Source organism: Prionailurus bengalensis, chromosome X (genome assembly GCF_016509475.1).
Source record: "Prionailurus bengalensis isolate Pbe53 chromosome X, Fcat_Pben_1.1_paternal_pri, whole genome shotgun sequence".
In the NCBI taxonomy this organism is placed as follows: domain Eukaryota; kingdom Metazoa; phylum Chordata; class Mammalia; order Carnivora; family Felidae; genus Prionailurus; species Prionailurus bengalensis.
The window spans coordinates 126,821,912-126,960,153 of record NC_057361.1 but is presented as its reverse complement, the minus strand read 5'-3'; the positions used below and the strand labels follow the sequence as shown (position 1 = coordinate 126,960,153).

General features: G+C 57.6%; 3 protein-coding genes, 1 long non-coding RNA gene and 1 other non-coding gene across 10 annotated transcripts in view; 1 reads left to right on the top strand and 4 right to left on the bottom strand.

Annotated features, from left to right (window-relative positions):
- Positions 1 to 19,928: 19,928 nt before the first annotated feature.
- Positions 19,929 to 20,092, bottom strand: LOC122478135. The gene has a single exon (XR_006295885.1). It is a non-coding gene; the product is annotated as a U1 spliceosomal RNA (small nuclear RNA).
- A 14,709-nt stretch (positions 20,093 to 34,801) lies between these two features.
- Positions 34,802 to 38,670, bottom strand: LOC122477457. The gene is made up of 5 exons (XR_006295698.1): positions 37,895 to 38,670; positions 37,625 to 37,727; positions 36,090 to 36,396; positions 35,506 to 35,768; positions 34,802 to 34,994 (listed from the first exon to the last, which is right to left on the bottom strand). It is a non-coding gene; the product is annotated as an uncharacterized LOC122477457 (long non-coding RNA).
- A 269-nt stretch (positions 38,671 to 38,939) lies between these two features.
- On the top strand, positions 38,940 to 50,454 carry CCNQ (cyclin Q). Of its 2 annotated transcripts, none has more exons than XM_043570071.1 (5): positions 38,940 to 39,149; positions 42,170 to 42,353; positions 43,949 to 44,081; positions 46,399 to 46,626; positions 49,911 to 50,454. In XM_043570071.1, the coding sequence occupies exons 1-5, from the start codon at positions 39,032 to 39,034 to the stop codon at positions 49,998 to 50,000; spliced, it is 753 nt and encodes a 250-aa protein (XP_043426006.1). In that variant the 5' UTR covers positions 38,940 to 39,031; the 3' UTR covers positions 50,001 to 50,454. The 2 variants fall into 2 exon arrangements, with proteins under 2 accessions (XP_043426006.1, XP_043426007.1); XM_043570072.1 differs by having other exon boundaries at positions 38,941 to 39,149; positions 49,971 to 50,454.
- Positions 50,455 to 54,441: 3,987 nt separating this feature from the next.
- On the bottom strand, positions 54,442 to 116,626 carry ATP2B3 (ATPase plasma membrane Ca2+ transporting 3). 4 transcript variants are annotated; one of them, XM_043570066.1, is made up of 22 exons: positions 116,515 to 116,626; positions 98,497 to 98,849; positions 93,397 to 93,594; positions 93,033 to 93,290; positions 92,651 to 92,776; positions 91,918 to 92,043; positions 88,917 to 88,958; positions 87,349 to 87,513; positions 86,770 to 86,984; positions 85,924 to 86,166; positions 85,354 to 85,595; positions 82,663 to 82,897; positions 80,323 to 80,502; positions 80,099 to 80,186; positions 79,342 to 79,448; positions 78,037 to 78,228; positions 76,395 to 76,608; positions 74,990 to 75,201; positions 73,853 to 73,960; positions 72,424 to 72,606; positions 67,754 to 67,867; positions 54,442 to 57,224 (listed from the first exon to the last, which is right to left on the bottom strand). In XM_043570066.1, exons 2-22 carry the CDS (start codon positions 98,702 to 98,704, stop codon positions 56,904 to 56,906), a joined length of 3,777 nt encoding a protein of 1,258 aa, XP_043426001.1. In that variant the 5' UTR covers positions 98,705 to 98,849; positions 116,515 to 116,626; the 3' UTR covers positions 54,442 to 56,903. The 4 variants fall into 4 exon arrangements, with proteins under 4 accessions (XP_043426001.1, XP_043426003.1, XP_043426004.1 ...); XM_043570068.1 differs by having other exon boundaries at positions 67,781 to 67,867; XM_043570070.1 differs by having other exon boundaries at positions 57,015 to 57,224; positions 67,714 to 67,867.
- Positions 116,627 to 123,552: 6,926 nt separating this feature from the next.
- The window catches only part of BGN (biglycan), a 14,722-nt gene continuing 32 nt past the window's right edge, over positions 123,553 to 138,242 (bottom strand). Inside the window, exons 1-9 of one of the 2 annotated variants that reach the window (XM_043570064.1) lie at positions 137,986 to 138,242; positions 130,653 to 130,780; positions 128,372 to 128,623; positions 127,925 to 128,037; positions 127,369 to 127,582; positions 126,714 to 126,824; positions 126,402 to 126,495; positions 126,178 to 126,316; positions 123,553 to 124,787 (exon numbers count right to left, since the gene is read on the bottom strand). The exon at positions 137,986 to 138,242 is cut by the window's right edge and continues 32 nt beyond it. In XM_043570064.1, coding sequence (XP_043425999.1) covers positions 124,590 to 124,787; positions 126,178 to 126,316; positions 126,402 to 126,495; positions 126,714 to 126,824; positions 127,369 to 127,582; positions 127,925 to 128,037; positions 128,372 to 128,621 — 1,119 coding nt within the window. In that variant the 5' untranslated portion in view covers positions 128,622 to 128,623; positions 130,653 to 130,780; positions 137,986 to 138,242 and the 3' untranslated portion in view covers positions 123,553 to 124,589. The remainder of the gene's footprint in view (positions 124,788 to 126,177; positions 126,317 to 126,401; positions 126,496 to 126,713; positions 126,825 to 127,368; positions 127,583 to 127,924; positions 128,038 to 128,371; positions 128,624 to 130,652; positions 130,781 to 137,985) is intronic. The other variant, XM_043570065.1, reaches the window with a different exon arrangement.

Sequence of the window (138,242 nt, the reverse complement as noted above, 5' to 3'; positions counted from 1 at the left end):
GGTGGCCCCGTCTACACTCGGACACACACTGTCAGCCTGTACATCTACTTGCTCCTGGCCAGCCTCCTTCCCACAGCTCCCGGTGGCCACTCCTGACCAGTACGTCTCCTGGAGCCCAGCTCCGGCCTGTCCCTCCCGGCAGGCACCTTTGCCACCCACATCATCAAGCCCTTTCCGACGGGTCAGGCGAGAGCTGCCTGGACTTCTGGCCCTTCCCTGGTCAAAGCTGCCAGCAGCCGTGGCCCCAGTCACTTGGCATCCAAGCTTGGAGGAGGCGGAGTCCCCTTCCTGTCCCTCAGGCGCCCCGTCTCCTGGGTCCCTGGCCTCTGCCCCGCGTGCTGCGTGCTCAGCTGCCTTCTTCGGTCTTGCTCTTCGTCACCCCCTCTTCTGTCCCCCGCTCCCGGTCTTCTCCACACCGTTCTGGCCATCTCTCCCAAGCTCCACAGCCCCCATTCTGCCCTACGTGTTCCTGCCCGTGACCTCAGCTCCTCTCCTGGGTGATGACTGTGACATCAGTGTCTCTTGGGGGCCACACCCACAGTTCCAACTGGCAACTGGCCCCGGCCGCCTGACTTCCCCACGACCCCACAGGGGACTCACTGTCTCCGCTCCCTCTCGCTCCACCACCCCTCACAGTTTCTGATGACTTCACCACTTAAAGAGCTCGCAGGTGCATCACCCCTTGTCCCTGGCCGGGCTCTGCCCTCTCCTCACTCTCAGAAGCCTCCAGGCTCCATTCTCCCACCCAGCCCCTGTGTGGCAGGTGCAGCAATTGTCCCCTCCTCCAGCGCCCTTCAGTGGGCCCGAGTGGCCTCGAGGACAATGTGCACATGACACAGCCCATGGGCTTCCTTAGCCCCCAGTTCACTACTGGTGGTGGCCAGAATGCACCAGGACGTCTTGGGTGGCTTTGCCTCATCCTCTGAGACTGAGCACCGCCTCCTGCACTAAGGAGGCATGTCCCTGTGCCTTATTCTAAATAAGCTCATGTTCCGAGGTTCCGGGTGGACCTATGTTATGTGGGTCCACCCTGCCGCCCACTATGTCATGCCCTGTGTCCCCGATTCGTGTCTGGCCCACGGGCAAGATACATTGCCGCCATCCTGCCATCCCCCAGACCTCACCTGCCACGCGCACTGCCCATAGGTCCCCATCTGCCCGGCGGGGGCGTTCTGTCTTCGCTGGGACCACCTGGCCCAGGCCATCTGTGTTCTCCCAGCCCTGGACCACTGTGGTCTGTGGCCAAGGAGCCACCTCCTGAGTCGAGAGAATGTTTGGAGGAGAGGGGTCCCATCACGGTGGTAGTTGTCTCCAGTGCTCTGTACCCGGCATGGCTCTGAGATGGGGCTCGGGCACTGTGCGTGGACTCCAGGAGCAGGCGACTCCAAGAGCTTGGCTGGAGTGGCCACATGACTTCAACAGGAGCCCCAGAGCCTCCTAATTAAGAAACAGAAGAACCAGGGCGCCTGGGGGACTCAGTCGGTTTAGCCTCCGACCACTGATTTTGGCTCAGGTCATGATGTCACAGTTTGTGAGTTCCAGCCCCACGCCGGGCTCTGCACTGGCAGAGTGGAGCCTGCTTGGGATCCTCTCTCTCGTTCCCTCTCTAAATAAATAAATAAACATTAAAAAAAGAAGAAGAAGAAACAGAGAAGCAAAGCTGGCAACCCAGGAGGGGACAGGGAGATGTGGGGATCACCGCGGGCCGCCCCCACCCTGGCTGCCGGGGACGCAGACGACGGGGCTTTGGTCTTTTTGCTTTTCTTTGGGAGTCGCGTCTCTGGCTTGCCCCGGAGGAAGGAGTATTGGAAAGAGCCACCGCAGTCAGGGTTTCCCCTCACTGGCCTGGGAACACCGTGGGTCCCTTCACTGTCCCCATCCTGGGAATCCCCGCGCACTGCCGTTTTGGCACAAACCCTGAACGCGGGTCGAGGCGCGGGGAGCAGACACCTTCGGCTTGACGAGGTGATCGCCGGGACCCCTCGATGGCGGCCCGGGACGTGACCCAGTCACGTCGACCAGCCCTATGGAACGCGCTCGGCGCCCTGGGCTCATAGGATGGCGAACGGCCTGGGCACGTGCCTCCCGGGCCACGTTCGTGCCTCCTCCCGCCCCGCCCGGTCCAGGGGACCTTCCCTGACTCCCGTCCCCTCAACGGGCTTCAGCTCTGCTCTTCCTGGAAGACCTCGGGGCCAAATTTCCCGTCTTGCTTTGGAGCCACAGGCGAGGGAGGGGTGCACTGGGTCCAGGGACAGGGCAGTCTGGGCTCCTCGGGCTGCTGGGGTCCGCGAGTGCTGCCCCCTGGGTGGGGTGACCCCCGCGGTCAGAGGGAGGCTCATACCTGAGTGGCCCTGCGCCGGCAGCGGGACCGGAGCGTGGGGCACGGGCACGGGCCCCTCGAGGGCGGCCGCCACCCCATCTGTTCCCTCCTTCCCGCGGCCCCTGGCTCCTGGCCGATGGGCTGTGGTGTGGGGTGCGCCGAGGGGGAGACTCAGACCCCACCTTGTTGTCACCGTCCAGCGGTCCCACCGTGAGACGGGTCCTCCTGCCTTCACACCAGCCCTCGGTCCCTCTCGGCACCTCCCAGGTCCGAACTCGGCCTGGGCCTTACCCTCACTGGGCTGCCGCTTAGCTCCACGTCCTAGCACGCAGGGTGTTCTCTGCCTCCTCCTTGGCCCCACAGCTGGGAGCGCCTCCCTCAGGGGTCACCCTGCTCACGTCTCATGCACCACAGGGCTCCCCTCCACAAACGTCTCCTGAATGAATGTGGTCGAGTTGGGGTGGCCGTGACGCCCCACATAGACCCTCGCAACACCCCATTCCGTGTCTGGCTCCGGGCTGGCTCACTGGGGGACGGAAAGGATCGAGGACCAGACTTGCTTCTGAGAGACGCCCTGGCACCGGCCCAAAGCACCAGCTTCTGAATCCCTGGTGCGCCCCACAGTCTGCAGGCACCGTTGGATGGCTTTGGCTCCCGCACCGGCCTTCTCCCTCTGCCCCTCGGCTGCAGGCAGCCGGCCCAGGCCCTGTGGCCCCTTCTGTCATTGTCTGTTTCTGGCCGGAAGGCTGAGCGTGTGCTTGCCGGACACGTGCTGAGGGGGAAAGGCGGGCAGGGCGGAAGGAGGCCGAGCTGCCGGGCGGGCTCACCGGTGGTCCCCAGGACCTGTGCTACTGGTTTTGTGCCTGGTTTTGTGACCAGGCAGCCGCAGGTCTTGTTACTGCAGAAACGGAAGTCTCACGTGAGCGCTTGTCATCTGGGAGCCGGGAAACCAGCAGCTCACCCTCTGTGACGGACCAGGGCTGAGGTGTCCGTGCGACTGTACAGAGCCTTACTAGATGGGCCCGGAAACGTGTGCCGAGAGCCCGGCCAACTCCCAGGGCTGCGGGGACCCAGGGCGGCAGTCAGGGGTGCGTTTGGAACAGGGCTGTGTGCACAGCGAGCTCAGGGACGAGCCTGGGTGCACCTGCTGGTCCCTCCGGTGGTGCTGGAACGCGCGTTATTAGTAATGCTGTGGTAGCACGGACTCAGAACCAGGACAGTCACATGGCGTCCACGCGTGGGTGTGCACAAACCTTCAGGGGACATAAATACACCTCCCGAGCCGTATGGGCAGAGTGGCGGGGAGTCTGCCAAGGTTGAGACACACACACACTCACACATGCACACACTCGTATGTATATGTATATTCGTATTTATATGTGTGTAGACCTATTTCTTATGATTTAATTGGATCGCATAAGCTGTAGCCAACAGTGATCCAAAAGGCTAAAATGTTCTAATATAACATTAATACAGGGCTCCTCATGGGTGGAGTTGTGTCCCCCTAGTCCCTAATTCATATGGTCAATCCCTAAACTCCCGTACCTGTGAACGTGACCTTGTTTGGAAATAGGGTTGTTGCAGAGGTAATAGCGGTGTGGTCATACCACAGTGGAGTGGGCCTGTAATCCAGTATGACTGGGGTCCTTACGAAAAGGGGACCTTTGGCCCTAGACACAGATAGAACTCCGCGTAAAGAGGGAGGGAGGCACAGCTGTACAGAGCAAGAAACACCGAAGGTCACAGGCATGCCTGCGGCAGCTAGGAAGACACCGGCGCCAGATCGTTCCCTAGTGCCTTCAGAAGGAGCGCGCCCTTGCTGACCCCTTGAGCCCAGACTTCGGGTCTCCAGACCTGGGAGACAATTAACGTGTGGTGGTTTAAGCCCCTCGGTTTGTGGTCCTTTGTTATGGCTTTTCTACTTGCAAAATGTCTCCTCATCTGTTGTATCATTTAATGCTAAAATACCCATATGAGGTAGACCCAGGCAAGGCTCAATGCCACTCTTCTGATTTTGAGTCCATATTCAGTAGGGGCGCCTGAGTGGCTCAGTCGGTGGAGCATCTGACTTCAGCTCAGGTCATGATCTCACGGTTCGTGGGTTTGAGCCCTGTATTGGGCTCTGTGCTGACAGCTCGGAGTCTGGAGCCTGCTGCCGGTTTGGTGTGTCCCTCTCTCTCTGTCCCTCCCCTGCTCACGCTCTGTCTCTCTCTCTCTCTCAAAAGTACATAAACATTAAAAAAAATCTAGATTCAGTAAAATGTAAGACATCTAAAGTCTCCCAGCTTCCTGATAGAGTCATATTTTAACTTTATTTTAAAGTGTGTGTGTCAGGGTGGGGTGGGGACAAAGTGTATATTTCTTTCTTTTTTTTAACGTTTATTTATTTTTGAGACAGACAGAGGGCATGAACAGGGGAGAGTCAGAGAGAGAGGGGGAAACACAGAATCTGAAACAGGCTCCGGGCTCTGAGCTGTCAGCACAGAGCCCAAGGCGGGGCTCGAACTCATGGACCGCGAGATCATGACCTGAGCTGAAGTCGGATGCCCAACCCACTGAGCCACCCCCAAAGCGTATATTTCTGAAGATTTGGGCCTGACTGGAGTCTTTTTAGGGAGAGAAACAGTTGATCTTTCTTTTTTTTTAGTTAAATTTTTAAAAAAAAAATGTTTATTTTATTTTTGAGAGAGAGACAGAGACAGAGTGTGAGCGGGGGAGAGGCAGAAAGAGAGGGAGACACAGAATCCGAAGCAGGTTCCAGGCTCTGAGCTGCCGGCACAGAGCCCGACGTGGGCCTCAAACCCACAAAGCGTGAGATCATGACCTGAGCCGAAGTTAGACGCTTAACTGACTAAGCCATCCAGGCACCCCTTTTTGAAAAAATTTTTTTTAACATTTATTCATTTATGAGAGAAAGAGAGAGACAGAGCATGAGTGAGGGAGGGGCACAGCGAGAGAGGGACACAGAATCCAAAGCAGGCTCCAGGCTCTGAGCTGTCAGCGCAGAGCCTGATACAGGACTCGAACCCATGAACTCTGAGATCATGATCCAAATCAGACGTTCAACCGACTGAACCACCCAGGAAACCCTCGATCTTTATTTTTGGCTTTAAATGTCCCACCTCAGTATTGCCTTAGCTACATATCACAAATTTTGCTGTGCTGTAGTTTTATTTTCATTCATTTCAGTATATTCAAAAATTTTTCTTCAGATTTCCTAGAGTCTGGAGATTTTTCTGTTAGCTTTCTGTTACTGATTTCTAGTTTGATTCTGTTGTGACTGGAGAACACACTCTGTGTGATTCCAGTTGTTTTCAATTTGCTGACATTTGCTTCACAGCTTAGGACGTGGTCTATGTTGGTATGTAGCCCGTGGGCACTTATACAAAATGGATGTCTGCTGTTGTTGGGTAGAATGTTCTGTACCTGTGCATTAGATCTTGCTTGTGGCTGGTGTTTTGGGGTTCTTCTAGATCCTTACTGGTTTTCTCTTTTTAATTTTTTTTTTAATTTTAATGATTTTTATTATTATTTTCTAATGTTTACTTATCTTTGAGAGAGAGACAGAAACAGAGACAGAGCATGAGTGGGGGAGGGCAGAGACAGAGAGAGGGAGACACCGAATTCGAAGCAGGCTCCAGACTCCGAGCTGTCAGCACAGAGCCTGACGTGGGGCTTGAACCCATGAACCGTGAGATCATGACCTGAGCCAGAGGCGGATGTTCAACCAAGCCGCCCAGGCGCCCCTTGACTGATTTTCTCTTTAGTTGTCTTGTTGATCGTTGGGAGAGGGATGCTGTGGTTGTGTCTATTTTTCTGTGCGGTGCCACCAGTTTTTGCTCACGTATTTAGAAGCTTTGTTCTTTGGGGCATATACATTTAGGGGTGCTGTGTCTTTTTGGTGGGACGACCCTTTACCGCGATAAGTCTGTGTTGTTGTTGAACTGAATTTTTTGATTTTTTATGCAAATTTTTTTTTTTAACCAGTTGTAGTTTTCACATTGTAGGGGGACCAGCAGTGGCAGAGCGTCTTGGAAAGAAAGGAAACTCAGTTCACAGGAGGTAGTTTTGCTGCCCTTGGCTCTATTGGACACAGATTAAGGGAAAGGAAGGGCAGCCTGCACTCCCCTGTGCCCCTCTCTATGGAAAAGCAGGTGGGCATTCCCATCTGCTTGGAACTGTAACATGGCAGAGGCATGGATGGGGATGATTTTTTTTTAAATTTTTTTAAGAGACAGACACAGAGCATGAGTGAGGGAGAGGGACACAGAGAGAGGGAGAGAATCCCGAACAGGCTCCACACTCAGCATGGAGCCCCATGTGGGGCTCAATCCCATGACCCTTGGATCATGACCTGAGATGAAAACAAGAGTCAGAAGTTCAACCGAGTGAGCCACCCGGGCGCCCGGGGATGGGGGGCTTTGAAAATAAAACTTGAAGTTCCACAAAGACATCTCTGACTATTCCACCTCCAAGACAGACCCAGATTTCATGAGCAATGATGGTTCATAGTTGACATTGAAACGGGGTCCTTAGTTTATCCTTAATTGATGGCATTTCTTGAAACCTTGCTCTAAATTATAGCTTTTGCTAAATATTCATCCCAACGTAGTAATTGATAGTTATGTGAACTAAGAGCTTATCTTTAGGGAGCTTATCGTTGGCATCTAACACCTGTCTGTGGAATAAATGAATGAACTGAACGGTTTCTTTCCAGGGATAGTCTAGGTCTGGGGCTAGTCATTGAGATGGTAGCTGATGACCCAGGAGGAAGTAGACTGCCTTCAACAAGTGGCCCACAAACTCCACAGATAGTGTGGGACCAGGGAAAGGTGCCCAGAGAGGGGGCCCCAGAGTGGAGTCTGGAAGGAGGAGCTCACGGGTTGGGGGTGGGGGGAGCAGGGGGCATGAACATGTTTAACCTGCTCAGGGACACGAACACCCTAGACCTAGGGCGTGTGTGTGTGTGTGTGTGTGTGTGTGTTTAGAGTCCAGTGAGGCTTGAGGTGTAGTAGAGCCCGACATACACAGCCCACGGCTGCGCGGCAGAGGAGGGGGCTATGGGGAGGGAGGCGGCATAAGCCGCCCCCTCTGCTCAGGACGCTGAAGATGCATCCTGAATGCCAGCTCATCTCCAAAAACCTCTGCCTCTGCTGAGCGGAAAGCAGATGAGTGTCCTTGGAGGCGCCCCTTAGCATCATCTATCACTTGTGACATGGACCCCTCTTAGCTGGCTGACGTGTCCCCTTGCCCCCTCTTAGGCCAGCCTTTGGGTCTCTGTACCTTCTGGAGGGTGGGTGAGGGGAGGACGGGCAAGGTAAGGCAGGGCCCAGCAGCCTTGGTCCCCCGTGGGGCGGGGTGGGCCTGCGGGGGGAGGGAGGCCTCCACGGACCCACAGCCAGGCCCTAAGTGCCCTGCCAGCTGAGTCCTCACCTGAGAAGCTCACTTCTGGGGCCAGGCACCTTCCTGGGCCAACAGGATGGTGACCATGTGGTAAGAAGAGAAGGGGTTCTCTTCCAAGACCCGGTTGTGCAGGGTCTCGGGGCTGCAGGGCCCAGCCTGCTTGCCTGTCTGCCATGGGGGCCAAATGATTTTCACCCATATGTGCAAGGCGAAAGAAGACGTGTGTGTGTGTGTGTGTGTGTGTCTCCCAACCTTCCCCAAGCCCCTCGGGGTACTGTGGGAGGGAAAGGGCCAGAGCGAGAAACCCCCAAGCAGCCTGCATGGGTGCTTGAGGGAGCGTGTGCAGAGAAGTGGACAGGCCGGGGAGATATGCCGAAGGAGGCGATCGCCCCAGGAGCTGAATTAGGCGCGGAGGGGTCAGAGGGGCGGAGGCGCGGCGGCTCACACGACCGCTCAGATGCTTGGCAAGAGTGCTTGGTGGCGGGGATGCGTGAGGGAGCCCTGCAAGGGAGGCAGGCCCAGGCTGGAGGAGGCCGGGCCTTTCCGGAGGCTCCCGTGCCATGGTAGGTAGGCTGTTGGGCCCACGGAGCTGCGGGCCTGGGCTCAGCGCAGGGAATCGCGGGCAGTGGGGGCGGGTGCCCCGGGTCAGCGCAAGAGACCTCCTTCCTGCCCGCCCCTGGGGGCTCCTGGCCACTGCCCTCTCTGCTCCAGCTCCACTCATACCTGACCTTTGCACCGAGTTGACGCACATTCCCTCCCTTGTGGTTGCGACCTTGTTTCCCCTTGACTCTGCCTCCCCGGGTACACAATCGCTCAGGGCTATTGCTGTCTGGGCCTGTCCCCGCCTGGGACCCTGCTTTCCACATGCGGGCCTTGCGGACACCTCCCACCCACACTGGTTTTTGACCTGTTCCCGCCGGGGACCGGGGGCTGATCTGTGAACTGAGATCTCCCAGGCACCCCCCATGCAGCAGCCTGAGCCCAGCTTGGGGCCCCCCTGAGAACCCCGCCCCCCATTGAGTGGACCAGCTGCCTGCGCAGGTCGGCAGAGATGTGGGCCGAGGTTCTGAATCAGGCCTTGCTGCCATCAGGGCACCATCCCCGTGTGCAGTGGGTGAGGCTGCCTCTTTCACAGAAGGTTCTGGGCCCCCCTGGCTCCAATAAGGGGAGGGAGATGGGAGGAGACATGGGAGCACGGTAGCCCCAGAGGACTGCTGTTGTCACTGACTGGTGTGTCCACGGACTTTCAGGAGAAACTCCACTTTCCTTCTGAGAGAGTTGGGCTCGCCAAGCTCCTACGACACCCATGGTGCACGCCTCTTGCACAGCCACTCCCGCCCTGCAAAGTTGGCCCACTGCTGGCTTGGACCCTCCCTCCAAAGGGGCTCACTCGCTCCCCATTAACTTCTTGGCTTCCCCCTGGACTCCTTCTCTGGGGCCCTTCCTCGCTGGCGTCCCTGGCACCCGCTGCTGACCTGCCCCTCCCAGGAAGTCATCTCTGGCCTGGCCAGCGTCCCCAGTTTGTGCTGAGATGCACCTGCTCCCTCTGTGCCCCTCTGGGCCGAGCTCAGACAAGGAGAGAAGGGAGGTAGGGATGGCTGGGCCAGCCAGGTGGGGGGAGGGCCAGTGGGGGTGCCCTCACCCTTGCCAGCTCCTCACTCTTCCTCGCCGGCTCCTCATCACGTGCTCCCCGAACGCCCCAGCTCCTCTGCCTCCCTTAGGGAGGAGACCTCTGCCACGTTGGACCTCCATGCCTGGTGACCATCAGCTCAGAGGCCAGCCCCCTGAAGGGTGGCCGCAGAGACCTGACCACGGGGAAGAGAATTACATCCAGGGACAGCAAGGAGCTGGATGGAGCAGGACTTGGTGACGTGTCTCCAAAGGCCCCCGAGCTGCAGCCTGTGTGACTTGGAGCAGGACACCCCTTGCCCCCGGGGACACTGTCAGCCATGTCCGTGATTCCCAGGCTACCCCTCAAAGAGGGAGAGGGCGCAGCGACCATGCTTCGACGACAGCGGCCCATCACAGGGACTGTCCAGACCATGCTCTGCCCTTGCAGGGAGTGTTGGGTCTCCTCATTCATCCATCCATTAGTTTAGTCAACAATAGTGAAGCATCTGTGAATGGGCCGTGGAGAAAGCCGGGTGACCGATGTCACAGTGCTGACATTCAGGCGGGGGAGCCAGACGGTTAGTCAGGTAAAGGGCAAGTTGCCCAAAGCCAGGCACACCCGGGCCCGGGCGCCCTCCCAGAGCCCCTCGGGGCCGGCATGGCCGCGGCAGGCCCCTGACTCTCCAACCCCCTGCCCTTTGGTGACTGCAGGGCCCTAGGTGGTAGCGTCTGGGCAGCCATGAGGCCATTCTGGGGCCAGGAGCCCTGCCCCTGGCTCTGTGGTGGGCCTGGCCTCTTCTAGGCCTGCCTGCTCCCAAGGGGAGGGTGTGAGGCTCAGGCTAGCCAGCACCCCTCTGCGGCACCCAGCTCCCACGTGGGAAGACTTGCGGCCTCCTGGTGCCTGGGATGAACAAACATTCTGTCTCTCTTGGTTACAACCTTCACTCTTCCTGCCCACAATGCTGTCCCGGCTCCCTTCTGCTCCCCCGGTCCCCAGTCAAGGCCACAGATCGTAGAGCTGAAGCCTCAGACGGAGGAACTCGTAGATGGGGCTGCCAGGGCTGCAGGGAGGAGGGTCATGATAGAGAGAGAGGAGAGGGTCGAGGGTGAGCCCCGTAGAAGGTCAGGCGCCGTGAGCACTGAACCGTGACCACCGACTTTGGCAACACGGAGGGCACCGACCACCTTGGCCGGAGCTGTGTCAGAGGAGGGTTGGGTGGAAGTTGAATGGGTGGTGGTCTGGGAGCAAGAGGGTGGCAGCTGGAGGGGAGCCCTGTGGGCCCCTGTGCGTCCTTCCCCGCGGCCCGCCCTCAACAGTGGGCTGGGGATGTGTGCTGGGTCTGGGGCACTTACTGAACGAAGGCTGATGGCCCTTGTCCCCCAGGTCAAGAGCAGACCACATGACATCAAGGGGCTCTGTTCTCACACCCCTGTTTCTTTCCCTGTCGGAGTTCCCGGGGCTGCCCCGACAGATCGCCACGACTGTGGGGCTTAGAGCAGCAGAAATGTCTTCTGTCCCAGTCCTGGGGGCCAGAGTCTGAAATCAAGGCATTGGAGGGCCTCTGGAGGCTCTAAGGGAAGATCCTTCCCACGTCTTCCAGCCTCTGGGGGCTCCGGGAGTCCTTGGGCTGGCAGACATCACTCCAATCTCTGCCTCTGTCTTCACACGACTTTCCTTCCGCTCCTCTTCTGCCTCTTGTAAGGCCGCTTGTCATTGGATTTAGGGTCCACCGTGGTAATCTAGGAGGATCTCATCACCAGATCCTTAATTTCATCACACCTGCAAAGGCCCTTTGTCCTAATAAGGCCACATTCACAGGTCCTGAGATGTGCACGTACCTTCTGGGGGCCACCATTCACGCCACCCCCCCCACCGTGTGCCCCAGTCTCAGGCACCCCCACTTCTGAGGACAATGGCTCATGGGGGTCCCACGTGCTTTGCAGCCGTTTCCCACCCTGGCTACAGGGAGCTGAGTGTCCTCCCTCTCCCTGTGATGTAGCCATTGTCCAGCACGCAGGCAGACCACAGAGTGGCCTAGGCGTGTCCGTGGCTGGGCATGTGCACAGGTGGGTGTCCGGGAGAGGGGTCGACACTGGGGTGGGCTCGTGGGAAAGGGCCGGTGCCCCCGAGGAGGGACTTGTTCTCAGCTGGGAGCGACAGGCCATCGGGAGAGACGGGAGGAAGCAAGAGGCAAGCAGCACCGGGAGGAGGGCACGGTGGATTCTGTTTCCTCCGCGAAATATGAGGCATGGGCCACGGCAGGGGCGGGCCGAGGAGTGTGCAGAGCAGAGGGATGACCCTTGGAGCCCTTGAGCAGTTTGGAAGAGGGAACGGCCACATCTTGAGGCCCATCTCGTACGCCTCCCTCCATCCTGCCACCAAACCTTGGCTCACGAGGTTGCCTGAGCCGGCGGCCCTCGCGGTTCCAGCCTGTTTCAGTGCTTCCTTTGCAAGACCAGGGTTCTGTTCTCCCCACCCCCTCCTCTCTCCCCATCCTTGAAAATTATGCAGCGACATAAATGCCATTCACAGTGAAGCCATGCAAGCCACGGTTACTTTTCTTCTCTGCACAGCATTTTGTTTTCCCAGGAGTTAATAATTGTCCTTCGGCTGGCTGTTTGCTCAGCTTCCCGTGCACTTATCCCTAATTCAACTCTAGACTCGTCCTGGCGTGTAAATGTTCTCTCAAGACGTTCAAACCACCAGGCATTCTAGTAATTTCTTCTTAAAATCTCCTGCGGCAGAGCCGTCTGACCGGTCGCCGGCTGTCTAGCTGCCTGTGCCCCTGTCCCTGCGCACAGCCGGCGTCCCCCGTCTTCCCGTGCCATTTCCCAGGGAACGTGCCCCCACGCTGCAGCCCCCAGTCCCTGCCCCCGCCATGTTGGAACTCTCGGTTTCCCTACCCGCCACGTTGGAGTCCTCGATTTATGGTCAATTTTCCTTTTTTGTACAATGAGCATGTGATTATGGACTGCTTGTGTAAAGTTTAAAAGATGTGTTTTAAAAAAGCTAGACTGGAGATCAGGAGCACTGGGGTTGAGGCCCAGCTTGGACTCTGCTATTCCGTGTGGCCTTGAGCAGGCCTCTCCCTCCCTCACTCTTGCTTCCATTATCTATAGAACCACAGGTTTAGACTGGGGTTACTCATTAATCCTTCATTTATTCATTCAACAGACATTGGTTTAGCAGTGGCTCTTAAGAAAACTGTTTATCACGGAAAATGTCAACCTTAAACAAAGGAAGAGAGAATCGTTAATGGAGGCCTGGAGACCCCGGAGACTGATCAGCCAGTGTCAACAGTTATCAACAATTTGCTTGCATTTTTCGTGTATACCCTTCTTTGTGTCCTGGAGGGTTGTTTTTTTTTTTTTTTTTTTTTTTTTTTTTGGAATTTACTGTTTTGAAATGTTAGCTTCACAGGAAGTTGTCCCCCAAGCATCGGCATCTTGCACACCCAGCAGATGACATCGGTGTCCTCCCAGAGCCGCTCAGGTGGCACATGTGCACGCGCTTGTGTGCACACGTGTGCATCTCTACAATGCCATCGTGTGCGTAGACCCGTGTCACAGCACTGCCATCAAAGGGTAGCCGGTCCATCACCACACAGATCCTTGCACTACCTCTTTATAGATGCGGATTTTTAAAAAATGTTTATTCATTTTTGAGAGAGAGGGAGACACAATCCAAGGCAGGCTCCAGGCTCCAAGCTGTCAGCACGGAGCTCGACGCGGGGCTCGAACCCATGAGCCGTGAGATCATGACCTGAGCCGGAGTCGGATGCTTAACTGACTGAGCCACCAGGGCGCCCCAGATGTGTATTTTTTTTAAAAAGAAACTGCCAGACTATTTCCCAGAACGGCCGCCCGTTTTACATGCCCGCCAGCAAGGCGTGAGGGCTCCGTTCTCCATGTCCTCACCAGCATTTGCTATTGCTACCGTTTTTATTTTAACCTCTCTGATAGATGCATAGTGATACTGCCCTGTGCTTGTGATTTGCGTTTCCCTGAGGGCTAATGATATCGAGCACATTTTCATGCCTCTATTCGCCACTTTCACAGCCTCTTTGGTGAAATGGTTTTTGTTTGTTTTCGAAGTAGATTCTTGGCCTCTTTGCTGTTGAATTCTGCCCATCCTTTTCATTTATAGCCCCCCTACCCTTTTCCGTGGCGTGCTTTTTTAAAAAAATGAACTTTGCCTTTACAGAAATGGTACTAAGATAGTATAGAGAGTTCCTGGGTACTCCTCACCCTTGCTTAACTCAAGTCCAGACTTCATTCAGATCTCACCAGTTTTTCTACGAATGTTTTTCTTTCCTGTGTGTGTGTGTTTTTTAAACAGGACCCCACATTGCTTTTCATCTGGAGGGTTTTCAATTTTTTTAATGTTTATTTATTTTTGGGAGAGAGAGACAGAGTATGAGCGGAGGAGGGGCAGAGAGAGAGGGAGAGCACAGAGCCCGATGCGGGGCTTGAACTCACAGACCGCAAGATCGTGACCTGAGCCGAAGTCAGACGCCCAGCCAGCTGAGCCACCCAGGCGCCCCAGAGCATTTAATTTAATTTAATTTAATTTAATTTTAATTTTATTTTATTTTTAAAAATTTTTTAAATGTTTTCATTTATTTTTGAGACAGAGACAGAGCATGAGCAGGAGAGGGGCAGAGAGAGAGGGAGACACAGAATCTGAAGCAGGCTCCAGGCTCTGAGCTGTACGCACAGAGCCTGATGCGGGGCTTGAACCCACAGATTGTCAGATCATGACCTGAGCTGAAGTCAGACGCTTAATTGACTGAGCCACCCAGGCGCCCCACCCCGGAACATTTTAAAATAAATGCTAAAGGTCATGTCATTTCACATACAAACACCTATGGATTTCTAGCAGATAAGGGCTTCTAAAAACAACCCCACAATGTCATTATCACACCTAACAATTGATATTAAAAATAAGTCCTTAATGTTACCTAATACATGCTTCTCTTGATTGTCTCAAAGATGCCTTTTCATAGTGGTTTGTTCAGATATGAATGCTACCAAGTTCCATACTTACAATGGGGCTGGGGCCCCTGGGTGGCTCAGTCGGTTAAGCATCCGACTTCTGCTCAGGTCATGGTGTCACGGCTCGGCAGTACGAGCTCCTCATCGGGCTCTGCACTGGCAGCATGGACCCTGCTTGGTGTCCTCTGTCTCTCTTTCTCTGCCCCTTCCCCGCTCACTTGCGCACTCTCTCAAAAATAGACACTGAAAAAGTAGAATGGGGTTGATATGCCTCTTATGTCTTAAAATCTAGAACAGCTCCTTTCTCCGCTTTTCCATGTCATCTATTTGTTGGAAAACCTAGTCCTTCATCATAAGCTTACAAACAGACGGGTGGTTTTCTGATTCGGTCATTCTTCGTGCATTTCCCACTTGCAATTTGGTAATGGAAGAACTTTCCCTCATCAACTATTTGCTTAGCATGAAATACAGGTAATCCAGGAAAAGCCAGATAGATGCATGAGCCTTCTTTCTGTTTATTACCCTTCGAGTCATGACTCGGTCCCCTTGCAACTTCCAGAATGACCACTCAAGAACGCCAGAACTTTCACGTACTGGCTATGTGTCTGCTGTTGCCATTGTACTTCGTTTTGATGTTCAGATGGTGCTGCCTGTGGCCTGTGGGAGCTCCTTCAGGGTGGCTCCCAGGTCCCCCTGATGGGGCATTAGTAGTCTGAGGCCTTCTTCACTTCCTGCCACGGCAGAATGTCCCAGGCTTGTTTTGTACATTTGTTGCCCCACACCTGGACCGCAGCCCTTCTGCACAGGGTCCCAGTTCCTGTTTGAAGGAAAGGGTATTCAGAAAGACCACACCTAAGTGCTGCTGAGTACAAGTAAGATTGTCTTGTAGTTCTTTGTCTCCTTGAGATATATCCCATTAGGCATGTACAGTTAAAATTCTGTGTTAGAAAAAATTTTTTTTACATTTATTATTTTTGAGAGACAGAGTGAGCAGGGGAGGGGCAGAGACAGAAAGAGACACAGAATCTGAGGCAGGCTCCAGGCTCTGAGCTGTCAGCACAGAGCCCGACGCGGGGCTCGAACCCACGAACCATGAGATCATGACCTGAGCCGAAGTCGGACACTTAACCGACTGAGCCACCCAGGCGCCCCAAAATTCCACGTTTTTGAGACACTCACAATACTTCTTGTTTTGCACAGCTAATGCCAAAACGGTTACATGGTTATGTTCACTTGTTTCTGACTCTTAGGGGTTGCTTTGGTTTCCTTTTTGATTTTCTTTTAAAAAAAATTTTTTTTCAACGTTTATTTATTTTTGAGACAGAGAGAGACAGAGCATGAACGGGGGAGGGGCAGAGAGAGAGGGAGACACAGAATCGGAAGCAGGCATCCAGGCTCTGAGCCATCAGCCCAGAGCCCGACGCAGGGCTCGAACCCACGGACCGCGAGATCGTGACCTGAGCTGAAGTTGGCCGCTTAACTGACTGAGCCACCCAGGCGCCCCGCCTTTTTGATTTTCTTAATTATAGAAATGTTTTTCACGAACCAATATTTGTATATTTATATCCCCTGATCTCTTACACAGATATTATTGTATACTGTACTGTGCCTTGCTTTCGGATATAGCATTATACCCTGCAGACCTTTCAGGGGGTATACGGAGCTCTTCTGTATCCCTTTATCCAGCCACACGCTGCTCTAAGGGGCAGGCCTGGCAGAGCTGACTCAACTAGGCTTGAGTGATGGACATGACTGGTTTCCAGTCGTTTGTCATTCCTGAGAAGTCCCTACTCTTGACAGGTCTGTAAGTATCCCTCCCTGTCTCTCCCCTTCATTAGTTCAACACATGCAGAGTGCTGGCCATATGCCAGACATGGGCCAGGCTCCCCGGGTATGGTGATCATGGTGAGGACCGCTGGTTGCTTCCCCCACGTCTGTTTGCCTATCCTTCTCAGGCAACGGATTCATAGCCAGGCCCATGACTGCCTGGATAAACGTTATACTTCTGAGCCTCCTTTACAGCTGCTTGTAGCCGCATGGCTGGCCAGCTCTGGCCAGCGAAATTTAACTGGAAGTCTTGTATAGCACCTCCTGGGAAAGTCCTGTCAGAGATGCTGGTATTCTCTTGTTCACTCCTTCCTCTGTTCTCATCTTTGTTCTGGTGTGATGGTTGGAGCTCTAGCGGCCATCTTGGATCAAGACAGGGAAGGCCACACCCTAGAGATTAGTGAGTTGGAATGACCTGGAAGGACCTTTGAACCCTAATGATTTTGTGGAATATCCATCCTAGACCTGAGTGTTTTACCTCGGGATGTCGTAAATACACACGGCAAATAAATGTCTTCTTTTTCCTTTTTGGCTTTTTTTTTTCAGTTTATTTACTTATTTGGAGAGAGAGAGAGAGAGAGAGAGAGGGAGCATGGGACTGGGGCAGGAAGAGAGGGAGAGAGAGAATCCCAAGCAGACTCTGCCCTGTTAGCACACAACCTGACATGGGGCTCGAACTCACAAACCGTGAGATCATGACCTCAGCTGGAGTCAGACACTTAACCTATGGAGCCACCCAGGTGCCCCTAAATGTCTTCTTTTTAAAAAAAATTTATTTATTTATTTTTAAGTAATCTCTACACCTACATGTGGCTTGAAATCCCAACCTTGAGATCAAGAGTCACATGCTTTACCGACTGAGCCAGCCAGTTCCCCCCAAATAAATGTCTTCTTTGGCTAAGCCGCCATTATAATGAGTTTTTTCTCATGTGTGTAGCTAAACCTAATCCTAACAGACAGATGAAAAAACAAAACAGATGTGGTCTCTGATATTATCTAGCAGGGGGACAGCCATCTACGGACACATCTAATAGGTAAGTGTGTAATTATTATTGCAAAGTATCTATGAAAGAATGCTGTTACAAGGCCACCCCTCAACAAAAAACTAAGACTGAGAGACAGATTTGTCTTAGATGGATGTATCCAGAATTTTGCAATCAGAAAACCAAAAAGGAAGCTGTTCTTATGTTAGCATGGGTGTAAGTTTTGTGACATTTCAAAAGATATGAGTTAATTTGTTTCCTTCAGTATTATAAACTAGGTACTCTGAATGACCATTCTGAAGAAAATAACCGAAATTGCTGAATAAAAGATTTAAAAATCATCCTCTTAAATGCACCAGTGAGATGGTGAAAAAGTTAGGAATCCCAGAGTCCAAAAATTAAGTCAAGACAGGCACCTAGAGAGGTAAATAGAACACGGAGGCCAACTTTCATCCTGAGGGCATTTGTGGACCCCGGTGACCTTAAGCTTCAGTTTTCATGGCCTCATGGATTGTGGGGACAGAATACAAAGCCCAAGTCTTGCAAAATAGGAAGCCTTCATGCACCTCCCCCCACTGCATGAAGGAGGGACATAAAAGGTTATGTCCTCGCTGGAAGGGTGAACTCGAGATACTGACCACCACTGCTTTATCCACCAGACCTAAAGGAGAGTGGCTTATTTCCAAACCTGGCATGAGAGGGAAGAGAAGAGATCTGCTGGGCACATGTGGATTTGCAGCTAGAATTAGAACACCTGGGTAGTCTGTAAACTCCCCACACTGAGACTTCAGTTTAAAATGGTTCTGGGTTGGAGGGACTCCAAAATATCACCAGAAGCCCATACAAATGCTCTTTGAAGGAATCCCCCTTCAATCTAGGTTTCAAGGCGTTCTCACTATGAACCTCTAAGAAATGAAAATATCCAGTCAGAGAACCTAAACACATGAATAAAAAAGGGAACAGAGCCCCCTGAGGGAGTTATAAAACAATAAAACCCCTAAAGACTTCAGATGATGGGATTATCAGACACAGAGGATAAAATAAGTATGTTTAATATGTTCAGAGAAATACAAGAAGAGATTGAAAACATAATAAAGGGAAGAATTCTATAAGAAACAACCAAATATATGTGAAAAAAGCAAATGATACTGCTAAAGGTGAAAAATAAAATAATCGAGTGTAAAAATTCAGTGAAGGACTTCCATTCCTGGTAATGAGAAATTAGTTAATTCATGCCTACCTCCTGATGGGGACAATTAGAAAAGCTGGAAAAATATAAAAATCACCTACTTGAAGGCATCACAGAGAAGAAAGAGGATGTAGAATTTCCAGTCCATGATACAGAGAACAGGAACTGAAGAAGGTGAAGCCAGTGCTTGGAGCTAATTATCCTCTGAGGGTGTCTGCAGAGTCTAGAATGGGTGGGTTAGAGACCGCAGAGGGCTATCGATAGCTACATGTGGCTAGAAGGAGAGGCACTGGAATCTAAGAGATGTCAAAGAAATACTCTGGTGCATCTTCTTCATTTTAATTGGGACTCTGAAGCTGCTCCCAAGGAGTAAGGTGATCCAGAAATAGAAAGAGTCTCCTAGGATTAACTAGCTTTTTATCCTCTTAATCCCTGAAGCTGGATTAGGATGATCCTAGATTGCTCGCAGAAGCCACATTGTGTCCAGAAGCTTACAAAGCCAAGTGGAATCTTCTCTGGAGGAAGATAACATCATTCTCACCCTCAAGTTATTGGTACAAACATATTTTCAATTACAATGTTCAGCAAACAATAAAAACAAGTAGACATATGAAGAGAGAAGGCAATAGGAGTGAAAAACAACAGAAATAACAGACAATAGAAAAAGACCCACGGTGCCTCCAGACATTCGAATGATCAAATATAAACTTTAAAATAACTAAGTACACATTATACAAAGATATAAATGAGAATATTGATAATTATGGCAGAAGACTAAATCTATAGAAAAGAGCCATTTGAAAATCTAGAACTAAAAATGACCATAACCAAAATTAAGAAATGAATGGATAGGCATAATGGCAGTGTATGTGCAGCTGAAGAGAGTATCAGTGGACTGGAAGATAAATCGGAAGAAACTATCCAGAATGAAGCAGGGAGAGATGAAGGGATGGGAATTTTTTTTTAAAAAGGGGAAAGAGACAGAGGATACAGTAAAATCTAGCATATGCATAATTAGAGTCCCAGAAGACAAGGAAAGAAAAAAATGGGACCTAAGCAATATTAAAAAACATGATGGTTGAGAATTTTCCAAATCTCAGATTAATCTCAGATTAAAGATGGCTTAGAAACTCCATGCAGAATAAATGAAGAGAAATGCCCAGCTAGGGACATCAGGGTAAAATAACCAAAAACCAAATTATTTAATTGTGAGATGTTGAAAGCTTTACATTTGAGATCAGGTACAAGATAAGGCTACTGGCTAACACCAGTTCTATTTGGTATTGTACTTGAGTCCCTGGCCAGTGCAACAAGGCAAGGCAAGGCAAGGCAAGTAAAAAAAAAAAAAAAAAAGATTTAGAAATAATTTGCAGATGGCATAATAGTTTATGTAAAAAATCCCCAAAACCTAAAGGTAAATTATTCAAATTATTAAGAAAACTTAGCACAGCTTCTGAATATAAAATAAATATATATCATTAACAGAGACATACTTTATGTTATGAAAGACAGTGAAAGAAAAAAACAATAAAAATATATTCTATGTTTATGGGTTGCAACACATAATTTTTTTCCTTTTAACTTTTTTTTTTTTTTTTAACAGGGGAAAGCGCGAACGCAGTCCCCCACTACCACAAATTATGCAGTCGAGTTTCCCACATTTGGGGAAATCGCAGGGGTCAGCACATCCGGAGTGCAATGGATAAGCCTCGCCCTGGGAAAACCACCTTCGTGATCATGGTATCTCCCCTGCCAGGTAAGTATCCTTTTAACTTTTTTAAACATAATTTTAAATTTATAAACAGTTTACAAGAATAATAGAAATAAATATAAAGGAACGTCTCCAACTTGATAAAAGGCATGTATGAAAAACTGATAGATAACATTATACTTAATAGTGAAAGACTGAAAACTTTCTCCCTAAGAACGGAACAAGACAAAAGTGTCTGCTCTTATCACTTCCAGTTATCACTGTCCTGGACATGGTAGTCAGGGAAATTATGCAAGAAAAAGAAATAAAAGCTATCCAGATTGGAAAGGAAGAAGGAAAACTCTGTGTTAAAAAGGATGACATGATCTCATATGTAGAAAGTCCTAAGAAATCCGCTAAAAAATGATTAGAACTAATAAATGAGTTCAACAAGGTTGCAGGATATAAGGTCAATGTCCAGAATGGCAAGGCTGGTACAACAGTATATTGTTTAAGGGCATTAAAGAGGATCTAAATAAGTAGAGAGACATTCCATGTTCATGGATCAGAGTATTAATATTAAGATGGCAACACTTTCCAAATTGATTTAGATTCAATGTGATGCCGATCAAAATTCCAGCTGGTACTTTTGCAGAAATTGATAAGTCAATCTTAAAATTCACATGGAAATGCGAGGGATCCAGAATAGCCAAGACAATCTTGAAAAAGTACTGTAATAGAACTGAGAGTCCAGAAATAAAACTTGACATTTGTGGTCAATTAATTTTTCAACAAAGGTGCCAAGACGATTCAATGGGAGAAAGAATGGTCTTTTCAACAAATGGTGCTAGGACAACTGGATATCCACACACAAAAGAGTGAAGTTGGACCCCTACCTTACACCACACACAAAAAGTAACTCTAAATGGATCAGAAACCTACATGTCAGAGCTAAGACTATAAAACTCTTAGAAGAAAGTTAGTTAAGTGTAAATCTTCCTGACCTTGGATCAGGCAATAGTTTCTTAGATATGACACCAAAAGCTCAAGTGATAAAAGATAAACTAGATAAATCGCTGCAAATGATACTATCAAGAAAGTGAAAGGGCAATCGGCAGCACGAGGGAAAATACTTGGAAATCATATATCAGCTATGGGACTTGTATTTAGAATATATGAAGAACGCTTGGCAACTGCACAATAAAAAGATAAATGACCCAATTCTGAAAATGGGCAAAGAATTTGAACAGATATTTCTCCAAAGATATGCAAGTGGCTAATGAGCACATGAGAAGATGCTCAACATCACTAGTCATTAGGGAAATGCAAACCCAAATCATCATGAGATCCCACTCCACACCCACTGGAATGGCTGGAATCAAAAAGACAGACAAAACATATTAGTGAAGATGTAGACAAATTGAGATGCTCATACGTTGCTGGTGGTGCAGCTGCTTTGGAAAAGCTTGGCAGTTTCTCAACATGTTAAACACAGAGTTTCCACATGACCCAGCAATTTCATTCATAGGGATAGTCCCAACAGTGAATTGCACGGCATGTGAATTATATCCCAATATAAACTGCTAAAAACAGAATAGTGGATAGATTCCTTCTATACCCTTCACACAGATTTCCCAAATGTTGACATTTTATTGTGTTTGTTTCATTCCTGTCTCGGTATATCTACACCCTCACCCCCCAGTGCTCCCCTACATCAACATATTTACTTTCTGGATCTTTCAAATCAATTGAGACATTATGCTCCTGTGTCTCTAAAAACTTCAGTGTGTATTTCTTGAACACAAGGAACGTTCTCTTATTGAACCGCAGTACAGTTACCAAAATCAGGAAATTAACGTTGATACAATACTATAGCATACAGACCTCATGCAGAGTTTGCCAATTGTCCCAATAATGTCCTTTTTAGAAAAGGAGCCCTCTTTTTTAAAATTTATTTTTCATTTTAAATTTACATCCAAGTGAGTTAGCATATAGTGCAATAATGATTTCAGGAGTAGGATCCTCTAGTTCCATGGCAATATTTCATCCTTTTTGATTACTGAGTAATATTCCATTATATATACCACATCTTGTGGTATATGTATGGATATATGGATATATATGGATATATGAATACCCATTCATCAGTCGATGGACACTTGGGCTCTTTCCATACTGTGGCTATTGTCGATAGTGCTGCTATAAACATGGGGGTGGATGTGTCCCTTCAAAACAGCACACCTGTATCCCTTGGATAAATACCTAGTAGTGCCATTGCTGGGTCATAGGGTAGTTCTATTTTTAAGTTTTTGAGGAACCTCCACACTGTTTTCCAGAGCGGCTGCACCAGTTTGCATTCCCACCAGCAGTGCAAGAGGGTTCCCCTTTCTCTGCATCCAGAAAAGGAGCACCTCTGATCACGCCTTACATTCAGTCGTCATATTTCTTTAGTATCTGCTTTCAGTCTGGAGCGGCTCTTTGATCCTTGCGTTTTATGACATTGACATTTTTCAAGGGCACAGGGCAGTTATCTTGTAGCGTGTCCCTCTGTTTGGGTTTGTCTGATGTTTTCTTACCATTAGATTCAGGTTTTGTACTTTTGGTAGGAATGTCAGATCTGGAGGCACACAATGGCGGTTTGTTCCATTATTGGCGATGGTGTCTTTGATCACATGGTTCAAGTGATGTCTGCCAGGTTTCCCCACTATCAAGTTGCTATTATTTTCCTTTTGTGGAGAGACATTTTGAGACTATTTAAACATCCTGTTTCTCATCATACTTTCACCTACTACTTTTTTAATCCATTGATCATTTTGGCTTGAATCAATCGTTACTATCATGGTTGCCAAATGGAGATTTTCCAGTTCCATCATTCCCTCTACACTTATTATTTGGCTTTCTACTGTGAGGAAGAGACTTGTTTCTCCCCGTTGACTTACTTATTTATATCAATGGAGAGTCATAGATTTCTTACCTTCTGGAAGAACAAGATGTTCTAAGCTCCTCCAGACTTTTCCTGTCCCCCATTCCTAGAACCAGCCATTTATCCTAGCATTCCTAGTTCAATCTGACTGAATGACTAATTGCACCTAAAGACCTATTGGCAAATGACACACACACACACACACACACAATATATATATATATATATATATACACACACACACATTTATTAAAAACTGTACAGGTGCTTCTACATATATGTATGTACACCTCCACACATTTCTTTTAAAAATTTTTAACGTTTATTTATTTTTGAGACAGAGAGAGACAGAGCATGAATGGGGGACGGGCAGAGAGAGAGGGAGACACAGAATCGGAAGCAGGCTCCAGGCTCCGAGGTGTCAGCCCAGAGCCCGATGCGGGGCTTGAACTCACGGACCGCGAGATCGTGACCTGAGTCGAAGTCGGACGCTGAACCGACTGAGCCACCCAGGCGCCCCTGCCACACATTTCTATCATCATCCATCCATCTGTCCATCCATCCATCCATTTATCTTCACGAGTTCGTACTGACACCTCTAATTCCATGTTCTTTCTAGCCCTCTTCCCACTTGCTTATTTCTAACTTCTTTCTCTGTCACTGAGAAAGCTGACTCCCATCATCCACACTATATGTATGTATTTGTTCAACCCTAGAAGGCTTAGAAAACAGTCTCAGAATTGTAACCTCATGTCTCCGCAAGAAAGGAAACTATTCTCTAGAGTTCAATATTTGTTTCTTTCTCTTTTTGTCTTTAGCTTGAGGACATATTGTCCAAGGACACCATTCAAAATTACCTGGGTTAGTTCTTTTCTTCCCCTTCAGGGTGGTCATGGTATTGTTTGATGTATGACTTCGTCCATTTGTGTTTCCCTTTTAGAAAATTCCCTGCAAACTTGTGATTTCATTTATTAGAGGTAATTCGACGTTCAGATGCTCTCTGTCTTCTAGTGATGCTGAGGCCATGGGTTCTGTGTGGTTGTATTTGTTCTTTTTTTTTTTTTTTCCATTGATTTTTGTTTGGAAGCTATGTTGAGAGTTTTGCCATTATCTTGGTTACTCAGAATTCTCCAAAACAATCGATGTTTTGAACATGCCAATTCTCTTCCATTTGATTCATACATTGGATTATTCTAAAGCTACTGCATTTGAGGTGATGTGGTGTTGGCAAAACGATGGGCAAATCGACCGAAGGGACAGAATAGAGAATGTGGACGTGGACAAAGCATGTGTAGAAACTCCATTTATGCCAAAGCTGGTGCTGCAGTTCGAGGGTGGGGGGGAAGGGGACGTTTTTGAGTATATAAAGCTGGGGCAATTGGTTATCTGTATGGCAAATAGAGTCTGACGACACGAGGTGTTGGCAAGCCTGGGGAGCCGCAAGAAAACTCGGATACTGCAGGTGGGCCTGGGCACTGGCGCGATCACTTGTCATTCCTCGGAAAAGGGGGAGCACACGTTCCCTGTGGCACAGGGACTTCCCCCTGGATGTAATTACGAGAGAAACTTGTGCTGTTTGTACCGTCACAGGAGGCGGAGACAACCCCACTGCCCATCAGGCTCATGGCAGCTAGCTCATGAAGCCGACAAGGGGACTGAACTGCTGGAGGTTAAGAGTTAGTCCCCCAAGGGAACAGAATAGAATGCTCAGAGGACGGACCGATTCCAGCTCTCATGGAGCAGCACGGATGAGTGTTGGGAATCTTGAGCTCAGTGGGAAAGCGGGTTGCAGAAAAATACAATGAGCATGATTCCATCTACATAAAGTTCAAATCAGGCAAAACGAATCAGTGTGTTGTTTGGGGTTTTGCATACAAACATGGTGAAACCGGGGGAAAAAAAAGTACGGGGGCCGGTAAAGGCACAATTCAAGAAAGAGGTCACCTCTGAAACGGGGCGAGGGCAGTGGGGGGATGAGGAGGGGCACTCAAGGTCCTTCACAGGTAACGTCACCTTTCTTTTTCCAAGCTGGGTGCAGCGTACACAGACGTGCATGGTATTGTTCTTCACACTCACGCCTGTTCTGAAAATATTCTTTGTGTCTTCTCGGTACCTAAAAGAAACAGTTTTAAACACGGAGAGTTCCGCTGAATGACCTGTGGAGAGGCGCTGCGATCCAGTTGTGGCCGGGAACCTCGGAAGCAGCCCTCAGGCTCTGGTGCCTCGCTTCGGAACAGGGCCCGCTGCTCTGACCCCCAGGTCTCGGTCACGTCAGCCAGCCGGAGGCACTGGTCGGGTGGCACCCTGTGCTTAGTGCGCTGAAGTACTTCCTGCCTCAAATGGTCCCCACCTACAGATCGCCCCAGCCTCCCCTCCTGGGGGGGCCTCCTGCCTCCATCCTGTTTCCATAACCAGCACTCCCTCTCCGGACCCCGCGAGCAGCCACCCTACCTGGGCCGGCCGAGGGGTCAAGCGCAAGGAACATTCCTGCTGCCCCCGCTGTGCAACCAGGCCCAGCACCCCCACTCTTGGAGGAGAGAAGACTCAAGGTTACCTCCGCCCACCGGATCCATTAGCCAGTTTGCCTAATGACTGGTTGGTCTCATTACTGGGTCACCTCCAAGCCCGAATTTGGAATTCAAATGAAAGAGTTTATTTTCACCTTTTATTCTAACAGTGACTCTGGCGTAATCAGTTCTCTAATGATCAATTTGCCTAATTAAAAAAAAAATTAAGCATTTTGAAATCAATTCACCGAAGGCCCTTCTGTGTGCGTGCTGTGTTTCCAAGGATTGCTTCACAGCTGGGTTATGGGTACTCCGTCTCCTGGGTGCTCTTTTCCCCTTTCCTTCAAAAGGAGCCATGTCTAGCTGCCCTGGTGTCTCCAGGGCGCGGCATTTCCTAGAGCTGCCCATCAGTCCTTGCACTTGGCATTGCCTCGCCCTGGCTGCGCCCTGGGGCGCTGGGCGCACAGCGGACGTGGGCGCTCACTGCAGCCACGCCACGCCACCAGTTTTGTCCCAGGAAGGGGCAAGTGGGACGGCCAGTGACTGCCCTGGGCTGCATGCTACGTGGCACTACATCAAATTCACAAAGAAAATGGGACCGGGAAACACAAAGTGTGCAAAATATGTTAATAAAACGTACTTATGCTTCGAACGAAACAACCTTAGAAAAAGATCTTTATACCAAAAGGCAAAAAAGTCCTTGAAGTATTCCAGAGAGGACAAAATAGAAAGGGACAAATATGCCGGGTGTCGTCCTGGCTTCTCATGGCCTCTGCACCCAATGGCTCTGCTGTCACTGGCCCTTGACCCCGGACAGGTCACACCAGCCTCCTCCCGCGTAAAATGGGGCAAGAACAGTGTGTCCTTCAGAGGAGGAGTAGGCGAGTTAATCCAGTAACTGTTTGCTGTGGAGGGGCCTGGGGATCCACGTTAACTACTATAGAAACACGGATTAAAGCAAGCTGCACTGAGAGGAATGCTTTGTTTTCCTCCTTTGTTGTTGGTTTTAATCCTTAAAATGCCGAAAAGTTGGGAGCAAATAAGGCCCAGATGCAGGTGCGGGGCCCAGTTTGATGGGGGCCCTGAGCCCTGAGGCTGGGGGCAGGGTAGGGGCCTCTCCAGCCCCCAGGTAGCTTCCAGGGCACCCCACTTCCTCCCTGTGAGTCCTTCTGGTCCCTTCCCTCGGCCTGGAGAACTCCACCCAGACTTCTAGATCCTTCTCCTCCTTTAGTACCCTCCCCTGGAAGTTCCCTTGAGCCCTCACCCCCTGTGAGCCTCCACCACCTTTGGGGGGCAAGGCCTCCTCTGCTGCCCACACAGAAGCTCTTAATGGTTTAGTCTGGGGAGAAGGACCCCTTGCTCTCTTGGAAGACCCACTTCTGGGCTGCCTTCCAAGCAGGAAGTTAGGTATGGGGAGCGCGGTCTAGGCTGGGCTTGTGAGTGGAGTGCCTGCGTCTGCCCTCTTCCCCCGTCTGCCCGTGGGGCTTTCTGGAGAAAGGAGGCTTCTCCGAAGAGCTGCCCGGTCGGGCCGGGAGGGACTGAGTGTGTGTGCTGGGAAGGAAAGTCTGAGGCACCCGTACCCCGGTTCCCCTTTACCTTGGCAGCAGGCAGCCTGGGCCCAGAGCGCTGAGATCGGAGTGCGGCCCAGGCGGCTGTCCTTGCAGGGGGCAGTCACCTGGGCTGGGGCCCAAAGATGGAAGGGCTTGCTGGCCTTAAAGGATCCTTAGCAAAGAGGGGCCTGAGCCCACCCCGGGAAAGGAGCGACCCCCTTGGCAGAAGCCACGGACGAAGATGGAACACCCTTCCCGCTTCGACCTTGGGCCCGGGGCGCAAGACCAGGCCTGCCCGCCTCAGCAGAGGCGGGCAGTGTTGGGAAGGGAGGGGAAGTCAGAGCACCCTGTCTCTATTCCGCTCCATTCCAGTCGTGGGGATGGGGAGGAGGAGTTTCGAATGGGATGCGAATCTGGGCTGAATTTTAATCGCTCAAAAGAGCCAGCAAAGTTCATCATCAGGGGTGAGGGAGTGGGGGTCGGGAAGTGCCAGAACACGCCTGACTAGCGTCAACGAACCGTATCCTCAGTTACACCAGCACGAAAGGTCTGGAATGGTAGCTGGAGCCCCAGGAAGTGCCAGAGGGGCTGCAGGCCCAGGTATGATGCCTGTTTCCGGGCTCCGTCCTCTCCAGATGGGGCCAGCGGTGGGCCTTGGCTGGGGGCAGCGGCCTCTCCCAGAAGGCAGCCAGGACGGGGGTCTGGGGGCAGAGGGCAGCCCCCCAAAGGACTCTCCTTTCCACAAGCCAAGCCAGGTTGACTGGCAGCCCCAGACACATTTCTCATGACTGAGGCTATGGGGGCAGGGTGGGGAGACACTCAGTGTAGACCCCAAATCACTGGGCTGTGGTTTCAGGACGAACAGCAGGGCAGAGGTGAGAGGGTCCCTGAGTCAGCATAGGGGCAGCCTGTAGGTTTGGGGACCACAGGGGCTCACCACCTGGGCTGTGCAGGCCTACAGGGCATCCCTGGACTCTTGGAGAACAGACGTGGCTCAACAGGAGAGCTGCGGCCTCGGGGCCCCTGGCTCCGACCTGCTAGCAATGTCCTAAGGCTCCAAATGTCAGGGCACAAAAGAGCCGGAGCTCAGAGTCTGTCGCGCTGTGCCCGCTGGGGACCCCCAAGACCTTCTTGTGTGGGTAGCATGGCCTAAGGGCTCTCCCGTCTTGCTCCGTTTCTCTGGCCAGAAGAGAAGAGGGCTTCCCCTGTCCCGGGAACCCACGACCGGTGGCCCAACCACCCGCACGTTCTGCCAAAGCATGTTTTAGCTTTCACATTCTTTGATTTTGTTTTTTCCTGTGTAGTCTCTTTTCAAGGCTTCCCGACCCGTGTGCTCGAGGAGCGCGTAACGCCCTGACATTTACTCTCTGGCTGCAGGATCTGTGGGACCAGGGTTTCTTTTTTTCCACCCGGCTCTCCTTTGGCCCCCGTCAGCTGCGCATTCCGGCGGCACCAGCATCCCGTTGCAGGAAATGGCTTCCACCAAGCTGTCTGCCTGGTAGCGGAGTGGAAACCATGGCAACAGGAAGCTGGGAGGATCTTCCCCTCACCCCGAAGAAAGGGCAGCCTATTTCTGGGACCTGAGCCCAGTTATTCACTAGTTCTGGATTTTGCCGTGAATTTCAATTCTGGAGAGCTGGCACCGAGGGTGCCGGGCCTGAGTTTGACGGGGCTGGAGAGGGGACGCGCTCCCCTCCTTTCTCTGAAGGCCCCAACCTTCCAGGCCGTGGGCGCCGCCACAACCCTCAATCTCTACCCCGGATTAGATCCCTTCTTCGGGCGGAACAGCGCAACGTCGGTGCTTTGTGGGCGACTGGGGTGGGACGGAAACCCGCTGGGCTCCCCCTTCGATGACCTCTCTCTATTCTCAGAGCCCGCTTTCCGGTTTCCGGCCAAGGGGACCCTGTGAGCCACCTGGCACGGGGGGGAGGACGCTCTGACTGGCAGGGGGAGCGAGCGGAGTTCCTTCGGCCCAGAGACGAGCGCGCCGTCCAGGAGCGAGCACAGGGGCGCGCGCGTGCGCGCACCCGCACCCACGCCAGCGGCGCGGCTTTCGGTGTAGACTACTCTGCCCCCTAGTGGCAGGCTGCAGCGGGCACGCCGGGCTGGAGGGGCGGGCGGCCACCTGCGCTCCCTGGGATCCCTTCCGGCCTTGATTTAGGAGGGGGGTCTTCGCAGACGAAGGAGACAGGAGACTGGCCCTCCAAAGCCGGGTCCACGGAGGAAAACCGCAAGCTGAGCTTGGGGCGGGAGAGGGGGAGGAGAGCATCCCGGGAGGGGATCACAGCCGGACCCTCCCCGGGCATTCTCCCCGCGGCCCACTCTCCTCTTGGGTGACCTCGGTCCCTCTCACGTCTGCCCAGGCCTTTCCCCCTGGGTTGCCCCAAACTGGGAGCAAGTCCTTGATGCTCCCCTCCCTCCTCCCCGACACCCAACTCCTCACCCATTCTGGGGGGTTTGTATCCCAAATAGCATTCATTCATTCATTCATTCACTTTTAAACCTTTTCATTCTTTTTAATTTTTTTTTCAACGTTTTATTTTATTTTTGGGACAGAGAGAGACAGAGCATGAACGGGGGAGGGGCAGAGAGAGAGGGAGTCACAGAATCGGAAACAGGCTCCAGGCTCTGAGCCATCAGCCCAGAGCCCGACGCGGGGCTCGAACTCATGGACTGCGAGATCGCGACCTGGCTGAAGTCGGACGCTTAACCAACTGCGCCACCCAGGCGCCCCAAAACCTTTTCATTCTTTAGTTTTCATTTCAATATAGTCGTCATGCAATGTGACATTGGTTTCAGGTGTGCAGTATAGTGAGTGATTCAACATCTCCATATGTTATACTCTGCTCACCACAAGTGTAGCAACCATCTGTCACCGTACAACGACATAGCTTTTAAATAATTCACTCCTGCTAAGCATAATTGCGGCCCTGGTGACCCTTGCCCTCTGATGTCACGCCCATGAAGATGTTACATTGCATGGCCAAGGGGACTTTGGAGATGTAATTAAGGCTAGTAACCAACTGACCCGGATATAGGAATGTTAGGCTAGATTATAGGCTGGGTCCAAGGTTGTCACAGGAGTCCTGACAAGCAGAATTTTCCAGCTGAGACCAGACGGGAGTAAGAAAGATTCAAAGATAATGAGAAGAATTCCAGCCCGCAGCCATGTGTCAGGGAAATGGTGACCTCAGTCCTACGGCCTCAAGCAACTAGGTTCTGCCAATGACCTGAATATACTTAGAAGCAGAATCTTCCAGGGCCTCCAGATAAGAGGCCGGCGCATGTGACATCATTGTTTTGTTTTTGGTTTGAAATTACAGGAAATTCCAAGACAGTACAGGGACGCGTCCCCCCCATGCTGACACCTGGCCCCTGACGTTACTCCCCCGGCAGCTTCACACAGGGCCTCTGAGACCCTGGAGGTGGCCTTCACTCAGGACCGCCTGCTTTATCTTCTAGCTAGACCTGCCCCAGGGCAGTAACAATTTAAACGTTTCCTTCTGGCTTTCACTTAAAAACAAATACAGCTTTCTGGAGACATAAGTTACATACCAACTCACCCATTTAAAGTAGACAATTCAGGGCACCTGGCTAGCTCAGTTGGTTAGGTGTTGCACTCGATTTCAGCTCGGATCAAGATCTCATTTAACCGAACCGTGAGATCGAGCCCTGTCTCGGAGCCTGCTTGGGATTCTCTCTCTCCCTCTCTCTCTCTCTGCCCCTCCCCTGCTCGCACACATTGCCTCTCGCTCTCAAAATAAATAATATAAATGGAATCATACGGTATGCGATCTTTTGCGTTTGGCTTCTTGGACTTTGTATAACGTTTTGAAAGTTCGTCCACCTTGTAGTACCTATTAATAGTTCATTACTTTTTATGACCCAATAATATTCCATTGTATGGAGAGACCACACTTTACTTATCCATTCATCAGTTGATGGACGCTTGGGTTGTTTTCACTTTTTAAGCGATCATGAATAAATCTGCTATAAGCATTCACGTATAAGATTTTGTGTGGCCATATGCTTTCATTTCTCTTGGGTATATACTTAGGAGTGAAATTGTCGTGCCATATGATAACTCTATATTTAACTTTTTGAGGAAATGCCAAACTTTTCCATAGTGGCTGCACCATTTTACATTCCCACCAGCAATGTGTGAGGGTTCCAATTCCTTCACATCCTTGACAACATTTGTTATTATGTCTTTTTAGTGATAGCTACCTCAGCAGGCAGGAAGTACTGTTTCGTGGTTCTGATTTGCATTTCCCTAATGTCTAGTGGTGCTGAGCATCTTTTCACAAACTCACGGCACACTGTATACGGTCTTCAGAGAAATGTCCATTCAGATCTTTTGCCCCCTTTTAATTGGGTTATTTGTGTTCTTATTATTGAGTTGTAATGGTTCTTTATATATTCCAGGTACAAGTCACTTTCTCGGTGGTGTGCTATGGATCACAGAACCGTTTAATTTTTTTTTTCTGTGCCTTCCAACCCAGCCAGTCTCAGAACAGAACTGTTTAGGGGCACCCGGGTCATTCGGTTGGTTGGCTGTCCAACTTCGGCTCGGGTCATGATCTCACAGCTTCATCCAAGGTCACAAAGATTTATGCTTATGGTTTTTATAGTTTTTAAACTATAAAAGAGTATTATAGTTTTTAAACTATACAAGACTTTTATAGTTTTATAGTTTTGACTCTTACGTTTAGGTTTATGATGCATTTTCAGTTAATTTTTGTATATGGTGTGAGATAGGGGATCCAATGTCATTCTTGTGCAGGCAGCTGTCTAGTTGTCCCAGTGCCATTTGTAGAAGAGGCTATTCTTATTTATGGGCTCTCAGTTCTACACAGACTGTTCTACACAGTCTTGAGGCCTGTAGCTTATTTTTTTTTTTAAGTAGACTTCATGCCCAACACGGAGCCCAATGAGGGGCTAGAACCCATGACCCTGAGATCATGACCTGAGCCAAAATCAAGAGCCAGATGCTTAACCGACTGAGTCACCCAGGTGCCCCGACACAGTTATTGATTTTAAAAGTTACCATCAAGCTACAGGAATCACGGGGCACACCGAGGTGGCTCAGTCAGTGAAGTGTCCAACTCTCGATCTTGGCTCAGGTCTTGATCTCAGGGTTTGTGAGATTGAGCCCCACGTCAGGCTCTGTGCTGACAGCGCAGGGCCTGCTTGGGATTCTCTCCCTCCCTCTCTCTCTCTGCCCCCAACCCTTGTCAAAAATAAATAAATAAACACTTAAAATCAGAAAGTGTGAATCCTCCAGGTTTGTTCCTTTTGAAGATTGTTTTAGCTCTTCAGGGTCCCTTGCATTCCCATGTGAATTTTAGGATTGGCTCATCAATTTCTGCACACACACACACACACACAGCCAGCTGGAATTTTGATAGGGATAGCACTGAATTTGTAGATCAATGTGGAAACTATTGTCATTTTCATAATAGGTCTTTTGACCCATGAACTTGAGATGTCTTTTTATTTATTCAGATCTTGTTTGATATTGTTGTACAAGTCTTGCCCTTCTTTTGTTACCTTTATTCCTAGGTATTTTTTCTTTTTGATACCATGGTAAATAGAACCGTTAACTTCATTCTGGATTGTTTCTCGATAGTGTACCGAAATGCAGTTGGTTGGTATATATTGATCTAGAATTCTGCTGAACTTTTTTATTCAGTCTAATAGGTTGTTGTTTGGTTGGTTGGTTGGTTTTTGTGGATTCCCTCAGATTTTCTGTATACAAGATTGTATCATTCGTGAAGAGAGAGTTTTGTCTTTCCCTTTCCAGTCCAGAAGCACTTTGTTATCATTTCACTTGCTTGACTTCTCCCTAACATTGTAACTCTTCTAATAGTTGCCTCTATTGACTGCCTGCCATGAGGGTTTGACTTCCCTGCCCATTAAACAAATAGCAGAGACAAGATCTCTGACTGGCTTCACTTGTCCTTTTCTGAGTCCCTTTCTAGGTGTAAGGGAGTGGCGCACACAGTGTGGACCCAAGGCAGTGGACGCAGGTGTGCTTGCAGTGGCCCTGTCGAATGGATGTCCCTGGGCTCCCGAACCGAGTTGGCCGGTCACTGCCTCCCTTCACACGTTCCCTTCCACAGGGACCAGAACAAACATTGGACTGCCCCTAGCTGACCAAAGGTGGCTTCCTGTTTCAGGGTGATGTGTTCATTAACTAGGCTCATCCAATCAGATTCTCCCTCTGGACTTTGAGCCTGGACACAGAGTTGGTCAAATGATGGTGGACACGTGAGTGAAAATCTGCATTGTGCTGGCCCCACGGCCAAAGATATGGGAGTGAGGAAGCCAGGGGGAGAGTGAGGAAGGCAGCGGTTCTGGCCCCAAGCCTCAGTGGTCCCAACCACAGGAAAGGCTTTGTGGACAGTAACCCAGAGAGGGTCTGGTGGAAACACTGGGAGGGCTACGGTTAGAGACGTACAGGGCACGATGACACAGCACACAGGACAGAGGCGCTGGCAAGGATGGCAACACTGGTCAGGACCTCACTTTCCAACCTCAATGGGGCCCATTCGGGATAACAAGGAAGTACTGCTCCAGGAGCTCAAAGCGCCACATCTGGAATGGCATCCATGTGCTGGGTGACCTTGAGAAGCCACCTGACCTTCTTGGATCTGATTTCTTCATCTGCACCCTCTTCATCTGTTTTATTTCTCAGCGCCCTCGGACAAATTATGCCTCCTCAGGCCTTCTTCCCTCCGAGAACAGGGCACAAGGCGAGGAGTCTCTCAGCCTCCGGTAGTTCCAGGCATCCCTTGGCTTGGGGCCACATCGCTCTGGTCCCTGTCTCTGTTTTCAAGTGGCCTATGGGTTAAGGAGATCACCCATCAGATGGACTCGGGTCAAGATGTCTGTCTGCATCGACTTTCAGTCTGGGTGGTGGGCCTCGGGTAAGCAGAATGACAGGCAGGATGTTTCCACCAGACCCAAGCTTTCCTCGTCAAGGGGCCTCGCCTCTCAGAGTCTTGGGTTTCAGAATTGATACCGTTAGCCCCATTTCTGGACTTTGAGGGCATGTGTTACACCTCTGGGTCTTCCCTGAACTCTCTGCCTTCCCCAGGGTCCCCGGACCTTTCTGTAGCACAGTGTCACCACCCTCGCTGCACCTGTCCTACTGCCCTCCCCTCGGCTTGTCAGCTTCTGCTGCGTGGGTCCGTGTGCTTGTCCACGCAGAGCCTTAGCTCTTCGAAAAACACCTTGTGGTCGCTCCACCAGCACAGCTTTGCCCTCTGATTCCCTTCGGGGCGCCTGGGTGGCGCAGTCGGTTAAGCGTCCGACTTCAGCCAGGTCACGATCTCGCGGTCCGTGAGTTCGAGCCCCGCGTCGGGCTCTGGGCTGATGGCTCAGAGCCTGGAGCCTGTTTCCGATTCTGTGTCTCCCTCTCTCTCTGCCCCTCCCCCGTTCATGCTCTGTCTCTCTCTGTCCCAAAAATAAATAAACGTTGAAAAACGTTGATTCCCTTTGCTGGCCAGTCTTCAGCTCTCCCTTCTGAAACGCCTTCTCCCCATGGGAGGATTTTGTCCTTGGCGGCACAGCTATCCATGGTAATGTTTTTACACAACAGCTTTATTGAGATATAATTCACATACCATAAAATGCACCCATTTAAACTATACAATGCAATGGTTTTTAGTATATCCAGACTTGTGCCACCATCACCACAATCTAATTCCGGAACATGTTTATCACTTCCCCAAAGAAGCCCTGTCCCTGTTAACAGTTACTTCCGTTGCTCCCCGAACACCCCTCCCCTCCTCCCCCAGCCCCTGGCACCCACGAATCTACTTTTCGTCTCTGGAGCTGTAGCAGCTATTTGTACATGTCTATTGCTGGAGTGGGTTTTCTAACCCTCATGCTGACTCTCCACACTTCTGGGGTCCAACTTGGTCACACGAGATCTCATGGGTGTCCAGAGCTGTTCAATCTTTCTCTCTGTAGAGCTGGTTTTTACTCAAAACTGTGAAAAAGGAAATAATCTCAGGTAGTAGATTAACCAAGAGCCATTATCCCCACAGTTTCCCCACTTGTAAGGAAACTTCCACCTTCTTTAGTAAAACTGAACCCTGACCTGCCAGGTAAATAGAGCTGTGTCCAGGCAGCTAATATGGCTTTGCAGGCTCCGAGAAGGGAGGGCCCCCGACCAGATTTTGGTTTGACAAAGGTTGCTTTGTGTGCAGCATGCGAGGTGGGGGAGGAGGGCAAGGCAACTGAAGGGAGACCCTGTCTGCTTCGTCCCAGCAGCAGGCCTGAGCCTGGCTCATGCAGGCACTCAGTCCGTGGGGGAGGGAGGCAGGGAGCCAGGAGAGTGGGGGCGATGACTCCACAAGAGGAGAGTGTTTGGGGCAGGAAGAAGTGTGTTGTGGTCCCCCTTTAGAAACGGGATTGACCTCCCACCCCAAATTTGCCTTGGGCATGGAGACCGATGGCACCACACCCCCCAAGAGGTTCTGAAAAGGTTCCTTACTCACACACTGAGGCTTCCTGGGATCGCATGGCAGGTCCCCAAGGTGGTCAGAAGACGACGTGAGAGGACATGGAAAGGAGACCGGGCAGGGGGTGCGGGGGTGTCTCTGTCGTGTTTGGAGCTAGAGCAGGGGCGGGGGTTCCTGTGGGTGGTGGGAACTCCCCTCTGATGCCGAGGAAGGGAGCCCGGAGGCTTTGACATCAGCTTGCCCATGTGTGGGGCACAAGGGACAGGGAGGATGAGGCTTCGAAGCTGTCGGCTGTCACACTTTAAAGTAAGGAGCCAGACCCTGCATTATAGGGAGGTCACCTGCCACAGGTGTCGCTGGGAGGAGACAGCTTGGAAGTGGCACATGACCTCGGTGGGCCTAGGGTCTGAATGTGTCCCTCCTCCCAAACCCGCATGGTGAAACCGAATGGCCGAGGTGATGGTATTCGGAGGGGGGCCGCTGAGTAGCTCCCGAGGGCAGAGCCTCATGAGTGGAATCAGTACTCTTATAAAAGAAACCCCAGACGGTGGTTTGCCCCTCCTACCACGTGAGAACACTGTGAGAACTTGGCTTTCTGCAACCCGGAACAGGGTCCTCACCAGAAGCCAACTGTCCCGGCGCACTGGTCTTGGACTTCCCGCCTCCGGACACCCATGGCTTCCGAGTTGCGGAGCTGAGAAGGGCAGTAGGGAAGAGGGCAGCGGAAACCCGGAGGCGGACCCAGAGGGAGGCAGTTGGGCTCGCTGACGGCGAGGGATCGGAGGCCCGGGAGGTGTTGGAGGAGAGGGGGTGAGGTGGGCAAGAAGGGGTTACAGCGGAGCAACGTTCTCAGGTTCCAAAGACAGGTGACGGGACTGGACTTGGATGACGCTGCTCTCCAACCGACCGCTCCCAGGGTGAAGGCCACTGGGGAGGAGATGGGCAGGGTCAGCACTTTGGAAACCATCCCCTGTGTTTGATGAAGACCACCCAGCCTTCCGGTGGCCTGGCCTGGGCACGGCCTCTCCCCTGCGCCCCCAGTGCGTCTCTCCCTTCTCTGCCCCACCCTTTGAGCCTCAGCCAGAGCCCTCCCTCCCTCATTAGGAGACGGCGCCATTGCCAAGGCAATTGGAGGAAGTGTTGGCAAATGTCACAGAATCCTTCTCTGTACAGGGTCTGGAGATAATCCCCGGGGCAAGGTCAGAGGATGGGTGGGTGGTGAGAGGGGGGAAGCCACACGTTCGGGGAGTGGTGACAGGTGACCGGGAAGGGAGGGCCGGCACCGTGGGTGTGGCTTGGTGGTGGGAGAGCCGAGCAGCCTGGAGGTTTGCTGGCTCCGACTGGTGGCTAGTGAATTATTCATTTGTCAACCACTGTGTCCAGGCTGCCTGCCAGGAGGGTGCCCTGTGACCCAGGGTTTTAAAAATTAATGTGTTCATTGAGTCATTCCCTTGACTCACATTCACAGGCACCTATTACTTGCTGAGCTGAGACTTCACACCACAAAAGGCCCGGGGGGGGGGGGGGGGGAGGGAGAAGGAGGAGTTCCAGCCGAGCTGTTTAACTGACAAACACGGGGGATGAGGAGGTCACCTGCAGGCCTCCGGCCCGGGGGCCAGACGGCAGAGTGATAGGATTAGGGTGTGTGACGTGTATGCACCGTGCAGCCCTCCGTGTGCGCGCGGGGAGCGGGGCGTGCCTGATGCGTGTGCACGTTTGTGGGTGAGTGTGGGGTGTGTGTGTGCATGGTATGCCGCTTTCGGCTGCCATTCTGCGTGGTCTGGGTTTCGGCAGGGGACAGTCAGCAGTGACACGGTGCTCCAGGCATGACGGGGGTTAGCTGCACAGGGGGCTTGGGGCCCTGAGTCCCTCCACCCGCATGCGCACCGGCACCCGCGCACAAACACGCAGCGCACACAGGTACTCCGCCCAGGGGGCCCGCGCCTTGCCGCAGACAGCGAGAGCTGGGGACAGGGTAGGCGACGCGAGTCCCTCCCCTTGGCCGAACATTTTGAAGACCCTCAGGTGGCAGACTACCACCTCCGGGGAGCCGCACCAGGCTGTTGGCACGGACGGCAAAGTGGTGGGAGCCGAGAGCGGTTAGCTGAAGGGGCCCTGGGAGGTGGTAGGCAGGGCAGAGCCCGTTCCCGCTTACGTTTCGGGAAGCTCCCTTTGGCTGGTGGTTGGTATTGTGGACCGAAGAGTAGCCCCCTAAAAGACGTGCCCGTGTCGTGACCCCTGGAACCTGTGCACATGACCTTATTTGGTAATAGAGAAACGGGAGACACACAGACACACAGAGGAGAAGGCCAGGTGAGAACAGAGGCAGAGACCGAAGGGATGTGGCCACGAGCCAAGGAACACCTGGGGCCACCAGCAGCTGGAAGAGGAAAGGAAAGATTTAAGTCCCTCCCTTTGGGGTCACCTGTGACAGCAGCCACAGGAAACAACCCCAGCTGGTGTGGAGAGAAGACTCGGGCCAGCTGCGGAAGGAGACGAGGCTGTCCCCGGCGCGTGAGGATCGGTGGAGTCCGGTCACCCTGGTGGAAGAGCTTGGGAGCAGTGGCTTTTTCCTCTCAAGGTTCTCAACTCTCTCAAATCATGGCAACCATCGGGCTGTATCAGAACCACCCAGATGGACTGAGTCGTTGGCTGCGGAGTCCCTTTGGTGCTGTATATCTGAGGCCCGATGCATGATTTCCTGCTTGTGGAAGGCACACAAAGGAAGTGTGACATGGCATTGTGAGTTGGGTGGTTCACAACGTTCATTCATTTGGTGAGCTCCTAACGTGTGCCAGGCTGGGAAGGTGAGCGGAAGCCAGACCTCTCAGGGATGCAGAGGAAGACCCCAGAGACAAAACCCCGTGATACAGTCACTCTTGGCACATTCCCCTCGGGGCTCATCTGCCTGTCTGGGGACTTTGGTAACGCGGGATTCAGCGTTTACGCACGCTGACACTGACTCACACGCTTTCTTCTGCTGGGAGCCGCCGGCGTCCCAGCGAAAGCACCCGTAAGCGCCCCTCGCCCCGGGGTTGGCAGACGCCGCCAGCTCTCCCAGGCCTAAACCCCGCTGGGCCAGCAGGCTGGAAGGACACCTTAGAGGGACCGCGGGGGCTTGCGGCTAAGATGCCTAGGGGTGCCCGTGACCTCGCGAAGTGGCCCAGCGGGTCCCGGGCTGCACCGGCACTAGGCGTGCGGCTCCCGGGGGCGGGACTTGAGGCTCTCGGGGGCGGCATACTGGGCTCCCAGGGGCGGGGCGTCAGCACTCTAGGGCGAGGCACGTGGTGTTTGGGGACAGGGCGGGCGCCAGCCAGCCTCCCGGCCGGCCCGGCCTGTGCGCCTGCGCCCGCGCCTGCGCGCGGCCTGACGGTCATTTCCACCCCCTCCCCGGGGGAGGGGGGGTTGCTGCCGGGGGACGGGCCGGGGCGGGCCAGGGCGGGGTGGCCGGGACGGGACGGGGCGGCCGCGCGGGTCGCGAAGACCCCCCGGACCCGGCCGCCGCGCGCGCGGGCCCCTTCTCCTTACGGCGGGGGGGTCTGGGGCCGCGGGGCGGGGCCTCATGGAGGCCTTTGGCCCCGACAGTGGCGGAGCAGGGGACAAGGCGCGGGGTGCCGAGGGGCGGCCGGCGCCCGAGGCCAGGGTGCACTTCCGAGTGACGCGGTTCATCATGGAGGCAGGTAACCGCGGCGGGGAGGCGGGCTTGGCGCCCCGGGAGGCCGCCGCGCGCAGAGGGGACGCGCACGACGCGGGGCTGGCGCGGCCGGCCTGCCCCGGGGGGAGAGGCCCGGCTCGGGGGCACAGGCCCCGGTGCGTCCGCGCCCCGCGTGCTAGGCTTTGAGCCGCGAGGCGGCCACGGTCACGGCCGTGTCTCGCCCGGGCGCGGGGGCCCAAGGAGAGGACGTGGAAAGGGGCCGGCCCCAGCCAGGAGGTGGCCGAGTCGGGGTGCCCGCGGCCGGGTGGCCTACCGTGCCTTCGGGCACGCCTGCCTGCCCGCGCGCTGGGTCGCATGGAGGCTTTTGGCGCGGCCCTTGGTGACGCTCCTGACGACCCTTGTCGCCGAGGTCGCGTCACACCGCGGACCCAGGGTGCGGCTGGCGTGTTGAGCCCCGCCAGGGTGTCCACACGGGTGTGGGGCGCCGCTACTCCTAAAGGCGACACAATGAAGGGAAGGAGGTTCCTGTGGAAACATTGTTTCCGTCTCTGGCAACAGTATCTTGCTCCGCTGGCACACACTTTATTTCCGATCTTTGTTACTTCGTGTGCACTGTGCCGGGAAAGGGGTTTGGGGGAGTCGGCCGTCAAGTCAAGGTCAGCAGAGCCAGGGAAATGATGCAGGACAGTTAAGCCCAGTGATCTGTACATTTCATTTCGAGGAAGACGGGCCATGGACACCAGGGAAGCGGGCGGTGCTTTGAGCATTTGCCACAGAAAACAAGACGAGGAGGGGGGCGCCTGGGTGACTTGGTCCGTTAAGCATCTGACTTCAGCTCAGGCCATGGTCTCACACTTCCAAAGTTCGAGCCCCGTGTCCGGCTCTGTGCCGACAGCTCGGAGCCTGGAGCCTGGAGCCTGCTTCGGATTCGGTGTCTCCCTCTCTCTCTGCCCCTCCCCTGTTCACGCTCTGTCTCTTAATAATAAATAAACGTTGAAAACATTTAAAAAAATGTAAAAATTAGAACAAGACTTGGAGGGTCATGTGCAGTGATACCACCTTATCTGACACCTCTAGGAGCGAGGGGTCCCCTGCAGGAACTGTCTATGTAACTGAAATTCAAATCTTGAACTGCTAAGAGCTCTTCGAGGTACCACTCTTAAAGGACTTCTTTATACAATGTGTTGCACATGCCCTAGCCCTCTGTGTGACGCTAAATACTAGTCCTGCAAAGATGTCCCCATCCTAATCCACAGGACCTGTGACTGTTACCTCAGGTAGCAAAGGACATTTGGAGGTGGGATTAAGCATCTTGATATGGGGCAACTATCTTAGATTATTCACTAGGCCCGGGATAATCACACCTGTCACATCCTTTTTATTTTTTATTTTTTTATTTTTAACGTTTATTTATTTTTGAGACAGAGAGAGAGCATGAACAGGGGAGGGTCTGAGACAGAGGGAGACACAGAATCTGAAACAGGCTCCAGGCTCTGAGCGGTCAGCACAGAGCCGGACGCCGGGCTCAAACTCACGGACCGCGAAATCATGACCTGAGCCGAAGTCGGCCGCTTAACCGACTGAGCCACCCAGGCGCCCCACACCTGTCACATCCTTAACGAGAGAGGCCAAAGTGACAGGCGGAGAAGTCCATGTAACGTTGGGAGCGTAGAAGATTGCAGACACCTCTAGAAGGTGGAAACGGCAAGGAAACATTGTCTCCTGCAGGCTGTAGAAGGAACCCGCCCTGCTGACACCTGCAATATAGCCCTCTAAGACTCACTTCAGACTTCTCACCACACCCAGTGAGAGAGAAACAATGTTTGAAGCCACTGACTTTGTGGTCATTGGTTGCAGTAGCCCCAGGAAACTCCTACACCTTGGCGGATACTGCACGTGATTGCCACCTTCTTTCAGTCTACTGGGAGTCATTTAACCTTCTCTTCTTAAAAAAAATTTTTTTTTTTTTACATTTTATTTATTTTTGATAGAGACAGAGCACAAATGGGGGAGGGGCAGAGAGAGCCGGAGACCCAGAATCAGAATCCGAAGCAGGCAGCAGGCTCTGAGCTGTCAGCACAGAGCCCGACATGGGGCTCAAACTCACAAACCGCGAGATTGTGACCTGAGCCAAAGTTGGACGCACAACCGACTGAGCCATCCAGGCGCCCCTAACCTTCTCTTCTTAACCTTGCTCATGGCGAATTTATATCATTGGTTCTGGGACCCAGTGCAGTGGTTACCTTAGGAGCCGTCCAGAGGCGGGGTGGGAGCTGGGCTTTAACCCCCAAATCAAACCAGCACGTGTTCCGGTGTTGGAGTTCCATTCCCTTTTCAGGGTGTCACTGTCCTTCCCCAGGAGGGGGGGGGGGGCTGTCTGAGGTCACAGGTGTTGCTATTTTCCCTGCTCTGCCTGCAGTTGCCTTTGGCAATGACCCTGCTGGCTTTTCACCTTTTTTCACTTTCAGACAAGGAAACCAGGGCTGAGTAAAATCTTTAGTGGCAACACTGGGACTTTGTGGTAGAGGCCTTTTTCACCTGCTGTCATCTCGGCAGGATTTTTGTTGGGTGCGCCGTGGGGGTGACCTCTAGTTAAATGCTTGCTAAGGTAGCAGCGGACACACGGCCCAGTGTGGTCCCGGCCGCGATGCTGGCGATGTTGTGCGGAAGCTGATAGGCCCAAGTGCTAAGTGAGGACTAGTGTGAAGCCTTGCTTGTCCTTATATGGTCTTCAGTTCCGTAGCTTGGGTGTCTCGGTGGTGGTGGTGAGGGGGGCTTGGTGGAAGTGTGGGATCTGCATTTGAGCACTCCCCCCACCCCCCAGGGGCTTGTTAGCCCATTAGAATCTGAGAAGCCTGGCTCAGAACCCCTCGGGTCGAGGACCCAGCGGAAGACCCAGCAGCCACAGCCAGCTGGGCTCCAGGGCCTGGGGCTTGTCTGAGCGAGGGGCGTACACCCTCCGGGCCGACCCCGTGCCTGCCCGCTCACTTCGGCCCAGGGCGGGCGCTGGATCTGACTCCTCTCCTGCCTGCTTTCCCTCGGTAGGTGTCAAGCTAGGGATGCAGTCCATTGCCGTTGCCACTGCTTGCACCATTTACCATAAGTTCTTCTGCGAGATCAACCTGGACGCCTATGACCCCTACTTGGTCGCCATGTCTGCCCTTTACTTGGCCGGCAAAGTGGAGGAACAGCACCTGCGCACTCGTGACATCATCAACGTGTCCAACAGGTAATGGCTCCCGGGCGCAGGCATTTGAGAGGTGCCAGCTGTCGAGCTCAGAAGGAAGCCCCGGCCGGGGGCGGGGGGGTGGTCTTGAACCGGGGCAAGAAGCACTAGCAACAGAGGCAGGAATGAGCCCGTCAGAAAGCCATGGGGGTCAGTGGGAGAGAAAGCGAGGCCAGATGAAGGGAGGCGTCACAGGCCAAAGGAGTGCGGAGGACTTGGGTACGGCAGAGGCCCCGGCGTCACGGGCTGGGGGCATGCCTAGAGCACGGGGATCTTGGAGAGATGTATCAGAGAGGATTCACCTGGACTTTTGGACAGGATGGATCAAACCAGTTGTGTTGTGTGGACTGAGTCGGGCAATTACTTTATTGAGATGGTGTGAGAAACGGAGTCAGAGTTGCTGGCAAGCATCTCTTGTCCCCATGTGGGCGCGGTGCTCTGTGGGCGGCACCTCGGGGTGCAAGTAGCCCTGTTCCTATCGCAGAAGGACGTGGGGGTCCAGCCAGCCGGGCCGCACGGAGACCCAGGGGGCCCGGGAGGAAGCAACTTATGGAGAGTTACTGATAGCAGCATGGCATAACCTTTCTAGAAACTCATGATTAGAAAAGAAAACTGTTTTCTGCTGCTTCTCTTTTAATAAACAGGGAACAGAAAACGCACTCCTTACCCCCCAAGCACGACAGGCTCACAGCGTACCGTTCAAGACGAAGAGCAGAACAGGCGAGGGAACCAAGGGAGGGCCGCCAGAGTCCACCTGTAATTGCCAGGTCCCCAGCAGGGAGGACTGGCAGAGGGGACATTGTGTGGATCGCTAATTAGACATGGCACCCGGTGGGGGCGGGGGGTGTTCTGTGGGGAGGTTGGACCGTGAGTGAAGAGCTAGGGAGGCTGAATCGTCGGCAGAGAATTTTGGTCCCTTGAGTGGGAATATGTACATGTTGGTGATCCTGCGTAGCTGGGACTGTCGTGGATGTATATGGTGCCAATAAGGACAGTAGGGTCCGGGAAACAAACAGCTGAAATACATGGAGTCTTCTGCACGCAGCAGCCCCGTGATATGTTTACATGCCTTCCTTGGGCCCAGAGTAAGAGCTTCAGGTCCCTCCGGAGCAGGTGCAGAGAGGTCATCTTTACACTTGACCTCTTGCCGAGGGATTGGTACAGCCCGTCAGGGCTAAAGCCAGAAGCGGGCTGCTTTTTGTCTGCTGGTTACTGTTCTGATACCGTATCCTAGACGTATAAACGAAGAATGACGTATAAAAACATAAGTAGGAGGGGCGCCTGGGTGGCTCAGTCAGTTAAGCGTCCGGCTTGCGCTCAGGACACGATCTCACGGATCGTGGGTTGGAGCCCCACACCAGGCTGTGTGCCGACAGCTCGAAGCCTGGAGCCCGCTTTGGATTCTGCGTCTCCCTTTCTCTCTGCCCCTCTCCCACTTGCGTGCTCTCTATCTCTTACTCAAGAAAACAAAACAAAAGCAAAACATAAGTAGGCTGGGCCGAAGAACGCTGCAGTGTGTATCTGGATGTCACCTGACTCGAGGGGCTCCTCACGGAAACTTCCCTGGCTGCCATAAGCGTTGCTGTCTCTCCGTGCAGGTACTTTCACCCGGGCAGTGAACCCTTGGAGCTGGACTCCCGCTTCTGGGCCCTGCGGGACAGTATAGTGCAGTGTGAACTCCTCATGCTGAGAGTCCTGCGTTTCCAAGTCTCCTTCCAGCACCCACACAAGGTACATGCTGGGGAATTGGCAACTGTCTCCGGAGGCATGAGCTCATTTTTCTCTTTTGTCCTGAGACGGCACCCATTGAACCCTCAAGAACATGTCGGGTGTGCGAGGCAGAGCAGAGCCACCGTTGGGAACTGGGGGCCCCTGGCTGCACAAGGTGACTGGCTTGGTGGCCTCGCTTGTTCCGCTTTCAGGGTTCTCTCAGGCAGTTCCGATGTCGGCGTCTGCCTTTCTGCCTGCGTGGCCAAGGCCACAAGCCGAGATCCGTGTGATTCTCCAAAGCCCTGGCAGACCCCGTGACTCACATAGATGGTATGCTCAGTGGGCCACGGGGAAACGGGGCTGCTTTTGTGATCTCCCCGAGGCCCTGTCTCCGAGAGGTGCTGCTCAGCTGCAGAGCTCACATCCTGCTCAGCTGTGCTTACAAACCCACAAGACGAGCTGAGTCACAGAGTTGAGTGGCACACTTTTAATGGCTAGGAACCGGCAAGGCCCAGCAGGACTGTGAGACACCCTTCGGGTACTTGGATGTGGTGATACTTTGGGGTCCAGGCCCCGATGTGGGCAGCTTGGAAAGGTGGCCTGCAGGGACACATGTGGGGCAGTAGGGGGTTGGGACGGGGCTGTCGTGACCAGGATTTTGCCTCTTTTCTGATTGAAATTTTTTTGGGGCGCCCGGGTGGCTCAGTCAGTTAAGCTTCTGACTTCGGCTCAGGTCATGATCTTGCGGTTCATGAGTTCGAGTCCCGCGTCGGGCTCTGTGTTGTCAGCACAGAGCCTGGAGCCTGCTTCCGATTCTGTCTCTCCCTCTCTCTGTCTCTCCCCCACTCATGCTCCGTCTCTCTCTCTCTCAAAAATAGATGCACGTTAAAAAAATAAATAAAAAACCCAACTGAAATTTGTATTGAGGTAATTGTAGATTTACAAGCAGTCGGAGGAAGTAACACAGAGAATCCTACTTGGGACAGAGACACTGTGGGACCCTGCAGTCATTGCAACAGCCAGGGGTTCCCGGGGTTGTTGCTTCTTACTTGTACTGCACGGTGCCGCACCATTTCGTCACATTCTTGCCTTCATCTGTTCGCCAGCGCAGTTAAAATACAAAAGCACCCCATCACCCCGGGGGTTCTTGTAATCTCCGCCCCCCCCACCCCCCCCCCCCTTTCCAAACCGCCTTTCTAATCCCAGAAGCCCCTGGTGGAGATTTTGAAACAGTCGTGCTTTCAGTTGGTGGCATGATACACGGGAGAGGCAGCAGCCGCTCTGGCTCTGGGGGGGGGGGGGCACTCGTGGCACCAAGTCTGAGGACGAGCGGCCGTGGCCAAGGGGGTTGTCGGGCAGGGGAGCGGGGCTCAGCGTTACCCTGAGCCTAGCGGCCTTCCCCTTCCATCGGGTTGGGACGGGGTGTAGGGCAGCAGTTGAGCCCCCTGTCCCATGGCGTGCAAGAGTCCCACGCCTGTGTGTTCACGCCTGTGGACTAGGCGGTTCAAGCAAAGCGGCTGTCTTCCCGAAGCGAGAGCTGACAGGCAGCGGGGCCGACAGGTCGTTGAGAGTTTACAGCCAAGGGCAGCACTACCAGGACACACAGTCACCAGTTTTAGTCCCCCTGAAAGCAGGCGTCCTGTCTCTGGGCAGTCCCCGGCCTCAGGCTGGGCGCACAGGCTGGCACGATGTTCGGACCGGAAGACGAGGGCGCTATTTCTGGCGCCGGTGTGGAGTTGGGCAGGGGGATGTGCCGAATGACCTCTGACGATGACGAGAGCGGGGCCCCGTGATGGAGATGCACTGTGGCAGGGGTGGCCATCGAGAGCGGCCCAGGCGGGTTCCGGGATCGGGGCCGCCAGTTGACGGTGGGTGGGCACACGGGGACCGGCTCAGCGGGGAGAGATGATTTGAGGCAGAGGGAGCAGGAAATGACCAGGCCATGAGGGAACCATGCTTGGCCTGTTCCCACATGGTAGGGGGTGGGGCAGGGCAGGGCTGGCAGGGCTTGGGGGCCAGTGGAAGATACTGGGGCTTTTTTCATTCTTTTTTTTTTTTTTGAAGTGGGCTTCACGCCCAGTGTGGAGCCTCACATGGGGCTCGAACTCACAACCCTGAAGTCAAGACCTGAGCTGAGATCAAAAGTCACATGCTCAGCTGACTGAGCCATCCAGGCGCCCCCAGCGGGGCTTTTTCCTAAGTGACGCAGGGAGCCGTTGGAGGGCTTGAGCAGAGAGTGGCGGGTGGACGCAGGGGCCACAGCGCCTCGCAGTGGGGAGTCAGGCGGCTAGGGACTGGAGCCCTGAAGGCCAACCGGCTGACTGGTGTGTCTTTGCAGTACCTGCTCCACTACCTGGTTTCCCTCAAGAACTGGCTGAATCGTTACAGCTGGCAGCGGACCCCCATTTCCGTCACTGCCTGGGCCCTGCTGCGGGACAGCTACCATGGGGGGCTGTGCCTCCGGTTCCGGGCTCAGCACATAGCCGTGGCAGTGCTCCACCTGGCCCTGCAGGCCTACGGGGTCGAGGTGCCCGCCGAGGCCGAGGCCGAGAAGCCGTGGTGGCAGGTGAGGTGACTGCTGAGTGTTCTGCTTTCCTTCGCCTGAGGACTTTCAGGAGTGCCGGTACCCGGGTGCCTGTGTCTGCTTGTAGTGATTGTCCGTGAAGGGAGACGCGTGCCACTGCAGGACATTGAAGCTCGAACGTCGCCCGTCACAGTAGTCTAAGGCAGGAGGGGCTCTCCGCCTTGGCCCTGTGGACGTTGGGGGCTAGATCACTCTCTGTAGGTGCCGGGAGCATCCCCTGCCTCGGTCATGGCGACCAGAAGTGTCTCCGGACATCACCAAGTGTCCCTGGGTGGGGATGGCCGCCACTTGACGGCCACTTTGCTCAACCGAGCACTTTTATTGGACCGAGTGGGAGCTTACCGTAGATCAGGGCTTAATGTGCGTGGATTTGCATCAGGAGAAGTTACGGGGGGTCCTCTGAGAGGATGGACTGATGACAGACAGGTAGATAGATGACAGATGGGTGGAGGGCGGGGTGGGTGGCTAGAGGGCGGGTAAGGAGCCTGGTGCTTGGAAGATTCGTTGGCCTCCCCCAGACCTGCCGAATGCACAGTGCTGTTTGTACAGGGCGAGTCTGTGGGAAGGGCTGCCGCCCTCAAGGACTTCTGCAGCCCTATCGACTTTGGAGTTTGGAGATCATTTGCGGTTTGTCCTTTCCCATACTTGAAGCTTGCTGCTCCTTTGTCATAACCCCTTGTTGTGTGGCCTTGCCCTGTGGGAGGTCCTCGCCCTGTGGGAGGTCCTCTGCAAGCAGTATTTTTGATGACTGAAGGTTTCGTCCCCTGCAAAACCCCCAGTGGCCAGAAATCTAAAATGTGTCATCTGTTTCATGAACAGAGGGTGCCACCTGGGTGCCTTCCCGCGTGTGCTCCTGGCTGCCCCTCCCTTCCTGCCGCTCTTGGCTCCGATGATGTCTCTCCTTTCCTGATGCTCCTCCCCAGCCTGCTTGCCCTTCCCGGACACCCAGCTGTTCCTGCTTTTTGTTCTATGTCCTTTATTGCCTGTGGAACTGCCCACCCCCCACCCAATCGCACTGTCAGTGCCTGGAGGTCAGGGATGTTGTCTGCTCTATCAGCCGCCCTATGACCAGGGCCTAGAGCTGGCACATAGCAGGTGCTCGTGCACCCTTGAGCACACTGGCACATAGTAGGTGCTTGTGCACGCTTGAACACACGCATGTGTCGTCCCGCTCTCGGGTGAGACATGCCTCCTCTGGCAGCATGGGGTTGAAGAGGCATCTTGCTCCATGCTGGGGCTTCTCGGGGGCTTCCAGATCATGTGACCGTGGTGTCCCTGCTCTGTTGGAATCGGGTGGTAGCACAAGGGGCTGCCACTTCCTGGCCCCGCTCACACAGGACGTTTGGTGGGCACGGCAGCCCGTCTCTGGGCTGCTTAGACCTGTGGTGCCATCGCTTGTTTCCCATCGTCTCGCTCGCCTCTGTTTGTGTCTTCCTTTCTTCTCGCCTTTCTTTTCGCTTGCTCCTGAACTTCACTGGGTGCCACCTTGCTGCCTCTGGCTCCCGTGCATGGCCCTCACCAGCGAAAGGTGCCGGGCAGGATGGGGTGGCGCATCCCCGTTCACTCAGCTCTTTACCTGTTCTGGCTGGCTCTGGGCCACACGTGCCAGGAGCAGCCGAAGCTGCCCTTGGGGCTCGTGACATGCAAGGACCAGTTGCCTAATGATAAGCGGCTCCGGATGACACCCCCGCCTGCCCGGCCCCGGGACACTGAAGTCTGAGCTGGGAAACGCTTTTCCTCCTTGCAGTAACCGCCTGTCTGTGGTCACTTGTCTCCTGGGGGTGGGTCGGGACACTTGGTCGAGCCTGATGTACCTCTCCCCCAGCAGCCTGCCCGCACTGGCGTGTGACAGTGGCGAGGCGGGCCTTTGTGCCAAGCCGTGTCGGGCCGCTGGGTGGACGGGGCGGTGCCTCTCAAGCCGTAGCATGTTGTAGCAGGTGCAGGATTTCTGTCCTTGCTAAGGCTGAATTCTGTTCCATGCCGTGGACCGAGCACATTGTGTCTGTGCACTCCTCCGTGGATGGACACCTGGGCTGCTTCCAGCTTCTGGCCCTGGACTACTTTTTAATGGTGTTTCTCTGCTTGGGGTCTCCAGGAACACACATGTTTCTGAAGCATTGATTTTCTACCCAGAGTCTGGGGTGAGATGGCTAATCTCCGTGAGCCAGGGCTTGGGGATTTTCAGGTCACTGTTTCCTACCTGCAGTAGTGGCTTGTGGAGGGTCCTAGCTTTCTTTGGGGGCCGTAGAGGGGGTGGACTCGGGTCTAGTTTTGCCCTGGCTTGCCCCAAAATCTTAACCCTCCTGGCACTTTGGTTCCCCAAGCAGCAAGCCTTGTTTTGCCTTTTACTTTCCATGTCATCACGGGTCCCCGAGAGCACCCTCGGGCTCGGTGCTGCACTAGGAGGGCCACGGAACTCAGCAGAGCCGTCCTACTCGTGGTTACGGCCATTACAATGGCTGCTTACAGTGAGAGGATACAGGGGGGAGTCAGCAAGGACCAAAGGGGCGTACGGCGGGGTCCGGGACAGACAGGGGGGTCGTGGGGCAGTGCGGTCCGACCCGCGGTGACGCGTGACGACGCGCGCAGGATGCCGCCGCCGGGGAAGCTTCCCTGAGCGCCGGCGTCCGGGGACTTCAGTGGGGGTCGGTCCTGTGGGCCCGGGGCTCCCGCGTGGCTGACCTCAGATCCTCAGTCTCTGCCCCCCAGACGTGAAGCCAGGGCCCCACCAGGAATCACGCTGTCGGTGCAGACGGCCTGGCAGGGCCCTCAGGGAATCCGAGACCCTCTCATCAGGCAGGACGTGCCAGGGGCCTAGAGGTCCTTTCCCAGGGGCTGGGCAAGGGCCAGAACTTCCTTGGGAACATGCAGGGTTAGCCCCGAGCTGCACACTCCTCGTAGTTTGGGTGCCTGGGGATTCACTTTACACTTTGATGAACTCTCGCTCACGGTCAGGAGGACGTCTGGCCCAGGTGCTCTGGCCTGCTAACCCCTGGAAATGGACTCCTGGCCCAGCTTGGTCATCAACTCCCTGTCCCATCTGGGCTGGGTGATCACCAAGGCCTCTTCCATCTGGAATGTTCTCTGCTTTGTGATCAGCCTTGGCAGGCTGGAAGTAAACTGGCTTTGCAGAGAGCCACCATTATTTGTAATAGCCAAGTCCCCGGGCTATCTCCCCTATGCAGTGTGATTCCGCGCTTACTGGAGGGTGCCTTCTCTGATGCAGAGGGAGTCTAATCAGAACCTGTTTTCCTTCTCCTTTCTAGGTGTTTAGTGACGACCTTACCAAGCCAATCATTGATAACATTGTGTCTGATCTCATTCAGATTTATACCATGGACACAGAGATCCCCTAAGGCCCTGGTCCAGGCCTGCCCAAAGAGAAGCCCGGGATGCTCGGCCGCCTGGGGACAGCGCCACCACATCGCCGTGACAGCTGGTCCCCAGAGGACCAGCTGCGAGGACTGGTTTTGTGCTTCTGGAGACAGGCTGGTGAAGGCGATGACATATGCTGCCACTTTGATTCTCATGCTTTGACTGTCCCTAGCAGCTGTGGTCCAGACGGTGACGGGAGCCATACGTCCTGCGGGCAGGCCGGGGCGGGCCAGGGGAAGGGCCCGCAAGGCGTCCCTGTCTGCTTTTGTCCTTTGAGAGGGCACCAAATGCAGTTGAGCTGTGACATCATTGGAAGGAAAATCAGAGAACAGATAAGACTGCACCCTTGGGGATTTTTTAAAAGCCAGATTTATAGAAAGGATGAATGTGTGACATAGATGGAATTCTATTTTGTATAATAAAAGATGATACAAGCCAAATGTGATGTCCTGTCATTGCCCTATGGCCTGTGCTGCTCTGGGCTTTTGATGGGTGCCACCCAGCCTCAGTTTCCCCTAAAATGCTCTCTCCGGGCGGAACTGCCCCTCGTGCACCTGCGGTGTTCTTGGGGGCAGGGGTATCCATCGCTTTCTGACGGCGTGATGGCCCAGCGTGTGCTCACGTCACGGTGGCGTGCCCTGAGGGAGTCCACGTGTCCTCGCTCCTCCACTGGAACATTCGCAGAGCCTGGCAGTCCCGCTCAGCGAGTGAGGCTTACTTTGGGAGAGTCTAGAGAATCTCAGAGCCATGGCTCCCTCCTGACCCACCCAGAAGGCCCTTTGTCCAGAAGAACTGCTTTGGGCCGCCCAGAGAAACAGAGCAGCCTAGGTTGTTCTCTGTGGGGATGCGCATTGGGCTCGACACACATTGGTGGGGCCGTCCTTCAACACATGATGGTGTGAGGGCCAGCGGAGCATGGGCTCTGGGGACTGGCTGCCACGCCCTCCGGTGCCCACAGGTGTGGGAACCCGCTGCGATGCCTGGGGTCGGCCAGGGTGCCTCCGAGCGCTTGTCTCTGGTGGAGGAGACAGGGAGGGCTCACACACCGGTGACAAGTCAGGCAGCGAGGCTTGCGTGAGTTTACTAAGCAGCTGTGTTATTTGTCTTCAGGATGAGGGATCGGAGTAAATGTCCACGTTTCCACCAGGTGCTTTTCATGTGTGTCTACCCAGCTCATCTGGGAGCTCTCCGAGGACAGGGTTGGTGCCCAGGCTCAGGGCATGGGGCTGGCTCTCTGAGCACGGGGGGGGGGGTGGCGAGGGGCCAGTGGCAGGCCTCTGTGGGCAGCTTTGGCTCTCACTGGTCCTTTCTGTCTTCTGCTATTTAAAAAGCACCTTGTCTCTCTCGAGTCCTTCCCCCCCACAAGCTGGGCCCAGGACCCCCTCCCCCCCGTATCCCAGTCTTGCCTGTCCTGCATTGACCGGGCACTGCCCTTGGCCAGCACTTACTGTTGATTGGAATGGAACTAGGTGATGGGTGTTTCACTGGCGGGTTCTCTGCCTTCTCTCCCCTGACAAGATCACTGGCACTTAGAGAAGCTTCGATGGCTTTGGAAATCTTTGGACCTCAGAGTTTAGCCTCCAGCGAGGCAGCTGGCTCCCCCACAATCGATGTGAGGTCAGTTTCTCAGAGACCAGAACCCCCTGCTCTGGATGGGAGGGCCAGGTGGAGGGGATGGTACGTCTAAGAGAGCTCTCTCCATCTGCACCTGTTCCACTCTGTTTCCTCCCCACCCTCAGCCCCAGGACTTACCAGAAAGAAGGGAGGATAGTTGGATAAAGCTCTGTAGGGATTTGGTGAACATCCCCAGCCCTGGCTGGGAGCCGCTATGCTGAACGGGGAGAGCGTGGCTCTGTCGGGCTCTGGTCTGCTGTGGCTAATGGCGGGCTTTCTGGACAGTTTGTAGCTCTAGGTTTCCTTTTGCGATGCCTGCATAGCCAGCAAGTTCCCGTCTGTGGGACTCAGTTTCCCACCTTGTACATTGAGCAGGTTGGCCCAAATGATCGGCGATTGCTGCTTACTACTTGAAAATTCCTGGACCTGCGTGTGTGCCTATCACGCTGCCCTGGCACTTGCTGGCTTGTGTGCTGGCCTCGGGGCCTGTGCTGTCCGTGCTCATCACTCAGGGGGCGTCTGTGTTTTCCTGATGAAGGAAAGGGATTGGTCAGCAATGAGGTGTTGAGAGATTTTCCAGAACCCAAAACTTCCAGGAGCTTTTTAGTCCAGAGCATGTCTTTTATTTTAAGCCCAGTGGAGGACTCGAATTCAGGACCCCGAGATCAAGACCTGAGCTGACATCAAGAGTGAGATGCTTAAATCGGCTGAGCCCCCCAAGCGCCCCCCGCCCCAGCATGTCTTAATTACTGTAACGTGATAAACGGCTGAGCCTTGCTTGGCCTGTCAAACCAGTGGGAGGAGGGGGGCAATCCAGGTCCTGTGAGGGACTTGGCCTGTCTCTTCTTTTCCAGCTGTGGTTGCGTGAATGGTGTCCCCCAAAAGATGTGTTTGCGTCCTAACCCCTGGAACGTGAGGACCGGTCCTTATTTGGAAATAGGGTCTTTGTCAGTGTCAGATGAGATCCTGCGGGAGTAGGGTGGGCCTGAATCCCACGGTATCCTTATAAGAAGCTGAGAGCAGACACGGTGACAGACACGAGCAGGGAGCAGGCCATGTGACAACAGAGACCGCAGTGCTGTGCCTACTGGCCAAGGAAGGCCACGCACTGCCAGCAACACCAGAGGCTGGAAGAGACGAGGACGGAGCCTCCCCCTAGAACCTTCGGAGGGAGCGCCGCCCTGCCGACACCTTGCTCTCTGACCTCTGGCTGTGTGGGGAAACGGGGGCGGCTTTGTGGAGGGACGGCTGGCTACCGATTCTTTTCCACGGGAACCTGGGCCATATTTGATAGCAGGACTGGGCAAGAGTCTCCACGGACAGAAACAAACGGTTTTGGGGCAGCGCAACATCTGTCCGTGAGGTGCCAGCTCTCATGATAAGGCACTTGGCCCAAGCTAGACTCACTTCGCCTTGTGGTTCCAGATGGACTCCCACGTCAGTGAAGCAAGGGCTCTCCGCTATTTGTTTTTCTGCTGTTTTCTGGTGTTTGTCTCTTTGCCTTTTTTAGAAGTGTGGGCTCTGGTGGTTGGGAGGGAACTTAGAAGTCATTTTTGTCCTTTGTTGGCAGCTTCCCTGGAAAATGCACCCGCCGGCATTGCCAAGTTTAAAAGGGTGATGTGTGGAGTGGAGAAATAGAAGCACAGGGAGAGGAGACGTGGCAAGTTTTAGTCCCGAGCTGCCTTCGTGGCTCTGCTGGCAGAGCGGAGGGGTGGGTCACGGGGCACAGATGTCCTCCCAACAGGTGTTCAAAGACACGTAGTGAGCAAAGGAACAGATGGGGGAATGACCCATGGAGCAAGGGAAGTCTGTGATTGGAACCCATGTGCACTGCTGGTGGCGGAGGGGTCCTCAAAAAATGACACATAGCGTTTCCATATGACCCAACCATCCCACTTTTGGGTGTAGCCCCAGGAGGATCGAAAGCGGGGACTCACAGGGTTGTTTGCACACCTGGGTTCACAGTGGCACGATTCACAGCAGGCGAAAGGTAAAAGCAACTCGAGTGTCCACTGACGGATGAGTGGATAAAGAAACTACGGTCTACGCGTTTGATGGAATGTTACCTGGCTTCAGAAAGGAAGGAAATTCTGACACAGGCTACAACACGCACGAACCCTGGGGACCCTGTGCTGCTCGAAATGAGCCCATCGCACACAGAAATTGTAGGATTCCAGTTCTGCGAGTTGCTTCGAGTAACTCTAAGACTCACGCAGATGTGAACTCACATTCACAGAGACAGAAAAGATGGTGGGTAGCAGGGGCTGGGGGAGCGGGGTGGGGAGTTAGTGTCTAATGGGAACAGAATTCAGTTTGGGGAGATGAAGATGTTCTAGAGACGGACGGTGGGGATGACTGCACAGTGGTGTGCAAGTACTCTATGCCACTGAACTGTTTGCCTAAAAACGGTTAGGATGGCGACTTTGATGTGGTATGTATTTTGCCGTAAGAAAAAAAGAAAAAAGACGGAGTCCGCGTGTGTCCCAGGCTCTCCCGTTTGGGTTGGTGTTCCCAGCCCTCGCCTTCCTTTGAGGACGCCGGCCTGGACGTCCAGGCCAGGCCCCTCTAGGTCAAGACAGTCAGAGGGTCACCACGCAGACTTCCCCTGGGAGCGCCTCTGACCCCATGGGGCAGGCGAGCCCTTGCTGGCTCCCTGAAGGATTGGGGAGGTGGCCGCACACCTGGTGTGGGGGGGTGCTCTGCCTCCCCTGGAGCTCATCTCGGCCTGGCGAAGTGGATGCGGACGCCTCCTTTTCATTCCGGATGACAATTCCCGAAAAACTAACAAATTACACACGTTACCCAGACTGGGACTGTAGGAGGCTTTCATTTTTTTTTTTTTTTTAATACATGGAAATTTCGGACTATTCTTTAAATTAGGAAATTCAACTACAGACTTTAAGTTATGATGCATCTGGTCTTCCTCATTAAGATAGTTTTCGCTCATCTTTATAACAGGCAGATAAAAATGGAAAACGTATTTAATAACTGAACACAGTTGACCAAGCCATTCTGTATAATACGCTTTATAGAGACGGGCTTCCTGATGAGACAGGTGCCTCGGCCTGAAGACCGTACAGAAAGCAGAGCAACACTCCGAGGTCACGGCGCCCCTTTTCTGAACCCCACACCCGGGGGAAAGGCAACCTGGGGACTAAACAATCGACACGTACCGTAGGCAACTTTGTACAGCAGCAGTGAGGGTTTTTTGGACTCTATAGTGACCATTACTTCTACTGATGTGTCTATAACAGAGAATGAAAAGATTTCCAATTTTATTTCTAGTTTCAGAACACACAGACCCTCAACAGATTGAGTTGCCCTTTTTTTTGTTGTCGGTTAAACAAGGACATTAGGGAACAGTTTACAGATGGGTAACATTCTCAATGTGCCCTTTGGAATAAAGGGATGGCTTTAAGTTATCTGTAGCTGGCATTTTCAGTGGGATTTTCTTTTCTAACCGAAATTCCTTTGCCCGAGATTTGACTACTCCCGCTCAGGGGTGACGCGGCATTCCTGTTAGTGGTGGGAATGGCGACCTCGGTGCTCACGGACACGGGTGGAGGTGAGACGAGTCCCCTGCCCGTGGGCCTGGGACAAGGCGTGCTGCAAGCCAGCCTTGCCAGCCACCCACACTGGCGGTTCCCATTCCTTCCTGCCTCCCTCCGCTCGCGGCTGGCCCTCGGCGGCTCAGCCCCAGGCCCAAGTGGTAGGCACATGCACCTGAACTGCCTCTCTGCAAAACACGAGACACGTGAACTCAGAAGGTAAAGGGACCTCTGCTTGTTCTGGTCAGTGCGCGTTCAGGGGGAAACTGAGGCTTGGCACGAGGCGTGCCCACACTGCAAGGAGAGGCTCCCGAGGGAACCGTCTGGGGAGCCCAGGCCCAGCTCTCCCACGTGCAGACGGGGTGCTCAGCCGGCATGGCGAGGCTGGCCTCCTCAGCCTTCCCCGCCCGTGAGAGAGAGCGCCAGGTGTGATCGCAGCGACAGCGACGAGGTGCCATTGCTCCCAGGGGCTTCGCTGCCACATCTGCTTCCCCCACGTCACTGTAGGTGGCTGCCTTTGTGGGTCACAGTTGTCCTTCAAGGAGAAGATCCGGGTCGGAAGAGTGCTTTGGCGGGCGATGACCGAGAACTTGCTCCAGCCACTCGACAGACACCTCGGTACAACTTCTCGGTTGCGGTCATTTCAGCTCCTCTTGGGTTTTGATGGTACCTCTTCCTCTGCCGCTTTTTGCCTCACTCTTGCTGCTTGCCCCACCCCCCACCTCTGGCCCTGGCTCTCCTGGGGCTGCTCCAGGAATTCTGGGTTCTCCCAAGGCATCAGCGAGGCAGGGGGTGGTGCTTCATGCTGTTGACGTAGGGGTGCAGACAAAGAAAGCCCACCAGCCAGAATCCAGGACTTGGAGTTGAAACCAATCGAAACCGAAAGCAAAAGTCCCCTTTCCAGCCCCTGGAGGGGATCTTTCTCATCAATACTTTGGTATTTTCCTTTTAAATAAAAAATTCCATTGCAAGGGTTTTGTTTTGTTTTGTTTTCCTCTATAGGCAGGGGTCTCAAAGTGCAACATCCTCGGGAACTGTGCGGGGAGGAAGGGCTGGGATGGAGAACGGAGGCTGGGCGGAAAGTGGGGGGCAGCGAGGGGGGGCAAGCCACCAAAAAGATATTCTTGCAGTCTAGTTCCCTGAAAAAAAACCTGCCACAATAAATAATGAGATATCAAAATGAAAACACCCGATAAGAGGAATGGAAATTCATGCTGATAAATAGCTCCTTATTCTTTAAATATGCATCTGGTCATATAGGTACGTATATGTCTATACGCACGCTCGTATCTATGCACACGCACACACATACGGACTGCACATGTGTCCCGGGGAACGGGCGCTTGGTGGCGCTGGTACACCCGCAGGCAGCTCCCGGCGGTGGGCGGTCCGGGTTGGGCATCCTTCCAGGCCCTGCAGGGATCTCCCTAGGGTGCCGCCGAGCTCCCAGCGAACGGGCCCCTGCCCCACCACACAGCCCAGACAGCGACCCGTCTGGCGGAGTTGTAGTGTCCGTTAAAAAAAAAATGCTTCGATAGAAAAAAGGGAAACACAGCTCTTGTCGCTCTCTAGTTTCTCCCTCTTCGTCTTCAGTCCCGGGTAGGAAGCCTTGGATGGATCGGCTTCCCGCAAGCGCCGTCGGGGCACCATCCTCCTTGCAGGCCTGCGCCATCCCGCCCGAGCGCGCGTGCGTGTGGTGTGCGCGTGCCGAGAGCGGGTCCCCTAGAGGGACGTCTCCACGCTGTGGAGCGGGCTCCCAGGTCTGGAAGAAAACACTGACGAGGTAGCTGACTTGGTGCCGTGCGTGGTCAGGTAGATGCCGCTGTCTATGGCGTTGTTGTTCTGGTTGGGGGACGGGGGCGGGGGGGCCCGCAGGCGCTCCTCGTTCTCGTCCACGTCCGTGTCATCGATGAGTGGGATGTTGTGGGTGTAGTCATTGATCAGAAACTCGGGCGTCGCCATGAAGTTATGAATGGAGGTCTTGGATTCCGGTTTCTCCAGGCCTTCATAGAGCGAGCTACGGAACGCTTTCACCACCCGGATCTGGAGTGGAAGGTGCAAGGACAGGGGCGCGAGGGGGGAGCAGGAAGACAGGGAAGGGAGAAAGGATGGAAGGAAAGGAGGAGGGGAGGAAGGAAGGAGGGGAGGAAGGAAGGAAGGAGGGAAAGAAGGAGGGAAGGAAGGAGGGAGGGAAGGGGGGAGGGAAGGAGGGAAAGAAGCAGGGAAGGAAGGAGGGAAAGAAGGAGGGAAGGAAGGAGGGAAGGAAGGAAGGAAGGAAGGAAGGAAGGAAGGAAGGAGATACTCAATGGCTGGCTAATGCTGGCAAATTCCACCCACACCAATAGCACAAGGTCACCGCTGACAAATAGCCATCCATTGGAATGGAACAACAGGCAGCTCTGTGTGGTTGCAGTAAGGGTGTTCGGGTTTGGGGCTATGTCTCATCAACTGATCCATATGCGGGACAAAGAGCGGCAGCTTTCTCTAGGCTGACCTGTGCACATATTTTGGAACTCACGAGTGGCAAATGCCTGGGACTCTTAGCTGTTAACCCCCTTTCCCAGCTCCAGGAGCGGGCAGGACTGGCTTAGGTGGCCCCCGGGCCCTCTGCCAAATCTGAATTCCAACTTGGTAGAACAAAAAGATGATTCGAAAAAGGGAGAACGGTAGAGAGTGGACTCCCCACTTTCTCTTACCAGAAAGTCTCAAGAACTTTCTGGTAAGAGAAAGTCCCCAGCCTATGGTCACATTGCCAGCCTTCCTCAAATGGGTCACCCTCCCCAGCTTCTCTATAGATCTCTTCCTCTCTCCCGCCAGCTCTCGGAACTGTAACCAGCACGAACCGTGCCCGGACCCACGTGGCCATCAGTCTTCCTGCTGCTAAGCGCACTGGCTACTTTTGTGTCTCCATCTCGGGGCCACTCAACACAGCTGACTGCCCCGCTTCCTGGAAAGCCCTCCTGGTTTCCCTGACACTGCCACCGCGTGACCCTCCTCCTACCTCCCTGACTGCTCTGGCCCTGTCTCCTCCACTTCTCCTTCCTCTGTCCCATGGTGCCCGAGAGCCCCGGCCTGGCACCGGTCCTCCTCCCCTCCATTCAAACACCCAGGCCCACCTCTTCGCCGGGGACTCATCTGGCTACGATCAGAGACTGTGGCCCCGGCGTCTCCTCAGAGCTCCAGGCGCGAGAACCTGCCGGTCTCCCATCTGGAGGCATCCAAGACTGAAAATGGCCCCACTTTGAATTTGCACCCACCAAGCCTATCCTGCTGGGAGGCCCTGACCCACCGAGATGGTTCCTCAAGCCTCCTTACAACCCTCCTGGCCTGTGGCTGATTGGGTGGTCATTTCCCTTCAAGGACTTCTGCCTGTGCATCTCCTGCCCTTGTTCCTGGCTGCTCCACTGGCATTTGCAGACCTCAGATCAGCATAACTCCCCGCAGGGAAGCACATCCCACAATGCCCTGATCCCTGGCTACCATGGCCCTCGGCCCCAGGTGGGCTCAGCCACCTCCTACAGGCTCGTGCTCCCAGAATTACCCCGTCGTCTCTTCAGTCCCACCTGCACTTAGATGCCTGCTCAAATATCCTCACAGAGCTGCTGCCTCTCTTTGCTCCCTCCCTGGCCCCCCACCCTGGGCTCCCTCTGGGTTCTAGAAGCCAGAGTCGACCTCTGTTGGGCAGAGGGAAGGCCTCTGCAGGGCCCCGCGTGAGCCAGCTGGCCTTGTGCTGAGATGGGAAAGCCAGCTCCTTCCTATGTGAGTGGCTGGACACAACATCGGTTGTAACATCATTTCCAGGTCAAAGGTTCCAGGATTTGGTTTTCTTGGCTTAGACGAGGTGTCGGCAAACTGGGGCCCAAGGGCTAACCCTGGCCCTCGGCTTGGGTTTATAAATACAATTTTACTGGCACACAACCACGCCCATTCATTTCTGCATGGTTCGTGGGGGTCTTCGAGATCATAGGACAGAGTTGGGTAGTGGCGACAGAGACCTGGCTTGCAAAGTAAAAATAATTACTCTAAGGTCCTATATAGGAGAAGTTTGCTGCCTCCTAGTTTAGACCATGAATCACACCGCTGACAATGAGTCTCCTTCAACCCTCCAGCGTCTGGAACCCAGGACTGTCACTGCTTGGCCAAGCACAATTTAAATCAATTTAAACCAGTTGAATCTCAGTCATTTGGGTGCAAAAATAATCAGCCAAAGAGCTCCGTAAAATTGGAATTTTCTAACTCCAGATCTTAAGTCTGGTTAGGATTTTCTTCGAATTTGGTGAAGTCACACCTTTTGGATTACAGATGGCCAACTATTTGCACTCAGTTCCTTAGTTCCCCCAGACTGGCTCCTGAGAAAGGGCTAACACAGAAATTGAGGTGAGCATCATTTGACGTTTTTAATGAAAAGAAATAGAATTCAGTTTTTGGAGCCACGGCAGATGTGGACTCATTATTTGGGCCTTTCCTGGTGCCAGAACTGTGGGAGAGCTACCGGGACGTTTATTGCGGCTACCTGGCGGTGGTGGAGAAAGGAGAGTAAGCTGGATCCCACTGCCCTTGACCCTGGGGGCCTTTGTGGTAAGTTTTCCTGCAATGATCTGATGACCTGGGCTACGCTCTTTCCTCTAGCTGAGCTCCTCCCCTCATTTGGATCTGGGTCAAGTGATCAGGCCAGAGCCCCGCTGAGACCCATCCCAGGTCTCCCTGCACCTGGCTGAACTCCATCGTCTCTGCCCAAAAAGGGCAGCCAGCCCTTCCCTCTTCAGCTTCTGCGGCTCTGGAATGTTCCTTCAGGGTGCTCCTCCCAGGTATAACCAGACTCACTTTCATGACTGTCTTGTCGCTAGCCTTGTTTGCGGCCTATCAACAGAGTGCGGCCTCGAGCAGTCACTCAATCACCAACAGGGGGTGCCAGGGCCGCTGGCCAAACTCACAGTTGGGGCTCTTGGGGCTCCTGGCCTCCCGAGTCTCTTCTGGCCTTCCTACAGGTCCCACTTCCCCGCATTCCCATCCTGGGCTGTTAACAAGTCACTGGTATTGGTGTTACGATGGGGTGTTTTCAGGCCACCCAACACTGAAGAACACAGTCACTTCCTGGGACACTGGTTTGGTGACAGCCAGCAGTGTCGAAGAGAGGCCTGCCCTAGAGACCCGAGGTCACCCACGGGGGCTTGACCACATCGCCACAGCCGACTTCAGGACCGCTCACCAAGAGCGACCACGGCTGAGCGGAAACGGTGCCCTTCCCCTCGGGCTGCCTCAGGCTACTCTCCCGACCTGGGACTGTCAGGTCGCCTCTCCATCTCTACCACTCCCAAGGGGACCTTGCCACCCTCAAGGCTGTCAGTGCCACCGACAGCCCACACGCTGCAGTGACACCATATCTCCCCTTTGAACCACCTCCGCCTGTGGCTGCGGCCAACGTGCACCCCTTCCCAGCATGCACTGCTCCACCTCCCCTGGGATGGCCGAGGGCTCTACCGGACTGAAGGAGGCTCAGGAGAGCCCTCGGCCTTGGCCCCGTCAGCCCTGGTCTTCCGGTTCTAGTGCCGGGCTCCTTCGAAACCACAGAGGCACCTCGACCCCCGACCCCCGACCCCAGCGTCCTACAGCAGCATGCCCCATGGCCCCCAGTCCCCCAACCCCTTCACGGCGGAGGCCCCTCTACCTCCACTGCTGTTGCCACACCTGCAGGGCCCTGGGGGCCCCTTGGGACTCAAGCCCCCAAGGGCGGAGACTCCGACTGCCTGGTCTCTTGATCTCTCCCTGGCTCTTGCCTGTGTGGCTGCCATCCCCGGGGTGCCTTGCAGCCTCCCTCCTCTCCGACTATTGAGTCAGGCCCTGCCCTCCCAGCCTGGCTGGTGTCGGGACTCCGAGCATCACAGCAGGTGAAGGAGCTGCTCTGGGTCCACTCCGTGCAGTGTGGGAATTCACTGAACTGAACCCCCCGAAACTCCATTTGGCTGAGGGCTAATCTGAAAGTAAAAGACGTGAAAGCACTTTCCAGTAAACTTGACTCCTAGGGCTACAGCCAAGGTGCCTGGGAAGGCCGAGGAGGATCAGGTGGGGCTGGGGCTGGAGGGCTCTCCCGTACCTTCCTGTCTCACCCCAACCGAGACCCCGCCCCCCGCCAATTTCCTGACATCCGAGAGCCTGCTGGCTTGCTCCTGCACTGCCTGGGTACCCCGCCCTGGGCACTGCACCCACTCATGGATGTTGCCTCCTCCCTCGACTAGTGTACTCATTTGTCTCTCTTAAAAGAGACCCTGTCTTGGCGCCGCGGTCCCCTCTAGATGCTGGCAATGGCCGCTTCTCGCCTCACCCCCTGCTCCCCAGGTACCTCCCCAGCTGGGCACCCAGCACTCCCCATGCCACATCCCCGCTTCCTGGCTGGGTACGGGTGTGCAGGGTCTCCGTCCGCCCCCACCCCCCTCACATCTGGGGGCCCCAGGGCTCATCTTGGGACCTTTTCTCTTCATCTACACCAGCACACTTCCCAGGTGCTCGAATCTGCCGTGGCCCTAAGTTCCATCTGTCTTCTAATGAGTGCCGTGTCCCTATCTCCAGACTGTGGGCTCCGGCTGCTACTTTAGCTTCACCCGCCCCACGCCTCCTCCCTGGTCTTTCTGCCAGTGCCCTTGACCTCTACCGTCTATTCTCTGCATGGTAGCCCAAGCAATCTTTTCAAATAAGAGCCCGAACAAGTCACATCCTCCACTGGTCTAAACCCTTCTGTAGCCGCACCTCCTGCAAAGTCAGGGCCTGCCTCGGGCCGTTTTCTTTCTCATCCTTCTTTTCCAGCCTCAGCTTCTTGGCTTTTCCGTGAAGAACACTGGCACACCCCTGCCTCAGGGCCTGTGCACAAGCTCTTCCCCACTGAGCCTCAAGGCTCCCCCTCACCCTCCGTCTCCTTGCCGTAGCCCCCTGAAGACAAGGCTCCGTCTGATTCACGAGCTCCCCAGCTCCCAGCACCCAGTACAGCGCCTGCACCCAGCAAGGGCTCAGTGAGTGGGCAACCCTGCCGAAAGTCTTCTCCAGCAACGTTACACCTGTCCTTTCGCCTGCCTAGACTGTTCTGCCAGACTGTCCTGTGCTGGCTTTTTCTCTTTATTCAGAACCTGGCTCACACATACATCCTTCTAGAAGCTGTCCCGGACACTTAGCATAAGCTTACTTCTCTGTTCCTTGCTGTCCGCCGCCCGCCCCGACATGTGAGTGCTGGCCTGCCTTCACCTGAACCGTGAGCTCCACTAGTGGGGACAGGGCGGGTGATGGCCCAAACTCACAGCGCCACGCCAGCCACATAGAGCCAAAGCAGAAGGGATGCTTATGTCAGACTCTGCAACAGCACTATGCTACTGATGGATGCTTGGGGTGCGAGCAGAGGGGCTGAAGGTCAAGGCTGAAAGTGGGGCAAAGTGGATGGACTCCGCTTTTGTTTTGACCTTCAATCGCTCAAGTTTGCAATGCAGGTGGTGATGGGGGCAGAGTAGGGATGCGAACACTGGGAGGCAAGGGGAGGCCTGAGGGAGCACCCGCCCCATTAAAGAAATGCACAAAGGGAATGAAAAGAAAAGAAGAGAAGAGAAAAACAAAAGCAAAGGCTCCAGAACGATGATGACGACAGTAACAACAGAAACTGCGTTTGACAACCTTCTGGCCTTTTCTCCTCTGTGCTGTGGGACAAGCAGGCCCCAGATGGGGAGGGGTCCTCATGCTCTCCGCCCTCCACTTCTGTCTCACTGCTGCTCCTGCAAAGCCCTCCCGCCCACCCCCTGCCCGCCACATGCTTGATGGACTTGCCTGTCTCTGTGCCAGCCACTAATCCAGAACCTTCTGTGGGAGGGAGGGGACTTTCTGCTCTCCTGGCATTCAAGCTCTGGGTTTATGGCAAACTCTGAGCAGAGCATCTGGGGAGAGCCAGGGGAACTGGTTTCCAAGTACTTTGGGGTTCCCAGGTCCCAAACCATCCCTGCAGGCATGAGGGTGAATCGTGACTTGAAAGCGACACAAAGAGGTGTGGGGCGACATACCCACAGTTGAAGAGGAAGGTTCCCTTTCCTCACCAAGGAATTAAGAAACGAACTCCAAAGCTGGCCCTCCCACTGATGGACCGGACCCCAAACCAAAGGCAGGGCTCTGTGTATGTGAGCAAGTCAGACATGCTAGCGGCTGGCAACTTTCGCGAAGGTCACCTCCCATCCTGTGTGCGTGTGTCTGTGCCCAGGACTGGGAGAGTCCAGACTCATGCTGCCGATGTCAACAAGCCGTGGCACTGAGGGGACCCGGGTACGGTGGGTCCCCGGCCTTTCGGGGGGTGGGCCTTGCCTCTCATCCTGGCCATGGCCAGGTGCAGGGCCTCAAAGAAGTCTCTTGAGCTCCCTGGGCCCTAGCCCCCAGCCCTGGGAGTCGGCCTGGAAGTGCCCACTGGGGAGGGCCTAGGAGCAGGGGTCCTGGGGTCTGCCTTGGGCTGCGAGCTGGCTGGTACTGTATGAATTGCCTGGAAGGTCCTTCCCTGGGGTGGGGCCCATGCTTGCAGGAAGGGCTCGTGCAGGACAGGGTGATACCAGTCCTAGTGTGGAAACAACACTGTCAAATAGCTGAGAAGAAATGCCAGTACACTGTCCCCAGAAACCCAAGGGGAGAGAGAGACTTGGCTTGAAATGGACGGACTGCCTGAGAAAGGAACAAACTCCAGCAGACGAAGCTGTGCTCGCTTTGTGGGGCTCCTTCCTCTATGGGCCTGGCTCGATTCCTCAGGCCCCAGAAGGGCATGTGCAAGGAAATCGTGGGGGCTTACCCAGCATCAGCATTGCCAAGTTGGATGCAAGGCTTTCAAGTTGCAAAGGCAATTAAAATAAAGCAACTGCTATGATCTCTTTCAGGCTAGGTTCATCCGAACTAAAGAGCCCTGAGGGAGCTCTTCAAGGCCACATGTGACCAAACTCACTGCCCGCCTCTGCGCCTTCCGCCCGGCTGGGTCAGGAGCCGTATCATGAAGCACTGTAGCAATAAACGTTCGAGTATAGAGACCCAGTGCTGCTGCAGGGGACAGGCTTTGGAAAGTGTGGCTGGGGAGGTGGGGGGGGGGGGTGGCTAGGGTGTGTCCGTGTCTCCGCTCACACCTGGAGGCAGCCGTCTGGCACCCGGCTTGCTGCTGGGTAGTAAACATGGGTGAACCCTATATACCATCTGGGGCCGTGGCTTGGACCCTCACACGCAGCCAGGGTGTGACACCGAGCCTCTGGCATTAGTGTGTGAGCGGGGAGGAGCTGGGGTGACCGGCATCCCAGCAGGGGATAGGATTTCCCTCCCGGCTGGTTTCCTTAAGACCTAAAGCGGTTATTAACGGATGCGCTTTCTGGAGCCACTCACGGGGGCTGGCCTCCAGCCCACGGCTGAGGTCCCGTGAAATGAGGTGGACGCCATGGAGGGCAGATGCCACACCCCAGGTTGAGAATGAGCATCGTGTGTGGCTCAGGGAGGGCGGCTGGGTGCAGGAAGCCTGGGGGGGTGGGGTCAGAGGTCGGCTAGAAGGTTGAGGGGGTGAGGCTGTGGGTGTGCTGAACTCCGAGGGTCTCTGCGTCTCTAACTCTCCCTGGTCACCCCTCTAGGGGCTCTCCTTTCCCTCTGGCCCCGGGGACATTCTCTGGCCGCCGCTGGCCTGGGTGCCATGTGCTGGGACCCGTGTCGGTGAGCGCCGTCACCGATCACTGTGGCCCTCGGGCTCTTTGTACACAACCCGCACTGGGCCTTCTAAGGCCCGGAGGGCCTCAGGTTCTCAGTGGAAGTGCTGTCAGACCAGAGGCCTTGCTCCAGCATGTGGAATAAGGGCCAGGCTGGCCGGGCGGTGGGTGATAGGAGATGTCCCATCGGAGCTGGGGTTCTGCTCAGGAAAACCCTGTAGCCTGCGGCCACAGCACCTTCTACAATGCTCGGCTAGGAGCTCTGCTGTGGTCTATGCCTCGCCTTCCTTCCGGTGAGTTCCAAGAGAGGGTGGGGACCTGCGTCTAGTCACTTTTCTCGCCGCCGCCACCACCGGGCCTTTCCCTGGTTTGCACAATGAGGGTGCTGGGATTAATGGTTTCTCTAGGCCCTCAGAGAGTTCCAAACCAATCTGCCACGCAGTGGTGATGGCAGGAGGTGGTGTTGGTTGGTGGCTTCCAGAGGCAGGCATGTTCCCTGGTGTTGCCTGGTCCTCCAACCAGCATCTTCCTCCACAGTGGGGTCCTTTCTGAGGTGCTGCTGCTCAACTGGGATGGGCTGGGACATTGGGATCCCCTTGCTATCACACCAGCACCCTCCTCAGACAGGCACTAGTTAGATGCCCCTGGAGTAGCTCAGGACCAGGGGGAGGGGTGGTGTCTTTCGCACTGTTCTTACCAGGCACTGCTGGGCTCCCAGAGGTGGGAAGACGGGGGTGACAGATGGCTGCAGAAGAAAGGAAGGTGCTAGGAAGAGGAGAGAAAGAGGCTCCCACCAGGGAGGAAGCCCAAGGAATCCAGAGGGAGCCAAGAGACAGCAGGCCTCGCCAGGATCCTGGAGGGGAGGCCCAGGCTGGCCCTGGAGCAGAACAAGGCCAGAGGTGTGGAGAAGGCCCGAGGGGCATGAGGAGTGGGGGCTGTGTCGGCTGCCTCCCCTGCCTCAAGTCAACAGACAGATGGACGGACAGACAGACAGAGAGGAAGTACAGACAGAGATGGCAAAGAAACACGTGGAAAAAAGTCACGGGTGAGGGAGGGACAGGGGCACGTCAGTATGTGCCCCTTCGGCAGACCACGCCCCCTCTTGTCCCTTCATTTCCAGGAAGAACGTGCGCTGTCCTAGCCTTGCCCTAGCTGGTGCGCCCCGGGGAGGCTGAGTACCGTTTCTGTCCTCGGTTGACTGGAGGTAGCTGAGCCCCGTGCAGACTTGTCTGGGTGGACTGGTAGTGAGACCCTTCTGGGACAAGGCTGGAGCTTTCCAGCCTGTCTGTGATGTCTGTTGGCCAATGTCTGTGGCCCGGGTGGGGGGCCCAGTGAGTGTGCAAGGGAGCCGGAGGTGTGTGTGGCCTGTGGTTTGGGGGTGGGGTGTGTGCGTGCACGCACATGTACGTGCTGTTTCCGAAGGGGACCACGTGGTCCAGCGGGGTCTGGTGCGGCCCACATCCCTTCCTTAAAGGGAAGAGTGGCCTGAAACGACAGTTTGAGCAAGAGGAGGGATGCCCCCCCACTGGGGACCTCTCACCAGTTCCTAAAAAAAAAAAAAAAAAAAGCAAAGAAAATGCAAAAAGAAAAAAAGAGAAAAGACAAGACAAAAGGCAAAAGGCAAAGAGAAGAAATCAAGCAAAAAGAAAAATGCCAGAGTCTGGTGAGGGAAAAAGGCACGGTTAACAGCTCCCGTCTGTGGGGAAGTGATGTGTTCACGGAGGTGAGAGTTGCCGGGTTTCACTGGAAGGAAAGGAAAGAGGTAGCATCGAACCATCCCAGCAGGGGCTCTGGGCCCATACTTGAAAGTTTACTGCTTGGTTTTTGAGATGAGTCTGTTACAAAAGCAGGTGGCCGTGGCCTGGAGCAGGGACGTTCCCTGCATTCTCTCTCATTAGGGAAACCATGGGGTGGTGGGTTCTAAGAGCTTTCCCTTCGTCTTTGTAAAAAGATACCAGCAAACACGGAAGTTTCTATCTCTTTACGACAGCCCCTGGGTTCTCTTGAAAACGTGACTAGCATGGTGGGAACGTTTCACTGGAACATGTAGGAAGGAATCTACCTGTCCCGGCCTCTTGGAGGAAGGAGGAGAGAGAATGTGGACCAGACCACGTTAAGACCTTCCAATCCTGACGCCTGTTTGGAAAGAGCAAAGGTGCCTTGGGAACAAAAGGGACACGTGGCAGAGTGCGGGCTGGGGGTGTGAGGATGACTCCTGTTTGAGGAACCCCTCAGACACCTCGCATACGGGAAGCTCAGGGCCAAGGCCTACAGGGCAGGTAGCACCCGAGCAGAAGCAGTCGGCCACCACTGAGCCCACCTGGGGACACGTGACAGCGGCCTCCCGAAGCCCACCTCAGGTGCACTGCCTTTGGAAACCACCTCCAGGAGAGTTCTGGAAGCTGTCAGTTTAGTCCCAAGTAGGTGGGCCGGATTATTCTGTTGCGAACGATGCCGGAAAGGCACTCGCCTCCCCCTGCGGCCCTGCGAGGCGGTCCCGAGCCTCCCTTTGGCGGCCCCGCAGAACACCGACCAAGGCCCCATCCTGCCACCGGACGCCACCCGAAGCGGCCCAAGTTCGTGAAGAACCATTGGCAGATGCAGACAAGTTCAAGAAAAGCAAACCAACGACAGGAGGAACGAACAGCGAACAACCAAACAGGGCAAAGAACAGAAGGTCCGGCAGGGCCATGGATTCAGTACATTTCATAAGAGGATATGGCTTTGGAGACACACACCGTCTGGGCGGAAAGGACTGGACGGGGAAAAAAGAGAAGGAAGAGTTGGGGAGGCTTTTGCTCCCCCAGAGATGCCATTTATGAGAGAAAAGGGGACTCAAGACTCACTCCCAGCGGCACTGGTGGGATTGGCAGCAGAGAGAATTACGTGAGTAGGGGTAGAAAGATTGGTTACGTCATGGAGCTGGCTGAGGACTGAAGACCGCCGGCGCACAGCACCCTGAAATGAACCGCTTCTCTTGAAGGTACTCACTACCTCCATCTGTGGGAGAGAAAATGAGATAAAGTTTGGCTTGCACTGCGGTCCCGGCTACCGCACGGGGGTGGGGTTGGGTGAGGGCAGGGGCCACACTGGGTACACGAAATGGTGACAGGAGGCGGCATCTAGGCCGCCCCGCCCCCTTGGAGCTGACAGCGCTTCGGACGGGGCCGTGGTCACGTGGGCCAGCCTCCGTGTCCTCCACCGAGAGAGGGTTTGCTGAGCAAATGATTAGCACTCAGAAGACCGGGAGGGCAGGGGGGGGGCGCGCGCAGCAAGCCTTGGCAGAAAGAGCCACTCGCAGTCACCAGCCGCTCTTTGCGAGCCACTTGTCAACAAATACCTGGGTCTGGCAGTCCTTTGAGATCCCAGATCACTGGTTCTCCACCCCCTTTTCTGCCCCGATATACCTGAGGGGTAGGACTCGCTCCACTCCCCGCTCCCGTTAGGACAAGGCTCCCTGTGGCAGTGCTCGTGGTTGGTGCCGGGACGGGGCCTTCCCCGAATGCCCTTTGTTTACGTTGCTCTAAGCAACAGACGCCTACTGCTTCTCTGCCCTGCCCTGCCCTGCCCTGCCCGGAGGCTCAATCTCTTCAGAGTGATGGAGGCGGGCGCCCCTGGGGGAGCCTCCGTGAAAGGAAAGGATTTAAAATGCAGAAGCACTTGCTTTCTTTTATCAGACTCCTTTCTACACAGCCACTGGCCCGGCAGGAGGGAGAGCAAAGAGACTGGAGTGTCCCGGGAGCAGAGATGGCTTTTATTTGCAGCCCCCTCCCCCTTAGGCTTCTTAGGGGTCAAAAGGGATGTGGGTCTATGGGAAATGACAACCATGGGGTGAACTCACTAGGAGTCCTAGTGTCTTCTGACTTCCCGACCCCCATCTCTGACTGGCTAGCGGGCCTGGGGGTGACTCAGACCTGAGACCTGTGACTGAGCGGCCACAGTGAATGTTTCCCCATCCGGAGACCGTGTGCCTACGTTCTGGGAGGGCAAGCCAACGTGGCACACCTTTGGTTGCCCCTTTGGGAATGCCTTCCGGGGGTGGGGGTGGGGTGGGGAGATGGGTGTGTGTGCAGATCTTTAGCCTTAGAAGGTGGATCTGATTTCTGGAAAGTCCCATACAGTTCACTGGATGACGTGAGCGGCAAAGCAAATGTGTAGTCCTGGAGCCTGGAGCCCACTGGCTGCCTACTCGGGGCCCAGAGCAGGAGGCCCTGTGCCACACCCAAGCCCTGCGGTGGCTTTGTGGTGGCCCCTAGGCTCGGCAGGGAGTCTGACACGGGGCCAGGCTTCTGGGAAGAAGGCAGCTTGAGTGCTCGCACATGAAGATGTGCATCATTTCAAGCCCTACACGCGCGGTGGAAAAAGACTTTTGTCCCATACTCTGCCCCCGAGCTCCCTCCTCCCCCATGCCCCCCGCCCCCAACACACCCCGCTCGTGAGCAGGGCGACCTCACTGCCAGGGCTGAGACCCGTGCGTAACGCACACTGAGTGGCCACAGGGGGCTGGCACAGTGTGTCTAGTGTGCCCCGATGACCTGAAGGAAGATGGCCCGTGATGTGATGCACTCTTAACTGCAGCCAGGGCGATGAGGCAAGGAAAAGAAGTCTTTTCTGCCTCTGATTGGACCCCTCTCCTCACGGTGTCCGGATGGGATGACGGTGTCAATCAAAATACCTCACAATTGCCCCCCCCGCCCCCCAAAACCCAGTTGCTGCTGAAGCTTCTCGTTGGTTTATAATGGAATGTGAAATGGACCACGTCGTGAGTGCTTCGAGAAGCTCCGTGTTCTGGGTTTCAAGGACTCTTTTTGATGCCGGAATGACCCCCCTGTCTGGTGCAGTAATATGTTAGTATGGAATGGCGGTGAGAGCAGGTAGCAGGTTACAAAATGCCTTCACTTAGCAAAGCTGTGCTGGCCCCCAAACCCTGCAGCTCCGGTGTTTGCAAAATCCAGAAATCTAGGCATGTCTCCCTTGGCTGGGGGCACCTACACGCTGGGGTGCTTTATGTCTGTCCTTCAAGCAGGTATTTTGAATCAAAAAGAACAGATGCTCTTAAAAAGTTAGCTCAAGTAGCGGATTGGCTTAGCATTCTTGAGGAGGGTGGTGAATCGGATGTGACAAAGGGACGATCCTGTGGAGCAGTGAGGGGCTCTCTGGAAAGGACACGGAATATGCTAGGGGATGGGGGAGGGACGCTGTCACTGGGTGACCTTGGGCAAGTCCCTTCTCTCTGGGCGCCCCCCCCCCCCACATTGCATCATGTTTGAAGTAGGGACCTGACTGGCCAGTGTCTACTTGGGCAGTGACTCCCAGGCTCTGACTGAGGAGACCCACCCGACCGGCCAGGAAGCGGTGGCAGGACTCAGAGCCCACAGGCGCACGGAAGGCACAGACACACACCAGTCGGGCACCACTGAGCCCCCCCCCCCCACCGCCCCCCGCCATGCTTCAGACTGGGCAGGGGCTGTCCCAGCTGCCAGAAGAACGGCCACCACCTCGGGCTCACGGGTGTCAGGCTCCAGGCTCCGCAGCGCACCTGGGGCCTAAGACATTCTTGCCTGGCTGCGCTGGCTTAGGGGCTTGGGGCGCAAAGGGGAATGAGCCACAGACCTGGACTCCTGCTTCTCCACTGGAGAAGCCCCTTGCATCCCTGGGGAGCTCCTTAAACCGGACTTATTTGGGGCCACCTCACCCAGCCCTACGATATCCCAAGCCCTGGGGGCAGCCCAGGAGTCTGCAGCTTTGGAAAGTTCCCTGGGGCATTCTGCTCCTCACTGATTCCAGTGCCCTGGACACGCGAGGGCCTACGGGGGTGGGAGAGAGTGGTGGTCTCTGGGCTGCTGCCGGATGAGGGGGGCCCCCGAGGGAACACAGCGGCAGCTGGGGAGGCCTGGGGCCCAGATCGTGGCCGGCATGGAGGCACAGCGAATGCACATCTGGAAAAGCAGCAGGGGTTACAAGGGACACAGGGTGTGTGGGGTGATGCCAAGAGGCAGGGGCCTGAAGGCCATGGTCAGGACTCTGGACTTGACCCTTAAGACCAGAAGAGAGGCTACACTGGCCACGGCGGGGCAGGGGGCAAGCTAGCTGAATGAAGGTGGGAGCAGCAGGCAGGAGGCTGAGAGCTTGTGGCTGGAGCTGAGGCTGGGGACTGCGGAAGAAAGAAGTAGGGGGCCCTGAGGCTGAGCCCCGGGAGACTTCTGGGGACCGTATGGGAATAGCAGGCAAGCTGTGTGTATGGGGAGCCTCAGGCCGGGGGCAGGGTAGGCACCGGCTGCCGAGGGCGCTTTGGGTGGGGTGCGTGAAAGATTCCTTGGGATGAGCTTGTGGTGATGTGTGACAGGCTGGAGGCAGACACAGGGCAGAGGTGTGGTCTGAAGCCATTCCCCAGGCCCAGGGGCCCGCGGCAGGAGTGCGGGGCCGGGCAGGGCTACGTGTAGGGTAGTGGCCTTCCCGTTGGTGGGACCCCCAGGAGGAGAAGCAGGGGGGCTGGGGGTCCTGGACAGCACATGGAGAGAAAGGTCAGAGGCGGGGCTTTGGGAAGCACGGGAAGGGCAGAGAGTGACAGGTGTCACTGGGGGCTAGGGAGGCAGCAGGGAGACTACTCCGGGCAGATACTGGTGACTAGGCCGGGAGGATGGGGGGCAGGGGTGGCTGGACTGGGGACGTGCTTTCGAGGGGGCGGACCTGAATGGATGGGCCATGCTGCTGCGCCAGCTGTGCGGGGAGACAGGAAGAGCGTCTGGGAGCTGAGGGGCTGAAAGGAGGTTGGTTCAGGGACCGTGGTCTTGGCCAAGCCCACCGTGGACATCTTGGCTCAAGGTGTGGCATTCAGAGGCTACAGCTGAGGGCTTGACGCGGGACGGAGGGACAGCCCGGTTCCGGGCCCTGTAGGTCACACAGACCTTGGTGAGAACTGCGTCTGGGACCCTGCGGGCAGAGGCCAGGCTGCGATGCGATCACGAGTGTGAGGAAAGGATGCGGAGAGACAGAGTACAGAACATTCTGGCAAGAAGGCTAGCTGGCAAGGGTTGGGGCAAAGAGCATGGGGCTGCTCTGGCAGACGGGTCTCCTGAAGCCTTCGAAAGTGCCCATGGCTGAGTGGTCATTGTGACTATGTGACTTAGGGATGGAGATGAAGAGAAAGAAGCAACTCCGGGGCCAGAATCAGCTTCCATAGGGCCGCGATATAACCCAGTGCACGGTGAGCTCACCAAAGGCTGTTTGTAACGGGCATCTGTCTCCTCCCAACAACGTCACCTCCCTGTCACCAGGCTGCTTCCGGCAAATGAGGCAAGGCCCAGCGGCCGTGCAGACAGCGGGTGGCCTGCGCCCCCTCCACCCGACCCCAAGAGACAGCCGCTGATCACAACACACGTCTTTAGCTGACACCGGCACCCAGCGCGGGGGAGAGCCGCCTGGGCTCTGACGGAAGCGTCAGAGGTGGGCCGTGTCTGCAGCACCGCAGCCAGCAGGCACATCCGGGGATGGCCCTTGCTCGCCACCCTCTCAAGGCGGGATAGCCAGAGAAGCCAAGCGGCATGGCAGCTTACCTGCGTCTGAATCCGATTGAGGCCCCGGAACCAGAGGATCTGGCCTCTGCGGAGCTCCCGCTCGGCATGGTCGATCTCTTCCTCCCCCTCGGCCAGCTCCTCGTCGGTCATCTCATCCTTTCCCGGCCCGTGCCCTGCTTCCTTCAGGCACTTGAGCTGGCTGGTGGGGATGGTGGCGATGACCTGGGGGGCCAGAGGCGAGGGGTAGCAGGCGCAGGTGGCTGTCAGAGCACAGCTGGTCCTTTTGGGGTAGGAGCTCTGCTGGGGCTGGGGAGGGACCCACACCTCCCGCCTCCCTCTGACAGCTAGTGCGTATGCCCCTTGCACTCCAGCATCATGCACCACTGTTTCCTAAACACCCGTTCTCTGTGGGCAGACTGGGGGATGGGACGTCCTTTTCTGGTCCCCGAGGCTGCATGACCAGGAGCGGTCCCCGGGGAGCAGGGCGCGGGAGCTGTTGGGGCCAAGGAGCGTTTTCCAGCGAGGGGAGGTCTGGCCTTGGTGCCCCCCCCCCCGCCCCGCTCCTGAGAGGGGACTGCTAGGCCCCTGGCACATCCTGCCTGACGAGGCGGTCTCAGTTTCCCCGAGGGCCCTGCCGGGCCATCTGCACTGACAGTGTGATTCCTGGTGCGGCCCCGGCTTCACGTCTGGGGGGCAGAGACTGAGGATCTGAGGTCAGCCACGCGGGAGCCCCGGGCCCACAGGACCGACCCCCACTGAAGTCCCCGGTGCTCAGGGAAGCTTCCGTGGAAGCTCACTCCCGGTCTCTCTTGGACCCTGCCCTACATATGCTTGATCTTGGACTTCCAGTTTCCTGAGATGTGACTAAGACGCAGGGCAAAGTGGGTCCTGCACCAATATTCTAGAACTGCAGAGCAATGCTTTCTGAAGCCTCTTGCGTGCCTGTGGCATGGGCTGCTTCTTCCTCACGTCATCATTGGGTGCCGGAAGCCTCCCTCTGTGCATGCCTTTAACCATCAAGGGCTACAGGTGTCTGACTTTCACGTTCTAGCATCTCAAAATATTTCTTCATTTTCCTTGACACTTTCTGCCCCTTGGAGGATTTAGCACGGTGTGGTCTAGCTTCACATCCGTGAGCGTTTTCCATGCCGCCCAGTTTTAGGGAACGATTTTGGGTTTCTATCATGGAAAGGGGAGTGCTGGGTGATTTTTGCCGGGGCTTTGTGACATCCCAGACGTGGCCCTTTGCCCTCTCTCTGCTGACAACTGTCGCCTGTGGCTGTGTACCTGAGCCGTGGCCTGGCCCGGGCCTGAGCCCTGCTGTGCTGCCCACCCTGAGCACACCGAACGCTTTCCTAAGCATGGGCTCTGAGGTGCCATGGCCTCCCCCACCCCCGCCCGGCATTGTGTCCATCCCTGGAAACAGGGAAGGGTCGGGGCTAGGAAAGGTGACGAGGCAGACACTCACCTGTCCCCAGACCAGCTCCCCAATGCCAACGAACAGGCACCAGAGCCACTGCTCCGTGGACAGGGGGCAGCAGCTGAAGGGCTTTCCGCCGAACTGGACGATGACAATCTACAGGGGTGGGATGGGAGGGAGGCAGGTCAGAGATGGGCCATTGGGTCCTCCCGGCAGATGGGGCTCTGGCCGTGGCTCAGCAGATGAGCCACATCTCCCGCTTCTGTAAACTTGATGCTTTACCGTGTGCCCTGCACGCCCGTGCTGGACACGCCTCATCCCGGGTGCCCCAGTGACATGCCCAGCCAACCTTGCCTGGGACTCCTGCTGCCTCACTGCCCCTTCCTAGGGAAGAACCCTCCTCCTGGGGGTGAGCTGTTTAAATACAGACCAAGCAATCCCGAGCCCAGGCCACCACCGCCTCCGATACCGTGCTGTCCTTTCTGCCCTAATTCCCCAGGCCAGGGCGCACACAAGCAGAGACGGCGCTACGCCCCCCTGAACCCTGAAATTATTCATAGTCATGAGTCCTCGGCCTGATCGCCTCACCCCAGTTTCTCCCCCAGAAACCACAGTAAAGGCTCCCCCTCTCCCTCTGTCTCCGACCGACCCAGGTGCTTCCCCAGGTGGACCCCTCATGGCGTGGCAGGCCCCCTCCTTTGATCCCTGTGAGGAGCAAACGATCCTGGCCTGTTGTCCTCACTATACGTCACACTTTCTATGAATACACCCTACTTTTAAAGGCTCAGACTCCCAAAGAGTTGACTGACCAGCCTGTCCACAGCATGGTGGCAGGCAGAGGCCGATGGTCAGCACTGGGGACAGAAAGTATCCCAAGGGAACCTTCTAGAGTTATGATAGTCCCCCGGCAAGGAATCTAGCGCTGGAAATGGGAGTGGAAGACGCAGAGGGAACTATGAGGAGGCTCGTTCTGAGGAAGGCCCTGGAAGGCTCTCTGGAAGCCAGCAGGGGAGTGCAGAGGGCTTGGGGTCACAAGGCATGCCGGTGGGGCCTGGGACAGCGGGAGGGGCGGAACTGGTTCTGGTTCTGTAAACGGGGATGGGGAGGCCGGTAGTGGGCATGGTCCCCTGCTCCTCGTCTGGTGCCAGTATACGGTCGCCCCCGCCCCCCCAACACCCCGCCTACCTGAATTGCAAAGGTGCCCAGGACGATGGTACAGAAGATGGGGTTGCTGAAGATGCCGTGGAAGACGTTTCGTTCGCCGTGAATCTTGCGGGCGTTGATCTCGTTGAAAAGCTGCATCATGACGAAGGTGTTGAAGATGATGGTGTAGTGCTCTGACGGTGGAGAGTGCAGGGGTGCGTTCCTCCCGCTGTCGATGTCGAAGAAGAGCTCCCCTGCACGTGAGGGGGCACGTGAGGGGGCACGTGAGGGGGGCGGAGCCCTGGGTGGAGGCAGCTCCCGGCCAGTGTCGCCTGAGGAGCGCCAGGGGGTCTGCGGCAGGGCCACAGGCAGCCCCACCCTGTGGTGACAGGGACCCGGAGGGAAAGTAACGGGTCTCTCCCCACAACACGCGCTCACCCCTGGAGCAGAGGTCTGTCGCAGAAACCCCGGAAGAAGACACCGTGTGCCTGCCGGGTTGAGTGGGGCTGGGCACAGGGTGGGCCAGCCCTCCTCCGCCCTGTCCCTAAGACCGGGCGGCCAGGTGTAGACCATCAGGCAGGCCATGAGAGAGAGGCTTCTGCTCCCGAGATATCAGAGAAAGGCCCCCCGAGAGGATCCCCAGTAGTGACATTGTGATCCCCACACACCGTCCCTCCTGCCCCTCAGCAAATACTGTCCTGCAAACTGAGCTTCCAATCTGCTCCCGGGAACGCGCCTGCGCCCTCAAGGCCAGGGTTGGTGACATAACGGAGAGACGCCACAAGCAGACAAAGCAACAAACCCACCCCAAGGCAACTGCTGGACAGAGCCAGAGCCCAGCCGGCCCTGGATACCCAACTCACAGCGCCTCTTTCTCTCGTGCCCCCTTCTTCTGGCTTCCTGACAGTTACTCCTCTCTGCTCCTCCTCCTCTCCCTCCACCCCTCCTTCCTCCTCCTCCTCCTCCTCCTCCTCCTCTTTCTCTTCCTTCCTCTTCCCTTTCCTTCCTCCTTCTCTCCCCCTTCGCCCTCCTTTCCTCTGCCCCTCAGGCCTCTTCTCTGTCTTCCACTCTCTGCCTCACCTCGACTGCTTCTCCCTCTCCTATCTCTCCTATCCCCTCCCTCTCCCTCCACCTGTCTTTCCTGGTCCCTCTCTTCCCACTGTCTGTGGCACAGTGCTCTGCTCGCCATGCCCTGGAGAAATGGCCATAGGGTGAGTGGATGGATGGGGGTGATCTGGGTCTCGGTGAAGGACAGCAGTTTCTCAGAGGCACAGGGGCCTATGACACCTGCACAGGGCACGCACACAGAGAGACAGCGGGGAGGTGAGCATGCAGGGGCCCGTGCTGGAAATTTGGTTCATGGGTGCTCATCTGTCCCTTCCACTGGCAAACAGGGCCCGAACCTGTGCGGCCAGTGGCAGGGCAGTGTGACCCGGGGCCAACCTACCAACGAACAGCAGTGTGAAGATGATGGTGAGCTGGTAGACCGCGTGGCCCAGGATGTTCTTCATCATGGTGCGGGAGATCAGGGGCTTGTCCCGGCCGTATGGTTTCCGTAGCAGCAGTGACTCAGTGGGTGGCTCTGTCGCCAGGGCCAGAGAGGCAAATGTGTCCATGATCAAATTCACCCACAACATCTGCACAGCTTTGAGAGGAGAGTCCTGTCGAGAGGAGGCAGTCACCCTAACATGGGGCCAGAAAGCCCAGTGGCCCACCACTCCAGTGGGAAGAAACTCAGCCTGGGGGCAACGTCACAGGGATTCGTTCTAGTGAAACGCGGCAGATCTGACCTTCCCATCAAAATCTAACATCTCCATCCCTGTGGGAAGGTTAGCAGTGGGTTTTCACTGGGCTTTCGGATTTCCTGCTCTGAAAATGCTGCCAGCCTCCCTTCTCTCACCTGGTGGCAGTGACCTAGAAGGTGTGGTCCAAATTGTCAGCAGGAGATTGACAACCTGTGTGTTATTCCAGACCGTGAAAGTGCTCGACTGGTGGGTACTCTCCTGACCTCCCAGAACTGACAGATCCATAGAGACAGAAAGCAGATGGGTGGGTGTCAGGAGCTGGGGGCACGGTGAGGGGGCAATGACTGCTTAGTGGGCACACAGGTGACAAGAAGGTTGTAGAATGAGTTAGAGGTGGTGGTTGGACAACATTGTTAATGCACCAAAGGCCACTGAATTGTGCACTTTCAAATGGTTACTGTGGTGCAGTTTATGTTATGTGGATTTTATCTCAATTAAAAAACCTTTCAAAGGGAGACAAGTTCTGGACACTCACTACTGGGGAGAACGAGACTATTGGAAGGGGGAAGAGGCTCCTGCGAAGGTTAAATATAGAGTTCCCATCTCAGCCCCCACTTCCAGTCCTAGATCCACACCTAAGAGAAATGAAGACGTAGGTCCACACACAGACTCGTACAGGTGTGCTCACAGCAGCGTCAGTCACAATCACCAGAAGGTGGAAATGACCCCAATGCCCACTGACAGAGGAAGGGACAAACAAAATGTGCTCTCTCCATATGACAGAGCAATATTCTGCCATCAAAAGGAAGAAAGTACCGATACTGGCTATAACATGGATGGACTCTGGAAACATCATGCTGAATGAAAAGGTGCCAGACATGGAAGACCACATGTTATTTGATTCCCTTTATATGAAATGTCCAGAATAGGCAAGTCTGTAAGGACAGAGAGCAGATCCGTGGTTGCTGGGGAGTGGGGGAGGGGGTGGGGAGTGCCCGCTAATGGGCCCCGGGGTCTTCTCAGGGGCGATGAAAACGTTCAGAAACTAGACACAGGCAGTGGTCGTGCACACTGTGCGTGTACTGATTGCCACTGAACCGTGTACTCTCAAATGGTGAAGTTTTTGGTATGTGACTTTTATCTCAAAAAAAAAAAATCTGTGGCAAAGAACCCCCTGGCTCTTGCAACTCCTGGGATGGGGTTTCCGGGGCCTGCTCTCTGCACTGGGGTCCGGGTGCAGGAAGCAGGCCGGGCCTGGGAAACCAGCTGCCTCCTGCAGGCCCTGTGCCTTGTGGAAGGGAGAGCCCAGGGCCCTCCCTGGGCACAGCAGTCCCCAGTGCCCACCTGAGTAATGCAGGCCCCCGTGAAGGCCACGATCACGGCCACCACGTTGACTGTCAGCTGGAACTGCAGGAACTTGGAGATGCTGTCGTAGACGTTCCGGCCCCACATGACCGCCTTGACGATGCTGGTGAAGTTGTCATCGGTCAGGATGATGTCTGAGGCCTCCTTGGCCACATCAGTCCCCGCAATGCCCTGGGGGGCACACACACAGTGTCCACAGGCCCCTCTTCCCCAGCCCCCTTGACGACCCAGCCTACCCGGGCTTACTGTCTGGCTTCCCTTCCAAATGAGGCTCCCCGCCAGCTGCAGACAGATCTGGTTTCATCCAGTGCGACTTTGTACTAGGAGTGGGCAGGTTGTCTCATGGCCTGGTAAGGGCCTTTGCTCATAAACAGAGAGGGTGTTGCTACCATGGCCACCACCATGGCCTCACGTACGAGGCCCAGCTGCCACCACGTGACCACCAAGCGGTCTTCTGTCCGGTCTTAGCATGCCAGAGCGGCCTGCTGTATAAGGAGCTCCATGACTCCTGGGCGGGGATGCCTTCAGCAGAGCAGGGATGTGTCCTGCTGGCCCGTGGGGGTGTTTGCTGCTCACAGCCCCTGATGCAGGGACAGCTGCACACCCTGTCTGCCACCCTGAGGTCGGGCCCTGCGCAGCTCGGCTTGGCTCTCACAGTGCCCAGGGGCTGTGGCTCGGTGCCCTTCTCTGTCCGGGGCTCTGGGACGGACTGGCCCGTGCCCCTGGCGCCTGCCCACAGTGGGCTACCCTGAATGTGGCAGAGTGAAGGGGGCTCCTTCATGGCAGGTGGGGAAAGGGGCTCGCTCACTTTGTGCCTTCGGTGACCAAGCGCACGCAGCTCGCTGCAGAATGCCGGGGCTGGCCACCCGGGTGGCGGGGTCAGGGTTTTATAGAAATAATGAGCTCCATACAAGTAACCAGAGAGAAACACAGAGGAAAAGCTCATCTGGGGACTCCAGTGATCGCCCCTGGGGCCGAGTTTCGCTTAGACTGCACTGGGGGTGGCTGAGGCGGGCGTACAGGTGGCAGGCCCCATGTCCCCCACCCCTGAGGCCCCACTGTCACCTCGGGCATCTCCACGCCAAATGCCTTTAAACAACTCACACCTGTATCCCCTGACCAGATGAGCCCTTGGAGGTCCCAGGGGCCAGGACGCGAGAGACAGACTTCATCACTCTGCAACCTGCCTTAACGCTAGCCCGCACCTTTCTGCACGAAGCCAATGTCCTTGAGACACAAGGCCCCGCCTGATGTGGTGAGCCAGGCCGGCACTGGGCGGCTTACCATGGCAAAGCCGACATCTGCCTTTTTGAGGGCTGGCCCGTCATTGGTGCCGTCCCCGGTCACGGCCACCACCTGCCGCTGCTCGCCGGTGCTGCTGTCGATGATCCCTGGAATGCAGAGTGGGTCCTTGTCTGGGGGCTGTGGGGGCGGCTGGCTGACTCGGGAAACCCTTCGGGATCGCGACCGTGCCAACCACCCCCAATCCCCTGCCCTTTTGTCGCCTTCGGGGTCAAGTCCTTGTGCCTTGACCGGCAGCCCTGCTCCCCTCCTCCTGCCCTGGCCCATCCCCCAGTGAGATGACACAGGGTGGTGTGACTGGGTGGGAGGCAGGTGGTAAATTTGTCATCGGCCAACTATGAAGTGTCATCGGTCAAGCACTATGTGACTTGAAGAAATGTCTCCCCCTCCTGGGCCTTAGTTTCCCCATCTGTTACAATGAGAGGCCATTCTCTAGTGGTGTCTTCCATTCATGCTGCTAGCCAGGGAAGCAGAGTGAGCTCTGGTATGTCAGCCCTTCGAGGGCGTCTCCATCATTATCCCCATTTTCCTGAGGAGGAAACTGAAGTTTAGGGAGGGCCATGTCCAGCAGCAACACGTGTGCAGCCCGGGACCCCGCTTCCTAGGCAGGCCCTGGAGCTTGGCTTTGGGAGCCCCGGGGCAAGAGCACACGTGGGGACGATGGCCACACCCAGCCAGCATCATGGCACCTCAGGAAGGGGCATGGCAGGGGGCAGCAGGGGTGAGCGGGCTCCCTTACCTTTGACCAGAGTGTGCTTGTCGGTGGGAGACGATCGGGCGAGGACCCTCAGCTTGGGCCACACCTTGTCCAGACGCTCCTGTTCTATCTGGGAGGGGGAAGCACACAGACGCTGCAGAGCTTGGAGCGGGGTAGGGGGTACCGAGCAGAGGCGGGGGTGGGGGGGGGGGAGAAACAGCCAGAGCCCCGGACTGAGGTGGGAGGGCAGCAGAGCCAGGAACTACCTCGCCTTTCTCGTTGCGGATCCGCCGGTTGAACTCCTTTCCCTCCAGGCACAAGAAGTCCTCCCCGGGCTGGATGATGCCACACTTGGCCGCGATGGCCCGGGCCGTGTTGATGTTGTCCCCGGTCACCATGCGGACTGTGATGCCGGCACGCTGGCATTTGCGGATAGCTTCAGGAACCTGGAAGAGACAAAAGGCATGGGTGCAGCCACTGAGGCGAGACACATCCGCGTCTGGGCTGAGCCCTGCCCTCCATCCGGCTCCGCGGCACCTCTCCTTCGTTCCCTCAGCACGACCCCCACCCCCACCCCCTGACCCCAGGTGCCTCCTTCATTGCGCTGGGCCCCGGGACCGGCGACGACTCGGACCCAGGCCCCGACACAAGTAAAGCTGGGAGAAGCCACTGGAAGCTTTTATGCTGTCGAGGGGCACCACTGGAGTCTTGTCTGGAAAGGTGACCATAGAAATCACCAGCTCCGTCAATCTCATTTTCCTCTGCAAACTGGAGGTCCAGAGCGGCCGAGCCAGGATCGGCCCTGGTTACCAGGCTGGCTGGCAGGGTGGCTGTATCACTTAGCTCTGGAAGAATGACAAAGAGACCTCTGTCCCCAGCTACCCTGCCAGACGGCAAGGCCAAGGGCAGGCCTGTTGCTTTGGGGCCCCGACTCAGGGCAGGCTTCTGGCCATCAGCTGGCTTGTGGCCAAGCCCTGGACACTTCTCACTTGTCCCCCTCCCCCCCCACCCCCGCCGCCCACCGTTTTACAACATAGAACCAGAGGCATTTACAGCTCTAGGTTCTACATGATAAAGTATTTTCACTACTTGGAACCAGTAGACACGTGGCTGAGGTAGAAGGGTGGGGGCAGGCCGGTTATCGTGGAGTAGAAATGGTTGTGGCCAGGGTCCTGGGAGTCCAGGGACATTGCCCTCCTGGGTCTGTGAGATGTTCTGGCACCTGCCAGCCTAGGAGCAGCACTGAACACCAGCCGGGCGCCTTCGGCCTGGCAGGGGTGGGGGTGGAGCAGTGATCAGCTCCATTCAGAAGGGGGAGGCCATCAGGTCTATGCGAGCACAACGCAGCTTTATGATTCGGCTCTGCCGTGTAGACACAGGCCAATCATCCACGCCTCAGTTTCTCCCTGGCCTGATGAAGGGCAAGGCCCTGTGTCTCCGGGGGTGGCCCTGTCGCCCACAGCAGCATCTTCTCTCCCTGCTCTCCCAGGCTGCTGCTCCCCGTCCCCTCTGCTGCCATCCGCTTCCTCCCAGGCCAGCTTCCAGGTGTCCCCTTTCTGCACAGAGAGGCCCCGGTGTCCTCAGAATGCGGGGATACGCTGCTGCCGAGGGCCTGCGGTCGCTCTGTACACGTAGCGAGCATTGACTGTGGAATTGGCCGGTCTTAGGCGCCTGCTCCGGTATGTCAGTGAATACCTGTCTCCTGAAGAAAGGCCCAGAAGCCTGTCCTCCCTCGTCTCAGCAACGCGTGTGTTTTCAGGCTAATCAGCAGGATCAGGGTGGCCCTGCTTCTGACATGAGGTGGGTGCCACTGGAGAGGCCCTGGGAGGTGAGAGAGGGTCCCTCCCTGCCTCTGGCAACCCGCACCCCTGTGGCTTGCGCTCTTCCCTTGGGGCCTGCTCGCTCTCCCTGTCTCAAGGCTCTTCCGTCTTTATGGACCGGCAACCCTCCCCTTTGCTTCTTCGCTCTACAGCCTGTTCGGCTTCTGCCCAGTTTCTCTGTTCCCTTTTCACAAAAGCTCTTGGTAAAGCCGTCTACACATGCTGGCTCCTTGCCTGGCCCCTTCCTTCAAGTCTCTTTGCAGGCTCCTCCCACCTCCGTCCCAGCTGTCCACTCACCCTGCGACATCGCTCATATAAACATGCTTCTGGAATCTCTCTCCGGCCAGGACCTTCTGCTCTGAGTGCTCCACTCCTGCAGCTACCTGCCCACTTGAAATCTCTGCAGGGATGTCCCGAACATCACTTGGCCCCAACCAAACCCGTGACCGGGAACAGCCCCCTGCCCCCCAAACCTGCGTCCTGTCAGACTCCTGGTACCGTGCCCCAGTGCCACCTCCGAACCAGAGCCCTGGGAGTGGTGCCTGACTCTCCCTCTCCCTCGCCGCTCCCTCCAGCCTGTCAGTCCTGCTGGGGAGGTCTGACCTGGAGGACCCTGGGGCCCTGCCCTTGCCCACCTTTCCTAACCTTTCTGGGCTCCAGCAGGAAGTAGTGTGAGAGCAGCGAAGGCACCAGAAGGGGGCCATGCCGTGGAGGCCGTACGGGAACCAGGGCTGCCCCTCCACCCATCCAACGACCCGGGCCGCTCCCGGACCAGAGGGTGGCTACCTCGGGCCGCACGGGGTCCTCGATGCCCACGACGGCTATGCAGGTGAGGTCGCCCACGACCTCGTTCTCATTGTCCCAGTCGGGCTCCTGAGCTGCGGAAAAGTCCCGGTAGGCAATACATATGGTGCGGAGGCCATCGCAAGCCATGGGCTCAATGATCTTCTTCACCATGTCGTCCCGGTCCCGAGGGCGGAAGCCGCGCGGCTCCCCGTTGCTGTTTAAGATGTTGGTGCACCTGGGGCGGGGACAGAACAACAGCGTTGGTGCCAGTGAAGCGAGGGCAGCCGGAGCAACAGAGAGTCTCGGCAGGCGTCGGTGTGAGCCCCGCATTCAGCGCGGCAGACAGGCTTGTACAAGGAGGGAGGCGTTCTGCCTCCTGGGGCCTAACGGTGTACCCTCCCCAACCACTCACATCCTTCCCAGAACCTCACAATGTGGCTTTATTTGGAAATAGGGTTGTTGCAAAGTCACGGCGAGGTCATACTGGTTTAGAGTGGGCCCTTAATCCAATGACTGGTGTCCTTATCAAAAGAGAAGAGAACACATGGAGACACAGACGCACACAAGGACAAGGCACCGTGAAGACAGAGGTGATACGTGTACAAGCCAAGGAGCCCCAAAGACTGCTGGCCATGGCCAGAAGCTGGAAGAGACGAGGAAGGACCCTCGCTGGAAGCTTCGAAGGGAGCGTGGCCCTGCCCACACCTTGATTTTGGACTTCCGGTCTCCAGAACTGTGAGAAAACAGATTTCTGTGTTTTTAAGCCATCAGATTTATGGTCCTCCGTTCTGGAAGCCCCAGGAGCTGGAAACTCATAGGCTGGTGTAGGCGAGGAGACCCTAGAGTGCAGGGCTCACCCCAGCTCTTCGTGGACTCTCTGGGGTACACTGCTCTGGCAATGCCATGGAGTGTGGCCGTGACAAAGAAGCAGGATTCAGGTGTGCAAGAAGAAGGAGCAAAGGAACCGAGGTCCCCAGAGGCAGGCATGGCGGAGGGGCGAATGGGAGCCCTGGACAGACTGGTGAAGGAGGAAAGGAGGAGCTGGCAGGGACTCTCGCCCTTTTGTGGAGTCACTCATGTAACTCTCGCAACACTCCCAGGAGGTATTTCTGTTGTCTCCACGTAGGGGAAACTGAGGCTGTGCCGGGGAGTGAGTCGATGTCCACACGGCCAGCAAAGAGGAGAGCCAGGAGTGGAGCCCAGCGCCCAACTACAGGAATGGGGCTTCTAGCCACGGTACCTGCCAGAGGCTGAGGAAGCACAGAAAGAGAGCTGGGGCCTCCAAACCCGGCCGCCACACCTCCTGGGATGCGGTAGGACAGCTTCAGGGGGGAAGTGGCCTTTGCACCCGGGGAGTATGTGCCTGGGCAGAGACTTGGGGGAGAACATTTATGTCTTAGAAGGTGGCCTTGGAATAAGTGAGGAGCCAGGTGGGCAGGGCAGAGCAGCTGGGGGGCTTGGGGGGGCACTTGGAGGCGGAGCTCCATGCTCCCCGCCCCACTCAGTTTTTATAACAGCTGTATTGAGATATCATTCACACACCACACAACTTATCCATTTAAAATGTCCAATCCAGGGGCGCCTGGGTGGCTCAGTCGGTTGAGCGTCTGACTTCGGCTCAGGTCATGATCTAGCAGTTTGTGAGTTGGAGCCCTGCATCGGTTCTCTGCTGTCAGCATAGAGCCTGCTTGGGACGCTCGATCCCCCTCTCTTTCTGTCCCCGCCCCACGCATGCGTGCTCTCTCTCTCAAAATAAATATTTAAAAAATATTAAAAAAATAAAATGTATAATTCAATGGCTTTTAGTCTAGTCGCAGTGTTGTGCCACCATCACCACAGTGCACTTTAGAACATTTCCATCACCTCTAAAAAAAGCCCTACATGAGGGACACAAGAAGTAAAGAGACGAACAGGATTTCATCAGTGAAAAACACATGTGCCTCCAAGAATGAATGAAGACAGTGAAAAGGCATTTGCCAATCAAGTATGTGCTAAAGATCTCTTACAGGACAACGACAAGACCACGAATAACTCAAATCAAAGACGAGCAAAGGACTTGAGTGGCTGTTTCTCCCAAGAAGGCACACAAATGGCCTGAAATTTGGCCATTTCGGGGCCGACATCCCTAGTCATCAGGGAAATGCCTCTGCGCGAGACAGTTGGGTGGTTCCTCAAAAAGTTAACCTGTGTTACGGCAGGACCCAGCCTTCCGCTCCCAGGTTTGTCTGAGAGAACTGAGAGTACGAACCCCAAGGAACAGCTGTACGCCCCTGTTCATGGCAGCAAGGCTCACAGCAGCCCAAGGGTGGGGGACTGGCCGAAGGCCGAATGGATGAACCCTGACAGCGTTCTGCTCGGTAGAGGCAGCCTGACACACGGGCCACATACCGTACGATCCCGTTTATGTTAAATGTCCCTGATCGGCAAATCCATACAGAAAGGAGATGAGTGGCCGTCAGGGGCTGGTTGGGGGTGCGGTGGGAGGGACTGTTGAATGGGGACAGGGTTGCCTTTGGGGGGCTGGTGACGAGAACGTTTTGTAATGCGCCACACCGGGACTATACTTGCTGTGTGTTTTCACGCGATTACAATGGCCACTTTTACGCTATGTCTATTTTACCACAACAGTAAACTCAGAAGCCTTGCACTCTGCAGCACCCAGCCCTAGGCTGCCTCCCATCGCCGGCTCACTTTTTCAGCAGGATCTCCGAGGCGCCCTTGCTGAAGAGGCGGAAGCCGCCGTCAGGCATGCGGATGACTGTGCTCATGGACTTGCGGACCGAGTTGAAGGTGTACACTTTGTAAAGCTTATCTTCCGGAATCTGCTCCCGCACAGGCTGGAAGTCCCGCTTCAGGTCCAGGACAAAGCCCAGCAGAGCACACTCCGTCTTGTTGCCCACTTGGCGTGGGAGAGCGCCTTCCTTCTCTGGAGGCTACGAGGCAAGGAGAACCAGCGTGGCACCGGGGGCCCAAGTGTCCCCTCCTTGCTGCCCCCAGGACCCCGGCCTGGCTGTGGCCACCATGTCTTTAGGGTGTGGTGGCAGGGAGCCGAGGAGGGCCTCCATGCGGACTCCAATGTGGGCAGGCTGCCCACCACTCACTGGGCTCAGAGGGGGTTTCCAGAACCTGCAGGTCCCGCCCAGAAGCCAGGGCAGGAGTCCAGAGGGGCCCTGGTGACCCCTGACGCTGCCGCCTCCGGCCCGGCGCCCTGCCGTCATCCCACCCCGACCCGGCCCAGCCTGCCGCCCGCTCCCTGCTCACTAGTATTTTGGTGGTGTAGGCACTGTTGATGGAGATGGCGTGGACCAGGAGGTCGAGGATCTTGGGGGTCAGGGTGCTGGGGGCCGGAACCTCTTTGTAGTGGGTGTCCCCGAGGTAGGACTGGACCACGGTCATACGGTTGGTGGTGAGCGTGCCCGTCTTGTCTGAGCAGATGGCTGTGGCATTGCCCATGGTCTCGCAGGCGTCCAGGTGGCGGACCAGGTTGTTGTCCCTCATCATTTTCTGTAAAGGGCATAGATGAGGGCTTAGGTAGCCAGCTGTCCTTGGAAAGGTTGGCCCATGGGGTCGGGGAGCAAGAGGTCATCAGCCGGTCATGTGCGCCTCGGCTCTGCCCAGCCAGCTTTCCATGTGGCACTAACAGCCCGGGGGGCCTCGGTCAGCTGGCACATACCCTCGCGGCCGGGCATGGCTTGGAGCGACGGCAGAGCGGGAGGACTCTCGTGAGACAGGCCAAGCGGTCGACTCGCGGCGCTCCCTCTTCCCAGGGCTCCCCGGGGCCTCCCCCCTGCCCACGGCCCCCGCTCAGGTCATTGGCTGTCTCTGTGCTCCCCCCTCCTGACGCCATCTCCCCCCACTGTCTCCCGGTGTTCTCGGCCCTCTCCGGATCACCCTTTGCACCTGCACCCGCTTCTGCAAGGGACAGCAGTGTCCTCAGACCTGCAGATGCTGGGTCTATCCTCCCGCCTGCCTGCCGTCCAGCTCATCCCAGCCGCCCCACTCTCCCCATGACCGATCCCAACTTGCTTAATGGCTTGGAACGCCAATTTCTGGGTCTGTATCCTAGTATGAAGGCATTCTCACACGTACCGTGTTTATAATTATTACCTTGACAGAGTAGGCTAAGGAGATGGTGACGGCAAGAGGCAGGCCCTCCGGGACGGCCACAACCAGTACAGTGACACCGATGATGAAGAACTTCACAAAGTACTGCACGTAGACGGGCGTGCACTCCGCCAGCCACACCCGGCCGTCCACGACGAAGGTCTCAATCACAAAGTAGAGGACCAGGATGATGACGGTGATGGCAGACATCACCAGCCCTGCCCAGCCACGGAAGCCACAGAGGGTGGGTGCGGGAAGGGGAGTCGGCCGGGGTGAGGGAGGGAGAGAGCAAGAGCGAAGGAGTGGTAAGGGAGGCTGCGGACCTCGCCACGGCCAGCCAGGTCGGGGGAGGCACTCGGTCCCCAGCCTTGCGGACGGACGCTTGGAAGCCACGGTTTCCAGATGGGGGCCGGCCCGGCCCCTGCCGGCCACTGCCAGCCCCTCGTGGGGTCCCCTTGCTGCCTGGCCTGCGTCCCCTGGAACATCCCTTTCCCACTTGCCCTCCATGGCCCGACCTCAGGCCCGGGGGCCCAGTGTCCTCGCCCATTGGTGGCCCCTGGACCACGCGTCCGCTGGCCCTACCTGCTTTCCCGATCTGCACGGCCAGTTTGGTGAGCTTGCCCTGCAGGACCGACTTCTCCTTCTTGGGCACGCTGGCTTTCTTCTTCTCCCGTTCCTCAGTCTCCCCACCCTCCGCACTCTTCAGGGGCTGCATTTCCATGGCAACTGCCCCGTCCTGCTTCTTGGCTGCGTACAGAGGAACCCCACAGCCAAACTTAGGGCCCAGGCGACAGCTACAAGGGGCTTTCACAGGGAAAGACGTGCCACACTATACGAGAGGAAACGGGGCTCAAGGGGTTTCTCTGCTTTCTGAGTGTGACCTAGCCCAGGGGCTGTCTCCTCTCCCTCCCGTCTCCCTGGCAGTTCAGGCCCTCCCGAGATGGGTGGGAGGCTCCGGTGCTGTCATGGTCAGCGCAGAGACGGTTGTCTCGGGGCTTCTCAGGGGAAAGGAGGACAGACACAAGCACGAGCAACTTTGGGCACACAGACAGGATGGCCAGCCCCATAATGCCCCAAATCTCAATACCTGACAGCAGAGGTCTGGGGCCCAGGGAACGTTCCAGAACCTTGAACTGAGTCAGTGGCCCACTGGTGTCCAAGCACCACCCCCCTCAGGAGGCCTAGGAGCCCCTGCGTTCTTCTTCCCTGCTCCCTGCTTAGGCTGTCTATTCTCCCGTCAGCCTCTCGAGTGGGTGCATTGACTTCCATCAGAGCCCCGTCTTGCTGTGTGCCCCTCCTCAGCCCGCTCCCTGGCTGCAGGTGGCTCCTGCCGGAACGGGCCACCATGGGCGAGCCTCACACCTCTCTCTCCTCTAGCTGCCTCTTCGCCTTCTGTCTGGGACAGGTGGCGTCCTCGTGGCTCCCTCACTGGGTCCTGCTCTCTTCACACTGCCCCTGACCACAAGGCTTCTTGTCCCCAGGGGCCTCAGGCCAGAGCCCACGGCCTCAGTGATACTCAATGCCCCACCCAGCTGGGTCACTCTAGCCTTGCGCCCCACTGACTGGCACTCCCTGCCCCAGCCCGGGACCCTAGCCATCAGGCTGTCCCCCTGACCCAGATCCCTCCCAACCTCAGCTATCCTCTGAACTCTAGTTTGCTTGTCTGACCCTGTCTTGGTCCCTGGGCCCCTGGGCCCCACAATGCACTTGAGTCTTGCCCCTGGGTCCGTTTCTCTGCGTTCTGACCTTCCTGATGGCAAGGACCATGCTTTACACCTTTGGATTCCCTCCAAAGCCCCTCACCGCTGACAACCCTCATCCCAGCCACACGGCATCAGCACCTACCAGGCATTCGGGCCGAGAGGAGAGTGGGTGTTGGACCGGCACCCGGTCACCCTGCCTCAAAAGCCCAGAAGAAAGGCAGCTGGACCAGGAAACCCACAGGCCTGGTGTGGTCTTGGGTGAGTCACCCTCTCTGAGCCTCAGTTTCCTCACGGGTGATCTTTGCATACTTCTGGCAGGGTCTGCACAGGGCCCCCCCGCCCCACTCACCTGGTCTCTGGGTGCTGCTCCAGCAACTGACGCGGGCGGCCCCCCACCCTGTGCCGCACCCCTCCGCCACCCCACCCTGAGCACGGGGCGCGCATTACCTTTGGTCTGGCTACTCTCCATCGCCCCATCCTGCTGCTTGCCTACAACGGAAGAGGAATGACAGACACGAAGGCTTCAGAACATCCACGTGGCCCTGGTACACGCACACGCACACGCACACGCACACAGGACAGCGGGACACAGACAGCGAGGCCAGAGAGCGCGGTGCAAAGGGGCGGGGAGGAGGGCCCTGTGCTCCCCAGGCCTGCTCTGATGCCCTCTCTCCACCTCTCGGCCCACGAGAGCCACACTCTTGGCTTCCCAGATGAGGGCCCGGCCCTCCAGTGAACTCCCCGAGCCAGTCCTGGACGGCCCCTGGGTCATGTGTGCCCAGCAGTGGGGGAGGTCTCTGAAAAGGCTACCGCCACGGGGAGTGAAAGCCGCCAGGTGTCTGGTCTCAGGTCTGCCACGTTGAGCAGGGCCCCCCCAGTCGGGATATGTACCCCCCTCCACAGGAGTGGCATGAACCGTCTACCTAGGTGGTCCCTGACCCCTAGTGGCCTAGCGGTCAGCTTTCTGTGCAGTGCAGCCAGCAGTCAGCTCTGCAGAGTGTTTGGAGGGACAGAGAAGGGAGACTCTAGAAACTTGCTGGTCTTGAATGCCCACATGGGTGCCAGGCACCCGGCACTGGAGGGAGCAATGGTACACGGAATGGGCTGGGCCCCAGCTGGACCTGTGTGTCGGCGGCGGGGGTGGGGGGCGCATTCGTGAATGTGGTCTGCAACCACAAAGCCCGCAGCTGGGTGTTGGGGACCAGGGCAGTGACTGGCTTCCAAGACCAAGGTAAACGGCGCTGTGCTCTGGGTCGGGCTCTGTACCAGCCCCTCTGGCCTCATCTTCCCCAGGGCATCGCGGTGGGGCATCGGTTCAAAGAGCTCTCTTAGGGACCACACAAGTGCTAGCCCGGGATCTGGAAATGACTGACATGTGACAAGAGGGGTTTGTGTGCTGACCAATACCCAATAACTCATGTCACTGGGGATCCAGGAGCACAGACAGGGTGCCAGGTGGCTTCTAGGCAGTGGGGTCTAGTCTGGGGGTCCCAGGGAGGAGAGAGAGGCCCCCTCCCGGCTGGGGTGGTATGCAGGTTGTCCCTCTGTCAGAGTGGGGAGGTTCAGAGGCGAAGGAGGCTCCTGGGGGGAGAGGAGACACCTGTAGACACACGGTGACAATGCAGAAGGGCCCAGAGAGGCCTCTGGAGGAGGGAGAGATGTGCGGGATCAGCACTACAGGAAGAGGAAGACAGAAGCCCAGGGAGGGGAGGAGGGGAAGGAGAGCACCTCAAGTAGGAGGGCGACTAGGAGTCAAGGCCAAAAGGCAAGAAACAGGTTGAAGGGCAGCAGGTGGCCTGGGAGCATCGGGCTGAGAGACGGGGTTGAGAGGCAGCAGGAGTAGGGATGGGGGCCAGGGAGGGGCGCTGGCTTTGCCACCGCAGCAGCAGCCGGGCCTTGGGCTCACACCTTGGTGGGGAGTTGTGGGTGCTGCTGCCCCTGCCTGGAGCCTGGCCAGCTCTGCTCCCCTCCAGCCCCCTCCCCCCCCCCTCAGGGTTCCCCTCTTCCAGGGAGCTGGCTGGCGGAGGTGCTCCCTCTGACCCCTCAGTAGCTCAGCCTAGGGCAGCTGAAGCAGAGTGAGGGGCAGACGAGCCAGAGCTGGGGAGGGGCCTGGGGGGACTGGTGGGGTTTTGTCAAGGTTGAAGAAGAGGGGCCCCAAACCAAGTCCTGCAGACCACCAACATCTCAGGGACAGGGCTGCAGGGGAGGAGAAGGCTTCCCTGGAGAGGGGGATGGGTACCCCAGCCCAGCCTGGAGGAGGCCCAGGGCCCACCCACCCGCCCGCTTGCCTGCCTGCGGCCCCTCGGCTGTTCACGGTGGAGAGAAACTGCGCTGAGCCCCGCAGGGCCAGGATGCTTGGTGTGGCAAATGTGGATGAGGGTCTGCTAGTGCTGGCTGGCTGCTGGGAGACGGGGCCCACAGAAGCTTCTAGGCCACAGCAGGTCACCCACCTCCTCTCTCACTGTCTCCAGGAGCAGGGCAGCCTAGGGCTGGAGACACTGGCACATCCTTCCTTATGCTGGCCTGTCCCCTTGCCACTTGTTTGCCCAGTCTAGGTGCCCTGACTGACTGATGTAGGGCTGGTGACCGGCGCCCCTCTGTCTCACTTCCCCCTGGGGACCCTGGCTGCGGGCTTTTAGCACACGCTTTCTCCACATGTGTGCAGCTTCTTTGTACTCCGAGTGGACCCAAGCGAATGTTCTCGAAGGCACACATCTAGGAAACTCTGCTCCCCGCCTGGTTCGGGGGAGACCCAGGTTAGATCAAGGTGAGTCGTGACCTGGTGCGGGCCTGAAACAAAGAACTGAACGGGGTCCTGCCTGGTGGGATTGGGGCTCTGGGCGTGGGGTGGTGCTGAGGACAGCTCCATAGTTTTGTCAGCGCTGTTCTGAGGACTGGAAAAGACAGCGGCCATGCCTGGGGCTCGGGGCAGTGGCGAAAGGAGGCAGCGGGACGGCCGTGTGCCAGCTGGACTCTCACAAGACAGTTGTCCCCTGACACTGTTTTCCCCTGGGCCCCCACCCCATCCCAGCTTCCTCTGGCCTCGGACATCCTCTGGGGAGTCCAGTCCATTTCGATTGGGAGCCCTCTACCTCTGGCTGTATGACTCACATCTCCCTGGCTGCCATGTTGGTGGGGCCCTCGGCACCTCACCACGGGGCGTCAGCACACCCAAGAGCGGGCACAGGGTCCCCGGGGGCACTCTCCCAAGCCAAGGCGGCTGGCCTCTGTCCCTCCAACCCCGTTCCTCCCCAGGCAGGGCACTCCCCCCCACCCTGGCACACACTTCCCAAAGCCTTTGGGCAAAGACACCAGAAGCAGGTCCTCCAAAGGAATCGGAAGAGAAGGTACGGCCTCTCACCACTCAAGGCTGGCTCTCGCTGCAGCTGGAGCTGGAGTGGGGGATTAGGCCAGTGGTGCTGGGAACTGGATGTCACTATTTCCTTACCTTTCTTATCCTTCTTCTCCTCTTCCTCCCCACCAGCTCCAAGCAAGGTAAAGATGATTCCTGTCTGGGAGTTGACACCAACAGCAGTCACCACCATTCTTCCAGAACCTTCCATGACATGGGTACCTGGGAACACAGGGGGACCGAGACAGATTTGCATTGCTTGAGGAAGGCGTGGCTGAACACCTACAAGTTCTCCCCCAGGAATCCCAGAAGCACGAACTCGGTGTTTGGAGGCCCCTGGAGGCTATGTTGACCCTAATCCTAGAACGAAGCCTCATTCCTGGCTTGGAGGGGACCCGGAGGCGCACACATGAGCAGCTGCTTGCCCAGAAACACAAGGTGAGGTCTTCACAGGGTCCACCTGGGGCCTCCAGCCTCTCTGTCCTGTGTCACACTGCATTTGCCACCGGGATAAATGCTGGGCTAGGCCAAAATGTTCTAGGAGCTTTCCTCAGGATATTAGGGGCCCTTTGAGGCGGGGAGCACCCATTTCCTTCCCCAGTGGCTAGAGCGACCACCATCAGGCCTCCCACGGGCCACTCTGGCCTCTTGGGGGCAAAAACTTCAGACTCCCTAGCCAGAAGGGCGACTCAGGAGGCCTGCGATTGAGGGGGTGGCTGGGCCAGATGGCTTCCAAGGCTCTTTGGTGCCGAACTGGTCCAGAGGGCAGTGCCAGCCTGCATCTTGCCCCCGCCCCCCCCACAGCTTGGCCACTGCCCTGAGGCCTCACCTGAGAGCAGCATGGGGTCTTTGTCAGCTGATTTGCGCACGTGGTCCGACTCGCCTGTCAGGGAGCTCTCATCGATCTTGAGGTCATTGCCTTGGATGAGCACGCCATCAGCAGGTAGCAGGTCTCCTAAGGCCGGCCAGGCAGCCGGAACCACACGCTGTGGGTCCAGGTAGCCTTCCGCCCTGCTGCCTCCCGCCTGCCCCAGGAGAGGTCTCGAACCTAGGGGGTGGGGCCCTCTCCCTTCAGCTTCAGGCCTGCTTCCTGGGGCTCTGTCTCCAGCTTGAGCCCCCCCACGGCCCACTGCTGCCCCTGCCCCGCCTTGTCCCGCAGGTGAAGGCCCACGTACTGGGGGGTGGGGAAGGCCCTTGCCAGATGCACTCACCGTACTTGACCTGTGCGATGTCGCCCACCACCAGTGCAGCCACCGGAACCTGCAGCAGCTGGCCGTCCCGGATGACGGAGAACCTCTGTTCCTGTTCGATGCGGCTCTGCAGGCCCCGGAACTGCCTCTCCTTGCTCCAGTCATTGAAGGCCGTGACCAGCACCACGCAGGTGACTGACAACAGGATGGCGGCTCCCTCGATCCAGCCTGCCTCGGCCTCCCCTTCGTCTTCTGCTCCAGCTGACACGTTCCCGCATGCTGCACCCGAGGACAGCAGGGAAGGGTGGGGTGGCAGGAAAGTTACGCTGAGGCCCCTCGGCTCAGGTCCCATTCCTTCCCTCCTGCCGGGTCCTCCCCTGCTCACCTTCGCTCTCCTCTCCGGGCGGTGCATAGAATGAAAGGCCCAGGGAGACGATGGCGGCTACCTCCAGGATGATTAGCGTCACATCCTGCAGGGCCTCCCACACCAGTTGCAGGAAGGTCTTGGGCTGCTTGGGAGGGATGAAGTTCTGCCCATAGATCTGCCTGCGCTTTTCCAAGTCATTGGCATTGTTGGCCAGGCCTGTGTGGTGCAGGGATGGAGAGCGGGGACACAGAGCAAGAAGATGGGAAGGGCCAACAGCGTGAGGCCCTGCCCCTTTCTCCCCTGCTCGCCCAGAGTGCCTGTCTTGTTCTCTGGCCTGAAAGCCCCTGGAAGGCGGGAACTGCACCTGCCCGGTCCTCCAAGCCTTTCTGCAAACCCCGAGGACAGGTATGTGGGCGTGTGTGCCCTCCAGCTGCCTGGACAGCTCAGGCGTGCGACCGCGCGACTCGCAACAATGCGGAGCCCCTGGTATGAGGAAGGGTTCGGTCGTCCTCCCGATATGCTCGGGGAGGTCTATGGGCTACAGTGGGTCCCTTCAGAGGGCAGATGGGAAGGACCGTGATAACGGCCACCATGGGGTGGGGGTGGGCAGAGGGAACCCAGCTGGGCCAGGGATGGCCAAGTGTCACCTGGAGACAGGAGAAGAGAACAGCCCAGGCGTTCGTAGGAGTGCAGGGCTTGGTACAAGACTGGGATGGAGGGCACAGGTGTGGCAGCCTGCTGTCAGCCAGGCCCAGGGTAGCTGATCCCCTGTGGGCTGTGAGTGGGCCGAGGTGCTCGTACAATCCCTCCAGGGTCCAGAGGAGGAAACTGAGTCCAGGGAGGGAAAGGGCCCTGTGCCTGTGAGTCGGAGCTCTTGCTGGCAGCCCAGGACTCCTTTGCTGCCCTGTGCACCTGACCCTAGGTCAGGATGACGGGAGCCTCACAGATGCTAAGCCATCAACAGGGGGGCGTGGCCAAGCCATGTGCGCGGGACACAGAACCTGTGTCATCTGACGAGACCCGGGAGACAGTCGGCTCTGGCGGCCCCAAAGCATCGTCGGTTTTGCCCATACTGTTGAGCATGGGTGTGGCACCCGTGGCCCCAGGAGGTACGTAGGAACTGCCCCCGCCCCGAGCTCTCGTGGCCATCGTCCGGAGTCAGCTGCCTCCTTCCTAACGCTTTCCCTAGACCCCGCTGCAGTGCCAACCTCGAGTTCTGAGCTGGGGGTCACGGCGAAGTGCGGGGATGGGACGTGAGCTCCCTGCCTTGCCCACGCCCCCACCTATCGCCTCCTCTGGGGCCGCACACGTGGCACTTGGTGAATGTCTCTGAGGCTCTGGGATTGTCAGTGAGTGATTCATACTGATGCCACGGTGTCCCCAGGCCACCAGGCAGAGGATGAGGAGAGTGAAGGGTGAAGAAGCCGGTCTCAGTGGGGACCCCTTGTGGCCAGAGCAGGTGAAACATGTTGAAGGAGGGCTGAGAGGCTGAGAGGCCTGACCCGGACTTCTAGAGCCCTGGGAGGCCCCCGCCACATCGCAGGCACTCTAGTGTGTTGGGGCTGGGATGAAGGGCTCAGAATCAACATCCACCAAGGGGTGAGCTCCGGCTTTCGAGGCTGGGCCCTTACCTTACTTCTCATCCTTGGGACAGCCCACTTCCCACCCAGGCCCGCACCAAGCCCTCTGGGTCTCTGCCTCTACAGCATGAGTCCCCTCAGGCCCATGCCTGGAGCTACCAGAAGTCTCCATGTGGAACTGACATCCAGGCTACCTCCTCCCGAGGCCAGACATCCACTTGGCCACCCTCCCCAGAGGCGGGCCCACCGGACGCCGTCCCCTGGCCCCGCCCTCATCCCTCAGGATGCTGCTTCCTTCTAGGCCTGAACCCAAGGGTCCGGCTCCACACTGACACCTCGTGGGCAGACACTGGACTGCAGTTCCCGGGGGCAGGGAGCTACCGGCAGGGCAGATGGGGGGCGGGTTCCCCAGCTTATGGGGGTGATCTCAGCTGGCTTGGGAAGGCACATAGGACTTGATAGCAAGGAAGTGTTAAGTGGGGTGCAGAAAGAGTTGGGAGGAAGGAGGGTGGCTGTCCACTAGGCAGGGAAGGGGCCTGGGGAGGGGCAGGGTGGAGCCCACCAGAGGTGGAAGGCCTGACGAGAGCAAAAGCCCACAGCGGGCACAACCTGGGCACATCTCCACACCCAGCGGGGCTACGGCTGCCCCTGCCCTTCTCCCCAGGCCTCATGGTGCCTGGGCCCTGCCGGGGCTCTGGTTTCTGAAGGCTGCAACTTTCCACCTGGGTGTCTGGGACAAGCTCAGGACCTCAGCTCCTAGGGCCTGGGGTCCCAGCCGAGGGCCTGTGCCCCACTCCTAACTGAGGCCTGCGTCTTTAAGCTACAAGAGATATGAAAAGTGAGGTCAGTACTATGGAAGTGCTTGAACCCCTGCTCTCCCAGACACCCGGAATTTCCACTGCCCCTGCCTTGAGAAAGGGCACGGATCTGGAGACCCTCAAGAGAGAGCCCATGGGTCCCTGTGCCACCATAAGTCTGCATCCTGCCTGCCTCACCCCATACGCCAGATTGTCCCCAAGGGAAGCCAGGCCTTTGGGGCCCCCTCCCCAGGAGTGAGCTGGCTCCGTTCCTCCCCTCCCACTGTCAGCCTGTCCCTTGGCCTTGGGTTGCCCTTGATACTCTAGCAACGCTTCTCTCTCCCTTGCCCCGCACCAGCCCAAGACCATGGCCTTCCTGTTGGGCTTGGGGGTCCAGACAGCTGCTCAGGTACTCATGTAGGGGCCAGAAGGTAGCTGCAGCCCCTCTGGCTCCAAGCATGTGCCCAGTCGGCAGGCCCCCACAGCGGCCCAGGTCCAGGTGCTGGGGCAGGGGCCGGCTGGTTGGCTTGGACACAGATGAGTGTCCTGCCCAGAGCAGAGGCCAGATGCCATCAGAATTGGATTAGGACCACATCGTGCGGCTCTTGGATAATCCGCCCTCTCATTTCCATGACTGCTGCTGGTAAAGGCCAGACAGGGGAAGGGCTGGGGCCCAGGTCCCCCTGGTGGGCTTCCCACTGAGCTTGGCCCAAGACCCGCGTTCTCTGGCTTCTGGAATCCTCTTGGATAGCTACAAAGCCTGAGCCCATTGACGTGCTTATTGCCGAGAACAGACAAAATCCCCCCCCCCCAGTACACCATGCACGTCCCCACGCCCCCCACCCTTCCCAAAGCACCCATCTGCCAGCACACCTTGCCAGGGGATTGATGTGGGGCCCAGGGTGCGGCTAAGCCGGCCCCTCCTAAAGCTCAGGCCATTGTGTCTGGGCAGGAGAGGGGACATGTGGGTGAACATTCCGGGGCCAAGTCGGCAGGTGTACTGGGGGCCAGGGCTCCTGGGCTTGGAGTGGGGAGGGGTAGTCCTCGTGCTGCTCATTCTTCAGGAGGCAGGTCAGGCCTGGCCGGCTCCCTCTGCTGCGGCCTGGCCACCCACCTGGGCACTTGCCCTTCTTCATGCCCGCCCCTCCACAGGCACTGGGCGAGCTCCAGAGCCGCTGTGGCAGAATCAGGCAGGTTCCCAGGGGCCTTGACATTTTAAATATTTAACAAGGCCTGACAGGCAGAGGAAAGAGCTGCCAGCTGAAGCCCATCTGCTTCCTTTTATCTGGAAGAGGCCAGAGCCCTTGTGGCTAAATGGCCCTCCACCCCAGCCTCCCTGCTAGCCCCAAATCCTGGGCGGGGGGGGGGGGCAAGGAGGAGGGAAGGAGAGAGATCCCTCTGGCCCCGAGCCAAGCCATCTGCCCTGATAACACAACACACCAGGCTGGGTCCCTTTAGAGCACAAAACAAGAGAGACCCAGGCGGCCCTGAGAAGGCCACTTAGGCTTGGAGTTCCTGACCTGGTTGGGTGGGCACCCTCTCACCCGGCCCTTGGGCCCATCTCCTCCCGGGTGGGCCTTCTCTACCCCCTGCTCCAGCCCATGTGCCATCCACAGACAGATAGGGCCAGAGCCCTGGGTGGACAAAGGTGTGACAGCTGAGATGGGAGCTGATGAGATAAATCAGGGCTGGCTGAGAACAGGCCTGGCACTGGGCTGGGACAGCCCTAGCAGCCCTGCCAGGGAGGTGCCAGCTGGGCCAGAAAACACTCCAACTCCTGGAATCTGGGGCCAAGCCTGGGTCCTGGTGGTCCCGGCCTCCCAGCAGACCCAGCAGGCAGGACTGGGAAAGGCTGGTGCAGAGCAGGGCACAGTTTTGCCTCCAGTGCAGGGGGCAAGGGCTACAGGGCCGAGGCAGGGACCCAAGGTGGCGGTCAGGCCTCTGCCTCTGGAACCTTCTAGACAATGCTCCTCAGCCTTCCTCAAGGCTCCGGGCAGCAGATCTCCTCAGATCTATGCTGCCTGAGGCTTGCACCTCTTTGGCAGGGGAGAATTCTGCCGCTGAACCACCCAAGCACCAGACTTGCTTCTTTGCTTCTTTGGGACAGCCTGTGGCCAGTGGCACCTCCACTCAGCACTCTGTCCCCCCTTTCCAGAGAGAGCCCCCTGCAACCCAAGCCCGCAGAGGGCCGGCACCCTCGTTTTCCTGTGCCCCTTAACCGGACACGGGGCTGGGCACATGGCCTGGAGCATACACAGGGGCCCGGCCTTCCTCCTCCTCTGTCCCACCCTGTTGCCCTGTTGCCCAGAAGGGCTTCTGGGGTTTCAGTTTGGGGCCCAGCCTGACACCGTGCCGTTCTCTTCCTTCCCTCCTCTTTTGCTTGATTTCTATTTAATCCAAAGAGGCGAGAGCAGGGAGCTGCTGCTGATGGAGGGGGTCAGGCCACGGCTCCCGGAGGACCCCAGGTTACCCAGAGGACAATCCCCCTCACCCCCCTACAGAGCATCTCCCGCTCGGTGGTGGCGGGGGCGGGATGGCTTCCTTGGGAGGGCACAGTCAGGGTCAAGAGTGCTTCCGGAAGCTGCTGCAGAAGCACCACCCGGCCCTCGGCCAGGCCCGCCCCGGGGGTACGGGACGTCTTCAGGATGGCCCTTGGAGACCGGGGGGAGTGTCCGGTGGCCCATGACCCTACATCCCTGGCGCACTCGCGTCCTGCGCTGGGGCTCTGCTGGGAGCCTTACCCTCTGTGGGCGAGGTCTTCAGCCTCCTGCAAAGCCCACTGACGTCCCCGTAGGCTTCCTGGACCTTCTGCAGCGCCTCAGCCCCTCGGAGCTCCATGAGGGAACGCAACTCAGCCAGTGTGCACCCAAAGCCGCCCGCATGGGGGGCCTCCCGCTGCTGCTGGGGCTTGGGGTGAAACTCGATGGAACTGTTGGCCATGTCGCCCATCCCGCCTGTCGTGCCGGGAGGACAGGGTGCCCGACCTCTTCACAGGTGCGGCCTCAGCTAGGGGCAGGCAGCCACCCGAGGTCCCAGTGCCTGGGTGAGGTGTAGTGGAGGGAGCTGCAGCGGGGAAGTGGCCGAGCACGGACACCTGGGGAGAGGTGAGAAGAAGCCAGGGGCGAAGTTGAGACAAGACTGAGGTCCACTCTTCCAGAACGTTCTCCGAAAATCGGCACTCAGTCTGAGCCATGACTTGCCGATTGCAAAATTCACCTCCTAGGTTGGGTCAGTGGCCCTCATGCCCTGCCAGGCCCAGCTGCCAGGCCATCCCCTAGTCCTGCCCAGCCCAAGTACCCAAGGCAGGAGGACTCGCCTAGGTGGGGAAGGAGGGAGCGTTCGTGTCTCCTGGAAGGGGTCTGCTGTTGCGATACGGAGACTCTGACTGCCTCCCAAATCCGTCTGGGAACCCACACCGAAGCAGAGGTGATGTCCTGGGGTTGATTACTGGCACGGGTGGGTGGGCTATCTGTGCCACAATTCTCTCATGTCCGTGCCCTACCTTGGGTGAAAGCTTGTCCCCTCCGTCATGCTCCCTGCTCTTGCCTGATTAACACTCGCCCGGCGTAGCAGACGTGCTATAAATCCCCTGCAGCGGCCTGGCACAGCCTCTGGGGCTCACGGTTTCAGGCTTGGGGCTGCGCGGGGGGTCCAGGGAGCAGGCCAGGCCATGGGTGGGGCCAGCCGGGAGCCAGGTCAAGACTTAGTGTGCAGGGTGTCTCTGCTGCCCCGAGGGCACCTGGGGGGTCTGGGGCAAGGAAGGGAGGTGGCCTGGGGGGAGGAGGTAAGGAGGGAGAGGGAGGACAGGAGGGGAAAGGAGGGGATAAAAGGAGAAGAGGAGGGGTGGAGGAGAGGGAGCACAGGAGAAGGTGGAAAGCAGCCACAGGTCACTGGCGACTTCCCCATCAGCCCGCCCACAGCACGGTGCCGTCCCCTCCCCTCACACCCTTCTGCCCTCCAGGCGATGAATTGGGGGGCTGCCCACAACACACACACAGGCTGGGAGCATGAGTGTGAGCATCCCCAAAGGTCAAACTCCCAGGATTAAACTAGTGTCAGTGCACATGGCCTTGGCCTTCACAACAGCAAAGAGGCCTCCTGAGGGCATGGCTCAGTTGGGCCCAATCTTTTGCCTTTGGGGAAGCTGCAGGCTCCGGAGGATCCTCTTGGAAGCAAAACTTGGCTACCAATGCAGGTTCCTGATCTAGAACTGCCCATGGAAACACAGCCCAGAGCCTATGGCGCCTACTCTCAGGAGAGGTCCCACCTGTTACCCAGAGCCCAGGGGACACCAGAAGCAGGGGTGCACCACAACCCTCAGGGGACAAGACCGGCCCGAGGGGGTTCAGAACATGTGGGGGCCTTAGTTCCTCTGCACGCTTGACCCTACCCTAGGCACATATACCTAGGGCAGTCCCACCCGGGAGGCCTGGGACCCAGGGAGGCACTTCAAAAAATGCCCATCGAAAGTGATCCCCATTTTATAAGTTTGGGCACCTAAGTGTTAATCCTCTAGACAGTTTCCACATGGAGCAGCCTTCGGTGCCGGAAGATGTGGGAACAAAATGGCAGACACAAGAACGTGCCGTCCTTTCCACTCCCACGCGTCTTCCCACTGCCCATCCTTCCACTTTGTCATCTACTACAGGCCTGCACTGGCCATCCGTGCTGGGGACACAGAGGTGACAGCACTGAGTGCATCCTTGTGCTCTCTGGCTTGGAGGTGAGTTCGCAGCAGGTGACAGAGTGATGGACAGAATGGTTTCCGCTGGGTGTAGGGGCAGGGAAGGCCTCTTGGCAGGGGCGCGTTTGCGAAAAGACCAGAACAAGGGGGAGGAGCGAGCCGTTCTTCTGGATGAAAGAGTGTTCTGATCCTAAGGAGAAGACAGGTAGTGGGACGGGTCGGTGGGGGAATGGGGCTGCGGATCCCACGGGGCCACAAGTGACATGGGCCATCACCGAGCAGACGGCTGCCGGGTGACGCCAGACTGGAGGGGCAGAAGCCCAGAGATGAGGGAGGGCTGCAGTCAGCTGCTAGGTCATTCGGCACGTGGGGGAGAGGGCGGAGGCAACGCGGGTGACCCTGAGCTCCCGGGAGCACCGGCACGCAGAGCTTCAAGCGAGCAAACCTTTCATTTCCATGGCACGTGGGGCTCCTTTGGGGGTGCTCTGCGAATGTGGCCCACGCACCTGGGTGGGAGCCGTAGGAATCACTGGCCCGTTCACCAGCGCGGGAAACAGAGGCTTGGCCACTGGGAGACCTGGCTGTCCCAACCTCAGGCCATCTCAGGAGCCATCCGAGGCAGCGTTGGTGGCTTTTGACCTCTCCAGATGGCCTTGCCTGTCGCCCCCACCCCTGCCTTTGTCCTGCCAGATTCCTTCCCCAGTCCAGACTGTGGCTCAGGACAGCGCCCCTGCTGGGTGCCCCTTCTCCCCTCCTTTCTCTGACCCCGAGTGTCGCTGCCATGCGTCTCCCTTCCCACATACCAGGCAACTTGGGTGAAACTTGCAGGGCTGGGCTCTGTGTCCCCAGCCCCCTGGCCTGTTGGCTGCTGGACGGGAGGGACAGGGGCTGGTTCACATGTGTGGGCATTGGCTTGCCATAGGCACAGAGCCCCCGGCGAGTAGGTCCCGGGCACACTCGGCTGCTGAGAGAACACCCATCTATGGGCTGTGTGGGTCCCGACAGGGGGTGGGGGGGAGTCAACTGTCCCTGAGCACAGCACCCTGGGTCGCCCTGTAGGCCCCTCCTCCCAGGCTGAGGGGAGTGGTGAGCACAAGGGAGGCTCTGACGCCCCTGGCAGGCAGGCCCCGGGCCTGCATCCCACACCTTTCACCTAGGCCCCTGGGGCTAGCTATGTGCCCGAATGGCCCCCACTGAGCTGTGTAGGGACTCCACGGGGGTTCTTTCTAAAAGCGAAGTCAGATGAATGATTTTGTTCCCTTGGAACCCTTTTATCTTCTCGGCACCTGTACCCACTCAGAGAAGGCTCAGGTAGAAGGCGCCCGACCCCGCCCGTATGGCACTGGAGGGCTCCTGGGGATGACAGAGGAATGGCCCATAGTTGGGTGGGCTCTGAGGCAGGTGGTGGGAGACAGCAGCTCAGGCTGGTGGAGGTCACACCTTCACACGCCTGCTTCCACCGGAGGCGCCGGCCTCTCCCGCCCGCTCCCTGAAAACAGGGTTCACTGAAGGTGAGCCCTGTCCTTGCCTCCTGCTCCTTACTCGGCGCCCAGGCGTGGCCCTGCCCTCTGACTGAGCCCAGACAGCCACACAGGGTCCTTGAGCTGCTCCCAATCGGTGTGCTGTCATCACTGAGGCCTCCTGTGCCTGTGGTGACTCACGGTAAGGGAGCCGAGCAGGGAGGCGAGGCCTGACCTTCTGTGGGACACAGAGCGTGCCCGCCCTCACCACCGCCTCTCAGCTGGCCCTGCTGCTCCTCTGCACCTCAGCGTCCCCTGGCACCCCGCCTGCGGCTGTGGCCTGGTCCCTCTGCCTCATCCCCCACCGAGCAGGCCCCGTGTCCCCGCCTACCATGTCGCCTGTCTCCCTCCAGCTGGGCAGCCTGTCACCACCCGGCTCTGGGTCACCATTTTCCCCGGTGCAGGTGACCTCCCCCGCCCCCCTCAAGCAAAAAGCCAGCTCCTCTCCTGCTCCCGCCTGTGCCCCACGCCCGTCTACCCGCGTCAGCGCTCACCTGGCTGCCACGCACAGCCTCGCCAGCTCCAAGCACTCCATATGTGCCCCGCCCCGCACAGCCTGCTGTCCCCTCTCCGCCTGATGACCTCTGACGAATTTGAGTGGCAATTCAAGTGGAACATTCTCCAGAAAGTCTGTGCCAAAATTGATCGCTGCCGAGTCTCTAATCCACCGACCGCTCCTATGGCTCTCTGCTTTCTCTCCCACTCCCAGGGGTGAAAGCTTTTTGAGATATGTGGTTATTGAGTTGGCAGGAAGTTCACTGAATGGTCAGCCCTGGCTGGGGATGGGGGCCCGGAGGAGGGAGCGAACAGGGGCCTGGCTGGCCAAGGAAGAGTGGGGAGTCTTTTTTTTTGAGGGGCGGGGTGTGGATCGCCTTCCTGGAGAGCATGAGGGGGGCACAGGGATGCAAGGCAGGGATGCCTTGACCCCCAGCAGGCTACTCGCAGTGTGCCCAGGGCCTCCATGCAGCTCTGGGGGGGCTCCCTCAAGTCAAAGACTGTGCTCATGCTAACCTTCCTCATCTTCATTAACTCTGTAGGCCAGACAGGAGCCATCAGTTAAATCAAAATCTGTCTTGAGTGACTGTTGGCTGCTGTAGAGACCAAATGGCATATACTGTTGTTTTTCTGGTTCTCTGTAAGCTTGGGCAATTGCCTCTCTCATTCTTAATAAGGACGGCAGCCATCACTGAAATGGCTGAGAACAGAAGTGACAGGCCTATCAGTTCTACAGGCCCGACAGAGGCTTTCCGGCCTGGGCTGGCTGCCTAGAACGGCTTGTAGGCACTAAAAGTGCAGGCAATGTACCATCTTCCAGACCTTAATTGGCTTAATTGAATTGCAAACCTTCACAGGGACGGACTCACACCTTCCGATACTTGCTCTGTCGTGGCATAAGTTGGCCCGCGCAGTGCGATGACGAGAGTAGTGAGCTGTAGTGGGTCCCCGGGACCATCTCACCCTTGCTCTGGGACTTTCAACAGGCTGCTTGCTACCAGAGCACTGCAGGAGATCGCCCATGTTCACACCAGTCACCCAACCGTGTTCTGGACCCTTCCCTCCAGTGTGGCCTGACGCCCCCTGTCCGTAGGCCCACTGACTCAAGTCTGCCTAACCAAAAACCCAGGAGTCCTCGTCCCCTCTGCGCCGGCCCTTCCTGGCCACTTCTAATCAGGTTTGGGGGGATCTCCCAGCGCCCTTGACTTAATCTGCCCAAATCCCCCATTTTGCTTCTTTGACCACCTCCCCTAAGGCCCGGGGCAGCCGACCACCCTCCAGGAAGGTAGGAGCTTTTTGAATGAGGTGGGAGCACCTCTGTTCCCAGGCTCTCTTCTCTCGGGCCCCTACTCCAGATGCTCTCCTCATTGGACCTCATAAACAAGGGGCAAGGACACATTTCTCCATTTCACAGATGCAGAAACTGAGGCTCAGGGAGGCTCAATGATCCCAGACCTCCTGGACCTGCCTTCCATGTTGCTCAGTCCCTACTCTGTGTGGGCTGCCCACCGTCGCCTTCACAGAGGGGACAGGAACAGAGGGTGAAACCCTACAAGTCAGAGGTCGCACTCATTTGTGGGCAGCGGCCACTGGACGTTACCACCAGTCCGTGCTTGCCGCGTGTGTCTGAGCGGGCATGTGTCCCCGGGCTGGTGAGAGGGCATTTGCTGCCAGGCACCGCTCCCCGCCCCCACCCCAGGATGGATGGAGGCTGGCCGGGAGCACCAACTAGAAGCCAGGAAGTCCCAGGTCCCTGCGTCACTCTCAAGTCACTGTGCCCTCAGCCCTGCGGTCAGTAAACTGGTGACAAGAATATTCCCCCTGCGCTGGCCGGAGGCAAGAATGGAGCAGAATCCGGCACAGCCAGGTCACGTCTGAGGCAGGGTCAGAGGGCAGGAGATGTGGGCCCGAGGGCCCACCCAGGCACATGCCCTCCACCACTGCCCCCCACGATGCACACTGCCTGTTGGCATCTCCCGACAGACCCACCGCCAGAAGAACCCATGGCTCAGCGGTGTGATTCACTGTGGGGATTCCTTGAGAAAACCGTCCCCTCTTCTCTCTGCCTCCAGGCACCTGGAGCCCAGGCCAGGCCCTACAGAACCCAGAGAGGAAGAGCGCGAGGGCCCCATATACCGGCCCAGGCCTCCCTCACACCTGCAGATGTGGGGCGTGGCCAGCCGAGAGCAGGTGGGGAGTGGGTGCAGGGGCCCTCCGGAAACCCCACTGGCAGAGCCCTGCCCTCTCCTGGGCCTGGTTTTAATCCCAGGCAGGTGAACATGTGGCTGGACAGCCCTCTGACCCTTGACTTCTCTCGCAACCCCCTCCTTTGCTGGGCCCTCTCTATTGCCCGGCCCCTGTCCCTCCCCTCTGCTCGGCACACCTTGGCTTGCCACCTGGTAGGAGAAAAGAGGGCTCCAAGGATGAAGCCTGCATTCAGCTGGGGAGGGAGGGAGCGGGCGTCGAGGGGGGAGCTGAGGCAGAGAACAGCCTCATTAATATTTCAGAGGCGCCGTCACTGCAGCTCCTGGGCCCTCACAGCTCCACCACTTGTGCTAGTGGGAGGAGGATGGGAAGAAAGAAGGAAATAAAACAGAGAAAACAGATTTAAAGGGACAGTCCCCCCTCCGTTCCTTCCTCCCCCTCGTTCCTGGTACAATCTGTGCACGCGCCAAGCAGCGCTCACAGCGAACAGCTTTGGGCAAAAACAATAACTCCATGGCCCCTCTCCCCAAACTGACGCACGAGGCCGTCCACAGGCACGTCTGCCCTTGCAGGGCTGCCCCCAGGGAGGGACTGTTGTGCTGCAACCAGGCCACTAGGGCCACCTCAGGGACCCGCTGGGGGCTGCCAGCAAGGGCAAAGGATGCTTCCCATCCAGCGCCTGGTCCAGGCTCAAAGGACTGTCTGAGACCAGCAGGAAGACAGATGCACGGACTTCAAGCATCGGGAGGTCCTTGCTGACTAGAGCCGGGTGAAGGAGGGTTCTGGAACCCAGAGAAACCCAAGTCTAGACTAGGTGGCAGGGACCTGGGGTTTACCTGGTGCAGCCCCTGCCTATGGGTGGGTGAACGTCTGTAGTACCCCTTGCTAATTGATGGCCCAGTGCTTTAATCTAGAGCAGCGCATGCCAGACCCGGAGGGCCCCCCTTTCCACCAAGGGGCTTTAAAAATGCACAGTCCCAGTCGCAGCTCCATAGTCAGAAGGGGGTGGCACTGGGACTCTGTAAAGCCCTCTGCCTGGGGATTCCAGGCCTCAGCCAGGTTTGATGCCACACGGCTGCCTGCCTTCAGGGGCTCCAGGGAGTATCCAGGATTGTCCAGTGAAAACAAGCCCCGGCAGACAACGTAAAAGAGTGCAGCTGCTACGGAAAACAGCGGCTCATCAAAAACACCATGTGTACGATCGCCACGCCTGGGCCTATACCTACGAAAGAATTGGAAGCAGGGTCTCTAAGAGATTGGCACACCCATGTTCCATGCCGCATGACTCCCAGTAGCTAGAAGCAACCCTAAGGACCCATCGAGGGACGAATGGATCAGCAAAATGTGGTCTGTCCACCAAATGCATCGTTATTCAGCTTTGGAAGGGAAGGGGAGGCAGACACCTGCTCCCACATCGATGAACCTCGGACACATGGCTGAGTGAAAGAGGCCAGACGCGAAAGGACAGATACCGGAGGACTCCGCTCCTATGGGCTGCCCAGAGCAGTCGGATTCAGAGAGACAGGAAGCAGGACGGTGGGTGCGGGGCGGGGCTGGGGGAGGGGGAAGGGGAGTTAGCATCCAACGGGGACAGAGTTTCAGTTTGGGAAGATGGCAACGTGCTGGCGAAGGACGGAGGGGAGAGTTGCACAGCAAAGTAAATATACTTAATGCTGCTGAGCTAGACACTTAAAAGAATAGTGAAGGCGGCAAATTTGATGTTACGCGTTATTTCGCCACAATTGAAAAACCAAACGGGTCTTGCCACCCCTTTCGCGCTGTGTCCAGTGATCGCAGGAATCCCCCTGCCCCGACTGGCGACTGGCGGTGAGCCCATGGCTCTGCCCGTGGCAATTGTAACTTGCAGGAGCATCCCTTGTCTGAAATGGAAGCCTGAGCAGATCGTTCTGCACACGCCCTACCCCCACCGTGTGGCCTCAGTGACCTTCGACAGCACCCGCACTCCGCCTCAGCTGGATGGTTGCCCTATTAGGTGGCAGGGACCCAGAGGAGCTGAGAAGCGGGGCTTCCCGGAGGCCATTGCCACCGTTCTTGCCACTCTACCTGGAGGATGTGTGGTCCCGCTCCCTACGTGTCGCCCACATGCTAGCATGCATTTCCTCAGAGGTGTTGACACCACCCTGCCCTCAGAAGGGACGAGAAGGGATGGCCAAAACACTTGGGGAAGGCCTGGCCTCCAGATCTGCATTCTGTTTATATAATATGGCTTTAGGAAGTGCTAAGAACCCCCAGGAGGTTGTGGCAGAGACTTGCTAGACATTCCCCGATTTCTGTTTCTCTTTTCCAATGTTGGATTTTAATTTTTAATCAGGCATCTTGTCATCCAAGAAAATGACTACATTCCCCCAATTCCGGTACAGCTACATATGATCATGTGACTATGTCTTGGTCAATGGCATTCAAGCAAATGGGACAGGGACACAACTTACCCTTGGACTACACATGGAACAAAAGGGGGATAGGGCCAACTTCAGGGTTGTGTCCTTAAAGGGGACGAATGTCACCATCTGCCTACTCCCCCCATGTCTCCCCGAAGTCTCTATGACCTAACAAAGGCCCACACTTCCATGTGCTCTCTGGGACATGCGATGACCCGGAGCTAGGCTCCCTCTTGCCTGTGTATTGGGACGTGGTCCTAGAAGCCCTAGCCAAAGCAGAAGACAGGACCATGGGAGTACTGAAGAGAGACAGAATGGCAGTCTGGTCACAGGTAACCCTTCTCCACGCTTTACGGAGTTACCCATTTGCTTGGTGCCATGAGCCTCTAAGCCGCTAAGTGATTATCTCCACATCACTGCTGAGGCACAGAGAAACCGAAGAACTCACTGAAGGTCACACAGCCAGCAAGGAGCAGAGGCCAACGTGAACTCAAGTGGTCTGGCTCCAGAGAATTCTACATTGTCCCTCTGCCAAGTGACTGCCCAGGAAACCCCGGGAAAGCAATGAACACATGATTAAAACCAATTAAAAGAGTTCAACAAAGTGTCTAGACAGGCAATGTGTCCCCGTAAACCTCAGGGCTTGGGACTGTAGCCTGGCTGTCTGAGTCGGCCCAAGTCCCTCAACCTCTCTGGGTGTCCATTTTTGAATCTGGGAAGTGGATCACTGTTCCTCCTTGCTGAGGACAGGGAGACACTGTGCCCGCATACCTAACAAGGTCGCCAGGGTACCTTCTTTCCTGGAGGGTTTCTTGGTGCCCGTCAGGTCTCCATCAGGAAGACGATGAAGGGAATGCCCCCTGTTGACTCATCTACCTGCCACACCCACCTGCCCTCCATCTGCCCTGAAGCCCTGAGTTCTCTCTGAGCCCATCTGGACCCCAGGAGTCATAGGTCAGAACCCGGCTCCACTAGTGAGACCAGAACATTCCACTTGGTCAGGGGCTGGCTGTATGCAATGCTCAGAGGCTTCCTCATTTCTGGGGCCATCCTCAAGCTGGCCAGGGCCGCGAATCTCTCCTGGAGAGTGCTAGGTCCTGTGGGGACAGCTGGCTCCCCAGGATGCTTCTGGAGGGAAGTCCACACTCCCACACGGGTGGCTCTCAGAGCACCAGGTGCCCTTGGGTCCCAGAGGGAAGTCGGAAGCCCCTTTCTGGCTGGGGCCTTGAAGTATCGTTGTGGGGGTCACCACTCTCCCCTGGGGAAGGCAGTCATCTGTCTTCCTGCCAGAGAAGGCGAGAGCTGGAAAAGGAGAGTGCGAGAGAGCAGGAGAGGAGAGCTGATGGGCAGGAAGCATAATGACACTAATTATCCAATTACAGCGGGCTGCTCAGGAGAGAACTGCATTGCAGCAGGGAGCCTGAGCCAGCCGCCCCCTCCCCCCATACCCGTGGTCTGGCACACTCTGGCCCACGCCCCTCCTGCTTTATCCCACGAGCAGTTGGCGGGTAGTGAGGTCCCAGGCCTGCCCCGCAGAGGGCAGAGCGTGGCCTGGCGTGTGGTCTCAGGAGTAGCAGGCAGGAGGGGACCCAGAAACACCATGGCTGCCTCTGGGGCATTTCTCCAGCCCACAAAGGAGCAGAGAAAATACATCTGGGGTCTGGGAGGGAGCAGATCCCTGCCCTCCAGGCCTTCATAGAGAACACAGGGACAGAATGAGGAGTGCCGGATCCCAATCCTCCCCACAAGTCTCCCCAGCTCTGTCCGTGGTACTGGGCTGGCTGTCCCTGCCAGCTTCCAAACCCCAAAGGCAGCTGTAAGCCACTGCAAGCACCCAAGGCCTAGGCAAGTAACTAAGGAAACTATAGACAGCTGAAGGCCACGGGACACTGCAGGCCCAGGGTTGACTAGACAAGGAGACTGTCAGGAAACACAGGTGTCCCCTGGGGGTAGGGTCCATGCAGGCCCCATTGTGGGTCCTGATGGGGAGAGGATCTGGTTTCTGGAAACAGGCTGAAGCCCTTGGGAACACTCACTGGGTCAAAGTCAGGGGCCAGGAGGACTGTTAAGGAAGGAGACTCACGTCCCCGTGGCCAGTAAGAGTCCGGAAGATCAGGCCCCAGTGGGGGATGGGAGACTTGTGGGCAAACTCAGGCTAGAGGTTCAAGTCAGGTCCATAAAGCCAACTCAACGTGGAGAATGAACTGACCAAGACCATCACCACTTAGACACGGGTCACTCTGAGCACTGAGAAAAGACCTTGGCCTTGGCTTTTCCTTTGGCAGTGGAGTGGCAAGGGTGCTGGGTGGAGCAGAGAAGACATGTTCAGACTAAAGATGGGAGTTGAGCCCAGCTGGCCTTCTGTGACCCAGACACAAAGAACTGGCACACCAAAGTGTTCCCGCCACCTTTCCAGGTTGACTTCGGAGGCCCGCTGCCCAATACACTGATGGAGGAGACGGTGCCTTGGAGGCTGCAGTCGGGGGAGGGGCCTCTGCGAGGGCTCCAGGCTTGGGTCTAGCGGCCCTTAATGACCCCGGTCAGCCACCAGGGCAGGACCTGAGGCTCACCAGGGGCCTGGCTGCTATCTGAATCACACAGATCAAGCCCTGCCAGGTCCCGAAAGCCTATGTCTGGTGGAGGACAGGCACACAAATCCAGAAGAATTTCCCACAAATCCCTGAGAGGATGCCGCAAAGCTGTTGCAGGCCTGGGAGGTGCCGAGAGGGACCGAGGGCTGGTGTGAAGGCAGGAGGACCCGTCTCACGGTGGGACCGCTGGACGGTGACAACAAGGTGGGGTCTGAGTCTCCCCCTCGGCGCACCCCACACCACAGCCCATCGGCCAGGAGCCAGGGGCCGCGGGAAGGAGGGAACAGATGGGGTGGCGGCTGCCCTCGAGGGGCCCGTGCCCGTGCCCCACGCTCCGGTCCCGCTGCCGGCGCAGGGCCACTCAGGTATGAGCCTCCCTCTGACCGCGGGGGTCACCCCACCCAGGGGGCAGCACTCGCGGACCCCAGCAGCCCGAGGAGCCCAGACTGCCCTGTCCCTGGACCCAGTGCACCCCTCCCTCGCCTGTGGCTCCAAAGCAAGACGGGAAATTTGGCCCCGAGGTCTTCCAGGAAGAGCAGAGCTGAAGCCCGTTGAGGGGACGGGAGTCAGGGAAGGTCCCCTGGACCGGGCGGGGCGGGAGGAGGCACGAACGTGGCCCGGGAGGCACGTGCCCAGGCCGTTCGCCATCCTATGAGCCCAGGGCGCCGAGCGCGTTCCATAGGGCTGGTCGACGTGACTGGGTCACGTCCCGGGCCGCCATCGAGGGGTCCCGGCGATCACCTCGTCAAGCCGAAGGTGTCTGCTCCCCGCGCCTCGACCCGCGTTCAGGGTTTGTGCCAAAACGGCAGTGCGCGGGGATTCCCAGGATGGGGACAGTGAAGGGACCCACGGTGTTCCCAGGCCAGTGAGGGGAAACCCTGACTGCGGTGGCTCTTTCCAATACTCCTTCCTCCGGGGCAAGCCAGAGACGCGACTCCCAAAGAAAAGCAAAAAGACCAAAGCCCCGTCGTCTGCGTCCCCGGCAGCCAGGGTGGGGGCGGCCCGCGGTGATCCCCACATCTCCCTGTCCCCTCCTGGGTTGCCAGCTTTGCTTCTCTGTTTCTTAATCAGGAGGCTCTGGTGCTCCTGGGCTGTCTGGCCATCTTCAGCTGTGAGCCTTTGCTTCTGATCACACTCTCCTGCCCACACCCGCCTCCCCCTGTGTATCTCTGTGAGGAAAATCCATGGCGTCTGTGGAAAGCAAGAGGTTTGTTTTGCTTTAAGATTGCTAAGGTGTGACTGCAGGTTAGGTATTAAAAGATAAAAGGCATGAGCCCACAGACGGGTCCACAGAATGGGACAGACAGCTCCAAAACAGACCCTCCCGCACGTCAGAATCCGTCTGGACTAAGGACGCATCACACATCAGCTGGGTGACAAGTCATTTGATAAAAGAAACAGGGATGATGGGTTGGCCCTCAGGAAAACGGTGTACCTTAGATCCTCGCCTATTATTCCCCAAGACAGATTTCCTTTGGATTTGAACAAGGTTGGTAAACCATGGCCCAAGGGCCAAATCTGGCAGCCAAGTGTTTTTGTGAATAAAGTTTTATTGGCACAGGGCCACGCCCATTCATTTCTGTCCTGTCTGCATTCGGGACGGAGACTGTGTGGCCTGCCAAGGGGAAAATATTTACTATCTGACCCTTTGTGGAAAAAGCTTGTCCACCCTCAAATGAAAGGGTTAAAAATCTTAAAAGTACAACTACACACACTCACACACACGTGCAGGGCAAACCCAGAAATGGATAGCTCTCAGGGTTTTGTCAGGGATTTTGTAAGCCCAGAAGCAGGGGAAGAAATCCCCCAAAAATGTGGCATAGAAAGTGTTCACCTGGTACAAGAAAAAATTCAAAGGCAAAGAGCAAAGAATTTTAAAAGTGACTTGGAACAAGTGTGCTACATTGTCGACATCCTTCACGTGGAAAGTTTATTCAAACCCACAGGGAAAATACCAGGTGAGGAAAAGACGCATCACTAGAAAAGAGAAATACAGTTAGTAAACCCGTGGAAAAATGCTCACTCTCAGGAGCCATGGAAGAAACAGATATCGAAGTAGATATTTTGGCCCCGGATATTTATGCCAGGTTGTTTGATTATAATACCCAAGGCTGGCAAGGCTTCATTGGGCCAGGCTTTCGGATGTACTGAAGAGCCCTTCTGGAGAACAATTTGGCAGAATGAGCTTCTGTCCGCAGAGCCTCAAGGATGACAGCAAAACGGATCCGACTGCCTGGATCTCCACAAATAGCCAAATAATTAAGCGAGTTATAATCTCTTGAGAGAATATTATTCAGCCATTAAACATTGTAATTACAGTCCTGAGGCCCTCCTGGATACATCCTGGGTGCTTGATACGTCGCCGTCGAATGGGCAAATGAGCACAGTTCGAGCTCTCTTGATTTTTGCAAGAAGCACTTACGGCTTTCAAAATCTTTAAAAAAAAATTAAACCATATCCATTTTGAAGAAATTCATTTAGGAAGGGATTATATTAATAAAGAAACTGCTTATGTAAAGTAAAAAATAGATTACACAATTGTGCCCATGGTATAATTACAGTAATGTGAAAATAAATAGCCTATGCAAGGAAAGCGGCGTGGCAACGAGTCCTATAAGATGGAAACACTGGCTTGCATTTTGGCGATAGGACCGAGGGGGGTTCCTACGTCTTCTACTTCTCTGGGCTTTATGAATCTTCTATAAACAGCATGCATGTTAAGAGCATTATTTTTAAATGGAGAGACACAAACGTTATTTTTTTTTTTGAAACCCAAGAGCCTCGCCCATCTGTGCGGAGCCGCCTGGGCCCCGCCGGCATGTTCCAGGTGAGCGAGCCTGAGCACACAGCAGGAGCCTCATCAGAATGGAGCGGGGCCGGCTCCAGATTTGCCCCAAGCTAGCGTGCCGGGGCTTCGTTTGTCGGGGCACCTGGGCCAGCCCTTGGCAATTGTGGACAAGGCCCCCAGACGCCCCAGACACCGCCCGGAGGTGTCCACACCCAGCCGGCCCGCTCCCTTTCAGGGGGCCAACGGGGGACGGGCAGGGGAGTGAGCTCGGGGTCTGGGTGAGGACTGGGGTCTGCCCTGCAGTGGCCCTGAAGTGGTGCTGCGTGACAGAACCTTCTGGAATGAAGGAAGTGCTCTCTATGTGCACTGTCTGATACAGTAGCCACTGGCCACGTGCGGCCACTGAGCACCTGAAACGTGGCTAGTGTGACTGAGAGGCCGAATTTTTAATTTTACTTCATTTCAATTGAATTCCCACCTACGGCTAGTGGTTACTGTACTGGACGGCGAGGCTCTAGGCGGTGCCTCGAGATCGTAGCTGCGGGCAAGAGCCTCGCATTTGAGTGAAAAGGTCCCGTCTTACTGAGGGGCCCATCCGCAGAACCCAAAGCAGGCTCAGGACCACTTCAGATAAGGTGCTCCCCAGTAACACTGACCAGGCAGCCCTCTGGAAACCTCCTGTTCCGGTCCCCAGAGGTGGGGGTCAGGAGAAACCTCCAGCCCTTTCTTCCCACCTGGGCCTTGCCACTTCACCCCCACAGCTCTGGCTTGGGTTCAGCCATGAGACCTCAGCCTCTTCCCCTTCCCAACCTTGGCAGTTCAGGATGCCCAGCCTTTACTGCTGGATCTGGGATCCTCTCTCCCTCCCTCCTGGTGACGTGTGGGCTCAGATCCCGCTCCCCAGGCTGTACCCCAGGCCACCTTCCAGCACCTCCCACCCAACAGAAGGTGCATAGGCAGGGGAGGGCTCTCCTGCCGGGCACCACTTGGCCTGGCTTCTGCCTGCTCAGGCGGGGCAGAGAAGCGAGGAGCTGTGAGGAGCCGGAGCCTCGGCCGAAGAAGTGGCTTCCGGGAAATGACGGGGGGCGGAGGGGGGGGGTGTGGAGGAGACATCTGCACATTCCAGGTCTCTGCCTGCCCTCCCCAGCAAAGAGACAGCCGGAGCCTGGCTCCTGAGCCCATCTCACAGATGGCACTGGCGAGGCCCCGGGGCAGCGCGCCATCGGTTAGAGGTGAGCATCTGCTTTTGGTGCCACAGCCCAGGTCCCTGTCTGTCAGCTGCCACTGACACACACTGAGACTGCTCCTTCACAGAGAAAGTGCCCGCGACAATCAGCTCATGTGTACCACTGGTGGCCTGCCTTCCAATCTTGGTTTTGCCACCTGCTGGCTGCGTGACCTTGGGCGTGTTGCCTAACCCCTCTGGGCCTCAGTCTCCTCATCTGCAAAATGGGGACAGTAACAGCTCTTGCTTCACTGGTTGTGGTTTCGATGAAGCGAGGGGATGTGTGTGAAGCACTGAGAACGCTGTCTGGCGCAAAACGAGTGCCATCACTATTACCGTCATTACTGACATTACTGAATGTGCCTGTAACCTCTGCCGGAGACGGCAGCCCTCAGTTTAGAATTGGAAGGGAGTGCAATGCATAGCCCGCCTATGTGCTGACAACCTGATCTGTAAGGAGGAGGAGGAAGCCGGGCCTGGCTTTGCTGGCTTCAGGAGAACCAGCTGAAGCTCAGCTCTTGAAGCCCCCGGGGACCCAGGGCGCCCTCACCTTGGCCACTGGGAAGGCAAGGGGCCCCTCTCTATAAGCTACGCTGGGGGAGGCGGAGGGACCGAAGCTGACCCCAGCACCCTTGGCTGCCTTCCTGGGCTGGGAGAAGATGTGCTGGGGTGGAGAGGACTCACTGACTCGGAGCCTGGCCTCTCCCCACTCGCTCACAAATGATTCAACCTCCAAAGCTCCAGGCCTAGAGCAGGGAAGGTACTTGGCCAAGGTCACGAAGACCATCGGGCCCAGAGCTGGCACCAAAATGGAGCTCCTGCCTGGGCCAAGACACCTCCGACCAGCCTTCTGTGCCCCTCAGGGCCCTGCCGTAGCATTTCTGCTACCCGCTGTAGCTCTCTACCCAGAGTGCTCTTAGCCTCGGGGGCTTCCTTCCCCAAGGAATGGCTTTCCTTCTGGCTCTGCGCAAAGCCCCCTCCCACGCCACCCCGGTTCCATCTGCCTGTGTTACCCCTCCCCACCCGTCCCCCCCACACTTCTGTGCCAGAGCTGCCTGCCCCTTCGCTCAAACCACCTGGCAGCGCTGGGCAGGGACCAGGTTGATTTGATCAAGACTAGCTGTGTCCTTGGCCTTCCCTCTCCTCCAGGCCAACAGCAGGGACGATCGATGCCCCGGGACCGAAACTGCCCGGCCCCTTCCAATTGGCTCCCTGTCCAGGGGCCAGCTCCACCCTCAGACCCTCTGCCAGGCCAAGGCCTTGGCAGTCCCTCAGCCCTCTACTCTGCGGGCCGGTTCTGGTAGGGGTTCCCGGCTCCCTCCTCAGCAGCCACCTGGCCTTGCTTTCCTCAACTGTGAAAGGGGGAGATGCAAACAGTGGTGTTGACGGAGAGACTCAGCTGGGCGGGGGGGCGGGGGGGGGAGGGAGGGGGGAGTCCAGGAAGGTGCTTACAATGGTGCTGGGACACGTGGGAGGCACTCTGCCCCACCAGGCTGCTGGCAGCGTCCCCAGCCCTCCACCCAGCCAGTCAATGTAGGGCCAGGACCCCTCCCCGCTTGAGGCCTCAATTATCCCGACTGAAAAATGGGAACAAAGATCCCAGCCTTGCCTTCCTCACTGGGTGATTCTGCAGATTCAGTGAGGTCAAGGTCGTGAACGTGCCACACCGAAACCTGTACCCACTCTGAGCCGGGCCTGTGCTGGGCACTCAAGAGGTCCCTGCCTTAAAATGCTCACAGACCACTAAAGGGAGAGGGCAGTGGGGAGGGCACAGAGCTAGCGGGCAACGAGGGGGATGCCTTCCAGGCTGGCAGCCAGGGGAGGTTGGGATGGCCGGGGTCAAGGCTGGAGTCGACCCTTTGGCCGGCAGGGACCCACTTCAGGTCTGAGGGTCAGGAATGCCTAGGGGCCCCACTCAGCTACCTGGACCCGGGTTGTCAAGCTCCTAGTTGAGGGATAGTGGCCCTGTCCTGTTTGGTGAGGGAGTGTCTCCACACCTTCCCCCAACCTCTCACCCACCCTCACTCCAAGGATCCCTACAAATCGGCCCTGGGCCATGCCCCTGTCCTGCCTGCCACCCCTCGTCAGCCGGCCAGCTGCTAAGCTTGCAGGGACGGCAGAAGGAAAGAGACCGGGTCCTAGAGAGAGAACCTGACTGTCCGAGGCGGAGACCCAGGGCTCCCTCCTCTGGGAAATGCCATACCAGCCTCCAAATTCCAGAATCCTAAACCTAGAGAATGCTGAGGCTGGGAGGAGAAGCCATCTGGCCAAGGTCACACAGGTGAGGAGGGGGTGGACAGCTTCGCGTGGAGGGATAGAAAAGGAGTTACCCAAGTGTGGCCAGGGAGGCTCGTTGTTGCACTGCCCGGACCCCGCGGCAGGGTCTGCAGGGCAGCCGTGTGGGCATGCGGGGGGCAGTGTGGGAACGTGTGAGGGTTTCTCAGCGTGTTGGGGGAAGATGACACAGTGTGAGGGCATGGGGGGGAGGGGGTGTCAAGAGACTCGGGGAAGGTGCGTTCGGCGCAGCCTGGCTCTGGCCCAGGCCCGGGCGCCCAGACTGTGCCCGCCCAGGACCCCGCCCGCAGCCCCCGGCGGCCTTTCCCCCCCCCCTCCCCCCCCCCCCGCCCCGGGCGCAGATGCGCGTGCGCGCGGGATGCGGGGCGCGGGGTGCGGGGCGCTGCCCGCCGGCCCAGGGTCCCCGGGGTGACGCGAGGCGCGGCAAGGACACGCAGGCCGGACGCGGGGCGCAGGTGCCGTGGGCGGGGACCCGCGTCCCCCCACCTGCGGGCCGCGCCACCTGCCGGGCTGCCCGCCCCGCCCGCCCCTGCCTGCGCGCCCCGGGCACCACTTACCAGGTCCTGGGCACGGCCGACGCCGCGGCCTCGGCTCCAGCGGCTGCTGTCGCTGCAGGCGGACGCCCGGCGGGCAACGATCCGCTCCAAGGACGGAAAGGCCCGGGCACAGGGCGGCCTGGCCGGAGGCGCCGGGCGCGACCCTCCGCGGCAGGCGAGGGCTGCGGCCGAGTGCTCCCCACGCTCCGCACCGGCGGCGGCGGGCGACGCGGCGCGCTCGGCTCCAGCCGCAGCTCTGAGCGCGGAGGGAGGGAGGGAGGGAGGGAGAGAGCGCGGGGGGGGGGGGGGAGGAGGAGAAGGGAGGAGGGAGCGGGCGCGGGGGGCGGCGCGCCGCGCGGGGGCCGCGGGGCTCCAGAGCCACACTCCCGGCGTGCGCCCTTCTGTCCCCTAGGATGCGCAGGGGTGCCTGCCCTTCCCGGCCAGCCAGTGCCCCCTGAGGGCGCTGGAAAGAGGGTGAGGGGCGGGCTGGCCTGGAAACCTGGGGGCCCTGGCACCTGGGAGCATAGAGAAAGAGCGATGAGCAGCGACTGGGGCACCCGCTGCCGCTTCCTCTCAAGACTCCTGCCCTCTGGGTCCTGTCCCTAACAGTCAAGTGGAGTGGGGAGCTGGGTTGCTGGTTCGTAGCCCCGGGGGTTCTTGGGCCCCTGTGGTGTCCCAGGGGTTTGTGATAACTCTTGAAACTGCCTGCTGTTGGGAGTCTGACAACTGAAAGCAGTTTTGAGAAGGAAGCTGGAGCTTATGACGGATTCTCAAAGTTGGTGACCCCAAAAGGTTATCACATAAACACAGTCACACAGGACACAGAGATACTGCACACCCTGGGTGGACACCCGGGGACAGATGCACAGGGACACAAACATCCCAGACATGAGTGGAGACAGACACACAACCCCGGTGCCGAGAAGACCCATATCCACAAACACACTCGGCCACACCCGTGGACAGAGAGCCGAGTGCGTGCCCACAGACGCTCAGCAGCCAGGCAGGAGCTGGCTGACCCATGCCACTTGTCTTCGGAGTCCCAAGCTTCCCAGTTCCAGGGACAGTGGGTGTCTCCAAACTCAGATGAGGCCTTTGCCACCATCTGTGACCATGAAGTAGAAGTGCAAGGGGGCTGACTCTGTAGAAGAGAGAAGTGACAGGCCCACAGTGACATCACCGTCCCAGAGCAGGCAGGGCTCAGAGCCCAAGAGTGTGTCAGGTAGAAGACATGTGGACACAGCCACAAATTCTTTCTTGCCTTGGACAAACAGGGCCCCGGGGTGTCCTCTATGCAAGGCCTGGACTGGGCGCTGGGGACGCAGCAGGGACCACAAAACAGGGGGCTGGCGGGCAGAGTGAAGGTGAGGTCACGGGTTGGGGTAAGGGCCCCTCGGGGAATATTGATAGGGGGACACGAAAGATGGTTCTGGGGGCTCAGGGAAGGCTTCTGTGAGGAGGTGCCACGGTGACAGACACCTAAAGGACAAAAGGGTCGGCCAGGGGACTGTCACACCTCCCCAAAGTCTGACCTGCCCGCAGGAAGCAGCTGCTCCCATGAAGAGCCCTTGAGACCTGGCCCCTCTCAGTGTAGACGAAGGTCACGGGCACACTCACGCCCGCTCTCTCACACACGCTGATGCGGGCTCACACCTGCTCACTCACACATGCTGACGCGGGCTCACACCCACTCCCACACACACATTGACGCGGGTTTACACGCTCACTCACACACGCTGACACGGGTTCAACATGCTGTCTTACACACGCTGATGTGGACTCACACCCGCTCTCTCACACACGCTGACGAGAGCTCACACCCGCTCTCTCACACATGCTTACTTGCTCGCTCACACACATTCCTATCTGATACTTATGCACTTTTCCTGGGTGTCTGCTCTTGGAAAGCTAGCTGGCTGTCCCACGGAGGGCGGCGGGGGGGGGGGGGGGTTGCACTAGCACACAGGGTCAGCTGTCATCAACTCTGGCTCCCTTGGCCCCACAGCAGCCCCGGCGCCCGGCCTGCCTGACACGCTGTGCCGAGAATATGGAAGCTAAAAGCCAAAGCAAGTCCCTGATTTCCTGAGCGTCCATCGCGAGCTCAGTGCTGTCCTTGGAGCCCACACTCAAAGGGGCGCCACGCCCTACCTGGAGCCAACTGGGAAGCTGGGCGGGCCTTCACCCTGGCCAGGGGATAGGGTGCCAGCCCACCCCCCGTGGCATCCGCACTAAGAAGTGGAGCCCTGAGCGGTTGGAGCGCCTCCCGAAAGCCTGTGGCCTCCTCTACCCCACGTATTCAAGCTGGGTTCCCTTCTTGGCCCCCCAGGGTATGGCGGGGTCCCTGGAGTGTGGCCCGGCGGCAAGTCCTTCTGTCCCAGGCCCCAGGCTCTAGAGCCAGGGGAGATGGGGCAGGCTGCTGGGCCCAGCCTTCCTCGGTGGCCCTTACGGGAGCCTCCTTCAGTTATCGGTCAGCCTCTTCACAGACGGGTGTCGGCAGCTATGGGACGACAGTGGGGAAGAAATGGGTGCTGAGGGGGAGCAGAGAGCCTTCCATGTGCAGGCTTGGGAGCAGCTGAAGAGAAGAGCTGAGACTCCCTTGGGACTGTGTCACTGCCTTCCTCCAGAGACCAGGGGACGTATTGATTGCCCCTGAGGCCATGTCCATTTTACTGATGGCTGCTGTCCACGTGGGGGCATCAGCACCACCCGGCGAAGTCCATCCTGCTCCCAGAGCTCAGAGCTGGCTGCCTTGTTTGGACAGCTACACGGGCCCCCCTCTCCCTGTGCTATGCCCAGGCCACCTGTTTGCTGGGGTTGCCCTTGAACACTGAGGGGGAAGAAACAGGTTGAGGGGAGAAAATCAATAGCAGGGAACACCCAGCACCACCCCTTTGCCTCTTTCCCAGGGGTACATGCCTTTGTGATGAGGCCCACTGTGGTCACAGTCAGCTGGCCAAGGATCAAGGTATGTGGCCTGCAGGAGAGCTGAAGGCACTGAGCCACAGCCCCACGGGGTGTCATGAAAATCCCGTCTCTAGCAAATGGCAATCCCCAAACAGCTAATGAGCCAGGAGAGGGGGTGGCCCCCTTTCTGTGGTTCAAAATAGTTGGTCCCTCGCCTGTGGCCCTGAGGCCAAGAGAAAAGTCTCAGATCTGGGAGTGAGGGAGCCTGGGTACCAGGGAAGCTGTCCCAGGGTCACTGATGGCCCTTTGCTTGCTCATTGGCCAGCCCCTCTTGGCTTCTCTGTCTATAAAGAGGTGGGCGGGGAGAGCTTTCAAGAAACTTCTTTACATCAAGCCCTGTGTTCTGTACTGAGAGTGCTTGGGGGACAGCCCCAGGGAGGCCCACAGCCGGGGTTCGGCATGTACGTAGCAGGGGGACGTGTTTGGCTTAGTGGCACAGCCCTCCCTGCTTCCTTGCACCCTCCCCTGTTTGTTTTCAGCCCTACACCTCGTCCCCACTGTGCTCTTGGCCTGTTCTGCCCCATCAGGAGCCTTGGGCCTTGGTCAGTTTCCCTCACTCTTATATTGTCAATGGATCCCTGTCATCTGTCTCCTCCTGGGACCATCTCAACGGCACTCTTGGCCCAAGAAACAAAGTCAAGAACCAGAGGCCCAGCCTCAGGCCCATCTCTCTCCAGCCTTCACACATGCACTGTGTGAGAGGAACCCACTCTCCCTCTTCCTACTGGCCACCCCCCTTGTCACCTGCCTCCACCTCACCGCTCCCCCCCACCCACCGCCATCTCCTCCACTGCCCGGATGCTTTCTCTCCCAGGTCCTAAGCCACCTGCCACCACGATCCTCCCCCTGGACCCAGCAGCTGCCACCCCTCCCCTGCCTGGTTTCTCTACTGCCACTTTTGCTGTGGCTGTCACAGCCATCTCTGGGGACAGCAATTCCTCAGCCCAGCGTTGAAGTGGGGGAACTTCTGGCTGGGTCCCAGGGCCCTCTCTTTTCGGAGTGTTCACTTTCTCCCTGGCTGATGTCACAGACTCTTCCTCCCCTACTCCTCCAAGGCCTTGGGGCCACCATGACGCTGGGACCTCCCAGGTCAGTGTTCACCTGCAGCCCCGGAACCAGAGTGGGACCTGATTTGGAAACAGGGACTTTGCGCATGTGCTTAAGGATCTTGACATGGAGAGATGATTCTGGAGTATCTGGGAGGGCCCTAAGTGCAGTGGCAAGTGTCCTTATAAGAGGGAGGCAGAAGGACATTTGACACACGCAGACACAGGGCAGGAAGCCATGTGAAGACAGAGGCAGAGACTGGAGTGGCAGTCACAAACCAAGGAATGACTGGAGCCGCCAGAAGCTGGGAGAGGCAGGAAGGATCCTCCCCTAGAGTTTTTGGAGGGAGCACGGCCCTGCTGACACCTTGATTTTGGACTTGTGGCCTCCAGAGCTGGGAGGGAGTCAATCTCCATTCGAAGCCACCTGCTCATGGTGCTTGGTTACAGCATCCCTGGGAAATTCATACCAGTCCCTGACCTGGCCCCCGAGAAAGTCCTGGGCCCCCCAGCACCCTGCCTGCAGCACACCTCCCTTTGGGCGTCTCAGGTGCTCAGCCTCAATAGACTGTGCCCCAGAGGTCTTGGACAGCCTGGGCTGAGTCTCATGCTCAGGAACAACTCAGGCCTGGTTGCGGCTGGGCGGCCTTTTGAGCACAAGCCCTCCCGCCAGCCTGCTCCAGCCTCGGGGGCTAGCTCAGACCCCGGGCACCCCGCCTCTGCCCTGGCAGCCTGTGTGCAGCAGGCCCTGGGCCCCGCGGGGCCGCGGTGGCCCCGGGCTCTCTAGGGCTGTGGTGGCTCCGGGCCACCCTGGTGAGGGCGCCCGGCCCCACGTGTCCAGAGTGGAGTTGGCTTTGCCTCTGCCTGCAGCCTCTGCCCTCCCAAGACTGGAGCTGGAGCCCATGGGGATGGGGCCTGGAGACCGCAGGGGGGACCGGAAGCGAATGAACACCACCCCTCCAAGTTCTCAAATCAGCCCCTCCACCGCCCCTTCAGGCCCTTCAAGGAGGGGTTGTCCTTCTGAGGTGCCCTGCCCCCATCCCCGGCCATGATCTACAGACGGACGCCTGGCTGGCTGCCCCTTCAACAAGCCCTAACTTGTCTAAAACCAAGCAGTGGATTCGGCTTAGGCTCCAGCTGGGCCGCACCACATCCAGAAGGCACCTGACCTGCGGTGAGCACTTGGAAATGTCCTGCAGCCCAGCTCCCTGTCCCTGGGTCCACTGCTTGGCAGCTGCTGCTTTCACAAGACGGCCCTCCCTGAGCGAGTTGCTGCCGGGACTTTTGTCGCCCCGTATGTGCATGGGCGAGTGTGGGTGTGTGTGCGAGTATGCACACGTGCCTGCCTCAGCTCACTCTCAGCCTTAGGCTTTCCCCCTGAGCTGCGCCCACACCCCCACGGCGCCTGGGGTGCTCTCTCCTGCAGGTTATGTTCCTTGCGGCCCCTTCCTCTTCCTCCAGGGGCCTCAGATGTGGGGGTCCCACACTCCCATCCTGCCCACTCCCTTCCTGTCGCCCCACGTTCAATCTGTCCCCAAGCCCAGGGCTGGAACCCGGCCACTCCTCCGTCTTTCCTGCCACCTTTCTGGCATTGCTGGGGCTTTCTAACGGGGCGCCCCCGAGCCCATGCAGGTACTCACAGTTCAGGGTGCCCCCCCCAGCCCTCTGTGGTTTTGCCACCTGGGGCTCCCTGTGACCTCAGCCAGGTGCAGAGCTCCATGAGGAGGGCACTCTGCCTGGCATAACGTGTACATGGAACAGTACACGGGGGCTGGCAGCTGGTGCCTGGCACGGATCGCCTTGGGGTTGCCATGGGTTTGATTTTTAAGCCCGATCACTCTCACCTTTTGTATGACCATGGTCATCATCCTCCTCCAATAGTTTGCAACACACTGGACGGCACAGTGAGACTAAGTGATTCATCTCTGACCAACTGCTCTGGGTAGGGAACCCCATTTTCCAACCACAACTCACAAGCTCTTGTGGGGTGTGGCCCTGTTTGCCTCCCTGGGCTCCTGCCACGGGCCCAAGTGGTCCCCTGGGTGCCTCGACGCCTCTGGTGCGGGCAGAGTGTGGGTCCCGCCTGCAGGGCGCTGTCCCCTGCTCTGCCAGGTGACCCGCCATTCCCACCGGACTCCATGTTTCTGTCTCCTCCGGGCCCCAGTGCCGGCTGTCCCTCTTCTGGCCAGTGAGGGGACTTGACTGAGGCAGTGACTGGTGGACCCTGGCCAGTGCCCCTGCCCTGAGCCTGCCCAGCTCAGCAGAAATTGCCATGGAGCATCACGGCTGTGATGCCGATGGTCTTCTGGGCTTGCCGTCTGAGGGCACATCGCTCCGGGGACCGTCTGTCTCATGCTGCCCTTTCTGGGGCAGTCCTGTATCCCCAGCTAGTAGGCTTCTTGGGCCATGTTCTGGGTCCTTTCTTGGCAGCCACTGACAGAATATGGCAACCTGGGCTTGGCTCTGCTGGCACACAGTGTGTCTGCCCTGAGGCCAGGCCAGGCCAGCACAGGCGGCCTTGCACAACTTGCGGCCCTAGGAGGCCCGGCCTGCGTGGCAGTGCGCCCCCTGGTGCTGACTTGGATGCCGCACACAGCTTTGACAGCAGCCAGGATCTAACCTCATTCTGAGCCGGCAAATCCCATTAGGACAGGCATGCGGGGCCCCTAGGACTTCCAGGCTCCCCTCTCAGGGTGAGAGTCTCATCTGGGGCTCTTCGGCTGGCTGGTGCTTGGCAAATGCTCCACTCTGGGTGGGCAGATGCTCCCTCAGCCAGGCCTGCTTTAGGAGCCCAGGAGAAGGACAGCTGGGGCAATGGAAGTGCCTAGAAAGAAGTGGAAGGGGCCTTCTTGTCCAGTCTCAGACCTGGAGGTACTGGGGACTCTTGCCTGAGTGCAGGGAAAGCAAGAAAGAGGAAGCCCGAGGCTTAGAGTGGACACGAACAGGCAGAGCCTGGCCGCCAGCCGCAGCCGCACATCGTGCCCCTCCACCCCCACCCCCCGTCTGCTCAGTCCCCAATGCCACCCGAGAGCGGTGGCGCACACAGCCATAGTGCACAGTGTTTCTTTAATTGAAAGACAACAACCGACCTCAGAAGCAGCTCCTCCTCAAGCTGGGTGTGATTGCTTGAAACCCCCACCATACCAGGGGCCAGAAGGTGAAGGGAGGGGGGAACTAGCCATCGTGCGGGGCGGGAAAGGCCAAGGAAAATTGGCTGCCGACTCCAGCGGGATGCTGGGCCTTTTCTTGGGCCAGTGCTCCCCTTCGGACTGTGGACTGCATGCAGGGTGCATCACCTCCACATGCTGGCCTCCTCCAGGACTGTCCAGACTCGGGGTGGGGGGGCAGAGTCTGGGCAGGGCAGGCTTGGGGGCAGCTGCCCTCTGCCCCCTGGCTTGCCTAGGTTGGGGCTGGGCAGAAGCCCAGCGAGACAGACACCAGACCCAGCTCAGTGATGTGAGCGAGGAGAGGGAGGATGAGAGAGACGGATGGAGACAGAGAGAGGGACAGAGAGAGACAGAGAAACAGACAGGAAGACACTGGTCTAGAGGCCAGTAGAACAAGGAGGCTGGAGTAGATGGGCCGTGAACTTGCAGAAGGGCGGGGGGAGCATGGAAGGCCAGGGGTAGCAGGCCAGGCTAAGGAGGGTTGGAAGCTGGAAGTACATGAGAAGAAGGAATGCGTGCCAGGCGGGTGGGGTGGGCTGTTTCCTCCCTCTTAGCCCCTTCCCACCCCCTAGACCCAGGGACCGTCTTCCTTGGACCGGAGCCTTGGGTGACTTGATCTCAGGGTGAATGGGAAGAAAGATTTATGAGGGTGCTCTGAGTGGCTATGAAGTGGGGGGCAGGGGCAGCTCTGAAGCCAAGGCACACGTGACGGCGGCTGGGTCTTGTGCCCCATCTGCAAGCCTGGGAGTCGGGATGAGGGCGTCAGGAGGCAGCGCGTTGGGGTCCAGGATCAAGGGCGGGGCCTGGGTTGGGTGCAGCTGGGCACTGGCTTCCCTCCCTCGCTCTGCGCTCCCCTTCGGGATGTCTGCTGCGCTCCCCAGAGACCCCGCCCAGGCCACCGCAGCGGCCGCTGCTGCCTCTACTTTTTGTAGTTGCCAAACTGGATGGCCAGGCGGTCGGTGACGCAGCGGAAAGTGGCCGGCTGCACCTCCCAGTAGGGCACAGGGTTATTGAAGAGGCTGATGCCGTTGTAGTACGCCCGCTTCACCCCGAAGCCCACGGGGCAGAAGTCGTTGACGCCCACCTTGGTGATGTTGTTGGTGTGCAGATAGACCACCTGAGGGCAGAGGGAGGTGGCTCAGGCCCAGTGCCGGTGGCCCAGTCACCCCTGACTACCCTCCGAACCTGTACCAGCCTGGGTGGGCCAAGTAGAGGGCAGACGACAGAGGGCTTGGGCCCTCCCTCTGGGCTGGGTCCCGCCTGGCCACCTCATGGGTGTGATTTAATCACAGCGCCTGCCCTTTGAGGTCCAGGATATGATTCTTCCATTGTTGGGAGGAGCAAAGCGAGGTTTGGGTATGGTGGTCACGAGGCTGTTGGATGGGATTAAGGCACTGGTATGTGACCAGGGGCCAGGACGAAGGGCCCCGGTGTGGTGTGTGGTGGGTGGGAAGGGAGGGGCACGCGGGGGCCAAGGGATGGGACGTGGGTATCGATGCAGGAAAGGTGTCACCTTGGGCTCACAGAGGGTCCCTGGCCCTCCCTCTGGGCTCCCCGGGCTCCGGGCCTGCCCCCGGGGCAGCAGCCTCTCACTCCAGAGACCCATAGATATGACAGGAGAAGGAGCCTGCACGTGGCCCCCTCTTCCGTCCAGTGCGCAGGGGTACTTGCTCTTTAGCAGCTCTCAACTTCCCGAAGCCCCTCTCTAGGGGAGGGACAGAGGAAGCAAGAGAGAGAGAGGGTAAGGAACCCCACGATGGGCTGGGTGGGGGGGGGAGGTGCTCAGGCTGGAGCAGCGCTCTCTAGAGGCAGAGAGGACACCGGCCGCTAGAGGGCGCGCTGAGCCGGGCCTGGGCCTCGCCCCGGCAGCTTCCGGGCTGCTCCGCCCTCCCCCGCCCTCCCCGGATGCAGAGCTTGTCCCGACTTGGCTCTGACCGGACAGCCTATAGAAATGGCAGGTCTCCTGGCTAGTGTGATTGGGGCCGAGGAAGAGACTGGAAGCCAAGCCAGGACCGGAGTGGTGGTGGTGGTGGTGGCGGGGGGGATCCTGAGAACCCCAGGCAAGACCCTGCACCCCCTCATCAGCCTTCTTCCTGCCCCGAGCTGGACCTGTCCGTCTCACCACAAATCCGTGCACCTCCAGTGCGCACACTGTTCCCTGACCTCCCCGGCTCTGCCGTGCCTTTCTGGTGTCCCGCCCACCTAGGAGACGTTCAGCTGCAATGTCTAGCAGGCCGGCTCCTGCTCATCCCTCACACCCTCTCTCCACCCATGACCCGCCTTCCTTGCCAGCCCCGGGGGAGTCCCCGCTTGCCTTCCCTACTTCCTCAGCACAGCTCGCTGGCACTGAGGGAGGGATCCTTGTGATGGCTTCTTTCCAGATGCGGAGGCAGAGGCAGAGAGAGCAGGAGTAGCTGCCCAGACCACACAGCTGGCCGGCCGCACGGCAAGGTCCCGTGCCACTCTGTGTTACAGCCCCTGGCATGGGGGCTCCCCCCAGCTCTCACCTGGAGGAGCTTGAGGTCTGGAAGGCCAGAAGGCACCCTGGACAGCTTGTTATTGTCCAAGTGCAGCTCCCGCAGGGTGGGCAGAAAACTTAGGCTCCCGTTCTCGATCATGCGGATCTGGTTGTGGCCCAGGCCCAACCTGCGAAGGGCACATGACATGTACTGAAACGCTGGGGGAGAAAAGAGCAGTGGGGCAGGGCACCCCACGTGGACCCGCAGCCCACCTGTACAGCTTGGAGTAGCGGAGCAGGTCCTCCAGCTCGATGGCCTGGATTTTGTTGTGGTCCAGATGGAGTTCATTCAGGGTCTCGGGGAGGTCTGCCAGGAAAAGAGGGTGCTCTGAGTTGAATGCGGGAGGGGAGGCCATGTGTGCGGGCTGGGTCTGTATGTGGGGGGGGGGGCGCAGATGGGAACAGAGGGCTACCAAAGCCCTCCCTGAGTTGACTGGTGGCTCCAGATGTCCCCGGATTCCCCCATCTGTGCCCATCTGTGCCATGGAGGCTGGACAGCATGGGGGAAAAGGTCTGTCTTCCTACCTTTGGGGATGCCCGTGAGCTTGGCCTCAGAGATGCGCAGGTAGTTGAGCTTCAGGCCATCGAAGGCTCCAGGCTCAAAGCCACTGTTCTCCAGCGGGTTCCCGCCCATCTCTAGGAGAGACGCCCCCCACTCAGCCCTGACGCCAGAGCCGGGTGGCTGCGCGCACAGCCCCAGGTCCTGACTTGGGCTGGCCTGATGGGTCCTGCTCCCCCATCTACCCCTGAAAGCAGCTCCAGTGATTTACTGGGATAATTGCAAACTCCTGGCTGTTCAAGACCATCAGCTCCCAAGGGCGTTGGCCCAGGCATTGGCCTCAGGGGGTAAGGGGAGCAGGAGGAAAAGGAGGGGAGCCAGAGATCAAGGTGGGGCTCCACCGCAGCCCACTCAGCTCCTCTGGCCTGGCCTCTGGTGGCCCCTGGCTGGCTGGCTGGCTGCACTAGCCCTTTCCCTTCCCTCCCTCTACGGTCCCCGGGTCTCTCTTCATCTCGCCTTGGCAGCTCTGGGGCGTGTCCCCAGATGAGCCTCCAGAGTGTCCTGTGAGGCCCACCAGGCTTGTCCATGGCACCCAGCCCCTCCGGCTGCAAGAGGCCCCTCTCCCTGAGCCTTTCCTGCTGGCCACAGGGTGACAACTGACACAGGCCGTGCCACACTCACCGATGCAGTTCATGTTGCGCAGCCCGCTAAACACGCCCTTTGGCACCTTGCGGATGCGGTTGTCATGGATGCGGAGCTCCACCAGGGAGCTGGGCAGGTTGGGAGGGATCTCCACCAGGTGGTTCTTGGAGATATAGAGCTTCTGCAGCTTCCGCAGGGGGCTGAAGGCCTTCTCGTGGATCTTGGAGATCTTGTTGTTCACCAGGACAAGAGCCTGGGGCAGGGGGGCGTGGGAAGTAAAGGCACAAGCTCCCCGCCCTGCCCTCACCTCTTCCTCCCTCCCTTGCCGCCCGAGCTGGTGATCGGTGGGGCTGCCAGTGAGGCCTCGAAGCGGAGCGATTCTGCCCCGTGCTTACGGCTGCAGACATCCGCACATGTGACCCGTGACCTGGGGCGCTCCCACCAAGCCCGCCTCCAGACTTCTCGCAGGACTCTGTGGGTCCCCAGTCCCCTCTCGCACCCGACACATACGTGTGCACACCCACAAGCACCCAACTCCTCAGCTGCACACTGCCCACCTCCTCGCAGCGCCTCAGAAGGGCCAGGGTGGGCTTACGTAAAGGTGCTGGAGGCCCTTGAAGTCATCCTTGCGGAGCTCGGAGATGTCATTGTTCTGCAGGTCCAGAAGCGTTGTGTCGGGGGAGATCTCCTTGGGCACAGACTTCAGACCTGGGGGCCGGGGCCGTGGTCATCAGCGTGAGCCCCAGCCCCAGCCCCAGCCCCAGAACAGCTCAGAGCACGGGGACACGGGCACCCACGGACACCCACACAAGGCCTCCACCGTAGACCAGGGCCCTCCTCACTCCCTGCTCTTTTGCAAACGAACAGCTGGACAGCGTTCCGCGCTGAAACCAGGAGTCCCCAGACCCTGTGTGGGGTCACCCTATCCCCGACCCCACCCTTTCACGCCCATCCCATGGGACACACACGTGTCTCCTTGGTAGGGCGCTCAGGCCGGGCCTGTGCCTTCATGCACCCGTCCCACCCTGGGCCCGGGACTGACCCAGGTCGGAGCACTGAACGACCCGCAGGTGGCAGTGGCAGCCAAAAGGACACATGGCGCTGAAGGTGGGCGTGAGGGAGTCCAGGTCCGGGACACCTGAAGTCGTCTCGGCACCTGAAGCCTCCTCATCATTCAGCATGGGCAGCCCGTCGTCCAGGGTGAAGTCCCAGAAGCCCTTCTGCTCAAATGGCAGGGCCTGGCTCAGGGCCAGCAGGGATGCGAGGAGCCACAGGGGCCACATGGTGGGCATGCCTGGGAGGCCGGGGTGAGGAGGGGCTGTCAGGAGGGCCCAGCCACCACTGGTCCCTGCCCTCGGGGCCCCCTCCTGGCAAACCTCCAAATACCAGGGGCTGAGCTTTTGCATGTGATGGCACCACGTTCGCCATCCCTCACTGCGGACAGCCAGACCCCAGGGTGGGAGTGGCAGGGAAGGAGGCGGCAGAGGGACGGGGTGCGGGCAGGCAGGAGACACCTCCCTCTGCTCCCCTCTGATCGCAGGTAGGCCTGGGGGGTTCATGGGCAGTGCATCGCCTTGCCAGTTAGCGAGTATGCAGCACTAACCCCCTCCTCTGCTGTCTTCCACGCACCACTGAGTCAGCTGGCAGCCTGCCGGGGCGGGGGGGGGTGGTGGGTGGTTCCGGGAGGCTAGTGGAGGGAGTAGAGGAGGCAGAGAGGGAAGGGCAACCATTTGCCCCCTACAGGCTTTGAAGACTTTGGATTTGAATGTACTACTGTGGCCACGGCCAATCCCACATGCTCAGGGCAATGTGGGCGCAGTCGGGATGGAGTTAGACCACCATGAGTCACTTCCTTTCCTGCCTCAGCTCCCCCTTGCAGCACGTCCACATTTTTCAAAGAAAGTCAAGAGGCCAAGAGGCCAGGCTGGGCACGCTGGGCTGACACCTGGGCTAGCCCTGGAGGCTGTGTGGAGAAAGAGAGGAGCGTCCTCCCTGGCAGGGGCGAAACCGCTGAGGTGGAGGGGGTGTGGCCCCCCCCCATTGCTCCCCGGGGCCCCAGCACCCTCTCCTGGCCCACAAGACTTCCCCTGGCTTGGCCTGCAGAGCCCCAGGGCTCCCACATCTGCTCCTGCCTTCCTTCTGCCTGTGGCCCAGCCCCCTGGAGAGGCCACCAGAGGGGAGCAGGCTGACGCTGGGTGGCAGGCAGGATCAGGCTTGTCTGAAGGCTCCCCCAGGCCAGGCAGCGGGGTGGGCGTGAGGGGGAGGCTGCCCTCTGCCCGAACCTGCCCCCAGGTGCCCATATTTACCCCCTCCTCCCCTCTCCCATCCAGAAGTTCCTGTACAGGAAAAGGCCGGGGCCCCTGCCTCTCCCGCCGTCCTCACCAATTCGGATTTCCCGGGAAAGTCCCAGCCGGGCTCATTTGCCCCATTCGTGAAACAGGCATGTGTGCCTGCCCTGCTTCCCTCCCAGGCTCGGGTGACTGAGGCTTCCCTGGGCGCATCTGTGGTCAGTGAGCCTGGCTGGCTTCCAGGGGCTTCCTGGAGCCCCCATTGGGCCCCACCCCCAGGAGTCCCTCCTCACTTCGGGCCCGCTTTGGATGGGGGAGGGGCTGTCAGGGGCTTCAGTGGGTCTGGGTGACCCCTAAGCCCAACTGCTGGCTGCAAATGTGGAAGGAGTCCTCGGGGAGTGGAGCCGGCATCCTCTAGGCCGGCACCTTGTGCGCAGTGTGGCCCTGGCCGCCGCTTCCCTGGGCCAGCCCGGGCCCCTGCAGGCTCCTCTGGGCTCCTCCCACCGGCAGGCCAGGGGCCACCTCCAGGTCTGGGCACAACTGCTCTGAGCCTCGGCTTTCTATCCATCCCAGCCTCGCCAACCCCTTCCACACTCCTCAGGCCAGCCCCGAGTGGGTCATAGAGCGTGCCCTGGCTCCCGCCATCCCCGAGGACAGAGTGGGAGAGGAGCGTGCCGCCTTTCTGGCTGCCAGGGCTGCGGTGTGCTTTTCAGGCACAGGTCACAGACCCAGGACGTGGTTCAGTGGACTCAGCTGGAGAGTCAGCCCCGGAGCACCCGCAGCAGGTCCCAACAGCCCTCCTGAGGGCTGGCCCCCAGTGATGAGCTCAGAGAAGCTGCCTGCCTGTCCCAGGTCACACAGCAGAGTGAGGATCCCCCATGTCGGGAGAGGACCCTGTCTCCCCGGCTCCTTTGGGCCTCAAGATCCCATGATCACGCCCCAGGTCCTGCCAGCCCCGGGCTGGCCGAGCAGGACTCAGGGGAGCCCCCAGAGGGTCATGGGGCCGAGTAGGGAGAAGGCCCTGTGCTTGCCTACCTGGACGGTGTGTCCCTCCTTCTTCCCCTGATTCTGCAACCTCCGGGACACAGCAGGGTAGGCCGAGGCCTCGAGTGCCTGCTGCCGCTGCTTGGGGCCCTTGTCTGGGAGCCAGTGGATGCCCAGGGCTGGGAGGAGGGGGAGTGGTAGGAGAGAACAGGAAGGGGAGAACGGAGGCAGGAGAGCAAGATGGAATGGGAGAGAGGGAGGAGACTGTTCCCCTCTTGCCCGGCACCCCTGCCAAAGCTGCTACCTCACGGGGGGATGAGTCAGGGCTGGAACGCCCAGTGGGAGCCTTGCAAGGCTTTGGGATCCACGGTCCACCTGGACAGGTGCGGGTGGCTGGGGTGGTCGGGCCGGGTCCAGGGGCGGCTGTGAGGCAAAGTGGGCAGAAACAGGCCTCTTCTGGCCTGCGGGGGCTGAGAAGGGCTGGGGGGTCTCCCCAGGGAGCCTCTGTCCTCCCGTGGCTGCCCCCCGCCCCCAGGGTAGAGGACGGGCAGATGCTGGGAAGGCCCACCGGGGTGGGACTGGCCACCCAGGCTCCAAGTGGGCTCGTAGGACCTGTCCTGGGGCAATGGGGACTCTAGAGGAGATGAATCAGCTCAAACCGGCCGTGCTTGACATGGCTGCATATGGGGGCCACAGAGAGGCCGAGGGAGGGGCCCTGGGCTCCAGCGCAGGCTCACTCTTGGGGGGGAGGGACCGAGGCCCAGGGTTTGGAGGTCCCACAGCAGGGCCCCGCGATAGAGGCAGAGGATGAGGTTTGGCCGGTTCTCCCCCTCCCCCACTCTTGGCCCGGCCCAGGCAGTGGACAGGCCGGCGGGGTGGGGGCTGGGCAGGCTTCCCAGCAGAGCTCATTTACACTCCCGGAGCTGGCACAAGACTCGGCGGGTAGAACTGCACGGGGAGCAGGGGGCCGGCCGGCCGGTGAACCCGAGGGGGTGTCTCCAAGGACTTTGGGGAGGGCCTTGAGCCCCATCGCGGTGTGCTTAGAGCTCGCCGGACCCCGCCCCTCAGGGCCAAGGAAAGAAGTGGTAATGGCGGTGAGGCCTCCGGCCCGGTGCCCACAGGTGTGAGCAAGGGAAAAGGCCGGGCTTCCCGGAGGCTGTGCCGCCAAACCAATAGGGCCTTCCTTGTCTAGCCCTCCGAAAGCCAGCACAGTCCTCGGAGCGCGACCGTTCCAGGTCAGCGCCAAACAAGACGCGTTGGCGGCCTCTGAGAACATGGGGGTGCCGTGCCAGGCATTCAGGCCAGGCCAAGGGCGGCGGGAGCAGGACTTAAGGTCTGGCATGCCCTGGGAGCTTGCTTGCAGATGCATGGCCCGCAGCTGCCAAGTCGTAGACGCCGGGCACTGTCCCGAGGCCTCAGCCCGGGGTGTCTGGCCCCACCGAGCAACCCGACCTGAACTCCGGCGTGCGTGCCACCGTCTCCCTAGCCCTGCCCCATCCCTAGGACTACGTGGATGGGGACGGGTGGGAGGGAGACAGGCTGAGCAGAGGGTACCCTCTCCCCTCCCCCCCCACCGCCCCTCTCCGTCCACCAAAGCCCTCAGGGCCCAGCTTCAAACAACAGGCCAGGGGCAGGGGCGCTGTCCACAACTGTATTGCACAGGTGGGCACGGTGCGCAGGCTGACGCCCAGCTGCCCTTCGCTGCCCTTCCAGACCCCAGCCTGCCACCCCTGACAGCATCTCATCTACACTTGGGTGCCAGCTATGGGTCTGCTGAAGCCTGCACGTGCACACGTATGCAGGGGTGACTGCGTGAGCGGCTGGTGGCTGGAGAGGGGAGGGGCGGGCCCTGAGCCCCACCCCATCTGTGTCCGCACCCTGGGCCACGCTGGGACCTCCGCTATCGCCCCCGCATGCCCTCTAGGCTACAGCGCGAGCTGCTCCTTCCTGCCATGGCCCCGGCACTGCTGGTGTGACTGGACAGAGCTGGGTCCTGTGCTCTGTCAGCCTTCAGGTACGGATTTGACCTGGATGTGGGGGTTGGAGACCCCAGGGAGCCAGCCGGGAGCCAACCTATTGGCTGTGTGCAGAATGCTGGTAGCGGGGAGGTGGTGGGGTGGCCAGTGCCAGCTAGGCCGGACCTCTCTCCCCACAGCATCCAGGAGAGCCATCCACCCCTCTCCCACCCTGCCAGGAAACCTCTGGAAAACAGGAGAGTCAAACTGTTGGCCAGGAGTCAGGCAGCAGATGACCCAAGCCAGCTGGGGATCCTGAGTTTCCTGGTCCTTTCACACCTGGGCTGTGTGTCCTTCCTCCTTCTCCCACTCACAAGGAATCCTGAGCCCCTGCTCACCACATTCTAGAATCTTCGGGGAAGAGGGAGGATGTTATTACCTGCCAGAGGCCGGGCAGGGGACTCAAATGATTTCTTAACGGCCCTCCCAATGACCAAAAGAAGAAAGCGAGGCTTGAATAGGTAAACGGAGGCTCAGACTTTGCCCCACACTCTTGCCCAAGGCTACACGATAAGGAAATGGTGGAACTGGGACTCCACTCTCTGCCTACCTGCGCCTGTGTCTGGCCCCATCCTCTGTCATTGCAGACTTTGTCACAGGTCCCAAAGCCACAAGACCCTATATTCTTTGTGCTGTGGAGGGGTGGGGGGGCAGACCAGCCTCTGGGGCCCTGGGAAAGACTCCTTGGCAGCTCCCTCACCTAGGCTGGGAGGTGATGCCATTGGAAAGCAGGGCCCTGCTCTGTGGGTCCTTTGCCCCCTTGCTTGCATCATGAATCCTCTGGCCCCAACACACCCACCAGGCCAATCGCAACCTTGCTGTTTGTGCTGGCTACGGGCCTGCAGGGATGTCACACGGAAAAGGCATCAAGCCCCCTGGTCACCAGACCAGGGAACTGCCCCGGAGCATTTTAGGTCCTAGCAGGCCCCAGACCCCACAGCGAGATGTTCTCAGCCCGGCTCCCAGAGCATGGCGCCCCGCCTGCCTTGCTCCCCACCTGAGCCAGGCCAAGACAAGGGGGTTTGGCCCCACTTTCTGGGTAGGAGAGTGGCCAGGCACCTGTGAGTGAGGCCCTTGCCTTCCTGGGCCCGGGGTTTCCTGCATCCCCTTCCCTGCATCAGGTTCCCTGCTCTCTTCCAGGGGCTCTGGCCCCTCAGAGCCCCTCACAGGGCTCCCCCAGTGCATGCCTACTTGTAGCCAGGCGGCCTCTAAGGTCCTGGTGGACTGTAATCAAGGGTAGGCAGGGACTCAGACTGCAAGAAGGTGAACCTCACATTTGCCTCTGGTCTCTTAGGACAGGGCCGCCAGAACCAGCCTCTCTCTGCCCTCTGCCCCTCTCCTTGAAGTCGCACGTCTGTTCCTCAAATTCCCGATCCAGCGGCCACCTCAGCCTCTGACTGCTGTGTCCCCCTTGGCCATCTGACCCTCAAGGGGCAGGTGGGGGGGGGAAACTGCAGGTCAGCCCCAGGTGTTTGCAGAGTTTGGCTCTCCCATGCCATGGACTGGGAGAGCTGGGTGCAAGGAAGCTGGGTAGAGAGCCCTGCCCCTTAAAACTTCAAGATGTGTTACCACAGGGAAGAGGCAGGTGAGTCATCCGAGTGATGCTGCAGGCTAGTAGGCCCCCGGGGAGAAAGCCCCCTCTGCAGCCACCCCACAACTGCCCCGACCCAGAGCAGATCGAGGGAGGGGGAGCCAAATGGGGTGGGTGTGAGGCTGCTTCCAGGAGCCTTGAGTCCCAGAGGGAGTGAAGGAGGCCCCGGGGGACCCTGGGGCTGTGGGCCCAGGTTGGGGGGATGGATCACAGCCACCCACCCCCTAGACGAAGTGGCTGAGGAGGCCCCACGCCCACAGGGACCTTCCCGCAGGGGCCACTGGGAAATGGGCTCTGGAAGATGGAAGGGCCTGACCAGGGGGCTGGCCAGCTAGCCTCAATGGGCCTCAGGCCCGGGGGGACAGGACTGAGCAGACAGGACCAGCCGAGCCCCCTCTGCCTGCTCCCTACTGGCTCCCTCTAAGGTGGGATTTACAGAAGGCGTTCTGTGGGTGACCAAGGTGTGGGTCCCAGTGTCTCGGCAGAAGACGACAGGAGGGAGGGGAGGGGCACTGACTGCCCCAGGTGCCAGCTGACAGGAGGGGGCAGAGCTGCCAGGACCCCGCCTTTGCTTACCCCCCTCCCCCCCTCCCCGGCTCATAGGAGGATGCCCTGGGAGAGCGACCATCATCCCCAGCCCCTCAATTTGAGCGAATCCCTGGGCAGGTATGTCCCCTCCCACCAGTGGGGCCCACGGGTGTGGAAGGAGGCAGCTCTGGGCAGAGAACAAGCTCTGTCACTCTTGGGTGACAGATGGGAAGGGTGTGGTGGGTGGGGATGTGAAGACTTCTCTCACAATTAGGGGTGTTGGAAGGTGTGCAAGGAAGGTGAGGGAAGGGCCCTGGGGTCATGCAGGACAAAGGACCAAGTGGCTCAGCAGATGAGGCCCCGGAGCTGCAGCTGGGACTATCTGCGGGGTCATGGTGGACACGCCTGGGCCATTGCCTGTGCCTGTGTGCTCCAAGGAAATCCTGGGAGACCGCCCCTCTCTTGTGCCACGGCTGTGTCCCCAGGCAACTGAGGAGAAGTGACTGCTGGAACAGTCCCTACCGTGTGGTGTCTGCGGGGCTTCTCCCAGGAGGGGAAGAGGGACGCGGTCCAGGAAGGAGGGGGGCTGGGAGAGATGGGAGGGCCTTGTTGGAAGGCTCCGCCTCCTTCTGGGGACTTGGCACAGCCCGGGAAGGGACGCTCTGGGGCTTTCAAAGGCCCCTTTTCCTCCTGTCCTTCCTCGTTTGCGCTCCTCCAGTGGGCCAGGGCCACTGGTAGGGCTGGGGAGAAATTTGGTCACAGGGGCCGGCAGGCCAGGTTTCTGGGCTTCTGAAATAAGGCTGCACAGAACTGCCACCAGGCCGGCAGAGAAAAAGCTGGGCTTCAGGCTCCCTATCTACTAAACGGGGACTCTGGACCCTGCTTCAGGGCAGGGCACGAAAGCGGTGGGTGGTTAATGCCCACTGTGCCCTGGGTCCTTGGGGTTTAAAGGTGGGCCAGGGAGCGAACGGGTGGGCCGGGCCCACCGGGGCGGCACTCCGCAGCGGCTCCTTGGCTCCCAGTCTGTTCTCGCTGTCTGGCGTGGTGCCGTCCTTTCAACATCCCCCCTGCCCCCCCAGTCCTGCCCTCAAAGGCTAACCATGATGTCCCGTGGGCCAGATGTGGGCAGCCTGCACACTCTCTCAGGGCAGCTGCGTGTCGCCAGGAGGCGCTCACGTGCGTGTTCGCAGCTGCGCCTATGCACTCTCCCCGCTGACCTTTGCCCCTGGATGCAGATCCCCAGGAACCTTCCTTCTTGGCATCCAGGGAGCCCCGAGCATCTCCCGCTTGTCTCAATGCCAATCAATCCCTGCAGGGTGGAGACTTGGCAGGCCAGCGAGTGGGGGAGGACATGGATGCAGGAGCACGCTGAGGACAGGACTGGCCCGTATCTGCAGCCAGAGTGGCCCTTAGTGAACACTGTTCCGCCACAGTCTCTCTGACCTGAGCAAGGTCTACCCTACCCGCCCCAACCCATGACCCTGGCCTGGAGTACTCTGGGCCTCCTGCTCCACTCAGCAGAACCAACCAGTGCCCAGGCCCCAGCCGCACCCACGGAGCAGTGAGGGGGTGCTCCCATCCCCCAACCTTCCATGGCACTCGGTGGCACATACAGAGAGCTCCATTCTCCTTTGCTCTTCTTTTAAGTCGCTTGGCAGGCCCCTCAGCATGCCCGCCATCTTGGGAGCTTGCAGGACAGGGGCCAGTGGCCCTGTCACCTCTGACTCCAATCCCCAGGAGGTGCAGTTGGCCACAGGCTGTCATTATCAATGCCCCAGTGACTTTGAGGCTTCCTTGGGTGGTATGGGGTCAATAGCCAGGGTTTGTCAGTCGGGAGCCCGGAGTCCTGGCCCCAGCTTTGCACCTGACTTGCTGTGCAATTGTGGGTAGGTTCCTGCCCGTCTCTGGGATTCACTTGCCCCCTTTGTATGATGGATGGAGTGGGAGTGAGACCAGCAGGAACCGCTCAGCCCCTCCCAGAGAACTTTGGGAGTAACCTTGCACTACACTTTTGATTCTGACCTGAGGCTCTCTCTCCATTCCAGAGTTGCCCCATGCACCCGTGGCGGGGGGGTGCTGCTTCTGGGGGACAGGGCAATTGGTCAGAGAGCTCTTGAACCTCACTGATCCTTAAAGGCACCCATCCTGGGGAGCACCTGGGGGGTTCAGTCGGTTAAGCGTCCAACTTGATTTCGGCTCAGGTCATGATCTCACGGTTCGTGGGTTCGAGCCCCATGTTGGGCTCTGGGGTAATAGTGTGGAGCCTGCTTGGGGTTCTGTGTCACCCTCTCCCTCTGTCCCTCCCCTGCTAATGCTCTCTCTCACAAATAAGTAAATAGAACATTTTAAAAAAAGGCACCCATCCTGGGACAATGGTGTCCTAGTTTGGAAGTGGGCCTGTGGCCTCACTTCTCCCCAGGGTCCCCAGAAGCCATGCGAGGCCCAAAGCCAGGCCTGCCTAGGGTAACACGGCACGGTTGCCTGAGTTTCTCTCTGCCCACAACCCCGCATTCTGAGTCTCAGTCCAAGGGGGTTCTGGGGACAGACAGAGCCGAGCCATCCGGGCAGCCCCACCCAGGGCCCCCGGGGGCCAGGGCCCTGTGGACCTCCACCTCAGCCAGGAGGACGTAGAGGAAGGGAATTAGCCTGTGGGTAAGGGAGAAATACCTGGGCAGGCAGCCTGGGAAACCAAGTCTGTGAGCCCACACCAGGGACAGTGGGGACTGTTCCCTAGCACTGAGCCCTCCCACCCGTGTTCCCAGGGTGGAGGCACAGAGCAGGAGTGCGGGGCACGCTCGGGACTCGGGACCGGCGGTGAAGGAAGAGCCGCTGGCCGAGCTGGGATGCCAGCCACCCAGCCATGCCCTGAGCGATGCTCTGTGGGGCCAGTCACGGGGAAGAACCCGAGAGGGAGACAGGGAGGGCAGATATGGAGTGCAGCTGAGTGAGGTCAGAGGGGAGAGGGAAGGGGGGTGGGGAAAAAATGCAAAAAGGGACAAGCACTAAGGGGACCGCAGGGGTGCGGGCCAGGAGCCCGAAGCAGCGCTGGCGGGAATCTGGGGATCACAGACAGCCTGGGAGTGGGAGAGGGGGGTGAGGGGGCAGCAGGGACAAGGGTAGGGATGCGGATGGTGGGGGCATTTTGAGGATGGCGAGGGCACAGTGGAACCAGGGATGAGACAAGGAGGGCAGCTCAAGGCCAGCGTGGGGACACAGTGGGGACAGTGTGGGGCTGGTGTGGGGGCCCTACCTGGGAAGGGCAAGCGGCCGGGCACAGGCTGGCTAGTTGGCAGGCTTGGGTGTCAGGCAGTCAGTGTGTCTGTCCGTCTCCGTCGGGCCCTCCGAGAGCAGCTGCTCACTCCTGGGCAGTTTGTGGAGAGAGGGAGACAGAGGCGGTGGGAGGGAGGCTAAAGGCTGGGCGGGCTGGCCGACAGGGAGGGGACGGCGGGAGGGGGCGGGGAGGGAGGAAAGGAGGGAGGGGGCTGGTGGGGCGGAGAGGGAAGGAGA

Bases quoted from the DNA above. Each gene is read 5' to 3' on its own strand.
- CCNQ (XM_043570071.1), top strand. From the start codon at position 39,032: ATGGAGGCCTTTGGCCCCGACAGTGGCGGAGCAGGGGACAAGGCGCGG. The intron at 39,150-42,169 runs GTAACCGCGGCG...TTCCCTCGGTAG, and splicing joins GCGGTTCATCATGGAGGCAG to GTGTCAAGCTAGGGATGCAG. The intron at 42,354-43,948 runs GTAATGGCTCCC...CTCTCCGTGCAG, and splicing joins ATCATCAACGTGTCCAACAG to GTACTTTCACCCGGGCAGTG.
- ATP2B3 (XM_043570066.1), bottom strand. From the start codon at position 98,704: ATGGGCGACATGGCCAACAGTTCCATCGAGTTTCACCCCAAGCCCCAG. The intron at 80,187-80,322 runs GTAGTTCCTGGC...TCCCCCTCCCAG, and splicing joins TCCGCAACGAGAAAGGCGAG to ATAGAACAGGAGCGTCTGGA. The intron at 79,449-80,098 runs GTAAGGGAGCCC...TCTGCATTCCAG, and splicing joins CAAGCACACTCTGGTCAAAG to GGATCATCGACAGCAGCACC.